This window comes from Phoxinus phoxinus (genome assembly GCF_949152265.1).
Source record: "Phoxinus phoxinus genome assembly, chromosome: 5".
NCBI classification, from domain to species: domain Eukaryota; kingdom Metazoa; phylum Chordata; class Actinopteri; order Cypriniformes; family Leuciscidae; genus Phoxinus; species Phoxinus phoxinus.
The window spans coordinates 38,062,125-38,184,194 of NC_136880.1; the positions used below are offsets into that span (position 1 = coordinate 38,062,125).

Genomic DNA, 122,070 nt, shown 5'->3' on the forward strand with positions numbered 1-122,070 from the left:
ATACCTTTAATAGGGCACAATTTGAAGGGACAGCCATTTGTAGTGGTGTCCGAAACCATAGTGGACGTTACCTAGTGCACTCATTCAATCCCACAATGCAACGCAATAACGAGTGTACAACTGATGTACGCTCAACTCTAGATAATACCCATAATGCACTGTGAGAGTCACTTGCCGAATGTTTTCCCGCGTCTGACCAAAACCAGACCGCAGCTGAATCATCCATTTTTCATACTGCTGGTCCAATGTGGGTACATTTTAATATCATACAGGTATAAGCTTCATGATACATTTCAAATAATGCAAACTATGCAAAAGCAGCAGGTCTTCCGTCGCACACTGCATGGTGCGATTTGTGTGAATAACTTTTAAGTAAAATAAATTGGTAAGAATTTTATATCAAGCTTACCAGTTATAGCCTATGGTTTAAATTTGAATTATTTTGTGTTAATGTTGTTGATTTAGTATTTTTGTTGTGGGTATGTCTACTTATTTGTTGATGTCTTCCCGTTACTAATTATGATTTACCATAAAAACAATCTCTGTGATTTTTGAGTATGTTGTAAAAGACTATCTCTGAAAACGTGAGTGTGTGTGTGTGTGTGTACAAACAGTGTGAGTGTAATCACAGAAAATATGAGTCACCACCACTGTACACTCTTCCTTCCCTGTGTGTTTCTGCATGTTGGTGCGCGCGTGTGTGTGTCTCTGTGTATTATCCATTCAAAGAGCCTTAAGGAGGAAAATGACGACTTGAAAACAGACTGACATGGCTCAGTGGTTTTATGAGGTAAAAAATATATGGGTTCAGGTTTGTGTACATGCTTCCAGTTATTTACTTTCAGTAGTCCTCTAATTCAAAGCTTTTATGGATGTGCAAAGCACAATAGCAGACATCACAAACTGATCCTGATCTCACCTCAAATGCCCTCCATACACTTGTTACTCAGATTGTCTAGTTCCCTGCTGTAGTAGCTCTGATGATGAACATTAACTGAATGTAACTGTAAAATGGCTGCTGCAGACAAGAGGCGTTGACTCCAAGTGCAGGAAAAAAATATTAAAACAGGACAACTGAAATAACTCTGGACAAGGAACAAGCCAAATCAAGGCACTTGGACAAGGCACAAGCCAAATCAAGGCACTTGGACAAGGCACAAGCCAAATCAAGGCACTTGGACAAGGCACAAGCCAAATCAAGGCACTTGGACAAGGCACAAGCCAAATCAAGGCACTTGGACAAGGCACAAGCCAAATCAAGGCACTTGGACAAGGCACAAGCCAAATCAAGGCACTTGGACAAGGCACAAGCCAAATCAAGGCACTTGGACAAGGCACAAGCCAAATCAAGGCACTTGGACAAGGCACAAGCCAAATCAAGGCACTTGGACAAGGCACAAGCCAAATCAAGGCACTTGAACAAGACGCTAACAAACGCACACGATACATTACAACCACATTGGCTGGACAGGGAACAAGAGAAACACTGCGGTATATATATATACAAAGGAAAACAAGGTTAACAAGATAACAAGGGGAGTGGTTAATTGTCATGGTAACACATGAGGGTAACCAAGGGAACTAAGAAGACACACCTGGGGAGACTAATCAACATGAAAAACTATACAAATCATGGCACCAGACAGGAAATTACAAAAGTCCTCACAAAAGACAGGGGAACACAGGCTGGGATCATGACAGTTACACTGTTAAGGCCTGTTCACACCAAGAACGGTACCTACAAAGATTATAACGATGTTAGCGTCCACAGCAAAGAACAATAATATTCTATTCATTATAAGTGGGCGCTGCAGTTACGTTGTCTGCCACTTTAAATCCTCGAACTCTGTAAGGCAGAATGGATTCTGATCTTCTTTGCTGTTAGCGTTGTAGTGGTGGGAAACTACCTTTGAATTATTAAGCTTGTTTGAGATGCGCCTTGCCTCGCCTGAAATGTATGCGAGAGTAGGCGGCTGCAGTGAGGGGAGGAGTGAAAAAAGTGCAGGCAAGCCGGGCTGCCGGACAGTTCTCTCTTAAGGCCTTTTTATGCTTCTGCGTCATATCGACGGCGTACCCCCGCAGACCCTTCTGCGTCGACGCGAACCCCTCCGCCGTAGCTCGACGTGCACCTCCAAAAAATTGTAACTACGCATCGAGGCGACGCAGACCACAAGGGCTGTGATTGGTCACACCCCCACCCCCCTAGCGTTCTGGCTGTGAAATGCACCGCGATGCAACACAACCCGACGCAGAACCATAAAACGGCCACGACGCCGTAGGAGTGACGGCGTAGCTACGGCGTGGAGTTGACGCAGAAGCATAAAAAGGCCTTTAGTGGATCTGAGTCTGACACCTGTGAGATCAAAGATGGATATCGCGGGATTCACGCTCGTGCACAGTGTTGCTAATAAACTGGATGTAATTTAAGTGCTGTTGTTTTTATATGAAAATAAATATAATGAACAAGACACCCAAAGCCCTTGTTATTTAATCCCATTCCAAATACGTGTTTATCAATTATTTTTTTCTTTAATACATGTGTTTATATATATATATATTTTTGATAAAAATTACTTATCACATAGCCTAATCCATAGAGATCGCACTGTCAGAGAGTTTGGGAATACTCACACATAATTTATACACTTAAAAACAAGAAATCAGAGTTTTAAATTCAAACATTTTAAAAGAGAACAATACATCATGGTTGTTTAAACCAATGAGCATTAAGCTGTGTCGTCAGCAAGTCGTTTCCATCGCTTTTGATCAGCACAGTCGGTCGAGAGCAACTGCGCGCAACTGCAGAATCCGACACGTGCGCCTTGCGGTCACGAGAGTTTTTTGACATACGTCAGCATGACATCAGAGCAAGGCGGACCGCTCTCGGACACTTTTCTAACCGGTTCTGCGCAGATTTTGCTCATCTCAAACAAGCCTATTGTTTTTGGTGCGAAAGGGTCTTTAGTTTGTGCTAGTTTGAAAGTGTCAGGTAAGTTTTTCATAAGGTGCTTGGAATGGCTCGGTAAAGCTCACTTTTGGGTGGTTTTCCACTACAGTAGAACCTGGTACTTTTTTTAGTACCACCTCGGTTGAGGTTTCAAGCGAGCCATACCGTCCGATAATAAAATATGATGTATACACAGCAGGTCACTGATTGGTCAGAGAGAATTGTCACAACCAGCGTCATTAGATGCTGTCACCCTAAAGGCTGATTTATACTTCTGCGTCGGGTGTACGCCGTAGTGTACGTCGTAGGCTACGCACGTAGGCGACGCCGTCGTGAGCATTTATACTTCTGCGTTTATGTCTGCGTTGCTCTGCAGTTACACCGCCGAAACGCTAGTTGGCGGGGGCGGGTTTTAATGTTCCACTGTGTATAGATTCCTCGTGGCTGTTTTGATTTGGCTAATACAAGCAATGGCGACTGAAAGAGAGCGGATCATTTTGGAGCTGGAGCTTATCGAGTTGGAAAAACAGTCAATTTTAGTGAAATTTCTGAATTTACAGAACTTCTGAATTTAAAAATGGCGGGCGGTGCAGAAGAACACGCCGGAAACGCGTAGGAGGAAACGCAATGCTACCAAGCCGACCAATCACAGATCTTGCGGCCCGCGTCGTTGCAACGTGTAGTTACATTTTTGAGAAGGTGCGCGTCAGGGTACGGTGAAGGGTACGGCATATGGTACACGTCTATGCGTATGCTACGCCGTACCTACTGCGCGCACCCGACGCAGAAGTATAAATTGGCCTTAACCCTAACCTTAAACCTAACCCTAACCCAAGACATTAGATTGCCCCCTACAGGTCAATCTACAAAAGCTCACTCTACAACAGATTTGCAACACGAAACACCAAACCCGCTAGATTTAAATAGTCAGCAACAGCCACCGCAGTATTGTTTCTTCGCTCAACTTTTTCAAACGACTTGCTTTAAACGACAGTGGTACGTAACTTCAAAAAAGAAATGGCTGTATCGCGGTCAGCAGACGAGGTGGTGGCACATCTATAACAATCAGTCTATAATCCCACCCACTTTGAAGCGGTACTAAACTGCAGTGGGAAAGCAAACCGAGCCAAAGTAAAGTGAGCCGAGCCGAACTACGCAGTGGAAAAGAGCCAATAGAGTATGCAATGCATGGAATAATGCATGTGTGTGGCTCTGTATACATTTAAAAATTGAAGTTGTAATTTATTTTTAAAAATCATTATTTTAGTGGTCCACTGAAGTGCCTTGAAAGTGCCTTGAAACGCGCAGCATTATTTAATGTGTTGACGTAATTTACACTGAAACAGGAAGACAGGAAGGACATATCGAACAGCCCCTCCCCTTAGGCTAACATATTCATACTAAAAGGCAAAACAAAAAAATATATTTTGCTTTCATGGGGACTTTAAAGCAGATCCTTTCAGGGAATCATTTGACCCAGCGATTTGTTTATGAATCAATCTGATCCAGTTCACAAGACAGAGAATCATTGAAATCAGTGACTCAATGATCCCGCTCATTTGAAGGGAAAATTAAGAATTCAAAAGACTTAAATTTAACCCATTCACTGTGGGACACTTGGCACTTTTTTTCCCCTATCACATGTTAGTAATCATCAGGTAGCCTTTGTTTTTGCATTCGAAAGCTTAAACACTCAAAATCCATCCTGTGAAAACGGTTTTGAAATTGGACATTGCGTTACCATGGAAACGGTACATGTGTAAGGCATCAAAAAATATTGAATGGTGGGTATCACCCGGTGGCTATTTTTGGTATTACGCCTCAAATCTCATATTTTTGGGAACATATTTTGTAAAATATATTTTTTGTATAAACAAAAGTATAGTAGGCTACATTTGCTTTACAGTAATAACTTTCTTTTTTTTAAGTGCTTTCACGTCAGCAATAATCTGCTTTGTGTCTCCTTTAAAACGAGTATTCCAAATACTTTGGAATATTCTGTAATACAGTAATACAGCCTATATCATTCTTGAATTACAACCATTTAAGTTTGGATAGTGCAGTTTCTATGCTCAAATCAGTTAAGAGGATAACTCATGATTTCAGATCATATGTCCTATGAACAACTTGCATGATATTTTAATAATGATTTTGCATAATTTAAGTCTCAGCCCTCCAAAACCTCTTCTTTCAATCTTAGTGTACGTATCAGGAAAATGCTTTAGGAGAAAAATAGCTCTTATTACATTTGGTTTACAAAAAAAGAAGAAGTTGCACCAGTTTAAATATGAAAGCAAGGGTATACATTTTACTAGAAATGCCTACCATAAATATTACTTCCTCAAATGAAAATGGTATGTTTATATACCTCCCCAGAAATAGCGCCAACTGCAACCCACCAATCATCACAGAGGGACACACCGATAACCAATGACACACCCAGTGGGTGGAGTCAAGACGGTGGGTAAGGCACTAGCAGAAGCCTCTGATTGGTCCGCTCACCGCTGGTGACGACGCTCAACGTGTTTCGCTTGTTTTGAAATGGGAAGTTTGCAACTTTGCAAAGTTTGCAGCGCTTCTGTGCAGCCGAGCGTCCGCTAAAGAGAAACAAGCTGTTGCCTTCCGTCCGCGCATGAAGACACGGCGGGAAAGCGCATTTTCCAGGATTCCCAGCTGGGTTTGACAGATCTGTGCGTGGGAGGGATATGGATGTTATTCCCATGTGCAGTATTTTCCAGGAGCTGCAGTGTGTCCTTGACACGGGATACCTGTCCGCACTGCCATCTTTGGAGGAGTACTGGCAACAGGTACTGTAAAGTTTAAACGAACTGTTTTATTTAGCGAATACTTTGGTCAAACATTGGAGTAATAAAAGCAAAGAAGCGATATGATATCGGATTTATTTGTATACAACATTTGCTACGCTTATTAATGCAACTAAATGAAAATAATAACTATTAATAATAATTGTCTATCCGACTTTGAGAAGTTATTTTAATTTAGTTGTCAAATTGAATGACTTTTCTTTTTACCAGTATAAAAGAACATTGTCTCGTTCTACGCAATCTACAGTATGAGTATATTTTGAAAGATGAAAGTGATTGTTTGTGCTCATACGCACATACTGTTCAAAAGTTTGGGGTTTAATGTTTTTTTTGGAATTAGTCTCTTATGCTCTTATTATGGCGGCTTTTATTTTATCAGAAACCCCCCCCCCCCCAGTAGTATCATGAAATATTATTACAAATTACTAAAAACAGTTCTATTTTAATACTACAAAATGTAATTTATTCCTCTGATGGTAAATAAGCATCATTACTAGTCTTCAGAGTCACATGATCCTTTAGAAATCATTCTAAAATGCTGATTTGCTGCTCAAGAAACATTTCTTATTATCAATGTTGAAAACAGTTGTGCTGCTTCATATTTTTGTGGAAATCGTGAAACATATTAATTTAAAAAATACTTTGATTAATGTAAAGTTAAAAAGAACAGCATTTTTTTGTAAATGTAATGGAATTTCTTTGTATCATAAATGTCTTTACTGTCATTTTGATCTGAATGACTGACTTTTGATCAATTTAATGCAATTTCTTTTTTCTTTTTTTTTAAATGACCCCAAACTGTTGAACTGTAAATAACTTTGATATAAAATGACACATATAGTTGTCATACTTTTTACTCTAGTGAAGATTTCTCAAGGTAGGTTTATTTTTTTATGTAGTTTACATACAGACATATAACATAAAGTCTTGGCTACAAAGACAAAATCTTGGCATGCTAAAAATAAAATCCTGTCATCATTTACTGCAATTCCAGACCAGATATTCAGTTTAGCTGAATCTCAGAGGCGATCTTCTCCAAAACACTCCACATGAGGAATAAACAGGAACTGAATACATACTCTTACTATAGAAAAGAGCACCTCTGGAATTCTGCTAAACCTCACATTTAGTGTTCCACAGAAGTCATACAGGTTTTAATGACATGAAGGTGAAAAAATGATTACAAGATTTAATTTTAGAATTTTTAATTTATAATGTTCACCGTTTGTTATGCTATTAAATGCATATAGTGCATGTTATCTGGTTGGTGTTTGCGTCACTGATTCCCCTTTTCTCTCGTACAGACTTGTCTTGAGCTTGAGCGCTATCTGCAGAACGAGCCCTACGTCTCTGCAGCTGATCTGAGATCAGTGTGTGAGTGTGATGATTTCTGGAACCAGTTTCTGCGGTGCTGTGGGACTGAAGCGAGCTCGCCCCCTCCAGAAGCTTCCGGCCCCAGTCAGGACGGGATGTCTGCGGCTTCCCAATCGTCAGTCGGCAGCTGTGAGAAGATCATTGCCTCTCATGTCACCACACACACACCCCCGGCCCCGACGCCGCCCTCCTCGCCCTCCCTCGCTCTTATGGAGGTTAAAGAAGAGGCAGAGGAGGCGAGAGGGGAAGAGGTCAAAGTTGAGGGGTTATCCGAAGGACGAAAGAGAGCTCATCGATGTTACTTCAGCGGTTGCAGGAAGGTGTACACCAAGAGCTCTCACCTAAAAGCGCATCAACGGACACACACCGGTAAGCAGTTTCTATGTGAGGGTCTATAATCCTACCTGTATTTTGACTTAGTGTTGCCACAACAGTTTTCTCGGCTTTGGGAAACAAAACTTCTCTCATTCGGATCGTGCTGAATGTCACTCCGATAAATCTGCCATACAAAGCATTTTTTTAATAATATTTTTTACTCCAAATCCTGTAAAGCCTACTGTATCCTATTTGATACACAAATGATACACGCATGCATGATCACAACTTTGCTGAAAATCCTGTTGCAATGCACACAAACAGCTACGTGCCTTCTGTCATCTGATTGATAGTTTATACTCTGGCAAATAAAAAAGGCCTTTTAGTATACCGTAATTAAAAAAATGTCCTCCATCAGGTCACACCCTCTGTGAAATCTGTGAAACCTGTTTTATAAAGCAAATGTAAGAATAACTTTTATATTGGTATTAATATTTCAATATTAACCCTTATTAACTGGACTGAAGCAACCTAGGTATACTAGATTATCCATACATCATTTCCTAGAAAAATCATGTTAAAATATGAGTATCGAACATGATACATCAGGTTTTTGAGGGACATTTATTTGTACATCTCTTAATCACCATTGTATTGCATTGCATCATGTTTAATGCCCCACAATAAAACCGACTACAACTACAGAGCTCTGATCATAAAATATATAGAGATATTTATATGCATTTTATGTTAGTGGGCTGCTATACTGTTATTTACATCTCATTGCTTTACATTACAAGCTAATTTAATATTATTTTTTGGCCATACAAATATCAGCAGCTGCACCGCATATTTATGTTCAATTTGGACCTCACATTTAGGTGTTTTTTTCTTTCTCAAGTATGACCTTCATATTCTCACTATATTATGCTATTTGAGCCTTAAAAGCCTGATGTTTCAAGTATGATACGCAACAAAAAACTAACATGTGAATGTTTCTAATATTTTTTGCTGAAATGATGAACAGTCATTTCAAAACATTAGATTGTTCTGGACCGTTATTTCACATGTCAGGCTTTACATGGTTAAATGCATGAACTGATCAAATGTACACTTTGAATGCATTGTAAGTCGCATTGAACAAAAACGTCTGCCAAGTGCATAAATGTGAACGTAAATGTCTCCTCTTCACAGTTTCAGTGCATGCATGTACAGTATCCGCTGATTCCCATGTGTCGCTGCCATTGCATAATGTTCATTTTTTGAATATTTAGTACGCAGGGGCGGCTGTGACCCGTGGCTGTGAGGCAAATACTTGAAGAGTGTGTGTAAATGTGGTTTGGTTACTCCCTAAATTCTTGGAACGCTCATTCTTAATGATGCTGTCATACACTCTAGGAAGTAACATAGATTACAACACTGTGTCCACACTGTTCATCTTGAATGCAATCTCAAAGAATGTTTGCAAAATTGACTGACTACACTAAAAACTAATAAAGATCATAAAGAAACCCAGATTAAAGAACACCATGTAGACGTGGGCTTGTGGTTAACTGTGTGCTTTTCTTTCTATCCTTTGTTGGTTTTCAAATGTCCTCTAAATACATAAATTGACAAAAGCCTAAAAATAAAACCCTCAAAGAATCGATGACACCACAACGATGTGTAATACATCTTTAAAAGTAACGGTTCCAAAAGGTGGTTTTCGCAATGATGCCATAGAAGAACAATTTTTCGTTCCCCAAAGAACCTGAACAGTTCTTAAAAGACCCATTGTTTTATTAGTTTGAAGAACTAAAAGAACGACTATAAAGAACACATACTTTGAATTTTCATCATGAGTGAAAGTTCTCCAGACACCTTTTTATAGTTTTTCTTATGAAACTTGATGGATTTGTCATAATAACTTCCACAACTAATCTCTCCTCATCTCTATTTGATAGTTAACTCCTTTCTTTCTTTCTTTCTTTCTTTCTTTCTTTCTTTCTTTCTTTCTTTCTTTCTTTCTTTCTTTCTTTCTTTCTTTCTTTCTTTCTTTCTTTCTTTCTTTCTTTCTTTCTTTCTTTCTTTCTTTTTAGTTAAGTTGCCAGGCACCGCCACCGTTTTTAAAATATTTTCAACATTTTCATGGCCCACAGAATATTTTGTTGTCTGAATATCTGAACATCTGTTTTATTCGAGCTTCATAAATTATTTTTTGAAGAATGCATTAGAAAATCAATTTTTTTTGTCGAAGACTACATTCAGATCGGATTCAAAACGATCATCAAAACATAGATGGAGTAAATCGAGTCTATATCAACACCTCTAATGCCTGCACAGTCCTATAGCTCATCCTGGGTCAACATTTCATTCAGTAACATTAGGCAGTTTTATATATATGTTGTTGAATGTTGATGATTGTGTTATTTTACATGTGCATATTACATACAGTATGAGATCGCTTTTTTCTGCATCATATTCGCATGTGTTTTGATCAGGAGATTCAGTACTCTTTCAGAAGATGTGTTATAGCGCCCCCTAGCATATAACAATGAAAACACGGAAAGCCGGAAAATTCCAACATTATCAAGCTGCAGACTCGGAGCCTGCTGCATCTACAGTCCCTGCACCCAGAGTCCCGCATTCTCAGTCCCCTCGTTTTTCGAGACAGCGCCTCCTGCTGTTCGGAAGATCGTATAACACCCTTATCCAAATGCCATTGAAAACATTGGAATGCAAGATTACGGTCTCTTTTTATTTAAAGTTATCCAAATAAATATTTGCGTTCCCTGCTTAATGCATGTACCAAAAAAAAAATTGTGTTCTCAAACTAACTAATTACCCAGTATTTATTTTTTGAGCGTGGGTGTAATTGAAAGGAAATTACTGATGTAACAGATACAAATACAGATTTAACTATCATCTGAAAAATATGATGTGATATTATATTGCTACAATGTTTTAGTTTGTTTTTGTACAATGTTTCAAATTCCATTTTTTCTTTCAGTTCAACATATAATGGTCTAATTAACATTATACCATGCTAACATTACAAAACCTGTTTTTTGATATTTTGCATGTGAAGCAAAACTCAAATAATAGACAAAACACCAATAATAAACAATTCTTTATTTAACGATCACCTTAATCACTGTCATCTTGCTGTAAACAGGACAAAGCAAAGAAAAAAGAATTGTGTTAGTGACTTTATTTTTGTCTTCAATTGCATTAAAAAAACCTCCATTTATAAATCTGGCTTTCTTAAAATTGTGGACTGGCAATACAAGCAATGGTAATGTTGCTGGGTTCGGCAGGGGTGACCGCATCGATGTACGGTGTACCCTGGAATACAACAGCATACAATTGCACTGTCACACACAGTCTTATGATCTTTCAAAAAGCAAAAAAAAGATGTTTGCTAATGTTACCTTCATGTTGCACTGCTCTGTTGAAGTGTCCCTTAACATGTTTCTGAACTTTGGACAACTTTGTCGGATTGAAATATATCGGGGCACAGAATGGGCAGTGAAAATCACTGCAGCATTTAATACATTTCTGTATTTCTGGAAGTGAATTCCCCGTTTGAATTGTTATATCCATCTTCAAAAAAAAAAAAGAGAGAGTCAAACTCAAATTAAAAATTTAAGACCACCCCACAGAGCCCATGCAGTCAAATTTCAGTAAATACAAATTAAAACAAGGAACCCTCAAAAAAGACCAAATGACACATTCTAGCTCACATGTTAATACCATTGACTGGTTAATACATAGTGAAGGCATAGCAAATTTGATTATTAGGCAACTGTAACCTATGAGTTGTAAATGGCTGGCAACAACTTCATATCACAGTAAAATTAATATTGATCCATTTTAATACTTACGTTTTATAAGAACTAATTTAAGTAGTCTACATAAATTATATAAAGTAAAATAACTACTCCGGCATTAATTAATTCAATAGTTTTAGGAGAAAAGTTCCGATAATTAAAAAAAGGTAAATCTGATTAAATAATTAATGATGACATTCTTTGATATTAACACATATAATGTATTTAATTGGTCAACTTTAATGTCAACAAATTTTTTACAATGGCTTGTCTACAATAAGTCCATGGTTAAAGGCTAACGTTAGGGAAAAAGGCGAAAAAACATACATTAACGGCTCAAATTTTGTTACAAACTATCATTACAAATATTAAATAGACTGTTCATATATTGGTGTATCGATGAGCTATTAGTAGTTTGATTAAAAAAAGAAATCATTGAATAAAATTGACGATACTCACGTTTCGGTTCTTCACGTGTTTATGTGTTTATCCGATCCAATTTGATAGGTGGCGCTGTCTCGAAAAACGAGGGGACTGAGAATGCGGGACTCTGGGTGCGGGACTGTAGATGCGGCAGGCTCCGAGTCTGCAGCTTCATACTACTCGAAAATTCCGTCAATAGCAGGAAGCGTTTTCTCACAAATGACGGAAATTTCCGTCAATGGCTGGGAAAGAGTTAATAAACATGAGGATCGGTACTATGGTCCAATGAGATTTCAGTGTGGACTGAGCAACACCATAATTAGAAACAAAGATAATGACAAAATGTATAGGGCTGCTTACAGTAAATATACCACTTGTATATATTTATTCCATCACGTCACATGACATACGGGTGAAAAATATAATATTTAATTTTTTTGTTTATTTTTTTGAAATATTTCAATGTTTTACTTTGTATTATTTTACAAATTATATTTCTACATTTTTATGAACCAAGTCATTATTGGCTTTTCCTTAACTCATGGAGTCCCTGAATTAGCCTATGTGTGATGTTATGTTGAAATAGAAATAGTGAGTATTGTTTGCTCGCCCCCTGCAGGTGAGAAGCCGTACAGGTGTTCGTGGGACGGCTGCGAGTGGTGCTTCGCTCGAAGTGATGAACTGACCAGGCACTTCAGAAAACACACTGGAGCGAAACCCTTCAAATGCAGCCACTGCGACAGGTGACCGCGCGCGCGCGTGTGTGTGTGTGTGTGTGCGTGCGTGCGTGCGTGCGTTCGTGTGTGTGTCAAACACAGATTTTGAGCTATATGTAATCATTATCTTCTTTCAGGTGTTTCTCTCGTTCTGATCATCTGGCTCTTCACATGAAGCGACACATCTGAACGAGACGAGTAAGGCACAGACGCACTGGTACAGCACAATAGTGAACAGAATTTGTGTGTGCGAATCCCAAAGACCAGCACAACTGGTTTTCTATGTATTCATTGAATGTCAGTGTTGCACCTTCTTGCCAATTATATGCTTTCAGCAAAAGGGAAATAGATTTTGTTCCCATGCTGGTGACATTTGACTTGTTGATTCAAGTTATAGCTTAGCTATGAATGCATTTACAATGCTGAACGTCTGGTGCTGAATACAAGTATCCATATATTTGCAGGCTTTGCAAATTGCAGTATATTAATTTCACTCTGCTTTATAAAAAATAAAATCTTGGTCCACACAGAACACACACCATTTTTCTATTCTGCACTAAAAATGTACTACAGGCAGGTTATATTTTGTAGAAATTATATTAAAAAGAGATATAAAGAAACTGCACCAAAGGCGTTACAGTATGTATATATACATACTATAGTATATGTATATATTTATATATATAAGATAAGCTTTATTTTGTATAACTTTTAAAAGTTAAGTAACACTTTACATTAACACACTGAAAACTGCTTTATTGTGGAGCTGAAATGTTTTTATCCAGAGCAGCTATGTGTCCATGTAGTTGATAAGAATACATATTTGAGATGAATAAAAGTGTTTATTGCTGTTTATGACATCTATCGTCTATAGTTTGTAAATGACCTGCTTCATCCAGCAGTTGCAGGGTCATTAATTGTGCTGATATTAGCTTACTGGTAATAAAACCTTTTTAACCACTAAAGCAACAGAATTGCTAAGGACTAAGAATTGTATATTAGTGCCTTAAAAGCAAGCTCTTGAGCTGAAATATGAGTCATTTGTCAAGAATTATTTTGGCCAGTTAAAAGTTCAATTTTGGCCTAGAAACGTTGGATGAAAGTGGAAAATCCAATAATAATTGGATACTGTATATTTTGTGTCATAAAGACTAGAATGTCTGAATTGTGTTATTGAATGATTACCTAGAGAGAAGAACTGGATTTGCCACTGTGTAGTATGCTGTAATGTTGTAGTTTTAAAAGAAGCATCAGGAACTTTCCCTGGCAGTTTTCTGGTGACTTTGAGCACAGATGGACATGATGTTGGCGGAGTTCCTCAGGTGGAGCTCCTGCATTTGTTGTCCAGATGTTTAAAGCCCTGCAGGTGTTACAGAGACCAGGGTGTTCACTCACAGGGAATGATAATATGAAAGCTGTTCTTGTCTAACTGGAATTCACAATATCTTCAGGGGATTTTAATATACACTCCAATATTATTCCTTAAAGGAGTAGTTCACTTTAAAATAAAAATTACCCCATGATTTACTCGCCCTCAAGCCGTCCTAGGTGTATAAGACTTTCTTCTTTCAGACGAATACAATCGGAGTAATATTAATAAACACACAGATGCTTCCGAGCTTTATAATGGCAGTGGATTGCAACCATCAGATTGAAACTCAAAAAAGTGCATCCATCCATCATAAAAGAACTCCACACGGCTCCGGGGAGTTTGTATAAGAAAAATATTCATATTCATATCGAACAGATCCGATTTAAGTGTAAAGCGTAACTTCACATCGGAAGTAGCGTAGTGCGTCATGGCGTAGCGTAAATATCAGCAGTACGTCGCATTACTTGCATAAGTTGCGCTTTACACTGAAGCCGGATCTGTATGTTCGTTTGGCCGGAAGCTAGTTATTTTACTTTATAACGTTTTAAATACGAATATTTTTATTACACGCATCGTTTTGCTTCAGGTCTTTATTAACCCCCCGGAGCCGTATGGAGTTATTTTATGATGGATGGATGCACGTTTTTGAGCTTCAATCCACCGCCATTATAAAGCTCGGAAGCATCTGGGTGTTTATTAATATAACTCTGATTTTATTCGTCTGAAAGAAAAAAGTCATGTACACTTAGGAGTAAATCATGGGCTAATTTTCATTTTAAAGTGAACTACTCCTTTAAAAGATACTTTGTGCATATTAAGATTTTTAAGGGTTATGAGCTAAACAATTTAACAAACATTTTACGTTTGGTTCATGCTATTTGAACAAAAGTTTGAAATTTCCACAATTTCCTGTACCATGATCATTAACATGACATTTGTAACCTTTCAAATATCTCTGCCTAGAGGGTCTGATGTGATGCTTTTGTTTTTATTATGAAAATTTTACTTTTTGTTTGCCTTTTATTGCTGTTTTCTTTGTTAAAAGCATATATATGTGAAACAACAATATAGTGTAACATTTTTATTCTATCTTTGTAAATACATTTTATACTACAACAATAATAAATGATTTTTATAAACCTCTGTTTTGTAGTTTCTTCATTATACAATCTGCAAAACATTACACATTAGATTCTCATTCTTACAGGCCGACTGCTGCACTTCAGGCATTGGAGATAAAAGATGGATCCTGTTTCAGAGACAACAATAAAGATCCACAGGACTGTGTGGAAACGGTAAAGAAAGGAACATTGTGTACACCAAAATATGATGCACATTTGTTCACTGTTACAATAAATGTTCAGTACTGCAAGTTCATGGGAGTCTTTACAGACTTGTTACATGAACTTAAAACAGATGCTCTACAGACACACCCTCACACACAAAAACATTGGGAAAGAAAACTTTCAAATTCTGACTTAATTAGGACTTTAGTTCTTTAGTTTAATAACATTTTAGTTCTGAAAAGAAAACAAAATAAATGTTTTATAACATCAACATATTCAGATTTATTAATATGCAGAAAACGTTAAATTCAAAACAAATCTGCAATACTTAAATTATACATGGACTTTGTCTTCCATAATGTAATAGGCTATGTAAGTTGTTATAAGATGACAAGCTCAGATTCTAATTTATTTATTTGCAGAAAACGCTAAATTCTAGTGCAAATCTGCAGTAATTAAAACAAAATCGTGATTCTCAATTTACCCAGAATCGTGTAGCTCTAGTTACGATTTTAGTGACTATGGAATTTGGGTATGGAAAGTTACCTCTAGCAACAACCATCCATATCAGTTTAAAAATTTCAAATATTTAACCCTAATGGTTAACTCCCTAAATGCCCAAAAATTTTATTTTGAAGCTCCCTCCTTTTCTAAGTACTTGACCCCTGTTTAAACAGCGTGACCCCTGTTTCCGTGTTTCTACTGACATCTGCTGGTCATTGTAGGAAGTGTTAAATGGTCAAATATTTAAAAACCACGCATCATGCATTCCATCTCCTTTATCTTAAAAGTTATATAAACTGCATTTTATAGGCTCAAATTTATATAAATATAAATATTTTGTATTATTATTATTGCCCATACTTTTATTTTGCAGCAGCAGTGGCTCTTCTTGTGTTGCAGCCGGTTAAGGTCGCGTCTAGTGCGCATGCGCTGTATACAGCATGCCATGGGACATGCAAGGAGAAGGACAGAGCTTTAATCGTAACGGAAACATGAATATAGGAACTCACATGCGTTTAAACTTTTAACTTAACTCACAATCACAGTAGTTATTAGAGACAGTGGATTTAAGCATCTAAAATGTTTCGTAAAAGTAAGACAATCGTTACGAAACTCAAAAATTTGAGGTGAGTAAATGCTAACGTTACACGTCTCGGTTGAATTCAACTTTTGTCCTTCGGTTTATGACGTCCGCGTGATCTGATTTAGGCCGTTATTCATATTTTAATTCTCATCAATTTATAATTTCAGGTCATTGTTATTAACTGTCATCCTGTTTATAGGTGTAACTTTGACGTGTATGATGTAAGCCACTGAGAAACGCTCAGTCATGATGATTAGTCTGATGAATGAGTGGTTTGTAGTTTGCAGGGTTCCTGGAGGTCGAGAGGCAGCTCTGCTGTAGAGAGAGCACTGCAGTACACAGTGGGACAGAAGATCCAGGGATTCACTGTTCAAGAGGTAAAAAGAGTTAACGAATAATAAAAAATACATGTGCTTGTATTGTTTCTGTTTCATCACATACAGTGAAGCAGGGGTTCTTCCTTCTCATTGTGATAGCTTCTAAACACTAAGACCAGATTCAACTAAGATCCATTGCATTGTGTAAATTAAAACTACAATCACTTTAATGAACATCTCTAGTGCTTTGCTAGTTTAGTAAAGCCTCACGTATGAAATAATAGTCAGAAAATTGTCTCTTTTTACGGCACTATTTAGACAAAATATGAAAGAGAAATTTTAAAGTTTGTTGTTGTTTATATGGGCAGAAAAGTTAGATGAACTTCTAATAGCTTGTAATGTAAATCAATGAGATTCTTAATACAGTGTAACTGCAGACTACTAAACATAAAATGCATATAAATATTAGTTGTCAAAATGATATATAAATGCTGTGTAGTAGTATTAACATAATGCAATTCAATACATTGATGATCGAAAGATGTACACAAAAAAGCCTGATGGATCGTACTTGATGCATGTTAACATTTTTTTCTAAAAATTATGTTTGGATAATCGAGCAAATTAATTATATTTTTTTAATAGCTATTATGCTACAACTGTCAAACTGGGAGGAATTTCAAATATCATCAGTGATCGTCCTCCTGACTGTCACAGCATTTGTATGGATGTCAAGGTGTCCTTGTGCTAACATCGACTGTGTTTTTTTTAGGTTACAGCAGTGCCGGATTTGTTTCTAACGGCCGTTAAACTCTCCCATGATGCAACAGGAGCTCAGTATCTTCACGCAGCCCGAGATGATTCCAACAACCTCTTCAGGTACAGTCTGTCTGCGTCTGATGGAGACCGATATGCTTTGAAACATCTGAGGATTTTCATTTGAACCCCATTAAATGCCCAGGTGATGTTCCTCTGCATGTGTGTTATTGTAGTGTGCAGTTTCGTACCACGCCGATGGACAGCACCGGTGTTCCTCACATTCTGGAGCACACGGTTCTGTGTGGCTCTCAGCGCTTCCCCTGTAGAGACCCCTTCTTTAAGATGCTCAATCGCTCTCTCTCCACCTTTATGAACGCCTTCACAGGTACTTCCCGATGTGTGTTTGTGTTTAAGTGAGTGTATGTGTGTGATTTGATGATGTCTGATTATATCAATCTCTCTCCCCAGCGAGTGATTACACAATGTATCCGTTCTCAACTCAGAATGCCAAAGACTTCCAGAACCTTCTGTCGGTCTATCTGGATGCTGTTTTTTTCCCTTGTCTCAGAGAACTGGACTTCTGGTAAAGGCCATAACTCAGATAATGTAATTAATGGCACATAAATTGGTTTTGAAAGGGATTTTATGTTTGTTTTTTTGTTTGTTTCCAGGCAGGAGGGCTGGAGGCTGGAGCACGAGACCCCCACAGACCCCTCGAGTCGTGTGGTGTTCAAGGGTGTGGTGTTCAACGAGATGAAGGGAGTGTTTGTAAGAACTCCTCCGTGCTCTTCTGATTTAAAAAATATATATAGCAGTAATATATAAAAGTAATATCTATAGAGATGCATGGATGATAGATCTGTGACCTCATACGCTACCTTTCAAAAGTTTGGGGTCAGTAGTACATTTTTTTTTTTTTTTTACGGTATTCATTAGATGCATTAAATAAATCAAAAGCGACAGTAAAGTAATTTTATATTCTTTCAAAACAATTTCTATTTAAAATAAATGCTGTTCTTTTGAACTTTCTTTTCATCAGAGAATCAAGATATTTTTTTAGCATGGTTTTCACAAAAATATGAAGCAGCACAACTGTTTCCAACAATGATAATAATAAGAAATGTTTCTTGAGCAGCAAATCGGCATATTAGAATGATTTCTGAAGGATCATGTGACAATGAAGACTGTAGTAATGATGCTGAAAATTCAGCTTTGCATCAGGAATAAATTATTATTATTTTTAAATATATTAAATTGAAAATAGTTTTTTAAATTGTAATAATGTTTCACAATATTGCTGTTTTTAACTGTATTTTTGATTAAATAAATGTAGCTTGAGCATAAAATAAACATAAGAGACTTCTTTCCAAAACATAAATAAATATACCAACCCCAAACTTTTGAATGGTAGTGTAGGTAGCGGCCAATGTTATATTTTCCTTAAATGGTTAGTTCACCTTAAAATTAAAAATCTGTCATCATTTACTCACCCTCAAGTTCCAAACCTTTATGAATTTCTTTCTTCTACTGAACACAAAAGAAGATATTTTAAAGAATGTCGGTAACCAAACAGTTGATGGACCCCATTGACTTCCATAGTAGAAAAAAAAAAAACACTATGGAAGTAAATGTTTCGTTTCCGACATTCTTCAAAATATCTTCTTTTGTGTTCAGCAGAAAAACAGATATTCATACAGGTTTGGAACAACTTCATGGTGAGTAAATGATGATATTTGTAAATGATAAATATCTGCATATGCCAATAGATATCATCATTGCATCCTTAAATATGCATAATAAGCTTCATAATGCAGACATCCATGTACTGCCCATAATTACAAATAGCATACGAGTTAAAATGTAACTGCTGGATGTCACATTTACATTTATTTGAGTTTTTTATGATGTTATAATTATTTTAGACTAACCAGTGTTTCTGTTACTGTTGTATATGTTGTGTGTGTGTGTGTAGTCAGATAATGCTCAGCTGTACGCTCAGCACCTGCAGAATAAACTCCTGCCGGATCACACATACTCTGTTGTGTCCGGAGGGGAACCGCTGGCCATCCCTGACCTGACCTGGGAACAGCTCAGACACTTCCACGCCACACACTACCACCCCAGCAATGCACGGTACACACGTTGAACACTAGGACTCACTAAATGAATGTGTGCAAAAAGCAGACAATACTCACTGCCTGTTCTGCGTGTTTATTGCAGGTTCTTCACATACGGGGACTTACCGTTGGAGCAGCACCTACAGCAGATAGAGGAAGAGGCTCTGTCTAAATTTGAGAGAACAGAACCCAACACTGCAGTTCCTCCCCAAATGCCCTGGGACAACCCTGTACGTTACAAAATACACACATGAGAAGGACCTGTAAAGTAGACGCATTTAATTCAAGTTTGTGAGGTTTGTTGATTGTTGAATGTTTTTGCTCAGAGAGCGTATCATGTGACTTGCGGGCCTGACGCACTGGTTCCTGACCCCATGAAACAAAACACACTCTGCATGAGCTATCTGCTGGGAGAGTGAGTGGACAAATATTCAGTTTCTTTTTCTTTTCATTTCTAGTGTTGTCATAATGAAAAATGAGTAATAAAATATATAAAAAAAGGAATCAAAATAAAGGTAACAGAGCAAGTGTCAGGTCTATTGAAATTAGACAGCAAGACTTAATGTCCCGTCCGTTGCCATGGTTATCACAACGTCAAACATCGTCATTTCAGATTCAGTCCTGCATTTTAAAATGGTCATAACTCCCAAACCTTTGCAGTTTGTACTTAGCAGTATGAAAAATTTAACTTTTGCTTAAAATTATGAATGGGTATTGATAGTGAGTAAAGTAGTAGTTCGGGGACTACAGTAGTCATTCAATTATTTCTAACTTTATGTCTACAAACGTGTTTTAGCATCACAGACACGTTTGAGGTGTTCACTCTGAGCCTCCTCTCCTCTCTGATGATCTCTGGTCCAAACTCTCCGTTCTACAAAGCCCTGATCGAGCCCAATATCGGCTCAGACTTCTCCTCTTCAGTGGGGTACGTTGTCTGACAAGACTTTAAAATCACTTCCTCTCTCTGATGAGTGAGAGTGGAGCTTTATAAATGTGTGATTCGTGCAGGTTTGACGGCAGCACTAGACAAGCGTCTTTCACCATCGGTCTTCAAGGCATAGCGGAGGCCGACGCTGAGGCGGTCAAACACATTATTGCCCAAACCATCGATGGCATCATTGCGTGAGTATAAATTGGATGACTGTTTTATTGCCTTACTACAATAAAGAGTTTTAAAGGAAATCAAGCTTTTGCTGAACCTTCACTCAGTTTTGACTTTGAGAGAATCTGGTTTTGCTTGTGATGTTCACTTTGGATAAAAGCACCTGCTAAATGAATAAATGTAAATGAATTGCTGTTTCAGAACTGGTTTTGAAGAGGAGCGGATTGAAGCTCTGCTGCATAAAATTGAGATTCAAATGAAACATCAGTCCACCAGCTTCGGCCTTGCTCTCACTTCAGTGAGTAGACTCTCACACACATGTGTATTTTCTATTTATTTATTTCTGCTACTTTTATTGGATGTTATAATAAAGGACAAGAATGTTAAAATTGTTAACATTGGTTAACATGTAAAAAAACACACTGGCTCTGACAACTGCTGTTGTTCTTAAAGGGACAGTTCACCAAAAATGTTTTAATTCAGTTACTCTGTTTCTTGTCATTTCAAATCATTCAGTTCTCGCCATCTGCGAAAAGCCAAGCCAAGGATGATTCTTGTTTTATTACGAGCTCTGTCACGTGTTCTTTTTGCCATTAGACTCTCCTCCATTCTTAGTTTAAAAAAACAACAAGGTTGGAGCTATAGCATGCTCCATATTAACCTTTCTCGCTCTTTGTGACAAATAACCTTTGTCACTCCCAGACCATACACACGTCAAAGTATTCAGAGCAACTTCTCTCAATTTACGGATATGATGAGACATGCACGGGAGAGTGATGTATATACCCAATTTCCCGCAAAAACCATCCCGGCAGTTCTAAAATACGACTTGCTTGGCAAACCCCCTGTCTCTCTGTCTGTCAGTATATTGCATCCTGCTGGAATCATGATGGGGATCCGGTGCAGCTGTTGAAGATCAGCGAGAGTGTGTCCAGATTCCGGCAGTGTTTGAAGGAGAACCCTCGCTACCTTCAGGACAAAGTCCAGCACTACTTTAAGGTGATATTCTTTCTTTTAATCAATCAGTCAGTCAGAATGATTATTCTGCTCCATTGATGATGCTGTGCTGTGTGCATCACATGCTCTGCCTAATGCTTATAGTGTGCTTAAGCAGCAGTGTTGTTTTTGTTCATTAATTATTATGTTTTAATGAAAACAGCTGTATCAAAGATTACATGCTAACATAATTGGAATAACTGAAACATTTATTAAGCATGACAAAATGTGCTAGATAGCAATAACAACAGGTAATCTAGAGAAATTTAAGCTTGTATAAATGATATCAATTAACAAATGAACTTTGGCAGCCCTACAATACTAAATCTAAAATAACAACTTAATATATTGAAACCATAAAACTATAATACTATAGGACAATTAGAAAAACTAAATTTAAAATGATTATGGTCATAATAGAAAAAAAACATGATTGTTTGTTTTCATGTTAGCATGTTATTGTTTTTTTCATGCATGTTTGTTGCATTAATTTGCTTCAAAAGTGTCTCTTTTTTTGTGCATTTCAGAATAACACTCATCAATTGACCCTTTCCATGAGTCCTGATGAGAGATTCTTGGAGAAACGGGCTGAAGCTGAGGAACAGAAACTACAACAGAAGATACAGATCCTTAGCGACGCGGATCGCAAAGACATCTATGAGAAAGGTACGCTCGCGAGACCAGGAAGGACGATAATTATTAGTCTCATTCTGTTGCAGAGACTAAACCTTAATGTTGTTTCAGGTTTGCAGCTGTTAGCTGCTCAGAGCACAACTCAAGACGCTTCCTGTCTACCTGCATTAAAGGTGTCCGACATTGAGCCCACCATTCCCTACACATCTGTACAGCTGGAGAGCGCAGGTAAAATGCACATGCAAACATGTAACAAGCACATTAAACGTTTAAAATATAGCCATTTACTATCTCTTTCTGTGTCTGTAGGGGGTGTACCTGTGCAGTACTGTGAGCAGCCCACCAATGGCATGGTTTATTTCAGAGCCATGTGCAACATCAACTCCCTCCCTGAAGACCTCAAGATCTACGTTCCTCTGTTCTGCAGCGTCATTACCAAGTATGAAACCCTTTGTGCTGCTTCATCACTGATACATACTGTAATATAGAGTGTATCCAACATTCAATCAGACCAGTCTGTGTGAAAATATGCTTTTTTTTTTTTTTTACTAAGTCTGTTATGCACACCAAGGCTGTATTTATTTGATGTAATGCAATAATGCATTAACAACAGTAATATTGTGAAATATTATTACAATTTAAAGTGTTTTCTGTTTGAAATATACTTTAATAGTCTTCAGTGTCACATGATCCTTCAGAAATCTTTATAATATGCTGATTTGCTGCTAAAAAAGAACATTTCTTATTAGCAGTAAAAAAAATTGTGTTATACATTTTTTCAGGATTTTTTTTATGAATAGGATGTTCAAAAGAACAGCATTTATTTGGAATATAAATCTTTTGTAACATTAGAAATGTCTATTGTCAGTTCCTGTGCATCCTTGCACAATAAAAGTATTAATTTCTTTAAAAAAAAAAAAAAATCTTGCTGACCCCGAATTACTTGGTCAGTAGTGTAAGTAAATAACTAATGTAACGCTGATGTAATCTCAGGTTAGGCAGTGGGGAGCTGAATTATCGTCAGCAGGCTCAGCGTATTGAGCTGAAGACTGGAGGCATGTCTGTATCTCCACAGATCATTCCAGACACTGAGGATCTTGATCTGTACGAGCAGGTATCACTCTTTCTACCTCATCTATCATGTGAATTTCTATAAATATGATGCTCTTTGTTCTGCATAAGTGCATTGAGGTAGAGCTAAAAGTAGAGATGCTCCGATCAGCATTTTTGGGGCCGATTACCGATCACCAAAATCATGATTTGCCGATCACAGAATGGCAGAGGAATGGGAATCTTTTATCTATAATCTAGCAGAGTTTGCACCATTTGTAGAAATGAAACTACCGGTAACTGAGGTGGCAATAACTATTTTTTTCTTGAACAACCAATTTTATCAGACAAAAATTCACGAAAGACCTTTTGTAAGTCAAATTTAAGACATTTTAAGATCATAAAGATTGAAATGTAAGACCTACACGACGCATTAACCAGCAAATAACAAATAAAATTAGAATCAATATGCACTTTTTGTTTACATAAGCATTAAAATAATAACATAAATTATGGCTAGATTTTAAAAGTGTCTTGCAACATGTTATCTACTAACATGTACAAGTGCAAATAAGGTTTTGACAAAAAAAGGTTTTATAAAAAGAAAAAGAAAAATGTTTATAAAAAGAATGAGTCAAAAAAAGATACATTACTGACATTTACAATGCACATTAGCTTATCTTTTCTTATTAATAGTTGTACAACCATGCACTGCGCTCTCCACAACGACAAAGAAGTTTTAGTAGCTTTTGCGGAATTCTGAAGTTTATATTTTCTCATCTCGCTGCGCCTGGGAAAAACGTCCGCATCACTTTTATAATTTTCCGCTTGCCGCACGCCTACATTTGAAATAACGAACTTGAGCGCGCAAAAGACGCGATATGTGAACGGTCCCTTGGCGAGCTATCTCCAGTCAGGCCACGAGCTACTGGCAGCTCGCGAGCGCCGTGTTGGAGACCCCTGCTCTACAGCTCCGCTTTGTAGGCTACGACTAATTTTTTGCTACTTTGTAATGACTTTCTGCAGCCAGCGTTTCTGGAAATGAACAAAAACCTTTTTTAGAGCTGACTTAATGAAATTTAAGACCTCGTATGAAAATCCGTTCAAAGATGCCTAATCATGTTAGTGGAATACCGTTTGTGGCTTCCACCTCGAGGGATTTCAGCACGACATACATTGCAAATGGCTAATTTTTATCGGACACTTTAAAAAACTTCCAGACGGGAGAAGGAGAAGTCATGTTGCCACTGGCAAGCTCCGGTCTGCTGTTGTGTGACCGTGCGCTGCGCATGCAGGTGGAAAAGTAGCTCGCCGATCAAGCTATTTTTAGCCAATATCGGCCGATCATGATCGGCGGCCGATCAATCGGAGCATCACTAGCTAAAAGCTCAGAACCGGTAGCCAGAAGCTTGAAGGTTTGAAACCACATTTTTCTGGACGTTTTCTTTGTGCTGATATTTGAACTTGTAACTTGCATTGGAGTGAGTGTGTAATCAATGCTCATGTCTTTATTTGTGTTATTTTAGGGTATTATCCTGTCGTCTTCCTGTCTGGAACGGAATCTACCGGACATGCTTCGGCTGTGGAGTGACATATTTAACTGGTTAGTCTTGTTTATAGAGACAGAAAAATGTATCTTTAAATCTTTGTGCAAGTATAATTATTTTTAACTGAATCTCCAGCCCTCGTTTTGATGACGAGGAGCGTCTGCGTGCCCTGGTCATGATGTCAGCTCAAGAGCTGTCCAATGGCATCTCGTACTCCGGTCACATGTACGCGATGACACGGGCGGCTCGATCCCTCACGCCCACAGCAGACCTGCAGGAGACCTTCAGCGGGATGGACCAGGTCAGTGATGATGAGACATCCTGATGTTGTTCTCCAGCCTTTGAGGGATTCAAGGAGAATTAATTGTTTCATAAATGTATGATGTTTTAATTTTAGGTCAAGTTTATGAAAAGAATTGCTGAGATGACTGATCTGACTTCAGTTTTGAGGAAACTTCCCCGGATAAAGAGACACCTTTTTAACCCTGAGAACATGAGGTAAACATCAACCACAGTACTTGACAGTATATGTAGCATTATAGAAGCTAATGCAGTCAGCCATTTTGTATTACAGTGAAATCATGCATGGCCTCAAAAAGCTGACTTTATTTAAGCAGTGCCAGAGGCAATATGACAAAAGATGCGTTATGAAATATTTAACACTTATTATTAATAATAACCACATTCATAATTTCTTCTGTGAAATATTGTAGTTCTTTACAGGGTGCAATTTATTAATAAAAACAGGGGGGTGTTTAAACAAGAAAGTTATCATTAAAATGTATTTAGACAATGTAGAAATGCAGTGCATTCATATAAAATGAACAGTAAAAATACAATTAAATTATTTACTATAAATGTATTTATACAATTGGCTGATTTACAAATTTGAATTTAAATGTGAATATGATGTCATCATTTCAGGTGTGCCGTGAACGCCACTCCCCAGAAAATGTCGGATGCAGGTGTGGAAGTGGAGAGGTTTATAGGGAATATAGCAGCCAACAGGAAGGAGCGCAAACCTGTCAGACCAACCATTGTGGAGGTGAGAAGCCATACTTTTTTTTTTTTATAGAAGACAGGTTTTCACAATTAAATAAGCTTAATATTCCTGTAGCTCAAATGGTGGAGCATGGCACTAGCAGTGGTCATGGGTTCAAATCCCAGGAAATTCATGAACTGATAAAAATGTGCTTTAAATGCAAGTTGCTTTAGGTAAAAGCGTCTGCCATATGCATAGATGTAAATGTTATATAGTAGAGTGTAGCGCTAGCAACTTCAATGTTGTGGGTTTGATTCCCAGGGAATATGTAAACTGATAAATGTACACTTTGGATAATCCAAACATTTAAAAATGATATATTTTTAAACCTTGTACCACAAAACCAGTCACATGGGTATTTTTTTAGAAATGGCGATTTATGCATCATATGAAAGCTGAATAAATAAACTTTGTTAGGATAGGACAATATTTGGCCGAGATACAACTATTTGAAAATCTGGAATCTGAGGGTGCAAAAAAATCTAAACATTGAGAAAATCTCCTTTAAAGTTGTTCATTTATGTTCGTGAATGTGCAGCATTCACTCACATCAACAAATGTTTTATATATTTACGCTAGCAAATTTTCAAAATATCATCATGGAACATGATCTTTACTTAATATCCTAATGATTTTTGGCATAAAAGAAAAATCGATAATTTTGACCCATTCAATGTATTGTTGGCTATTGCCACAAATATACCCGTGCGACTTATGACTGGTTTTGTGATATATTTTTTTTGTGATATATTTTTCAATAGCAGCTTTATAGGGAATAGTGCTTTAAACACCCAGTGAACGAGTTAAAGGTGAAGGGTTTTAGCTCTCCTTGAAATCTTGTACATTGGAAAGACAGAGATTAGAATGAGGCATTTATATAGCGTACATATTATATTTAATATGTACTACTGTACACCCAAAGCGCTTTACAATCATATCAGGGGATCTCTCCACAACTACCACCAGTGTGCAGCATCCACTTGGATGATATGACAGCAGAGGGATGAGCATTTTAATAAATGAGGCTTTTTTTCCCCCCACAAAACTGGATCAAAAAAGGATTTGTCCCAAAAGAACAATTCATTCACAAATCTGATGAATTTGTTGTGTTTAGATGAAGAGTAAATCTGACCATTTTGATTGGTTTGTTTATCCCCTGATAGAGAGCATTGGATCCTACTGCTGGATCAGCTGTGAGTCGTAAACTCATCTCAGTAAGTGCATCTGTTCAACATTACAGCAACATTCATATGTCATTCATCGGTTGCATTCTCACTGATCTCCCCTTCATCCTACCAGGAGCCTCATTTTAAACCCTGTCAGATGAAGACGTACTTCCAGCTCCCGTTTACTGTGAACTTCATCAGCGAGTGTGTGCGCACGGTCCCGTTCACACACGCCGATTACGCCAGGTACAACAAACAAACACACTCATGCACTTCTGTAAAAAGATGGTCATTATGCTCACTCAGGACTGCACGATTTTGGGGGAAAATCTTATCTCAAATTTTTTTTTGCTTGATAAAATTGACCATTTAAAAAAAAACATTTTACCATTTTTTTGGTAGGGCCAAAAATGTTGTGCTTTTATATAGCAATATGAATATAATAATAATAAGAATTATTATTATTATTATAATAGTGATCATTTTTATTATTAATAAAAATATGAAACAAAATAAATTATTAATAATAATAATTATTGTTATAAAAAATTACAATATTTGTATTTATGGCTAGCTTATATTTTGGCAAAAAACATAAGTGCTTCTCATTACAAGTGTACGCAGTGTATATATATATATATATATATATATCTTTTTTTCATTAAATGGCAGCATTCGTGATTTTATAATTAGACTGTCAAATCGCTATTAGTTTTATTTTGATTGATCATGCACTCATTTACAGTTTGCCATCTGTCTGTCTCTCAGTCTGTGTATTTTAGGAAGAATGATGACTGCTAAGTTCCTCCATGGAGAGATCCGAGAAAAGGGCGGGGCTTATGGAGGCGGGGCCAGAATGGGAGGAGGCGGCCTGTTCACATTTTATTCCTATAGGTGTGTATGATGCATTCATTAGATATACACACACCTGTATATATAAAGCATACATTAAACAGAACATTGCGTCAGATCTATCTATCTCTCTCTCATGTAAATGTGCCAAGTTGTCATGGTTTATTATCTGGTTGTCATCTCTCAGAGATCCAAACTCCACCCAGACGTTGTCGGCTTTCCGTGGCGGAGTAGAGTGGGCCCGAGCGGGAAGGTTTACCCAGCAGGATATCGACGAGGCCAAGCTCTCAGTTTTCTCTGCCGTTGATGCACCTGTTGCTCCCTCAGATAAGGGTCAGTCATTTAAAGCACATCCTGAATGATCTGACGAGTGCTAAATGATGTTTTAGTCTCTTTCTGTGTAATTTTGCTGTAGTTGGATTTAATTTGCATTCTTGAATCTGCAGATATTTTGTGTGAATGTGTTTGCTGTTTGAGTTTGTGTTTTTGTATATTTGTTTTCTGGTTCATAAGGACCTTGTAATTGTGCTGCAGGTTTGGGGCGTTTTTTAAACGGCATTACTGATGAAATGAAGCAAAGATACAGAGAGAGACTGTTCGCTGTGACCGACAAAAACCTAATTGACGTCGCTGGCAGGTAATGAGACATTAATATACAGCAGTGTCCAAAAGTGATGTCAGGGGGGATGTTTGTTTTTATGACCCATCCAAATACGTGGAATATAATTATTATTATTTTTTTACATTTCAAATACAAGGGAAAAACACTAAACTTGGCTAAGGTATTTATCTGACAAAACTATTTGGCAAAAAAGGCAAATTACAGAAAAAAAATTAAAAAAAATTGCATAGAAAAACATAGAGAGTGAGGATGTCGATTATCTTAGACTGGACATCACTTTTGACCACTATTGTAATTATCTAATAAAAATAATATTTATGCTTGAGTGCTGGTGTGATATTTCTATTTGTATAATATCATATTTACCTATTTTTAACATTTTAATTATTTTTTTTACAGGTATCTAGGTATCGGCCAGCAGACCTGTGGAGTGGCTATTTTAGGCCCGGAAAATGAAAGCATCAGAAAAGACCCGTCCTGGGTGGTCAAATAGACGTTTTTTCCTCTGTTCTTATTATTAGGATTGTGAAAGACACGCACACACTCCTGGGTCACGCCCAAATCGACAGTGTTTTCCTTATTACAGAACATCTTGATGAACTGAAGTGCCCCTAAACAGTCAAGTGCTGAAAGTACCTGAATTAAAGTACCACTTATTAGGCCAGCAAATGTACTTTTGTTTACACTGCACATTGTTTGTTGATGGTATAACAAGGTCAAAAACAGCTCATATGATAAAAGTGTAGTTTGAGTCTGAGACTTATAAAATAGAAAAGGATTATTTATGAGATGTATAGAATTATAATAAATGTGACCATGTTTGTGACCAACTAGAATGGAAAACTTTTTCTATAAAAAAAAAAAAAGTAAAAAAATTTTTGTTTTTTAATCGTAATGGTACGAAACTTGGCAAAGGTTTTGGCACTTGCTATGTGAACACACAACAAAAATCATGGACATGATTTATAAAGGTTAAATGGTCCAGAAAAAATGGGAGGCAATGAATGGGAGGATCATTTTATCTAGTGGAAACTTTTGGTACTGCGCCCAAAAAAAATCTTAGTGAAAGCTAAATTTTTTTGCGATATCAAGCTCAAATTTGGCACACAACTTTAGATTAATTTTTTTTTGAAAATATATTTTGTTAAATTTAAAAATAAGTATTTATATGCATTTTTCATAATAGACTTAAACTTCTATAACTTTTTAGTTTCACTTTTTTCACTTCAGCAATAATCTGTCTACTTTAAAAGAACAAATTCAAGTCTGTGCTCCAAAGCATTCAAGAATTATGAGAGTAAGTTGGAAATTTAATTTTTAGGTCTACACTGAAAAAGTGTAATCGGGTAATAAATGGATCATAGATAGCTATTGCAGAAATATAATTTAGTACCATAAAATCCCCCAAAAATACAAAATATTAAAGAACATAATCAAACTAAAATATGTCATTTTGACCACCACGCAGCACCAGAGGGTTAAATGTTTTAATATGGACTGTGACCAACTGCTCAAATAAATTAAATGACAGGCCACACCTTTTACATTCTAAAGGGAGTTTTTGCAGCATTAGAAGCATATACACACACATGTCGTGACAAACACACTAACACAACATCTGCTTTGGTACAAAGTGTGCCATAGCATAGCAGCTTCATTAGGAAGACTCCATTTCAACTAAAACAAGGTGCAGATGTGGGATTACGTCACTACAAGCCAGTGGAGCTGGATCGTTCATTCAATCAATGAAAATAAGCTCTATTAGAATAAATATAAATATGGAAATCCTGCATATTAACAAAATATACCACTTGGCCCCATTTAAGGGATAAGCTAACCACTTAAGCATATGGATTGTCAAACAGTACTGATCTAGAACATTTAAGGATTTTGTGGCTGTGTGTCTATGGTCACGCTTTAATGTGAACTGCTTTACATGGACTGTACTGTATATGAGTATGTGTTCAGGTCAAGACCGTTTGCTACAGATCTGCTATGGAATCACATTTATACTGGCAAGACAACTAGGTTTTACTTGTGCTGATTTTAAATAGCAGAGCTGTCTTTAGCTCTGGGACGGACGATGTGTTCGAGCTGACCCGCATCGGACACGTCGTAGCTGGTTTTGTACTTGGCCAGAATCTTCATGAGTGGACGCAGCCTGAGCCACCACTGTTCCTTCGGGATCCTGTGACTGGAAATGAAAAGTATCATCAGGTCAAAGGCCAAGTCTGAGTCATGACATGAGAATAAAATCAAAGTTGCCTTGATCTTTTGACATATAAAAGGTATTTGTGCCATTAAAACATCCTGCAAGTTTCAGACTATAAATGTCCTCCCTATAAACAAAGCATGTTTTAAATCAAGTCCAAAAGTCGGGTTTTATATGGATAATGTTTTTTTTTAAACGGGCTGTTTTCTGACAAGCCTTAAAGGAGCTTTAACACTTTAACACGTCTGCGTTTTTGAAAAAAGTTGCCAGTCAGTGTCAGCATTCTTATTTTATTTTTCACCAAAGTTTCATTGCCCCCAGAATATTTTATTGTATTGTATGTGTATCTGAACATGCAATATATCAGAAGAAATAACAGAACCCCTGCTTAAAAACAAAAAACAGTTTTATTCTAGCTTCATGCATTCTTTTTTTTATCAACACTTGAATGTGGGTAAGTTAATAAAAAAGAGCATTTCATTCAGTAACATTAGGCAGTTTTGATTTATATGCTGTTTAAGGTTGATCGCGTTATTTTACATATGCATCTGCTAACACATGATACCGCTTGTTTTTGCTTCTTTCTTTTTTTTTTGGATGTTTTGATCGGGAGATTCAGTACTCTTTCAGAAGTTACATAATAGGAAAGCTGAAAAAATTCCATCAATGGTGGGGAAAGTGTTAAAACAGATCGTTTCAGACACAGAGTCAGAATGAGGCCTGCGAATTTTACACACATATCTATACTTTATTTGTTTTATTATTTATTTATGTTCCTTGAGGTTTGCTTATAATGTTATAAGATAATAAAAATCCATGTCATGACCCCTTTAAAAAGAATGAACTCTTTCCACGCCATTGACGGAATTTTCCAGTAATCAATTTTTTAACTATTACCAGTATATGGTAGGGGGCGCTATTACGCCTCTTCTGAAAGAGTACAGAATCTCTGTATCCAAAAACTAGTAGCAGAAACCAGTGATAGAAGATTGCTAACGCACATGTAAAATAACGCTATCATCAAACATTAAACAACACATGCTATTCTTAGTTTAATGAAACAGTGAATAATTTTGTGAAAAATACTGGTTTTAAACTGGTCTAATTTCTCCCATCACTACTCTAAAGTCCCCCAGATCATTTATTAAAATTAAGCAGAAAACATAACATTAACATATCATCGCCCTGTTTACATGTGCATGTCTGTTCAGTATTTAGAAGTCTTAAACGCACAGTATCCAACAGCCTTTTTAATTCTAAAGGTCAGCGAGATAATGTCAAGTCAGACTAAATTATGATTTATTTTTTTTGGAGCAAGAACCTTAACATTACACATGGACTTCTGAGGAAAAAGTACAATGCTACATAATAAAATCCTTTAAGAGTTGCCTTGGAAACAAATATTATGACATCATTAGGATATTAGTATCAGCTTGGTTAAGTGTGTTTGTGGTCTTACACGAAATCAGTCTCATCCTTCAGTTGTACGACGGGCTGGAAAACCAGAGCTCTGCGCCGCATCCCCAACAGACACGCAGAATCCTCTGTGTTCGCGAACACACGTCCTGCCGAATACACAAAAACATGGTATTGCACACGGTCCACAAGCAGTTCAAAATCACCAGCGAGAGTTACAAGCATAATAGTCAATTAAAACTATGTATTTTTGAGATGCAAATCATTTACCTTCATCTGAGCCAACCGAGGAAAGCAGTAAAGAGGAAAAGAAAATAACTCAACACCATGACATATCATGAAAATCTATGCGGTCAAGACTGAACAATTTTATATTTGTATATATTCTGTAACACTTTGCAAAAGTTTTAATTTCTTAACATTAGTTAAAGCGATAGTTCACCCAAAAATACAAATTCTGTCATTACGGTAATTACTCACCCTCATATCGTTTCAAACCCATAAGACTTCCGTTCATCTTCAGAACACAAATAAAGATCTTTTTTATGTATATAAATCAACCGCGTTTTACAATCGACATTTTGAAGTGTCAAAGTGGTAGTTGTGTAGTTGTAAATAGGCTCTCTTCATTAAAAATATCTTAATTTGTTTTCCAAAGTGATGAATGAGTTCCAAATGGGGGGAGAATTTAAACATTTTTGAGTGAACTATCCCTTTGTTAAACTACATTTGTTAAAAATTAACAATGAACAACATTTCTACCACTTTTAATAATCTTAGTTCATTGTAAATCTTAAAAATTACGAACATGCTTTTAAGATCAAAATGTGTCTGTTAATATATATATATATATATATTTAATGATGCATTTGATTTATAATAAAATATATGTAATTTATGTGTATAACATTTTATTATAATATTTTTGCTTCAAATTAAAAAAAGCTACATTCATTATTTTATCAATAGCAATGTATTATTATTACAATTCATTATTGTTGTTCAATTCAATTCGAGTATGACAAACACATGGCACTGATGTTAATTTACTAAACTTAATTTAATTGTGCTCAACAATTGCATTATCCTCTCAGTTAATCAAGATAATTCTGTATAATTACATAAATGTATCTGGAGCAGAAATGAGTTCTGAGAGCATCAGCGTGTCATTTCCTGCAGCTGTGTGAATATGTACGTTTTCTGTAGCAGCTTTACCTTCAGACGAGAGTCTGAGTTCACACACACAATCCCAGACTGCATCTTCACAGGAGTGATTTCTCTTTACCTTCTCTGTAATACTCTTTGAGCTTCTTGGAGATCCACTGCGTGGCTTTAGCAGCGATCTTGGTGCCAAAGTTCCTGTCGAACGGCGAAGGAGCACCACCCTACAGGACATCATAACGTGGCAAATCAACAAGATCATGTTCAAGTGTGTGTGTGTGTGTGTGTGTGTGTGTGTGTGTGTGTGTGTGTGTGTGTGTGTGTGTGTGTGTGTGTGTGTGTGTGTGTGTGTGTGTGTGTGTGTGTGTGTGTGTGTGTGTGTGTGTGTGTGTGTGTGTGTGTGTGTGTGTGTGTGTGTGTGTGTGTGTGTGTGTGTGTGTGTGTGTGTGTGTGTGTGTGTGTGTGTGTGTGTGTGTGTGTGTACCTGCTGCATGTGTCCCAGGACGTTCTTCCTGCAGTCAAAGACTCCTTTGCCCTCTTCAGTGTACAGCTGGTAGATGAAGTCCGTTGTGTAGTTCTCACTGCTGTTCTCATTCCTGTAAAACACACACACATACAATCACCCCTCACTCCTTCTACACGTTCAGATCTACATGACACAGAGCTGAATGAAATCAGTGTAGTGTATAAATGCTGTGTGTATAGATCATACCTGAGCACTAAACCTCTCTGGATGCTAGTCTTCATCTTCTCAGTTAAATGTTCGACGTTAGACTGAAAAATAGAGCACTCATAAAAACTCAGCATGACGCTCTCTCTCTCTCTCTCTCTCTCTCTCTCTCTCTCTCTCTCTCTATTTCTTTAAATAGTACACACTGCTAAATATTCTTCCCTGCGCATGGGACAGAGCAGACAGAGGACAGGGAAGGAGAGAACACTGTAATCACCTTATCCATTCTATAGTTACACTGCAGGTGTAGCATAGGTGTATATTTGAAATATTATTTTCAGATAATACATTTCAGTGAATATGGACAGAAGTGTGTCTCTCACCTGTAGGTCTCGGATGTCAAACGGCTCTTCATAGATGTAGGCTGCATCGGCTCCGGCCGCCAGCCCCCCCACCGTCGCCAGATAACCACAGTAACCGCCCATCGTCTCAATGATGAACACGCGGCGCTTGGTCCCGCTGGCGGACTGCTTTATGCGATCACACGTCTAACACACACATCGTAATGGTTTAAGAATGAAACCTATCCGTTACGCATACACACACACTTCATTAACGGACTACGGTTCTGACACATAACCATAAAGTCAGACATACGAGATATTAGAGATGCATTCAAGTATAACACAAGTAGCCTACTGAAGCACGGTCCAAAATCAACTGGCCATTTATTTATTTATTTTAAATATGTATTGAAAAAATTATAAACATTAATATAAAATTGTTCTGTGTATTATTTTTCATTAAAAATATATATTTTGTGCCTATTACAATTGAATTATTTAGTACTTTATTAGAGTTAAGTTTTTTAATTATACACGTTCTCCATTTACACTTTGTCCATGTATAATGTAAAACTCAGTTGGCACTTGTTGAGTGTTAATTTTGGACCTGTATGCAAGACATCACATGCAAGCACGAGACACAATATAGTTCACAACAATAGAGAACATGCATGTGGTTCCAACTAAAATATGTGCTTTTTGTGAGGATCCATGTTTACCATGCAACTCGGGAAAAATATACAAACTTTCAGATCAGCATATAAATCTGTTCCTGTGGTGGACAAACACAGTTCAGTGTGTTATATAACCACAGATAATGTATCCCACATCTAAAGCCTAATATCTCACGGGCAGATATCTAAACAATTAAATGAAACCTGGAAAAACATTCTGTATGCGTTTCTCGTGACTTCCAGACATGATCGTAAAATTGTTAAAGGGCACTAAATAGTTTTTTCCACCTGAAAAATTATATTTTTATTTAAAAATATATATATATACAAAATATATATTTTTTATATAACTCACATGCAATTATATTCTTGTAATAATATATTTTAAAATATATATTTATTATATCTCCCAGGTAAAATCATAAAATCATGAAGGTACACTAATTGTTATTTTCCACTTTAAAAATATATTTTACAAATCCATTTAAAGTGTTTTTTTTGTCTAATACATATATTAGTGTTTTTTTATTGTACCTAAAAACAATATTGAGATCACATGACCAGCCGAATACTATACTCACTTTAGGTGTGTTCGACTTCATGTGGCGCTGCGCAGACCGATCGGCAAATCGTCGCTTGACTTCATGAAGCAACAGAAACACTTTTCATGTACTGCTTAATACAGCCCCATCTGTACAAGAATAAAGTTCAACATAAGCCTATACTATTTAAATATCAATAAAGTGGGTATATATTTTTTATCCATGTTATTTTGATAAACATGACACAATATAACATTAAGGTTACATTAAGGGCTTGACATTTACTTTTTTTGCAGCCACTGTGGCTAGTGGTTTTCCAAAGTTACAAGCCACAATTTTGATAGATACCATGGGGAACTACTGCCATCTAGATGATATTATCTAATAATTCGCTAATAATAATTTTCTGTCACTTTAAGACCTGACACATGTATCCATTATTCTGTTACACGTGTTTTCTTTCTCAACTGTTTACGCTCTCTTAAAACATAACTGACCAAGACCGGCATTTTGACATTATTTTGTGTGTATTTGACTGTTAATAAGACTGTTAAGCGCAGTAAGCAGCGAAAAATAACTCAATTTAATATGAGGTGGCTTATGTGCGCGCACTTTGGGTGTAAGCACAAAATCTACGGGAATAAGGGAAATTATGCGCAATACACGCAATCTCACGCTGTAATTCAAGCCCATAACAGCAACAATATTCAAGTATATCGATATTCTGTGACTACAACAGAATAATGAGTGAGGGGAGGCGGGTTTGTGTGTCAACTCGCTGTCGTCATCAGAGCTTATGCAGCCGCTCTGGACATGCTGCTTTCCAATCACTCTCGCGGTACTTTGATGCCACATGTCACAACGATGCTGTCTCAAGTCGGACACAATTTCTAATCCGCAATTCTGCATGCAGTGCTTCAAGTCAGATGCCGATCGGTCTGCGCAGCGCCACATGAAGTCGAACACACCTGTTATTTTGTTAAACCCAATTATTGTACACTTCCTCTTGGAATAAATTAATCATGCATGCGAAAGAGGAAGTTCAACAATGGTACTTATAACCAAAAGCATTTTCTTGCGTGTGATGCTGAATCCACACAGTAGGTGTCAGTATAAAATCCAAGAATGTTATGGTTTGTTTTTTTGTCTCAGTCTTACATTATTTAGAATGACTTAGTGCACCCAAAGATACAGTCTGACAAAATCTTTTTATTTCCGCTGTACTAATCGACATGGTAACATCTGGCTTTCCGGGCGAGGATGGTGTGTCTTACCTCCACTATAGCATTGAGGGAAGTGTCAGCGCCAATGCTGAAGTCAGTGCCGGCTACATTATTACTGATGGTGGCGGGCAGCATGCACATGGGCACACAGAACTCCTCATAACTGCTGCGGGCATCCACCAGCTGCAGCAAACTCTCAAAGGCCTGCAGCAGTGCACATGCATTAGGACGATTGCTCACTTACTCTCTCACTAGTGTGTACACTAAACAGGACGTCCTTTCTGACTGTTTTGAGAGGGAAAAGGTGTTTCCTGTCTGCTCAAGACGACTATAGGTCGAAAGTTGACCACCAGATCCTCGTGACGTGGGCATGGCGTTGGCTAAATGGTGACTGAGGCAAGTTATTTAGAAAGCAGGGAACCTCACAATAAACAAAGTGTGACCGACTGCACAACCAGACTAAACAGCAGCACAACCAGACCTTAACACACACATGCAGACAGAAACACACAAGACATCAGGCCAGGCCCAAAACAGCATGCAGTTAGTTGCACTATTTGATTTGATTTGTACAACTTAATGTCTGTGGACAGCATATGCAGTATGAATTTAAACTGAAAAATGAATGCATGAAATTGGCAGCGTGCCACAAAACCCAGCTAACAATGCATGAGAACTTTAGCTAACGTTCTGACAATGTTATTCCAGTAATGTTAATTAATAGAATATTCGCTCAAAGTTATGTGGTTTTTAATAATGTTATCAAAACGTTAGCACAAAAGCATATACATTGCATATCGCAAAAGCATAAACATTTTTTAAATGTTAATACTTGTTTCAGAATGTTCGGAGAACATTCAAAAGTAACGTTTGAAGAATGATAAAAATTGAATGTTTTCTTACCATTGGCATAACCAAGAAAACATATATATTTTCCAAAATTACGTCTGGAAAGTTCCGAGAACATTCAAAAATAACGCTTTCTTAACTAAATGGGAACATTACCAAAATGTTCTTAGAACATATTTTTGTTAGCAGGGAATGGTGTCCATAATCATTAAATTTTAACTTATTAAAATTAAAAAAATATCTTTTTTTCTACTGAAATATTTCATTAATCCATTAGCATCAGTGATTAAGAGTATTTTAAGTGCATGTAATTATTTGTTATTGATGAAACACTAAATAAAAGCTTATTCCACAACATACATAGTATATAAATGAAAGTTTACCCATTAAAATTAAAGAAAAAATCTTTATTGATTTTTGTCCACCAAATGGTTTTATTTGTTAGTGATGTTATTCACGGTCAAATGCTTTTTAACTCAATTCCGAATACTTAGTCTCAGGACATTAATTTGTTCATTTGTTCAGAAGTATTTATATTATATTTATATTATAGCCTATTTATATTATTATTTTAATTCATTTTTTAAAAACAGCAGAACTGAGTTCAAATTAGGTACGAGATTAATAAGTATATTATTCTTCATCTCACAGTGTATATAAATACAGTTATATTTATAAATCAAACCGAATGGAAAACTTTTAGATCATTTTTGGCAGCACATGCATTATAATCAAACATAAAATGCAATTTTTTTTGCAATTTTGGATCTCATTATGATTGTGCTACTTTGTTGGACCAGGCCTGCAATATAAACACACACCACAAACACACAGTTATAGAGTCAGATGCAGGACTGGGTGACAGGTTGTGCTGTGTGACCACATGCGTTGGTCTCCAGACACGCTGATTCAGTCAGGCCGCAGTGACCACCAACCTCAGCCCATCATCAGCAATATCCCACCCCAACAAATGCAGCTCTACTTCATGATACTAACCAGACCTCAACCCAGAGCACTGTAAGTGTGTTTACATGCACTTTAAAAGTTCCACTTCAGTCGGACTAAAGTAATTCGGTTTAAATATCACATATTAAATTAAACTATACACTGTAAAAAAATATTTTTCAAAGTTGTAAATACAAACATGATTTTCGAAGTATGTTTTACAATAAATTACAATTTCAGTTTTTGAAATTTCACGTTTAATTAAATGTGTGACTTGCAGATTCATTCTTTGATTTGATTGGCCATCTCAATATTTTTAGCACTGATAAGCACTGTTAGACCACAGAGACAGCAGATTAGTGCAGCAGATTAGCATCAAGAATATTTGGGGGACAGTTTGGCAACATCTCATCCCCTTAAATGTCTCTGGTTGTTACGGCTCTTCGTGGAACCATAGATGCCAATAAAGAACCTTTATTTTTAAGCGTGTGTAATAAGTCAGATAAAACTGTAGCTTGTCTACCCAAAACCCACAAAAGCTTGATTGTAACTGTAAATGTAAACATACTTAATCCTACATCATCCTATACCAAGCACAGTTCTACCAAATTCTGCCAAACACACCGTTAAATAGCTCTACCTAAACTGAAAAAAACATAACTTTCCCTCACCTTAATGCATATAAATCTGCCTTATTCCACCAAATATAGCTCTCTCGCGCTTTTTATGTTCTGCATCAGGTCGACATTTGCATCTAAAATCCAAAATGATCTAGGCTTACTGCCGATATTTACAAAATGTAATTTATCCTTCAAGTATCTCGAGTATGACCTGTGTGCTTCCTGACAGGGAGGTTGGTCATCATCAGCCATGACCTTTCAGCGTATCTTTCTGACAGTGCTCTTGACAAACAGATATACATGCCCCCCCTACACACACACACACACTCTGTGACACGAGTGTGTGACGTCTTACATCCGTGATGGCGTTGAGGGCCGTGTCTGCCCCGATGCTCAGATCTGAGCCGGGGATATTGTTGGACACAGTGGCCGGGACCATCACCATGGGAACACAAAGCTCTGGGTGTTTGGAACGAGCTTCTTGCAGCTCCATCAACCCCAAATATGCCTGCGGTCAGAGCAAGACTTACGGGTCACTGGCTAGAATTATGGGTAATATTAAGACGGGGAAGGGAGCCATGCCCACTTTTACTATGAAGGTATGAAGAGACTGGAAGTATTTATGTAAAAGTTTTACAGTACGATTGTGAAATGACAGATGAAACACAATTATAACTCTTACTGTCTTTTCGATATGATATTATAAAGATCAGAAAAAAAGACTAAATGTGTCCATATTAATGAAAAGCCTTTTTGCAACAATACTGCATGTTATCAGATTGTCGTGAGTAAATAGTTCAGTATCTTCAGTCATTTATTGCATTGACAATTGCATATCTTTTGTTCAAAAGTTTGGGGTTGGTAAGATTTTTTTATGTTTTTGAGAGAACTCTCTCATGCTCACCAAGGCTGCATATATTTGATTTACAAACAGTAAAAACAGTGATATTAATAAATATTAATAAAAATATATAAATATTATTTTTGTATTATAAATAATTACAAATAAAAAATATTAAAAATAAATTATGCATTTTAATTTATTTCCTAATGAAAAATCTCACTGACCCCAAATTTTTTTTAACTATAGTATATGATATGATGATTTTAATCAATTTATTATACTATAAGATATGTATTGCTAAAATAACAATATAATCTCAAAACAAATAAATGTTGTGCCTCAGTAGATCAATTAAATGTTATTTTGTTACAAACTAATTAATATCTGGTAGCAATAGAAAAAACACTGTAAATTACTGTTTCTCATCTGTAAATAACTATTTGTAATAAATACTATAAAACATATCATCATGACATCATTTAAAGGTGCAGTAAGCGAATTCTGAGAAACGAAACGCTGTTTCGGACCGAGCACCAAAACGCACGTGTAGCCAATCAGCAGTAAGGGGCGTGTCCACTCATTAGGGGGGAAATGTCTGTGTTGCATAGGGTGTTTGTGAATTTGGGGGTGGGGCTATCAAGATAGGGATGTGATCCTTTTGGGAAGCAGTGTGTTTGTTTTTGTGATTTCAAATATCAACAGCGTTTCTCAGAAATTCTTACTGCACTTTTATGACAAAAAAAGACACAATTGCATGTGATCATATTGAATAGCAAGAAAGTATTAGAATCAAAATGTTATTTTACTTATTAATACACAGCAAAATGTGTACATAAATGTAGACAAATACTGTAAATATTACATTACATACCTCAAATCCTCCAATAACCAGTAAAGCATTGATGTTGTGAATGCTCATTTGTTCTGCAATTTTACCAATGTGTTTTGCTGGGAGAGTTCTGAAAAATATATTTCAGGATATAAGAAAGCATCTTATTCAGTGCATAAAGGCAAATTAGTGTCTTTTTCACTGACAACGGGCCCTTAGAAATATATTCTTACCTTTTTGTGCCTAGCAGGGACCCGCCCTGGCCTGTCCAGCCCCCAACATCACCCCACCCCACTTCTTTTATCTGCAGAACACATTAAAGAAAATATGGGATCATGAACTTTTGCTTGAGTTTTAAATTGTTGTCTCTTTATAAACTGCTATGCTGAAAAGTATGATCACTGGAGTTTAATATGTTGTTTTTCTTTCTCATAATATACATCCTAGATATAAACCATTAACACAAGAAACATATCCAATCACGTTTAAGGGATACTTGGGCAAAAAACAAACGAGAAAACATCCACACAGCATTAGCACCATTTCCTCTGAATGAGGCTAGCAGTATAAAGTGGATCTGTAATGCTACACTAGGTTATATATGGCACTGAGCACAATGCAGCAGAGGATTGTGGGAGGGAATAATGGGCTTACTGTAATCATGACTGTTTATCTCATTTGGCACGGGACTGATTCATATACACACGTCTATATGCAGTCTCACAGTTTCAGAGACTAATAATAAAATATTATCTTTACCAATACTTTGGTAACGTTGTACACTATGTTTAAAAAAGTGTTGGTTGTGATGAAAATAATGCCACAAAAATGTTATATTTGTAAAACATTGTGTATAAATAATTTACCTTTTGAAATTTTAAAAGTCTGTTTAGATTATAGAAATTTTGATAAAAGAAAGTTCGATAATGTTTTTAACATTTTTTAAAGTCTGGCTCCGTGAGAAAATGAAAACAATGAAATATCTACATAAAAAGCTTTTGAAAAGTTCTAAAAATCATCAACATAAAAAAGTGTCCATATTTAAAGAAACACCAATTATACATAAAGGTCTGTTAGTTTGTGTTGCGTTACCTGTCCCTTATAGAAGCCCTCGAATCCGTCACTAACAGCAAACATAGTGTGGCCTTCTGTGATCCCGACCCTGATGGCCGAGCGCACGGCTGCATTCATGCCAGCTGCAGGAGCGCCGACATTCAATACGGCCACATTAAATGAACTCTAGTGAGGAGAAGAGAGCATATCACACACCATACACATAATGAAACACAAAACCATTTAAAAGGAAGGTTTATATAACCAATAAGAAGTCAGGCCTTCTTCTCAAAATGAGTGAGATGAGCTCAAAGTATCTGCCTCCTGCTATTACATAGACTGCATAAGACATGCAGAAATGTTTATAGAACAATACACTGTTAAGTCTTATCTGATATACAACAAGAAACAACAGAACAAAATCCTAGATTAAGCTGCATTTGTGAGTAAATCGCTCAAAAAAGCTCTGTAATCTATGTACATGTGGTCTGTGGTCATGTGCCTCTGATTTAACTTTCTTCACGTTCAGGATCAAATGTGCTATTGTTATTGTCTATGCTACTACCTTTGAATCTATTGTATTTTATAGAGTGCAGTTTTGTTAAATCTGTGGAAGCCTCATGTCAATGTGATTTCAACTGACCGAGATGACAGTCTCCATGTACTCTCAAACAACTAATCTTTTTTAAGAGAAATTAACACTTTTATTCAGCACGGATGCATTAAATTGATCAAAAGTGACAGTAAAGACATTTATAATGTTACAAACGATTTGAAATAAACGCTGTTCTTTTGAACTTTATATTCAACAAAGAATCTTGAAATTGTATGTTTAAACACTGATGATAATACTAATAATAATAAATGTTTCTTGAGCATCAAATCAGCATATTAGAATGATTTCTGAAGGATCATGTGACACTGGAGTAATGATGCTGAAAATTCAGCTTTGCCGTCACAAGAATACGTTACATTTTAAACTATATTCAGATAGAGAATTGTAAAAAAAAAAAAAGTGTTCTGCTGTGCATCGTTTATTTTTTACCACGCATGCACACCAGTTATGTGCACCCCTGTATATAGTGTATTTTAGACTTAAAAATAGATGGAAATGTTCAGAAACCTAATCAGGAGACAAAGCATTGACTATTCTATATTCTATATTCTATTCTATTCTATGTTCCATGTACAGTACATACATGACAATGGCCTTCCTGCATTCCATCCTCATCCACACAAAATAATAAACATTGAGCTTTCAGTATCACAGAAAGTGGCTCAATCAGACCAAACATGTTGTGCAAAATATACATTATGTCTTGTTCGCTTTATGACTGACTTACATTTGGAAGTTCAGTATCAAATTTGCGGTGAGACAAGAGTTTGTAGGTATTCAGGTTGTTTTCAAAACTTCTAAAATACAAAAAAAAAAAAAAGAGTAAAAGGATCTAAAAGCCATTCAGACATTTCATGTTGTGATAAAACGTGCATACACGGATATTAATATTTTTACCATTGACATCTGCTCTGTAGAATAAAATTATGATTTTTGTGTTTTACCTGCCACGCAGCTTTACGGCTTCTTCAAATCTCTTTTCATCCATGGCCTTCTGGACCTCCTGCGTCTGTAGTATGACAAACTATCAAACTGACAACTCCCAAAACAGAGCATCAAACTACCAAGCAAATACTATTTTGATTGAACTAAATTGAGATTCAGGATTGGCTGTTAATAGAGTTTATATGGACCACGTTGTCTATATGCAGCAATAAAGTATAACTCTGTTATAAAATATATATATATTTATCAGAAATAAAAATGCAATTAAATCTAACACATTTTACTGATACAGATTTTGGGAAGACGACAGAAAACAGGAACTTGCATTTGAACTGCTAGACCAAAGCTCCCAGGTTTAATAAACATTGCCATAAACTTTAAAACCCAAAGGTCTGTCATTAGTGAAGTTTCTTTCTCACCATCTGAACACACTCCATCAGAGGCACCCTGACAGCCTGGTTCCCACACAGAGACACCACACACGCTGGAGTGCCAGGGGACGCTTCTAACAGGGCCAACACGGCTTCCACTCCCATACGACTCGCCTACGGAGGAACAGAGGAGAGATAGAGAACTGTGTGATAGAGAGTACAACATGCTAAAGAGTGTTTTGTCTAATTCAATAAAATACAGTCAAGACCATACCAAAATGCGGTCAAAGGCAGAGGGTGTTCCTCCTCTCTGGACGTGACCCAAAATGGTGACCCGCGTGTCAAACCCCAAACAGCGCACAACCAGCTGCAGTAGAGGGTCAACACAATATTCACTTCAACTCAAACACACATCCAGCAAGATCATGAAGAGTCCTGTTCAAAAGATTTTTTTTGTTTGTTTTTGAAACAAGTCTCTTATGATCACCATTTAGTGGACCAAAAGCACATTAAAAAAATGTATATTGTGAAATATTAATAAAAGTTAAAAACAGTTTTGTTTTCTGACTTAATATATTTTCAAATGTAATTTATTCCTGTGATGCAAAGCTTTAAAGCATTATTACTCCAGTCGTCAGAGTCACATGATCCTTCAGAAATCATTCTATTATGCTGATTTGCTGCTCAAGGAACATCTTATCATTATTATTAATATTGAAAACTTAATATGTTTGTGCTGCTTAAAATTTTAGGATTCTTTGAGGATTAGAAAGTTCAAAAGAACAGCAAAATAGTGAAATAGTGTTTTTGTTTTTTTTTCATTTGATCAATTTAATGCATCCTTGCTGATTAAAAAAAAATCTTTTGAACGGTAGTGTAGATGGATTTATTATTAATATCAGACTGAACATGGAAACCAAGCTCAAAACTCCACCATGAATTAAAACACGCATGCATGAACAAAGCAATATTTCTAAAGGGGTTTATTCTGAAGGCAAGCGCAGCAAACATAACCACAGACATGCATGTTATAAGAGAAATGTGTGTGACTTAAGTTAAAGGCATAGAAATAAGTAACACACAGATCAAAACTGTTACAATCAGTGTACTAAATGAAGAGAAGTATCACATGGAAACACACGCAGTTGATACTTACACATAAAGACAAAACTCAAATCCAAAACATGCATTTGTTATTACTTCAGCAACAAAATTAGAACATAGAAAGTAAAAAATAAATAGATTCTGAAGTATTGTGTTCATTAAGTGTAAGAGAAGGAAAGCTGTCGTTTATAGGCTCATAAATGTGCTGTAGCGGTGCATTACTCACGTCCTTTATAAGGTCTGTGGTTATGGGCTTGTTGTTATGGTCTATTGCACCCTCAGCTACTATGATGATATTAAGCCGTTTCTTATCAGCACGATTCTACAAGGGGAAAAAAGCACGCACACACACATCCGTACATACATACACGCTGGTGAGAAGAGGGAGCAGATACTCACGTCCTTCACTTCATTAGAGCTGATGGGGTTTCCATTTCTGTCTGTGGCTCCCTCAGCCACTATGATTATATTGAGACGAGAACCTCGCGAACGGCTCTGCAGGACAAACACTGGACGACTGAAACAAGCTGTGTGTGTGTGTGTGTGTGTGTGTGTGTGTGTGTGTGTGTGTGTGTGTGTGTGTGTGTGTGTGTGTGTGTGTGTGTGTGTGTGTGTATAAAGCTATAAGCTATTAAATAATCTAAATATCAGTTGAGATTATATGATTCAGCATTTTTCTGGCACAAAAACAATAGATCAATTAGTGCCAGCATCAAACTTAATCTATTAATACAAATATTGCAAAATTAATAAGCTAAACTAACAAGAAAACACTAATGTATTTATTACAGTATTTAATTACATGTTTCTTCTTTCTACAAAAAGACAATGTAAAACAATGAAAGAGTTCCAGGAACACAACTGAGTGATGATTCAATGGATTCAGTGTTACTCAATTAATATTATATTATATGAAAGCTCCATGTATGATATACATTTTTCTAACATTTATTCTAATGGTAATATATACTGTACATAAGCATTTAGAGAATACATTCAAATAAATTATTCAAATAATTTATTTAAACATTTATATTTTTTAAAAGGATACATAAAAAATAATACATAATATATACTCATTCTCATATTATTATCTCTAATATAATTCTCTTAATTCAATATAATACATAGTTCTCTCTTTCTCTACATTTCGGCATTTTACTTTAGCTTTAGCTTGTGTGCTATTCTAGCTCACACTTGAAATTTCCACAAATATTGTTGGCTCTGATGACAAATTGCGTGTGATGTTCCTTATACTGTATGTAAGTCGCTTTGGATAAAAGCACATGCTGAATGAATAAATGTAAATGATTTCCTCGGCTTTTTCGATTGCAAAGCTCCATGCACAATATAATGTAACATTAAAAACCAGTGATGTAATGTTTGGTCAGGCTACACTGCAAGCAACTGCTGTAAAAGGGTAGCTTGTTAGTTACTTACGCTACTGAACAATGTAGTTAGGTTAGTCTCTCTGCTTTAGTTGGTTGGAGTGTGGCTGTATGTTTCTGTGTATGGAGTGTTACTACCTCTGATAGTTTGTGACACATCTGTTCCTCCCAGCCATCTTTGGGAGGCATTTCTGGAATCAGCACCCAGTCAGCTCCACACGCAAGAGCACTGACTAATGCTAGATACCTAACACACATACACACACGCTTTAATGCTGATTATAAACGCATATTTATTTTTGAGGGTTTCAAGTCTATGGTCTTACCCGCAGTGTCTACCCATGACCTCCAGCACAAAGGTCCTCTGATGGCTAAAAGACACACAATATATAAAAAAAGAAAACTTTAATTTATCTTTAATCAGAGGCTTAAAGTGTTAAAAACTATATCTAATGTATTTGATAGTCAAAATCCAAATTTACATTTATGCATTTGGCAGACACCGTGACTTGTATAAGGTATTTGATCAGTTCATGCATGGGAATCAAACCCATGACCTTGGCATTGCTAGCGCCAGGGCCGGATTTATGGATAGACATTCTAGGCATGTGCCTATGCTCGCACGTCCTTGGGGGATGAGGGGGCAATTACAATAAGGATAAATAAAGATTTATTATTATTATTTCACTGTAATGGTGAAACACTTTAACACATTTTGTTCAGAGAACTCGTATCTCCATATTTCATCTTTTTTTTTTTTTCATTCATTACTATTGGTCACCTTTACGTCTAACTGTGGGTTTTGCAAATATTTAACCAATTAACTATTAAAAAGAGCTTGTAACTAAACCTCGCAACTCCATTGGATCCTCAAACTGTCATTCAAACCTGCCTCTGATTGAAGTGCCCAATGCTGTTTGAACCGTCTTTAGTTGTTTTCAATGCAAAAAGGTAAATAAAGAACTGTTTAGTTGATTAAGATTTTGAGGAGTAAACTTTATAACTTGTAAGTTGATGAAAACGTAACGCAAAGCACTTGCTGCCGTTCTAATGATGGACAAAACATGCATGTCCGACATCCACTGGTCAAAAACCTCATAACTCTATTGAGCTTGATTGTGGTAGAATGTTAATAATATAATGACATAATCAAGTTTATGATAAGCCACAATATGAACTTTGACAACATTGTTTAATTATTTTTTAAAAAGTCAATGTTTTTTCCCATTTCTTGATAGTATCGATTTTGGACACGAGGTTTCTGCCCAACGGAGACGATATACAGTTTAGTATGTGTGTAAGCTACCGGGGGCAGTCAGGGTGAGGGGTATTGGGGGGACCAAAAATTGATTTTGCCTATGTCAAAATATGATGTAAATCCCACCATGCCATGCCCTACTGTTGGGCAATGTTTGACAAATTTAAATTGATTGGAATAACTTGGATTTTTTTTGTAATTGTTAGCATATACCTTTGTGCGGTGGTCATTATGGCGTCCACCACTTCTATGATCCTGTGCAGTGCTGAGTCAGTGCCAATGGTCATATCTGTCCCACAGAAATCATTGTCTATCGAGCCAACCATCCCAACAATATGCAACGTAGAATGAGTTTGGGAAGCCTCTTCAGTGATTTGACCTGGGAGAGAGAAACAAATCATAGATACATATACAGGTTTTATGTTATTCAATACAGTTAGAAATGACAAATCTTCATCCCATGTATAAGCCCCTCCTACTCTGGTACCTGACTGGACAAGCTCATCCAACAGTCCGCTCCACTCCTCCCTGAAGAGATTGGCTCCGGTCAAACTGCCATCTCCACCAATCACACACAAGTTAGTGATGCCACGCTCCACCAGGTTTAGAGCAGCACGCAAACGTCCCTCGTGGGAACGAAAATCCTTACAACGGGCGCTGCCAATCACAGTGCCACCCTGCACACATACAGTGACATTAAGAAAATAGGCTACACTAGTGTTGTCACATAAAAATCACAGATAATATTACTTATGGATCATCCATCACATTAGAAGTGGAAGGTAATGAAGGTGTTGCTTGCAAGCAGTATTTGATGCATACAGAAAATCTGGACATTTAATTTTTTTTACATTACATATCACATATACATATAACATTATATAACATATATACATATTATATATATATTATATTATTATATATATTGTTATATAAACAGTATTATATATATATATATATTATAACATGTATTACATTTATATGTTTTACATAGAATATAATAATATTAATGATTATATTATTAGATTAATTATTTTTAATTATAATATTAAAACAAAAATTGTAATGATATATACAAATATTATATAATACTATATAATATATATATATCTTTTTCTCTATAATATATAGCTATCTTATCTCTTCCTCTACATTTCAGCATTTGAGTTTTGCTCTAGCTTGTATGAAAATCTAGCATAATCGTCATTCCTGCAAATATTGATGGATCTCATTTGCAAGTTGCTTTAAATAAAAGCATATGCTAAATAAAAATAAATAAATTATTTCCTTTATTATATTATTATCTAGTATTATAATTAATTATATGCGACATTAAAAAGTAATATGCTGTTTCTCCCTTCTGAATCATTTATTGTAAAAAAAAAAGAAAAGTTTTGTGCAGCTCTACGCAACACCCCTCCCTGCACTGTATCTCCTCTATTTTTGTGTGCTTGCTCAATTTTGTGTGTTTTTTTAGTTTTTAATATAATATGGAAGTTTGCTTACCACTTGTAACATACTGGAAACACTTTCCCATGATGCCTCTTTGATGTTGTCACCTCCATCCACCATGCCCTGGTAGCCCTGAGGGAAAAAAACATTTATTTATGGACACCACCTTTTATCTGTGACAAGCTTTCATGTATGTCCTTTGTTGTCCACATAAACAATGCTGCTTGCTGGAATCCTAGAATCTTTATTTATCACTGCACAGTAAAGGTCATAGATGCCAACATGAAATGACTACAGGGGGGTTACATAGGGTTATTAGTGTCTTGATCGGAGCGACCTTCTGGCAACCCGTCCTCAGCCTTAACCTCTACATCGCAGCATAGCTAAAGTCACCATGAAATCAAAATGTACAGCTTTATTAATGGAATATTGCAGAATATTATAAATGATTTATTCATGCACATAATGTTTTTATATTCATGTGGCCTCGTAATCTTTAATTAAAATAACTTTCCTCCCTCTTGTAGCAACATCTCTTCTCTTCTCTAATGTGTTTACTGGCACGAGGGCGGGACAATCTGTCACTCACATGAGATCGACCAATAGAAAACCACAAGCATGCAACCATCCAATCAATTCCCTATGAACAAAATCAAGCCCTGACCTACATTTTTTCTTGTTCGAAACGCCATTGCAGTGACAAATCAGGTCCTCTCTCGAAATCGGGTCTCTGTTAGGACCCCAAGCGATCCCATTGGCTCAAATTGATTTGAATAGATACTCTCTATAGCGCCTGATTACAATTCCTACAAAATCATGTTAACAATGACCATTATTGTCTGTATTAGTAGCTTATGTACTATAGCATACAGTTATCTGATTAGCCTGAGCTTAGTTAAAAGATGCATTTGAACTTACCCTACATGTATTCACAATCATCTTTCATGTGTTCACGTGTTAAATATCCAAATATTTCCATTATAAAAAGAATATAATGATGTTCAATTATTCACTTAATAGGCACTTAATCACTTAATTATTCACTTAATTATTATTAATTAATTAATTAATAGTGTATTGAAATTGAGTTCAATTTGTTTAATTATGCACTATATAGTAGCTAAGATATCCATTTTAAATGAACATCGTTCGTATGTATTTAGTATAACCATTACCTGCTGATAGAGAACCGATTTCAAGGAAGGACCCGATTTGTCATGACACCATTTCACTCAGATATACGTCACAGTAGGGAAGTAAAGACTATCTCAACTTACGTTTCATGTTGTCTTTAAACAGTTAATGTCCTATATAAATATATAGGAATATAGGTTCATAGAAGTTTAGATCTTGGGAATCAAAAGAAAAATCACCTCATGGACGAAATAAACTTTTGCTCCTACGTAGATTCCCATTCTGACCACGGCCCTCACAGCGGCATTCATACCTACATGAAGAAATACAGAAAACACTGGTCATTCACAAATTCTGATGCATCAAATCAGTCATTTTAAACCATCAACAAAGATCTCCAGATCATTTGTGGCACAAATAGAGGGATGTAAGGTGGAGGCTCTGCTCAGTATGTTTCCTACAGTGCTGTGTGACCTGACAAGTTAAATTAAGCATCTATTCCCCTGAGGCTATGTCCAGCCTAACTCATAGTGATGGGAGGGCTGCTGCCAGGAAACCGTTGCTAGGAAACATAGTGCTATCACTATATGAACCAAGGTAAAACGGGTCAAAAGTAGTAGTGCTTTAAATACACCCATTTCCTAGGAACTTCCATTATATAATTAATTCTTGTATATACTGTAAATATAAAACTATTGTTTGGGGCTGGTGCAAGAAATGTGCACACGCATTCAATAGTAAACAAACAGACGATGCTTCTGTGGAGAATACAATCGTCTCTTCTAACTGAGATGTAGCTAATAAAGGGAGTCAGACATTGCATCACAGAGCAAAACAACTCGTGGCCTCTTTAGTTCTCTCTTAAACATGCGCAAAACAATGAACGACTGACAGTGAGATTCGCTTAGAGAGCAGAGCATGCATGAATTGAACGGAAATGATTATCCGAGGCTTGTTTTAACCCGCGCGCACTCATGCTTGGGATGCCGTCGGTTTTTTCCCACGTGATCACGGAATCATGGGAGTCTCGCTCTAATACTTGACTGTCATCACGTAGACGCGCACTCATTCTTACCATATGTATGAGGATGAGTGATGACACATAACAAAGATTACACGCGATGCGCACAACGATGCTCAGGAAACACATAGATGGCATAGATATGTAAACGAATTTTAATGAATTTTCATTCATTCATGATTCAGGCTAACTGTATAGCAAAGCAAATGTCAGCATAAAACGTAGGCTATGACATAACAAATGCTGCGTCATAAATATTTTACATATAGCCTACGTTGTCATGACGCTCGAGGCAAGTTCATTAATTTAATTCAATTATCTAAACTAGCATGTGTTTGACCCTAAACTATTAAATCTATTTATAAACATATTCCAATCCTATTTTTAAAATACGTTTTTTAGTAGGCTCATTAACGACTGAATACATACTTCGCAATCGCTATAAAAGTATTGATAAAGTAATTTTAGCGTAATTTTAAAGCCGGAACTGCCGCGCCTCTCTGTTAGCATCTGTTGCACTGGTTCTGTTGTTTTGCCTGGATATGTGATCAGATCAATGCAAACAAGTCAATCTGCCGCTGTGATGTCAGTCGACCAAACAAGCACTTGACATCCTATTCGGTTTTGTTAAATGAAAATAAATACCTTGAGCATCTCCACCGCTCGTCAAGACGCCAATGGACTTCCCTGCTCCAGAGAGGTTCTCGATGAACTTTCTACTGTCCGGCATTATTTCACGGATGTCTTTGCGAACAGAGTAATGCCTTTAATTCCCGGTTGAAGTAAGAGCAACGCAAAGCAATCTGGAGAGGATAAAAGGCTCCGCCGCTCAACTTCTCCTCCGGTGTCGGACGTGCGCTTCTGCAACTCGCGCGCTCCGGTAGGCTGAACATCACCGCCCCGTACGGGATTGACAGCAGCGTCAGGCAATAGACCTGCGGATCACGTCTCATCTGGACGGGTTTACACCAATTGCCTCCCGATGTTATGTTAGGATTACAGAAGTGACAAGGAAGTCGTACTTTGCTTTCATCAAGTCTAGAGTTATTGTAAAACAATTTACTAGCCCTGAAGATCCAGCCTAGGCTACTCTAAATGTAACGCGATAGTCTTCCATTGTTCTTGCTGCACATAGAAAAACAGATCAAGTTACAGTAATTAAGGAAGTACGCACTCATTTAACGCAGACAAAAACATATTCCTATTTAGGCCTATGCATTTGTGTTCTAGTAATAGAATATCTATGGAACACCTGTTCCATCTACGGCGAACCTGTAAACTATGAGGATGCGTAAATGTCTAGACAGTGAAATTCTTCCAGAAGCCACTTACACATGTGACCTTGACATATTGACTCAAGGAGAGAATTTATGTGTGTGTGTGTGTGTGTGTGTGTGTGAGAGAGAGAGAGAGAGAGAGAGAGAGAGAGAGAGAGAGAGAGAGAGAGAGAGAGAGAGAGACTTTGCACAAAGTTAAACAAACTATTGAGGTCAATACCCTATAGATTTTAAAAGTAGAGATTTTTTTATATAAATGAACGTCTGTATATGTTCAAATCGATTTTTTTTTAAATGGGTCAAGTATAGGCATCAACTGTTCTTTAAAAAGAGCGCACAAGCATTGCACAACTATGTTCAACAGGAAACAATTATATTCCGGTTAAGCCACTTGTTTAATTACTCAACTTTTACAACCGTTCATTCTGAAATAGAAAGCACTGTCTTAAAGGTACAGTAAGCGATTTCTGATAACTGTTGAAAGTGGATCTGATCGAGAAGCACAACACACTTGTAGCCAATCAGAAGTAGGGGGCGTGTCCACACTTATGATGGGGGAGGAGAGAGCGTGAGCAAGAGGGACATTTGAAGAAATAGGAAGAGAGATGGCTGAGAGACATTGCAAAAGACAAAAGCTCAGAGGAATATAACTAGAAAAATAAGGGATATGATCAGGCAATAACTTTAGGACCCGCTTTAATATTAGAAAAGCTTTCCAGTGCTGGAGAGACCGAACCGGGAAGACCAGAAAACGGACACAGAGGTTGCGTTATTTCTGCTCCATAACATTGGTTTTGAGTGTGTGCTGCTGGCAACAATGAACTCTTGTTTGTGAATACTTGTATGTTAATATTTGTTCTTCCTTGTCATTCGTGTATCATCTTCACTTTATTTATTTTATTTTTTGCTTCAGCAAAGATAGAGAGACATACACTGTGTTCGTGCATTTTGGGGGCAGAGCAATAAAGGGAGGGATGCGTTTGTTTGGGTTGACTTTAAATATGAACAGTGTTTCTCAGAAATCACTTACTGCACCTTTAACAGTTAAAGGGCATATTGCAGGTTAGAGTACCCAGTGCGCCAATGTATAGAACAATAATGTAGGAACTAGATTTAAATATAAACATATACTTATAAAACGCTATTTAGGCTTCTGGAGTCATTTTTGTGAGAAAATTTTACTTCCGCATTTGAAAACCGCCAAACCGGAAGTGACGTAGCATGGGGGAGCGCGGTCAAAGTAAACATTAGGAAAGCAATGAATCGCAATGACAGTTCGGACGCTGTGGAAATTGTAGCCTAAATGTTTACTCGTATGACGGACCTCAGCCATATAATTATGTGCCTGATATGAAGCCAAGAGAGTAGACAGGTCAGGATTAGACAAAACAACGGTCAGAGGAGACACATTGAGCTGTGGTGTGAGGAGAACAGGGCAGGGGTCTCGATTAGAGAACAGTGTTAGCTTATAGATGTATTCACGTTAGCCGACAATATGTATAACACTATGCTCAGATCACAATATTGTAATTATGTGTCAGGCAATAGCAAAGCTAGTATTTAGACCCTTACCTGCATGTGTGTGTCAGCCATTAGGAGACAGTTTCCAGAGAAAGAGGGACATTATAAAGGTTTTGAATGGCCCCACTTGGTGATAATGATTAAAAAAATAATCACAATCACAACTTTCTTACTGTATAAAAACTTTATATGTAGAAGCAGCCAACACAAACATTAAAATTCAGAGTACAGATTGAAAATGAACATAATATATTATATAATAATAATAATAAGTGTCGGCTGCAGACTTGCAAGACATTACAAGTTTATGGAGGATACGTTAATGAATTAAATTCATAAACAAGGCACATTTTGTAAAACAAATGTACAATAAGTGATCTCTGACGGATCCGTGACCGTCATGTTTCCCACCGGTGGCCGACCCACATGCTGACGGCAGACCGGGCGACCCGATGAAGGAGCTGACAGTGTGCACATATCGCCGTAACGTTAACTCATCATATCGCCGGGATTATAATCATGCAGTCTATTGAACGCTAAAAGCAGACGCAGAAGCGAAGGCCGTCTCTTACCCTGCACAAAACGCACACAAACACGGAAGATAGGACCGTCCTTTTTCTTGTTCGGAAACCTGTGGACTCGATGTCCTGACAGGCCATAATTCACAGTCATTTATCACGATAATTATTAATTGAAATACAATAACCACCGAAAACACACTGAATCACGACCGCTTCAACATAATACCAGCCTATTCTGCACTGAGCGAACGCAGAGCCGGCAAACGACTCCCCCATGTGACGTAATATGACGCGATGGTGAAAAAAAAGCGTTTTTTCAACACGGTCAAGGAAACTGTCACGTTTTCTACTAAATTTGTGCCCTTATGTCTGGCAAAACAATTTTTAATCATGCATTTACTCTTCATATGGTATTTTCATACAAGGTTATATATTAATTCTGAAAAAACAAAACCCTGCAATATGCCCTTTAAGGCCCGTTCAGCCTAAGAACAATATATATATATAAAGATAATCAATGTATTGGACAATAACATTCTGTGATGTGTTTCTCTCAAAAGCATCATAGACCAATCAACTTAGCCCTGTTTATTATTTGGAGCGCTCTGCAGTTTGTCCTCTGTCACTTTAAATGCTTGAGCTCTTATTCTGATTGGCTGTCAATGTTTTTATCTTTCATCCGCTGGAACGAATCGTTCTGAGAGTGAGTCCAATGATATTCATCTGTGTTATCATTATAGGCTTATTCGTGTGGAATCTGCTATTCTTTTATATTTAGAAAGATTTTTAGAACCATATCTTTATTGTTATAGTTCGTCCTTGGTGTGACTGGGAACGGGTCTTTAGATATGGCCCTAAACAAAAATGAAAATAAATTCTGACCATTTAGATCATAAAACAATGTTGCATAAATGTCATTAATAATAACAACAGAAATAAAATCTCATATAATCAATGATCATATACATATCAAACTGTAGATAAAGATATAAGTTTCATATAGGATGCAGTTGTATATTTAGTAGCTCTTGAATTTAGAATTTGTTACATCAGTGGTGCACAAGAAATGCATTTTGCATTTAACATGTATGTTAGATTATTTTGTAATATAAATATACACCCTCACAAAAAGGCATATAATCACCATTTGGATTATTAACTTTAAAAGCCATTATAATAATAATAATAATAATAATTTTGAGGGCCCTACTAGTCAACCCTTATTTATTGAAGAGACTAGTGGTTTGAATTTAAAAACAAAAACCAAAAAATAAAAAATTAAGATTACATGACTATAAATAGAAACTGGGGGCCCTGTAGTGATCAGCTCACATGCACTTGTATGTGACAAGGGCCCCGTTGTTCAGCTTCTTTTGTCAGTCCCTCACGACCTGATGCTCTTTTGTAGTCCCTGACAGTCTGATGCCTCGTTCCCATTCCATAATTTAGTCCATAAAGCATTTTAAATCTTTGAAAAAGAGAATAGGGCTTGTTCAAGAAAAAAAGAGAGTGAAGTGTGTGTGCATTCTGTTTTTATCCTTATCTCCCTCTGCTTCTCAGTCTGCCTAAGGACGTCTATCTGAAACACAGGACTGACCAGCACACAAAGCACTAAGATAAAGAGAAAAGCGCAAGAGCAAGTGCAGCATGACATGCCTGACAGTTGCTGCAGGCCAGGCAGTGTGAGTGATCAGAGAGTAATCCTGGAAAACAGGGGCCAGAGTCTTCTGCAGAACACTTTCTTAGCACAGGTTGAAAGATATTCAGATTTATTTACAAATCCAAAATACAAACAAACAAGCAGCAATAATTTAACTCTCCGCAATTTAATTTATATTATGTAAGACATTTTTAATAAATGTATCAGTTTCAAAGAAAAAACAGTTGAACATTTAGAATCTTGCACATGCAGTACACAAGAAGTTAAAAAGAACATTTTTTTTAAATAAACATAATCACTCATTTCACATTTGACATGCATAGGCTTATTTTGACGTCTTTTCGCTCTTTAGTAATGACCTGTAAACACCGTTTTGATTATTGACTATTACTGTAAAAAGAACAAACATGGGGAAAATAGGAAAATGTACTTGGCCAGTACGGGGATCGAACCCGCGACCTTGGCGTTATTAGCACCACGCTCTAACCAACTGAGCTAACCGGCCATGTCGTCATAGTAATATTGTCCAAGCTATCACGCTTATTACGGTGACCGGGAGGGGACATTCGGTTCACCTAGTGGCCACGACATATAAACTCGTGGGAACGTGTTTATATGTCGCGTCTACGAGATATTTTTTTCGAGGTAACGACGACATCCTTATTTCGTGGCCACGAGATCCTATCTGTATAGAACAAAATATATTATTGTGGCCTCGACTTCATATGTTAAGGGAACGAAATTTATTTATTTTGGTTATAAGTTAAATTGCGTAAACAACCTGCGCACTGTCATGTCATGTCCTATATAAGAAATATTGTCTGGTTAATTTCTACATGTTGTTACTGACCTCGTGGCGCAACGGTAGCGCGTCTGACTCCAGATCAGAAGGTTGCGTGTTCAAATCACGTCGGGGTCAATGTTTTTGAGTCTACGAAACGGAAAGGAATGGAACAAAACAAGTTGCCTCATGCCAAGGAAACATATTCTACAATATAAATAATTATAAAGTCCAAGATGGACGCTGCATGTTTTTTTCACCACAAAGAGGTGCTGTAAGTACATACTAGCGAGGGTGTTGACGACTCTGAAATGAACGCTGAAGGAGCGGCAGCTTGTTATTAAATCTAGTTGCCACATTTTTATTTTTAAAAAGAAAAGTCAAAGAAAGAGTCCACATATTTCAATACTGGAATTGACTGGAACGTGTCGTCAAAGTAAAGAGGAAAAAGTAGGGCTCGTCCGGGATTTGAACCCGGGACCTCTCGCACCCTAAGCGAGAATCATACCCCTAGACCAACGAGCCGATATGCAAGCTGATTCAAATTACCGACTAACTCATTAACACTTTTGAAAAGTTACTACAGAGGATTTTGATAGATGTTATTTGGTGGTCCGCCAAGGCTAAGGTAAACAAAAGTATGCTCTTTCTTAACATCAAATGTTTCTTTATTTCAAAATAATCGTCAGTCATGGTGACAACGAAACATTACACAAACTAAATTTAAATGTTGTGGTATCTGTTAGCTTTGGAACCATTTCAATGTAGCCTAATAGTCTTATATCGGTAACACTTTACAACAGATTAGATAGGCTAACATGACTTGAGCAATCGGCTACATGATTTGTTAACCTAGGTATATAATCTTCCTTGTTAATGTTAGCTAATAAAAAATAAATAAAAAAACTATTCACTGTTAGTTCAAGTCAGCTCAGGTCAATTCAATTCAATTAACAGATTCAACTTTTGATTCTGATAATGCAAATGTTGAAATTAACATGAACTAAGATTAATATGCTTTAGAAACATTTGTCATTGTTAGTTCATGTTAACTAATGGAACCGTATTATTAAGTGTTTAGATAATATCTAAAAGATGCAATATAAAATATTAATATTTTAAAGTCTAAACAATAATAATGTTATTTGTTGAAAGACTCTACTGTGTTAAGGTACTACATTTTAACATGTGCTTTTCATTTTTAGGGCTGTTTCTCTTCCTCCTCAACTGACAATAAAGAGAAAAGGCAACAACATGCTAAATAACCAATTATTTTGCATAATAAGCACTCAATAAGAGTGAAAAAAAAACACTCTTGGAGGAGGATTAAACATGGCCTTTTAATCTGTTCAGTGACTAATCACAAGGTTACACACAAATTCATCAGTTTATGTATAAAAGTTCAGTTAAAACACTCACTCTCAAAGACTGCTTTGATTTCTCACGCACACACGCACACACACACACACACACACAATAATTTTACAGAAATCATTGTAATGTAATGGCAAAAAATTGGGAATTGGTATACATTAGATTAGAAGACAGTAGAACTAAAAAAAAGTTAGTTGATCTTCATAGTTGCACATGAATGGTAAACTATATCTATATCTTTAAATGTCAATATGTTTTACCTTTGAAAACAAACAAACAACCCTATTATCTTTCAGTCTAAACCTAATTACAAGAGGATATCTACATTGATAATATGGTCACAAAATAAATGCACCCATAATCTCTCTTGATTGCAAGTGCCCTTTTGTTCAGACTCAGTCTGGTTTGCTTTGTCTTGAGGTTTCATCTTAAAAATAAAGGTTCCTCAAGGAAGGTTTTCACAGTGATGCCATAGAAGAACCATTTTTTCTTAGTGTGAAGAACATTTTAATAATCTAAATAACATTTGTCAACTAACCTTTTGTGCAATGAAAAGGTTCCATGGATGGTTCTTCATGGGCCCATCGATGCCAATAATGAACCTTTATTTTTAAGATTATGGGAAATAAATCCCAAAACATGTCTCAGAGTAACAGTAAAGAACAGCTGCAAACAACCATTTCATGAGGGACCTGCCATTAATGAGTACAGATGGAGAGGGAAAAATAAGGAGAGCAAAGAGAAGAGATGAGACTGAGGAAGGGAGAAAATGAAAACACAAATGTCCCTTCCTAAGAGGCAGTGAACTTCCGGAGCGTGATCACAATGAGAGCGAGAAGAACAGAGGCTCCGAGGAACACTGCGATGACGATAGCTGTGATGGCACCTGGCCCCAGCACAACTGAGAACAGAAATAATACAACTGTCACTCACACACTATAACATAATGACACCAAGTTCTCTTTAACAAAGACTTATACCATATTCAATGGCTGGAGAAGGATTACCAAGCTAGTATCTGAGCTAGTAAACATAAAATATGCTCTATTTCAGTAATAAGTAGGCTACAGTATGTGAACATGGGTGGAGTAACTTTACCTTCCTCCTCATCCGGGGTTTGTGATTGTGTGTCCCCATAGTCAAAGGAGAAGGTGTTTCCCGTCGGGTCCTGGTAAGGGACTTTTGTTGTCACATCGATGGCTCCGGCACCGGATAGTGTGTCCTGGTTATCATTCTGCAGTGTAGGGGAGGAATCAGCCACTGTTTCTGATAGAAGGAAAGAAACGAAGGTGAATCCACAATATATACAGTTTGAGAATGTTTTTTATGCTATTTTCACGAAATCGTCCCAAAACGGAAAGGCACAGAACATGAAAAGAACATACTATGATATATTTCAATAACCAATATACATGTAAGAATACTAAATAATTAAATAAAAGGCAACTAGGATGATATAAATAACAATGATATCTAGTAAGAATGGCAAATATAAATATAATAAAAAATAACCTAAGATTATATATTTACATGAGTAAATATTATCTACAAGCATGAATAGATAGATATTATATGGATGGATGGATGGATAGATAGAGAAGTATGATGGAGATAGATAGATAGATAGATAGATAGATAGATAGATAGATAGATAGATAGATAGATAGATAGATAGATAGATAGATAGATAGATAGATAGATAGATGGAGATAGATAGATAGATAGATAGATAGATATATAGATAGATAGATAGATAGATAGATGGAGATAGATAGATAAATAGATAGATAGATAGATAGATAGATAGATAGATAGATAGATAGATAGATAGATAGATAGATAGATAGATAGATAGATAGATAGATAGATAGATAGATAGATGTGAGTCACATATGTATGACTCAATATGCATCTTTATAGAGGATTAGCACTCGCTTCTCACTATGGTATCTTGTCCTGCGCGTTCTTCTCCACTCTTCTTCTCCTCATATCTCTCACTCACATTCCACATCTCCCACAGGCATGGAACAGCCATGCGACTTTTCTCACTTACACCATACTCACGGAGCACAAAGCCCATTTCCTATGTTACCGCTTGCCCAGCGTTCCCAAAGGGCAGCTTATGGACAACGTTTCTGACCCCAAAATGAAGGGACAAAGACAGACAGAGAGAACATGGATAAATAGTGGGATATCTGCCTGACCCTGCTTCAACAACCCAATGGCATGGGTTGAACCTAACCCAACAAGCAGACACACGTATTCTGCTCATTTGTGCATTGAAAGCATAATTAGAAAATAGAGATATTTACATGCAGTGGAAACTTATACCATCTTTCCATGCCATTAAACATGCTAAAATGCTCATATTCCACCCCAAATAAAAGGGTCATATTTGGAATCAGCGAATTGGGTTTATGGCCAACGTACGACTATTTTTGATCATAAAAATAAATTGCTACAAGTAAGACTACTAAATAAATAAAAGAACCTGATGATATATTTAATTAACAAATCAAAATAAGTAACTAAATAAAAATAACCTCGGGTGATATGTTTAAATAAATAGCTACAAGTAAGAAAAAAAAACTTTAAATAACTAATAACTACTAAGTAAGAATACTATAAGTAATAAACAGATCAATTCCAATAGTGTCCATCGGTGCTCTGGCCCTAATAATACCAATATATTTAAATAACTAAACAATGGCACAGGCCAAAACTAACTCAACAAGACACACATTGATTGCTCATTTTTCCATCGAAAACTCTATTAGGTTTCCAAAATAGACGTATTTACATGTAGTGGCCACTTATACCACCTTTCCATGCCATTAAACATGCTAAAATGCTCATATTCCACCCAAAATCTTAAAATAAAAGGTTAATATTTGGAGTCAGCGAGCTGGGGATGGCCAGCGTATGAGTATTTTTAATAATAGTGTGTTTGCTCAGCGAGACACACACTCTCTGGACTTGAAGCCGGCTGTAGGTACGGCACACTGGGGCACTAGGCCAGCGATACATCAATGAGCCCTTCACTCGAGGGTACAAACAGGCACTTGTGTGGTCAGAGAGGCCGAGGAACCAACGGCCGAAACACAGCCAGTACTGCAAGTTAAACAAGCTTGTTTATGAAGTCTGTGGAAAAGCACGCGCCACGGCGTCACCATGCAGTGCACAACCTGTTGATTTGAAAAAGTACACTTTTTTTTGTGTGTTTGTCACTTCATGGCCTGCTTAAATATTTATTAAGAACTGCTTAAACATTTGGCAATAGGACAAGGCCAAGGACGTTGTCTCATTTCTTGTATTTTAACACACAACAGTGAGATGACAACACACAGACAGATGCGTGCGAATGACACAATGGTCCGCTACAGTGTGTGTGCTACAGTGTCTATGCCCTCATCTCACTTTACTCCCGCTACAGTAAAACATACAGACGCAGTAGTATTGTTCATTCTATAGGTTTTAAACCCAGCAAACAGTGAACCCAGCTAAACTTAGAAATGTGTTCTAAGAACGTTTTGCTAACGTTCCCATTCAGTTCACGGAACATTCAAAACTTAACATTTTTAAATCTTTTTTTTTTCGGCCAAGATTTTCTTTTAAAAACTTGCCGACCGCAGCCATTTTTATAATTTTTACAAAAAATGTCATGGTCCCCAGAATAGCTTTTTATCTGAACAATATATAAAAAAGAAAGTACAGACCCTTTGCTTTAAAAAAAATTCTATAGCGTCATTCACTCTTTCTTTCTTATTAAAAACAAGCAACATTTTGTACAAAAAGCTGATAAAATCGTTTTTTTCTTCTTCAACAATTACAACTCCTGTGTTTTGATCAGGAGATTCAGTAATCTTTCAGAAGATGCGCTCTAGCGCCCCCTACTGTATAACAGTGAAAACACAGAAAGCAGGAAAATTCCGCCAATGGCCGGGAAAGAGTTAAATTGTTTAAAAAATAGTTTTTCTTGTTTATATGATTGTCACGGAAAATTTCCATTTTATCATTCTACAAACATTATAGGAATGTTATGTTTGAATGTTCTCTGAACGTTCTGAAACTGGTAAGATTTAAAAAACGTTAGACGAACGTTCAACTAAAACGTTTCAGAAAAAAACACTTCAACGATGTATAAATGATTTTGTGCTAATTTTTTGAGAACATTAGATAACTTAGATCAACAATGTTTAACATTAGATGAACAAACCTGTAATTATGGTTACTGGAAGATATTTAATCATAACTTGCCAGAACATTAGGCTATAAAGTTCTGAGAATGTTCACTGTTAGGGTATTTAGTAATATTATTGCTTTTGACCTCAGAGGTGAACCAAACTTGAAGTGAATTGAATTGAATTGAGCTGGACGATGACACTATTGTTTTCTGTAGAGCTGCTTTACATCTGAATCCAATTTTTTCACAATGGATAAATCTATCAGCATTGGCACTGTTATTGAATCAACATCAACTGAATTGAATCAATGTTGGATGACTTGATCTGAATAATGACAGTATTGTCTTCTCAGCTTATAATTGACTTTACACAGTTATTGAACTGAACTGAATAATGATCTTTGCAGAACTGCTTTCTGCTTTACAGATCTCAAATTTGAAGTTTGCATTATTAATTCTGTTATTTTCCTGTTTATTACTGTGAAGCTGCTTTGAAACAATCTGTAGGCCTACTTTATAGAGCGTTATATGAAGGTCACATGACTTGATGAGGACTAGTCAACAAGGTTCAGTGAGACAGAATGTGTCGTCTTCATGAATATTTCCCCCCCAAAAAATGTCAATTAAAGCAAAAAAAGGCAAATAACTCAATACCATACAGCTATAGTTATGATTGAGATGAAGCATCATGCATTCAAAATCGTCCCCTCATACACCTAATTTCAGAGTCCAATATTGACAGCACAGCAGAGCTATTAATATATTCAATTAATAAAAAAATAATGATAAAAACAATATAAATTTATTCCACCACAAACTCCATTATGTACTGGAAATGTATCCAAAAAGACAGTGACATCATGATCATCCAGACTTTTGGAATAATTTTTGCTCCCATGACATCAATGCAAATAAGTTCACATTAGAAAATGTGAAGAAGAAAAAATGTATTCTGGCTGGAAATTCTGAGTGTCTCTTAAACATATTTTCTCACACTTCATGAGCAGGTTTGTGATTTTAATATGTCATTTGGAAGGTCCTATTTTAGAGATGATGGTCGAAAAAGGCAACCTTTTTAGTAGTTAAATTCGAATTAATTTATTTTGTACAAATGAACGTTGTGCTCAGATGTATAAATGCCTTGTTTTCCTCAAGAGTCCAACAAACGAACTCTTTGTCTTTGTACGCACTGAACCCGAGACTACATTCAGGTTCAACACCTGGATGTGAAAAAGAGATGGTGTGAGTCAGTGAAGACAGTGTGACGTTTCAGTCTGCAAGAGTCTCGCACACTTACGCCACTGTGAAGATCCTGAGATTGCTTCAGTGAAACATTTCAGTTATTTTGGTTCGCTTTACAATAACACTCATTTTTTACAATAATGAACTAACCCTTTTTTGTTTTTCATTTTATTGCCCATGGAAATAATCCTAGCAAGTTAAACAAACGTTCATTAAAATAAAGTTTCTGCTATTCAGCCTCACTTTCATGTTACTGGATGGGTCAACATGGTGAAAATGACTAAAGTAATTCTGAACCTTCATCAAGACGGGCTCAGAAGATCTACACTTCAAGTGTACACAATTCAACACTCAAATCACCCAACCAATCAGAATTACCCGCTCATTAAAAACCCAATTAACCTTTCCTAATAACGCTAGTCAACACATTTATGAGGAGTCCATCATGATTAGATGGGAAGATGGTGGTGTTACCTGTCTGCACAAAAGCCATGCAGAATGCCAGAGCGGCGATGAAGGCGAGCCGAGAGAAACCGCTGGAACTGCTGCTGCCGAGGCCCATGCTTCCTGATGTTCTCCGCTCCTAGACTGCTGCGTTGATGAAAGAACACAGAGAGCAAGTGAGAGGCCGAGTGAGAGATGTAGGGGTAAGCTGGGTTTAGGTGGGAGGACTCTGAGTGGACAGTGCAGACTTTTGTCAACTCTTCTGGTAACTGCCCACCTTCTTCAAAGCCAGTCTTTCCACTCCTGCAGCACGAGGATGACGGCCCTCATACTTTTCTGTGGGATTTAGGATCATAGAGATGGATCTCGCAGTAGGTAGTCAGATGTGATTCCATTGTATTACATCAAACTGTGTGAGGCATCATGAAATCTGAAGTTTGATTATGTTTCCAAATTAGGGACAATTTACGTAATGGTGAAATACTGACAAAAAAGGGAACACTTTAGTTTATGGTCCAGTTCTCACTGAACTAATTTATAATCATGCATTTTACATGGATATTGGCTGTTTATTAGTACTTTTAAAGCACATATTAATTCCTTATTATGCATGACCATATCACTGTAAAAAATGATGATCAATAAGTTATGACATGTTTTTACATTGCTTTAACTCATTAAAATAAAAATAAAAAATAAATAAATAAACTATTTTTTTTAAGTCAGTTTAATGTAATTTAAGTTGAAATGACTTAAACATCCAAGTTGATTGTACTTTTTTTACATTGCACTTTAGGGTCCAATTCTCATTATAAACTAATTATTAACTATGACTTTTGGCTCAATACACTCCAAATGACTGATTATTAATAGTTAGTAAGGTAGTTGTTAAGTTTAGGTATTGGGTAGGATTGTAAAAAAGTAGAAGAAAAAAAAAGGTTGCTGCCTTAATTTAAGTAGGCTACAATCAACTACCTTTTAAACTTAAATCACATTAAACTTAAAATAAGTTACATCTTGTTTAACATAAAAAAAGTTGTTAAAGCAATGTAAAACAAAACAAAAAAACTTACTGATCATATATATTTTTTCCATGTAACTACAGGGGTTAAGTTTAGGTTCATGTGTATACCTAATTATTGTAATTAATGTGATAAGTACATATGAGGACTAGGACTGAAAAATAAAGTGCTACCTTTTTCTTAAAGTCTTTAATTTTTGTATGATTTACATCATACAAGTCGCAACCTCATATAGTTACATTTTCTCGTGAGATCAGGTTGGCTATAACATGAAATACCTCTTCACTTTGCTTCATCTAGTGAATTTGCTTAATAAAATGTTTTCATTACAAATGGTGTCTTTAATATTATTCTGTATAGTTGTTTCCATTTATAAATTTAAATTGTGCTATTTATAGTCAAGCCTAAAGGGCTTGCACAGGCCTCATAATATTTTGCTTTTTTAAAATCAGAGAATTTTTCCTGCAAGGCTTTTTTTCACCCTGCCATCAAACTCTTCTACTGATGTTATGTTATGGAGACATGAACTGAGTATATAGTACATATCAATATTATTCTTAGATGCTGAGTTCCCTTCCATAAACACCAGACAGGAACAAACTGCTACAACACTGAACAGTTTCTGAAGGGTTTCTCTGCACACAACACCAGGGATTAACCACTCATTGAACTCGACTGCTTTATGCAGCTCAGGAAACTAATTTAAGGAATATTTCACGTTAAATATAAGTTATGTTTTGTAACCAGAGCATACAGTATGTCAATTAATAATAAAGTAATAATTTATAACAATTAAGCTCAACTCTGATCTCAGAGTTTGTAAAAAACAAACAAAATCACATTCACAGTACAAAACTGTCCTTTCAATGGTGGGACTATGGTTTATAAGCTACAAATATGAACTCTTGTTAGGAGAGCATGGTTACAGATTCAACTTTCATAAGACACTAATCATATTAACAATACATTTTTTTACTCGTATAGGTATACTTTTTTAAATGTTTTTATTTGCATTTCAACCTCTATTCTGCTTTTTAAATAATGATTTCCTGGTTATTTAGGAAACAATTCCAGGATTAGGCTTAATCTCAGTATGAGACTCAACCAATATGCATTAGAAAAATAAACTAAAGAGAAAGGGTCAATTTAAGTAATTAAATTAAACTTGATAAAAATCCTATGAATTTATAATTTTAGTACTTTAAGTACATAACTACTGTTTACATTTAAAATAAATAAATAATTTGACTTCACATAAAGAGTCACACTGATACTTGAGAGCCGAGCAGAGATGTATAGAAAACTCTACGCATATGTACTTCAAATATACTAGGCCTGGAAATCACAACTTTAAAACTCCCTGAAATGTCCAGGTTTTCCATAAATGTGAGATCTGTATCATGCAAATTTGAAAATAGCAACTTGTGTAAACATTTGCAAGTCGACTTTGCACAGCCCTGCTTTGTGCATTAGGAGCGTGCAGATCAGCCCACACAAGAGACGCTTTTGATTTATTTGTCGTACTGTAATAAAAAAAAAAAGTATGACTCCACTGGTTCATCATTTCCATATATTATAATACAGATGCAGAGTTGAAAGTTTATTCTTTAAACAGCCTAATATTTTACAAAGAAATGGATAAGTGTCTGGAACTTTCAAACATGTCCTTAAAACAGGACACCATTGATGACATTTCCTCGAGTCCTACATTGTTTTCGACGTCCGTCAACATGGGGGCGGCAAAGCGGAAGAGGAGAGAAGGGAAGAAAATGGAAAAAACTAAAATAATGAGGGAAGGAACAAATAAATTAAAAAGGAAATTGTAATGGGGATGATACATAAATTTTTTCCCTCTGCAATCCTTCTATTCACGCTTAACGAAACATCGGTCGGGAGATGAGCATGATTGTGAGCAGACGCTCCATCTCAGTGGAAGGACACTGTGAAACCATCGACTCCTTTCCTGCAGAAGCAAGCCTCTCTCTTCCTTTGATCGGGCCTTTGTGTTTTTGGTTCTTTTCGTGGCTGTGGGGCAGCGCTGTTATTGCAACTGTGGTTTCCTCTGGATTAGGGAGGAAGAAAAACTTGCTGCCCCGAATCTACTCCAAATCAGAGAACTGACGATACAAAAAGGAGGAAAAAAAAGAAAAAAAAGAAAAGAGAGTTTGAGGGGAATATAAGGGCAGCTGTTCAGAAGGGGAACGGTCGGTAGGGGGAGCCGGTTGATCAGCAAGCCTCAAAAGTCTTCCACGGTCTCAATCTCACCCATGTTGAGTCTCTCAGATGAGGCATTAACAGAAAAACCTGCAGAGACATTATATTCATTACAAAAATTATATTTTGCATAAAGAAAATATTTTGAATTTTTTTTTTCATTTTACAATTAAGAACTATAATTAGAGAGGATTCATTTTATGAAAATTCTTCCTCTGAAAGTATCATTGTAATGCATCTGGACAATTTACTATGCTTTTAACTTTTTAAGAAAGGCAATACATATACTGTTTTTAACTCTCTCTATTCTCTCTCACACTCACACACGTCTGATAGGCTGGAAGGTGTGTATTAAAACCATTTTATATACAGGTAATTCCCGTCAGATTAAGAACCATTCCATATTAATGCAATTCAAATAAATGTAAATGTAAATTTCCACACTACTTTATCTTTGTGTCTGATGTAAAGTGGGCAGAATGCTAGGGCCTAATAAGCCGTAACTGATGAAGATAACCATCATCATTTTAACTTCCGGTTAAATATTGCGATGCAAACATCAGCAACAGCTTTAACTGGTCAATGCAGGCCATGGTATAAGGGGGATAATCCAGGGTTAGCTGTGCATTAAACCAGTTCTTGTGGGCTCAAAATTTTTACGAATTGAAGAACTTCAGTTCAGAGGAATTCAAACTTTTTTGATGAGTAATTTCCCAGCAGATCGTATCAAGTTTTAAATTGACAGCACAGTTTGTTTATGAATGACTTCGCCGACACTCACCTAGAAGGCTTGGGTCAGCCCGTACCATCTTCTGTTTCTTCTTCTTCTTGCCGGAGGTGACGGTCTCAAACCGCTGCTGCAGCTGCTGTTGTTGCTGCTGTTGTTGCAGGACTGACTGTGACACTTGGGTCGTTCCCCACACAGAGTCCTGAGAGACAAACACGGGGAGTTTAGCAGCAAATTGACGATAACAAATAACAAATAACACGTTGACGAATAATGTCATCATAATTTAGCGCTCTCAGACAATTCACGAGTACTAAATTGAGCTCTTTTGCGGCGTTTCTCGTTTGAACGGACAAATACACACAAATTTATACCAAAATGTGTTTTGGCGAGTATTCAGGTAAACCAGGGGTGAGGAACGTTGGTCCTGGAGGGCCACTCTCCTGCAGATTTTAGTTCCAACCCTAATCAAACACACCTGAACAAGCTAATCAATGTCTTCAGGATCACTTAGGCTATAATCAGGTGAGTTTTTTTCAGGGTTGGAGCTAAACTCTGCAGGACAATGGCCCTCCTGGACCAAAGTTCCCCATCCCTGATGTAAACAGTCAGTTATGTACAGATACAGTTGGGAGAATTTCGGGTGTGTATCCGTGTATTGGATCTGTGCATTCGGCCTTAAAAGCGACCTGCTGCTGTCCGTCATTAATGTTAATCAAACAACAAAGAGAAATTCACTCAATGCTCTTGACTGAATAACTTTAAAAAGGATTAATATTCATTTAATTTATATAAAATATGTCTGCTTGAAAGAATAAAGAATGTTGTATGCAAAATGCTATAAAGAATGAATATATTATTGATTAAAAATAATAATATGTTCCTTTCTTCAGGTGTTTTTTTTTATTATTTTGAGAAAAATAAAAGTTATATGTCACAGCAGTTAAATCCGTCATTCATATTAAAGGGATAGTTCACTTTAAAATGAAAATTCTGTCATCATATACTTACCCTCAAGTTGTTTCAAAACTGTATGAATTTTTTCTGCTGAACACAAAGGAAGATATTTTGAAAAATGTCAGTAACCAAACAGTTTCCAGGTCCCATTGACTTCCATAGTAGGAAAAAAAAATACAATGGAAGTCAATGGGTCCTGGAAACTGTTTTGTTACTGACATTTTTCAAAATATCTTCCTTTGTGTTCAGCAGAAGAAAGAAATTCATACAGTTTTGAAACAACTTGAGGGTGAGTATACGATGACAGAATTTTCATTTTAAAGTGAACTATTCCTTTAACAGGTTAATTTTTTTTTTTCTCAAGGAAGTATATAATGAACTTTTTAGAGAACTAACTATTTTTGAGAAATAATGCATTACAATTTAACTAAACCCATTACATTTGTCAACTAAATCTACTGTAGATTTAATAGACTAAAATCTTATGCAACTAAAAGTAGACTCAAATTAAAACAATCAGATGACTTAACTATGGCTAAAACTAAAATGCTATTTAGTTTTAGTCATAGTTAAGTCATCAGACCCAAAAGACTGACTAAAACTAAATAAAAATTTGCTGTCAAAATGAACACTGACACACACACACACGCATGTGCAACGAACCTGCTGTTTTTGCTGCTGGACCGGCTGAGGTTTTTGCTGGTTGGCATTCTGTTTGGCACGCCGCTCCAGGAACTGCTTGGCGAAGTCCTTGGCCTGTGGAGTGTCACCCAGGTAGGCTCGCACGTAGTCGTGCACCTCGTACGGCGAGTCCACTTCCTTCAGGAACGATGCAAAGGTGGGAACTGTGGCAAGAGTGGAAGACTGATGACTTTCAGAAAGCTAAATTGTCTTTAAATCACATGTTTTTAAGAGGTTATGTATAACACATATTTTTTTTGTTTGCAATTTACTTTCTGAACACACACTGGTGGTTCTCACAGTACAATGAACTCATGTCAATATATTTTATTTTAAAATTGATGCTTTAAAACAAGACTTATGCTTTTTTACATTTTCAACTTTCTTTAGTGTGAAATGTTGCAGTTTGAGCATTAAAAAGATCAGCAAAGTTACAAAGCACAAAGTCACTCTAAAGGAAGTAATTCTCTATATCAGTGCGCACGGTTTCTGAACTCCCTGAAACATTGTGGTCTTAAGTTTCTCACGAGAAAGAACATGTTAAAATAGCCCTAATTTAAATAATTAATGCCAGGGGCATACGCAAAAAAGGGGCGAGGTATGGTTGAGTTGTGTGTTATGACCAATCACAACACACTGATCCAGTCGACCAATCAGAGTACATTGCACTTTTCGAAGGAAGGGCTTAATAGAGATACTAAACAGAGCATACAATGTAAAATGTGAAAAATATTTTTTTGGACATTCAAGCATGAAAACCTATTCTAGTAGACCCCAAAAACAAAATGAAGACTTTGTACAAGGGCATAATAAAGACATGACCCTTTTAACGTCAGAAGCTACATTCCGTGCATACAATGACAACAAAACATTGCCAAGAAAAAGCAATGAAACGGCAAGGAGGGAAGTGGTTTGTGGGAAGAATTATCTGTGCATCATGTGCGCATTAAACGCTGATATTCAAGATAGTTGAGGGTGATAGACGTGTATGTTTCAGTGACTCACCATCAAGGTTATTGGCTGTGTTGAGAGTGTGTAGAGTCTGTTCACACCACTGCATAAAGCTGTCCTGGTTCTTATTGGCTCCCTGGAACAGTTTCAGTAGCTTCTCTTCCTCCTCCACCTTTTTACTTGCTTTAGCACTGCTGCTATTACTGCCCCAAACAGATTATTTTACAAAATACAATTAGGAAATTGCACAAAAAGCAATTTTGCACAATGGACCTAGTTAGCATACTAAAGTCTGAGTTTTATTGCACATTTTAGAGTAGTAGAAAGACATTAATATGTGGTGGTGGTTTACCTGAGGTTAGCGTTGCCCTTGTTTTTCTGATTGTGGCTCTTGCGTGTGGCCTGAGGTGGGGTGGCCTCCTTTACTTCATCCCAGAAGCCAATGTTAGAGTTCTGAGCATCACCCCAGACACTGCTGCTGTCCATCAACCAGTTCGAGCCGACATTATTGACAGAACCCCACACTGATGTATTGAGGGCCTGGAAGGAGAAAGAGAGGTCAAGCTATCTATTTTAGACTAATGCAGAATCAAACGCAAGATTTTATAATCTGCACAAAAAAGTAACAATATGTCCATAGAGAACAAACTTAGAAAATCTCAAAATAAATCATGCATCTCAGATTCTTTTACTTAATTAAACAGGTACACATTAAAGTATAGAACAGGGAAACTGCAAGTTTAAAATCCTGTTTTAGTCAATATGTGCATATGTATAAAAACTGGTTTATGTATCAATACATATGAATTAGAGCTTGATTGATATATACATTTTACTAGTATTAGCACAATCGTTTTATTTTATATTGAATTTAATGTTCTTAGTCTTTGCTTCCTGTGACAGGGCAGCCTAGAGAGAAGCCACAAGAGTTTACATTAAATTACATTTCAGATAGTTTATCGTGGAACACAAAAATATAAATTTCCATTAAAAATAGATTTATGCATAATGCAGTACTTTTAGAATTATAAACAAGCTGGGACTCTTATTGTGAACTATACGTCTATGGTTTACTACTGCCAGCTGAGGTAGATAAAATACACACTCTTACAACATATTAAAACCATAAAGTAAACATTGTCATAGATAAATGGCTGTCATTGTTTGTGAACTGCCTGAAACATTTTTACTTTGAAATTTGCAAATGATAGCCATTTGAAATGTAATCATGTTAGGCTTCTAAGCAATTCCTGTTTTTACATCCCCAAATGTAAGACATCTTAAAATGATAATTATGCATTTAGTTATACCATTTAAAATGAAGAGTTGTGCCTTAAATTTAATCAAACTAAATGACCAATCGCTATAGGTAAATAACTGTAAAAATAAGAAAGTGCAGTAAATGGTAAAACTATTCGTGGTACAAACCAGTGCGTTTACAATAAAAAATGAAATCATTAATAGTTTGGAACATCAAGCAGCATAACGGGACTTCTGTTGTACAGCTAAATTAAAAGAAAGTGGGTGAAACCAGAAGCCTACATTCAAGTTACAAATAGACGCAAGCACTCTTACGTCAAAAACAAGGTGGGTAACTGCATCAGGATGTGTGTAACTCACCACTCGATTCTGCTGGGTGACGGTTGACTGTTGCTGCTGCTGCTGTTGTTGTTGTTCCTGTTGTTGTTGTTGTTGTTGCTGCTGCTGCTGTTGTTGTTGCTGCTGCTGTTGTTGCTGCTGTTGTTGCTGTTCCTTGCGCTGTTTCATTTGCTGCGCTTCCTCTCTCTGGATCTCCAGCAGGGACTTGGTGCCCTCTGGCTGCTTGGCCACGCTGCCCCAACCCGAGAGCTTCGCCTGAGGTTGTTGCTGCTGCTGGGCCCTCTGGAACTCCTGTTGTTGTCGTCTTTGCTGCAGGAAAACAGATCAATGAGAAAAAAGGCAAAAAAGACAATCTCAATGAAATGGTTTTTGCCTCTTGCTTGGTCACATGGGAACCTGTTGAAAGCTTGGTCACATGAGAAAGCTTGAGTTGGGGAAGAATCCCAGGCATACCTCCTCTCGTGCTTGTTGTTCTCTCTCCTCCTCCAGTTTCTGGATCTCAGCAAGCGACAGGGCATTCTGAGACTGTGAGAGTGTGTTTGCTGTGGTCGACTGCTGGCCCCACTTGGAGGATGAAGGGAGCTGGGAACATAGACATTAAAAAACAATAACTGGGTCAGTCAAACAAACAAGCACACAAAAAAACAGTTCTCAGGTAATGTACCAACCAAGTTACCATCATAAATTCCATTTTGTAAAATAATCAGGCATGTGATCAAAGCTCAAAAAAGGAAAACCTGTTTTTACCCATTCGTAACTATGCAATATAATAATAATCCTTCAAAATATGAATTACTTCTAATTATTATATGCTCAGAATTATATTTTTTATAATTAACAGAATCATATTGATAATTTCAATGGTAAAAAAAAATCTATTATATTGCAATTACAATAATACTATTGCACCGTAAAATTTGAATAATATTAAAGGAACCGTATGAAAGTCTGTGGCCAAAACTGGTACTGCAAATCACTAAGCAAACCCCTCCCCCTCCCCCCTGACTCGAGGTTGCCAGATAGGCTGCAGGATCCAGCAGGAACGTAGGCTGCTACAAGGAGCTTCCAATGGCAAGACTAGAGCAGAGCTGGCAACCCGGATGCCGAAACTAGGGCTGGGACGGTATGGATTTTTTCTTACCGCGGTTGAAAAGCAAGAAATTCCCGCGGTATAGCGGTAAACCGCTTTAAATATCCTGGCCAGACTACTGTTGTCAGTGATACAAGTATTTGAAATGAACATGATTTCTTAATGTCTACTGACATATCAGGGCCATTTTATGATTAATTGAAATACATTTCTTACATGCGGTTCCTTTAATACGTTATTTTTAATTACTATTATATTTGTAATAATAATTATATATTTACAATTTTGTTTATCAATATTAAAAATCATGTTATTTAAAGTATAACAATTAAACAAAACAAATGTATAAATATTGCAACAACTGTTGAGCTGTAAATACATTTATTATTATTAATAATAATAATATTTATTATTGTATTTGTATTTAAAAAAATGTAAACTTACAATAATAATATTTATGGCCATCTTCAATTATTTCAATTAATCTGAGGGGGGAAAATGCTAGGTTCTCAATTCACATAGGCCCAAAAAATCCAAATAAATACGGAAGAATCACTTCCCCAAATATAATGGATTATCTACCAAACTATATCAAAATGGAATCTTTTCAGGAAGTGAGACTAGTACAAAGACTACTAAAAATCTGCTCCACAGGATTTTTCACCTTCATCTGTGCGAGCTGCTGTTGTTGCTGCTGCTGCTGCAGTCGACGGAGAGCCTCCTGCTGCTGCTGCCTCTGTCTCAGTAGCTCCTGCTGTCTCAGCGCCTCCTGCTCCCTCTTCTTCTGCTCCTCCTGCTGTTGCCTTGCCAATGCCGCTGCCTCCTCTTCTAGCCTCTTCTCTTCCTCACGCCGCTTCTGAGCTTCCAGTTCTTCCTGTTTCCTCCGCTCCTCTTCCTGCTGGAAGACAAATTAACAAAAGGATCAAGGAACAGCACTAAACAACACCAAATGTCATCTCAGCTAAAATTGCCAATCTAACCAAACTCAGAAGAACTAAGTCATTTGTGGCAGACAGCCACACATTAATGATTGTGCCATGGTTAATTGACCGTTCGCAAAAGCCACGCCCCTTAGTTATTGTTACTACGCCCGTCAAACAATTGAGAACCAGACACATGGCTGGGTTGAGCTCCATACATTTAGTGATTGGTTTTTGAGTAATGGAGCAGACATATCCACCAGGGCACGACAGAAAGTATAGACAGAATAGCGCACGGGAGCACATGCACAAAACAGTTTTGTAAAATTATATATCAATCATTTTTATTTGATCATATATCATTTACAAAACTGTTTTGCGCATGTGCTCCCGCGCGCGCTATTTCAGTCACAACACTGCAATCAGAGGACGCGCTGAAATCAACTCTCGATGCTGTTCTCTTCATTCATAACTCGTAGCCGACTGAGAAGGATATATTTGTGTAAATAGTTGTGCAACTGCGCGAACTTTGTTTTGAAGTTTAATGTTTGAGTTCCAGAGGAATTTGTGACTGTGTACCTGTTCAACCACATCAAAGTTTCGTAATTAGTAAGTCCGTGCTTTTTCTCTTTTTTTCTCTCTTGTTTGCTGACTGATGAGGGGGCCGCAGTGCCGTAGTGAAACGGTGTTTGTACATGTAGCCTATTTTTTAATAATAGTTGCAAGCAATCATAAAATACAGCAAGTTTTAAGCCCGTGCAGACCTCACTGCCATAGGCGCATCGTTGCACTATCTTGCTGAAATCGGAATGTTTGACGGAGGTCCTTCTCCTTAGTTACAGTTGCTGAGCTAGGATTGGACGAGAACCGTTCGAGGGCGGGGTTTTGCGAACGGTCAATTGGTTGTCTTAGTTCAGACAAAAAGCTTTTGTAAAATATCTTCAAAACCGAAGTCATTGATTTGCTTGCAAAAATCCACTTTAAAGAAGTGCTCGAAGCCAAATACTATGTTCAGAAAATGATGCATTCTAACGGAGCCCCTTAAGGGACAAAGTGATAGAAAAAAACATGAGAAGGGAGGAAAAAATATATGTCAATGCTTTTGCATTCTCTCACAATTATTTAGTTGGATAGTTATATTGTATATAATTTGCGAGCATCAGGGCGCCGCTATCAATATGCGGGGTATTGAAATCGTTTTTGAATGTGCACGCTTTTACCTTTAACTTTCCGATTTGCAATCACTCCTACTGTGTATAAGGAGCGGAGGTACTGACCACACATTTTACAAGATAAGATATTCGTCAATGACGCTCAGGATCTGTTCGAAAAAACTTCCGACATCCCCCTGTCAGTCATCTCGCCTTACTCTCTTCCAGTGATAAGTGAAATCTGATGTACTGTAATGTAACCGACTACCGCAGCAAGCCTAACCATGTCCCCTTACGGGCTTCTGCAGAATGCGTTATTTATTTTTCGTGCCTTTCCGAATTCGGAATTACGCTTTGGGCACATCCTTAATCCTAAAACAGACACAGTAACAAAAGTAGGCATAGATGAAGTTAAACATTAAGACTTTTTTGTGAATGTTGTACATTTCATCTGTTCATTCAATGTCAATTTTAAAAACTACTGGCCTAAACGATCCTTTTCTCCTAACTTAGATATTGTTAATGACTAAACAACTGCTATTTTACAAAAGCTTTGAACGTGGCTACCAATTCGATTTTGGATACATTTTATAATAAGTATTCATACGCCGGCAAGTCTTACCTGTTTGCGGAGGAATTCTTCCCTTTGTCTCCTCTCTTCCTCTTCCCGCCTCCTTTCCTCCAGCCGTCGGAGTGCCTCCTCCTGAGCTAACCTCTCCTCCTCCTCTTTCTGCCGTCGCTGTGCCGCCTCCAGCTCCCGCTGCCTCTGGAGAGCCTCCTCCTACAGAAGATAGTGCATTCAAACGATTGGACACTTGTCGCAACCAGCTGATAACCACTTTATTAATTAACTCCGATATATATTGCGGAGGCCGATAATTGGCATTTTTAAAATATAGGTATCAGCAGCAAGTTTTTCTGTTTGGCCGATGTGTCGGAAGGAAGACTTTTATTTTGACGGTGCTGAGAACACCAGCGCCTGAGAACACAGCGCTCCCATTCTCAGTCTTCATTAGTTTACGACCTGTGTTTAAAGGTGCCATGTGTAATTGTCTGGCAAAAAAAATCAAGTCATACTCCACATTCCATACCAGATGGGGGCAGTATACCTCACATATCAAAATATGTGATGTAGGATATGGTATTTTATAAATCACACACTATAAATATGATAAAGAAGCAGAAACAGATAGTTGCAGTAAAGTAAGATATTTTAATAAGTTGAAGAAACAATAATGATTTGTGACACACACACGCTCGATTTGCGCATCGCCATCATGTGTGTATTACAGGTAACGTTATTACATTGCTTCCTGATATCACGTGCGCAAACACAAATAACCTATATTTAAATATATATATATATATAGCCTACTACAGGGCCGTTGAATGCTCGTATCTGATAACCGTGAAGCTCTTGTAATTATTACTTTACCCAACCTCTCCATGTCGAGTGATGCAGTAAACATCAGACAGCGCACGTGAACCGATCATCTCTACTATAGTAAAAAAAACACGAACACTGTTGAAAGATACAGTAGGCTACAAATGACCTGTTCGCGCCACAAATTGTTCTCCGTCCTTAGCGACCGAGTCATTGAATGTGAAACAGCGGCTGCTGTAGTCAGCGAGCAGCACTCTTCAGACAACGAGGGCGCGCGCGCCGTGTTGATACCTCCGTTTCAGTTTCTCGAACCCGCGCAGTGCGGCGGTCAGAACACGGAGACCATTCTGCCCCTAGCTATGCGTGCGAAAGCATGGGGAGCGATCCCGGGCGTGTCAGAATGGGTGCTGAACGTTGTAAAACAGGGCTATGCGCTGCAGTTCGCTCGCCGTCCCCCGCGCTTTCGAGCCCGGACCGTGACGAGCGGTCCATTTCTTATCTGATTTGATTTGTGCTTCTCTTGCCAAAGGCTTCAGCCATCCTTCCGCTCGCTTCCCTGAATTGAAATGAAGTAGTGGGCTGTACTTTACACACGATTGACATCAGGTTCAAGTACGCCCACAAGCCGTACGAGTTATTCGTGTATTGCAGGTTGGCTGGTGGTTATGTGCCCCGCATACCGCCTCCCATGGGCGAAACTGGTATTGCGACACCTGTCGGGCCGTGGCTAGTAATGCTAATGCTAATTAAGGTTGATATCTCTGCAGCACTATAACTTGACATTTTTTTAATGACATCATTGCCCTTATTTCTTCTCATTCTTTTGATGCATGTAGCTCATTTTTTGGATATTTTTACCTAAATTTTTACACATGGCACCTTTAAATAAAACCTTTATATTTTCAGTTTCATTTTAATTTTAGTTAAATAAAATTTAAAGTTTAGAATCAAATCTATCGAGAATCAATTTAGAATCGAATTGTGACATTCCAAAAGATTCCGACCTCTAATATATAAACCGAAAATCGCTTAGTTTAGGTGTGTGAATGTCAATGTGCAATTTACTTTTTTAATGAAAGCACAAAGAACAGTGTTTAGGCTTGAACAACAATCAAAAGTGTCATGTGAACATGCACGAGAAACTCATACTACTACCAAAAATGCTCTCATTCACCTCCTTGGTTCCATATTTGAAGAGCTCTTTTCCAAAACGCGATAAACGCCATTTAAAAAAAAAAAGAGTTTATCATGTCATTTTGCTGTGTACTGAACCTATTCACTGCTCCATCAACGTGTCATGCCAAAATCGCGATATTTCCTGGTTTAAAATGTACTGCAAGTTGCAGTTTCTTTCCAAAACGCGATAAGCGCCGAACCTATTTTTAGCCTAAACGCGATACATCCTCTCGACCAATCAGAATTCGGGCGCGTTCTAAGCAATCAAAATAGGCGACGATCTGAACAGACGTTTATTTAATTAATTCTGAAAAACGAGTGCTTTAAAGTTTACTAAACGCAGACTGGACAAAGATAATCACAAAAAACAACAACAAAAGAAGATTCGCGGGAGGCGCGTTAATACCAACAGTCGGATGTCAACAAAGCTGCTCCCACAGGTTTCTGTCAGGCCAGGAGGCTGTCACCGGACGATCTGATTTTTATTTATTATCTTGATTTTTATTTTATTTACTTATTACTGATTGACTTGCCTATTGAATATCGTTATCATTATTTAATAATTCGTTTTTTCATGCATATGTAGTGGACAAATTGGTCCTATTTGTTACAGGTTGACACTTTACTAAAAATGACTCTGAATGTATTACTAAATAACTTATTGAATATTGTTATCATTACTTTTTTCAGGTTCGGCACCAAATTACAATTAGCCTAAATTACTAAATGATTTAAATGTATTTTTAACATTGTTGTATTTAAGGACTGGTATTTGTATGAGTGTTATGTGCTGGAAAATATTAAAATGTGTCATTATTTATTTTATTTAACTATTTATTATAGTTGGCTTTTATTTATTTCATGCATTTGCACTTGTTTAATTTATATTAATTTAAAGTATTAAAGACAAACCATAATTTGTTTGGAAACAATTGATGGATTTATAGCGTTTTGAAAAAAAAGAAGAATGGATTTATAGCGTTTTGAAAAATAAATAAATAAACTTTGAATTTATCATCAACAATATTGTTGTTTGATTTAATAATCATTGTTCAACATGTTCAGACTGAGCCACACAACCATTTTAACAGGATAAATTGAATATTCACAAAATGTGTGGGTCTAGGTAAAAAATGTCATTTTCCTGAAAACTATTGAAATGGATTTATAGCGTTTTGGAAAAGAGCTCCTCATTTGTTTTAAATGCAGAGCATTGTATTTGAATCTCAGCACTAATCATTGCATAATTTCCCTTCTCTCCTGACCTGTTTGCGCCGTGCCAAGTCTTCTTCCTCCAAACGTTTCCGCTCCTCCTCTTGTCTAGCACGCAGCGCTTCTTCCAGTCGCTTCCTCTCCTCCTCTTCCCTTTTGGCCCGAAGCTCTGCCTCCCGTCTCTCAATCTCAAGCTTTAGAGCAGGAAAAGACCATTAAAAAAAACTATTACATTTACAAAATGTAATAGTTGATAGCTGATACCCTTGTATCAGTCCCACGGTATCAGTAATTTTGGGTCACAAAATATCTACTCGTATCTTTCTCACCTTCAAAGCTTTGGCTTTCTCCAGCTGCATCTGTTCAAGGGAAGACGCTTGAGGCATGGAGTCTAGAGGCAGATCCCATACGCTACTCCCTTCCCATGCTACAAAACACAAACAAACTTAGAATAAGCATATCATCTGATTTCTCAATTTGACTGTTAGAGATCAACATATATACAAACTTTATTATGAGTCTTATCTGTCTAACCAATTTTGATACTCTAAATTTATTGACATCATGGAATAAAAAATATTTTTAAATGATTGAATCATGACATATGCATTGTATCTTAACTCCGTAATCTAAGCTACGTATCCTAATATTTATCAGTAACATGAGTTGTTTAATGTGACTGTGGTAGTAAAGTGCATGAACATTGTGAATGTAAAGACAAAATATAATAGCAAAAGCCACTGTTCCACTTAAAAGCTGTTAAATGGCACCCGTTTCTGTTCTGCTTAAGTGGTATCCATTCAGCTGAGTCAAATCACTTGCAACAGAGTAATACCACGAGATGAGCATGAGTCATATCAAAAACTAAATGAGTGGTATGTTACTGTAAGTGAGAGTAGAAAACAAGCACACCAGACACAACACAAGAGCTGCAGGAAGGCTGTAGCACCTTTTTTTCCATTTAAAGCTACTGTGGCACTCTGACTCAACTGCTGATCTAATGACTTGAGGAATTGTAGACAACAAACAAGATGAAGTGAATAACTGCCACCATCAATTGTTAATCATCTAAAAGTTTGAAGAGAGACAAATAAAGGCATAAACTGACTCTGTTAAAGATTTTTAAAAAATTTGCCTTAACATTCTACACTAGGAAAAAGTTCCAGTTCTAAACATGTCCTTGTTCTGATCATATTGCTTAGCAGAGCATATCTCGGTGTTGACGTACTGCTGGGAGTGGTGGGCTGCATGTTTGGAGAACAGGATGCCTGAGTGGAAGAGTTCTGCATTTCCCAAACAGATCCCGAGTCTGGAACGGACATGGAACGTGTGACGGGAGGTAAGAGGCTCTGTGGAGGCTCTGGCGTTCTGCAGGGGCACACAAATCGAACTGTGAGATGAGTGTCGCATATGCTCAACCACAATACCAATGCAGTGCATCACACCTCCCACGCTTTGCATTAATATGCCCTCTGTTTGCCCTGATGAATGTGTAATTCTGGTTGCTGAAATGAATCTCACCTGATCTTGAGCGCCTGATGGAGGAGGAGATTGAGCTGCTGCTGTTGTGGAGGAGGAGCAGAGTTTAAAACTTTCTGCTGAGCCAGAGCATACTGTTGCCTAGAGGACAAGAGAGAGTCTTAATTTAATGGCATAAAAAAAAAAGTCACGTATTTGCATGTTAGACTTTTTTTTTTTAAAGGGGTGGTTGATTATGATTTGACTTTTCTAGCTGTAGTTAGTGTGTAATGTTGCTGTTTGAGCATAAACTACATCTGCAAAGTTACAACACTCAAAGTTCAAAGCAAAGGGAGATATTTGCTTTTAAAGAAATCGCTTTTTAAGAACTACAACAAACGGCTGGTAGGGACTACACAAGCTTCCTCCCGGGTTAGTGACATCACTAACCCTAAAATTTACATAAACCCCACCCCCCAGAACACGATTTATAGATTATTATGACAGAATATGCTAATCAATGACTAGAAGATAGTTAACTACACATCAGCTTCATACATTTAAACATAAACAAAAACGTTTTTGAATTTTTTCAGGACACAAGCTGTTGTAGCTCCGCCCCCTGTGCCGGGAACACAGCTCATTTGCATTTAAGGGGGCAGACACAAAAACTGTGCATTTTTGCTCACCCTCAAAAAGTGACAACTTTTACATGTTGTATACAAAAATATGTGGGGTATATTGAGCTAAATCGTCACACACACACTCTGGGGACATCAGAGACTTATTTTACATCTTGTGAAAAGGGCATTATACCCCCCCTTTAAAGAAATGTAATTTATTCAGCAAGGATACATTCAATTGATCTAAAGTGTCAGTAAAGACATTTATAATGCTTTAACAGATTTTGATTTGATCTAAATGCTGCTGTTTGAATTTTCTATTTCAATTGTTTTCTACATTGATAAGAAATGTTTCTCAAGCAGCAAATCAGCATCATGTGACACTGAAGACTGGAGTGATGATGCTGAAATTGATGATGCTATTCCGCTTTGCAATAACAGGAATTACATTTTAAAATAAAACTGGGCTGAAAATCACATTGGTTCAACAAATGGTGCGTGTTCAGGGCAGAACTATCCGTTTTTTTCCAAACAACAGAAGAGTGAAATTAAGTTAGTTAATAGTAATTAGTTTATGTTCTCTCTAGAAATTCTTCTTGTGCTGCAAAAAATTACACATCATACCTGAGTAAGTACTGATATTGCAGCTGCTGTATCTGATACATATTTAGAGCATTCATCTCCTGTTGTCTCTTCATCCTCTCTTGATCTGGATCTCCCTATATACAGACAAACACATCAAAACTTTTTGGATGCTGAACAGGGGAAGTGGTCTTGGGTCTGGCATTTCTCACAGATAAGCAAGTCTCTGATTACCAATACGGGAGGTAGTGTGGGGCCAGGTGTAAAGGGCACTCGCCCCCACAACTTCATCATCTCTCCCAAGGGCTGAAACATCTCGTCACATCCTCGCTTCACCTGCAAGGTCATGGTGAAATAGCCCGCCTGAAACCACTCAGACATCTCCTGGTTATTAAATGGTCCTGTGAGAAGACAGACAGACTGGGGTCACTTTAGAGCAACACGGTAACATTTTGAATTGTCTGAAGTAGAGAGGCTTCATCACAGGAAAGGGGAACAAGTTGTTAGTTCTTAAGGTACAGGTTTTAACATACATGGATGGATTCAGTCGTAAGGCATTGAGTGATTTTGTAGTTGACGCAATCGATTAGTTGAAAATAAAAATGTTTAAAACTAGAATGATGTACATGATATTAGGGATGGGCGGAATGACAATATGTCGTCAAGACACGACACATTTATTTTTTTATAACACTTTATACAAAGCGGATTGTTTCAAAGCAGCTGTACAGTGATAACAGGAAAATAATGCAACAATTATTAGCAAAAATCATTGTCCAGCTCAAGTAAGTTCGGTGTTGATTCATTTCCGTTGTAAAAAATCACTAGTTTAGTGATTTTTTATACAGCAGCTCATTTATAATGCAGTGCGAAAATTAGATACGATACTGATTTGCCTACCTTGGATCTCTCCCTGCGGATCTTTGTAAAACCATTTGAATGCAGCCTCATGGGTAATGGAAAGAGCTGTGGGTTTGGGACCAATCTTGGTGGCCAAACGATCATCGTCCAAACCGCCATCCTGCAGGTATGCCACCATTTTCTCAGCTTCCTGTTTCAGATAGGAAAAAGTCTACCGTTCAAACTTTCGATCTTCACGGCAGTATTGTATTATTTATACCAATAATTTACACCATGTCAACACCAGACGCATGCATCACGATGAAATGTGACAAAAGCAAATACAACCCATTATAATCAGTGATGCAATCTACAACAAATTAAACCCATTTCATTTCCACCGTACTTCAAGTGCTCACGCTACTTCTGACACAAAGATCAAATTAATTTGCAACGGTTGCTTTTTCGCATCCAGTGTAGACAGTGTTAGGCACCAACTCTATATATTCAGATGCAAGCGCTCCACAGTAAACAGCCATTCACACCTGCTCAAAGTGCTTGAGTCCCTCATCCTCATCCATGTCAGAGGGCAGTGCAGAGGGCCGGCTGAAAGGACCCACAATGCCTTTGGAGTGGGGGAGAACAGGAGCCACCGCCACTGGCATCTCCAGAGGCTTGACCTGCTGGGTTTGCGTGGGCACTGACTGAACGGGGAGCACAGAAGGAGCAGAGAGCGGAAGATCTGGAAGCAGAGACAGGTTTAATTCAGCATTCCCTAAATGAAAGCTACAGGCTTTATTTTCCCAAAAATATTTTAAAGCAACTATTTTTGCATAAGTATTTGCATACATTTTATTCATTTGATTATTACCCTGGAGTGTTTTTGTTAGATGTGGTATGGAAATGGCCTCCAAAATGCTGTTTGGTAGGGTTGTGTGTAGTGGTGCTTTACTGAGTTCAGGTCCTGTCGTTCTCTCCAATGGTCTCTCACTTTCTTCAGCCTGTTCCGAGTTAACAGACGGAAGAGGTGCCGGAGTCGCAGCTTTGGGAGGCGTTACCACTGCTGGAAATGGTACAGCAACCGGCGATGGCTCTTCCGATTTACTGCCTTCTGTAAACCAAAAATAGAGCTTAATTAAAAATTATGACAATGTTTTACAATTGTTAAAGAGTTGCTCAGACGTGAGCTGACAACGTACAAGATTGAAGAATTAAAAATGGCAACATTACAATACAGTTTAAAATTTTGGGGTCTGTAATTTTTGTAAGCAGCACAACCGTTTTCAACATTGATAAATGTTTCTCAAGCAGAAAATAAGCATATTAAAATGATTTCTGAAGGATCATGTGACAATGAAGACTGGAGAAATGATGCTGAAAATTCAGTTTTTGCAATCAGATTTTAAAATATATTAAAATAGAAAACAGTTATTTGAATTGTAATATTTCACAATATCAGTTTTACTGTATTTTTGAACAAATAAATGCAGCCTTTGTGAGAGACTTGCCTGCCTGTAAGTAAACTGATTAACTTGACTTAGTCCATTAAATTGAAATAGAGTACTCGATGGGATTTCTTAATGCCACCTTACCTTCATTTCGATTACTATCACATCTAGTTTCTGTATCAGTATCTTTGGTTTGTTCTGATTCACTGTCTTCCTTTTCTGTGTATTCTTCATTCTCCTCCAGGGGCCGGAAGTCCAGCTCCGCCTCTTCCAGGATAGGCTCCTTAGGAGCTTTCTAATTAAGCAATGAGGAAAACTTACTGATCGAAAACACATTTATCTAAACAGATATCCTTATTTATTAAATAAAATAGAATAAAAGATCAAAATTGAAGAACTCACTTCCCACGCCCTCACCTTAAGTGAGAGGAAGGCCCCTGAAGAGTCAAATGTCCCCGTCTCCTCCTCTGCATCTTCCAGACACCATTCTGGCAAACTGTCCCTCTCCTCCTCTACGCTCCCGCTGCCTGACCGAGGTCTACGGTAACCAGCACGCTCCTCATCCCTTGAGTCAAAAGGAAAACGCCGACGTTGATCCGGGTGTTCCCGCCACCCTGCTGATCGTGGGGCATCTGCAAAGAGGAATTTGTTTGGATCCGAATATTTTTTAAATAAGTTATTGAGGAAAAAAAGGGCATGCAACACACCTGGACTTGGAGGACACCATCGTTCGGGCTCCCGACGAGAACCTGCAAGCCTCCAGCCACTATCGTCATCCTCTCCATTCTGCTCATCTCGAATCGAGCGCCAGTTGTCACTTCCTGAGCGAATGAATTCGTGTTTTCGAGTGTTCCCTACACTAGCATCCTCATAGTTCGCCCGTACTTTTGGGAAGAAAAAAAAGATCCAAATAGTACACGTTGAGAAATTAAAACATTTGCAATGCATCTATTACACACTAACATTTAAAAGTTTGGGACAAATAAGATTTTTTTTTATGTTTTTGAAAGAAGTCTCTTATGCGTGTGAAACTGCATTTGTTTGATAAAATATACATCAAAAAGTAATATTGTTCAAATAACGTTTTTCTATTTTAATATATGTTCAAATTTTATTTATTCCTGTGATCAAAGCTGAATTTTCAGCATCCTTACTCCAGTCGTAGTGTACATTTATCGATCTGTTAGCAAAGAGGACTTACTGTGATTGAGTGGGAAATGGGCTGGTGCTCCATCTATGGACAGAGAGATTAAGTTGGTTCAGTACTGGCATATAATGTGATGCATTACATCAGGTCACACTTTGTAGGAGAGAGTGGGGTCACCTGTGCCACTTTATCCCACAACTACCCATAACTAAAAAAAATAAATAAATAAAAATGCACAGAAATTTTGTATGTTGGAAGTGTTTATTACTTTTCTCATATGCAATCTCTCAATCAAAGGCAGCTGTGTATGACCATTTCTGGATACATGGCGACATGACAAAAATTGTGCAGTTTTCAAACTGTGGGTCGCAGAGTGGGAAAAGATGGGTCGCACAAATTGGCTGCAGCTAAATTTGCATTTCAGCAAATCACTTGCAGTTCATATCCGGACCGGAGTGAAGCCGCCTTTCCACTGCACACGACAAACGACAGCCGTCGGACCGGAAGTCATTCAATTCCAATGGAGATTCGTACGGGAGCTGCGTGGAGTTCCGATCATATGCGTATGTGGAAAATTCAGATCCGTTTTGAGCTTTGGATCCGTTGAAATATCTGAACTTCTGCGGCTAAACCGTATGTGACCGGTTGACCGGATGTGATGTATTCTAATCAAAACTATGAGCGCGAGGCTAGAATTACCAATATTTTAACTCTTTCTGTAAAATGTCAGTTATTAATAATTATGGCAGAAAAAAATATTTTATAATTATTAAAGCAATATTTATATTGATTAGCTCTATAAAAACTACTATGTTTTTATTTTTATTTTAGATGTATTGAGGGTCATTTGTTTTGTGTGGATATATTCATGCTTGCATTACATTCATTAAAATCATAAATTTTACTTCACGACCAATTTCAAAGTTCCGTGCGACTGACACTAGGGGGCGAAATGCGACAATCGTATGCTAATGTCGTGTGCAGTGGAAAGGCGGCTTGAGCGTGTTTTTATGTACATATTTCATATACTCTTTAACCAGAGTAAATTAAGAAATTAAAACTTAAATATAAAGTGATGAAATTTGACATTTGTACTATAAAATACTCGATTTCTGTCCTAAAATTAGGTTTACAGTAATGTCAATTGTTTTCTAATCTCACATATTTTGGTGGGTCTTGATATAGATTATAGTTGTCTAGGTGGGTTCTGGAATGGAAAAGTTTGGGAGCCCCTGTTCTAGATTATGGGGGGCACATCTGATCCCACTCTCACTTATGTGTTAAAAACCTAGCATACTAACCTGGATCTTTCCGACCTGGCTTTTCGAACCTTTTGTCTCCCCTGGGCAGAGCAGAAAAAAAAAAAAAAGTGTAATCAGTGTAACCTGAACCAAATGTGCAAAATCAGAGACACCTAATACACTTAATTTGTCCTTTCTCAGTTTATTTTAGATAAAATATCTGGGCCATAAAACTGTTAATTTCAGCACTTCGTCTGCATTATAAGAGATATAAACCAACATATCACATGTTGTAGATATTTCAATTGCTTACAGACAGTTTGTGCTGCAGGTGCAATTCATTTTGAGTACCTCTCCTCCCAACTCTGGGAGCGATGCATCTCTCTCCCTCCACGGCCAAAACCTCCCTCCACATCATCAAAACTTCTTTGGTAAAATCCTCCATCTCCTCTGCCCCTCCCTGTCAATCAAACAAAAAAGGGCTCATGAGCATATGCACAAGTCTAACCTTTCCTCTCCATAACTGTGCCAAAGAAAATCAATGTACAGAGACAACTACTTAAGAAGGAAAGTTACAGAAGGTGACAAAGTTTGCACTCTGCTCTGGTTTAACAGAAAGAAAAGAATTTCCGCTGCTAAAAACGTTCTGCACTTTTTTTTAGATAGAAAAAAAGTAAAGTCTGTGGTTGCAATATAGCTCACCTCGTCCCCGTGAAGAACTTCGGCCTCTAGGTGCCCCCACCACCGTCCCCCCACCCCTTCCTGTCAGACGGAGTACTGCTGCACTGTTTACAGACATGGAGAAATTTCTCTGTGGAGACAGACACGCATGCAAAGCATTGTAAAGGCCACTCCATTCAAGATGCAAGCCTGGCAATGGGTTGCGTGACAGCGAGACTGCAAGTAGGCTATCTGTTTCGACCACAGCGCGTGCCAAAATTACATCATATGCAAAAAAAACAAATGCCACTACTTGAATGCGTAGGCACAGCTCTCAGAATAGAGAGCTGCTGCAGGAAGCACCTCTTTGTCATTTCTAATTCAAGTGCAATTCTTTGGCCGCAGTAAATAAATAGGTAGATTCTTACCTGCTCCTCCTCTGTAAATGGGACTAATGCCAATGGTGGCAGGGGCTCCTCTTGTAAAATAGGTAGAAATTCCTTATCATGAAGGTCTACCGGAATCTAAAAAGGAAAATAAAGTTTAGTAACACTTTAAACATGAATAAAAATCAGGAAGATAATCATCAGAGTGTGACAAAAAAAATTGAAGTCAGCAAAAGACAGATGTCCTTACCATGTTATCCTTTACATAAAGTGCTAGCATCTCTTCTCTCCCATAGCGATAGTCTGCAAGTTTATACTTTGGCAATGCGGGTGAGAGTGGAGGGGAGGCCACACTGCTGCTACCCACTCCACCTGACAGGGCGCGGAGCCTGGGACACAGCAGAGACAAAACATGCTACGTCATCTTTGATATGTTAGTAGACACTAAAACAAATACTGTATACTCCTCACACCAAGAACATACTTGTGTGTGTGTGTGTATATATATATGTATATATACACACACACACGTTTTTTTCTGAATTCTGTAAAAAAATTATGAAAAAACACTTTGGTAATTGAGCAGTAGGAGGGAATGTGAAGCTTGTCTTTTTGTTTAAGTATTTACATTTTTACAAAAATTGTAGAAAAACATTTGTATTTGTTTTATTTATATACATTTACATCACACATATATTTTTATTAAAGCATTTACATAAACTCTTAAATCAAGGTGTGTTAAAGCATTATGTGTTCAGATAGGTGAAATAGCTAAATAAAATGCAACAAAAACATACTAGATTTATATTATATTCTGATTTGTTAAATAAGTCCGCAACACTTCACAATAAGGATTCATTTGAAGTCCCTCGTGGGGAAAATTAAGGTTTTAATATTGTTTATATGTCTATGTGGTGACTTGAATTATGCTTAAGACAAACCATGTGTAAATCTAGAAGTCAACACCATTGCTGAGTACTTTCTTCTTAAAACCGCAGTGAACCAAAGACGGTCTCAAAAACGTGGTTTGAAATCTCTGGTGTTTCTGACGTCACAAACTACCTTGTACACCAATCACGTCATCATGTGGATCTCTGAGCTGGTGTGAGTGAGTCGAGGCGGGGCTAATTTGCATATTCATAAAACCGCATATACTAAATGAGGCAAGGGTGTAGAGTTACATTCAAGCTATTTTAAGGCATGAAGCAATTTGTTTAAAGAATAAAAAAAAAAAAAAAAACCTAAATATGTCATTTTGGTGATCAAAGATGAGTTAAGGGATAAATTGATTGACTACAGGGGGACTTTAACATTAGTTAATGCATTGGCGAACATGAACAATGAGCAATATCTGTTTTAAAGCATTTATTAATCTTTGTTAATGTTAGTTAGCAAAAATATAGTTCATAGTTTGTTTGTGTTGGCTTACAGAACATTAATGTTAACAAATGCAACTTTTGATTGTAATAATGTATACGTAAATGTTGAAATTAACAATAAATGCTGTAGAAGTATTGCTCATTTTAGTTAATTTTAATAATGTAGTTAACTAATATTAACTAAATAACCCTTAATATAGTGTTACCAATAAGTCTAATGTGTCAAATGATTCTGATATAGTTTTTCAATCTTAAATAATACTTTTTACAGACATTACGATGAGATCTTCCACTTTTAATGTGAGAAACCCGCGAACTTACAAAATGCTTAACTTTTGAATCAATCAAATTTAAAAAATCAGTGGCAATACCCTGTATGCATGTTTTCTGAGAGAAAATTTATTTTCTGTGTAATTGACAGCACACCACAGATGACGTCCATCTGTGAAATGGACATAAAGCTTAAGTTTTACTTGGAATAGTCACTAAACTTGGAAGCAATCCTGACTAAGGCTGTACATACATAATCAGCCTGAACATTTATGGCGTTTCATTAAAAAACAATTCACAATGCTGCTTCAGACGTTGATGCTTCAGCAAAAACACTCACCATTCTGGTCCGAAGTTAAGCGTCTGGGTTTCTGCCATTTTCCTTGAAAGTCTGGAGAAAATTAAAATGATTCGATTAATACCGCAGCACACAAATATGAATTGACAAATGAAAAATACTTAACATTCAGAAAATAAGGGGCCGTTTAAACTTTACACTACATTGCTATCTACTAAAAACTTTTCATGTTCAACTTTATTTACTTGACAACGGCATGTAAAATACAAAAACGCAAATTTGTGCAAACGGTGAAGTCACGTGCATGCGTATTACTTGTTCAGTCTGTAGGAGCGTAGTAGAACTGCATGATTAAGCTTTAAAAGACTGAAATCTTGATTCAAACACCCACACAATCTTATTCCTAAATGCCAGCGATTCACCCGTGTCTATTAAACCTTTGACAAAATCACACCGAAACATTCTGATCTGCACAGCCGCTGACCCAGAGGGAGCAGTTGTCATGTTTAGATTTAACGTATTACATATCGAATATTGCATTTTTCTTCAATATCATTGTCAGTGTTTATATCCAAACTTTTATCTCAGTACTTCGTGAAAATTTATATTTGTCTTAACAGAAATAATGATACTGTGTGGTTGAAAAAAACGTTTGTGAAGCTGCTGATACCATTCTTTCTGTGAAAAGAAAGCATTACAACTTTTGAAAGTGAACAGCAGTGTTTCAGCATTAGCCTACATAAAAAGTAATCACAAATCTGTCATTTATTTTAACATCAATGTAAACAACAACAAAAAACTATTTAAAAAAAAACCTACAAACATGAATAATCAAATATAAAAATAAAACTATATATATATATCAATATATATATTAAATTAAATATATTAAAGCTACAAAAGTCACTCAGTCAAGAGCTGCGAGAGAATTTATTTTTCTTTAGTTGTTTGACAGACAGCTGCAGGTTTACCAGGCTGATGTCCCTTTAAGACCTAATGCATAGATCCTACTGACACACATCCGATTTCTTTCCCAACTGTTTACGTTCACTTAAGAAATAACTGACTGTGTTTACATGAATACTCGCCAAGACCGGAAATTATACAACTGTGGTTATTTAAAAAAAAAAAAAAAAAAAAAAAAAAATCGTAATTCTCAATTTATCCAGAATTGTGCAGCTCTAGCGCGTAGTTTTCCTTTACAAAGTGACAGTTAACTACTGGCCTCACAGCCTAATACAGTTATTTTCGCAGATCCGTTAGCCTGGGTTTCCCCATACTGCCTTCGCGCAGCGCGATTCTATTCACGCTGAAAGGCAGTCTGGATACCATGGACCAGATTTTCGCCTCATCTAGGGAACCAATCACAGAACGGGGAGGGAGCAGCAAGATGATGACGACATCCTATGCGACACAACTAAGCAGTTTGTTTATATCCATATACCTTCGACCCTCGTGTTTATCTTGCACAAACGGCAATAGTCGCTGAACGTCATTGTTTACAAAAAAATATCTTACCCATCTTCTTCCTTGTCTAATTTCTGTCGCTCTACATACATCATCTGGTATAATGGAAACGATTGGCTATGAGCTACGTACAGGTGCATTTGATAGACATTCTTAGCACCCAATAAACGGCGCCGGGTATTCGTAAACCACGCCTCAAATACGAGAAAATGCACATGTGGTTACCAGACCCAAGTCTCAACGAGAATTGGGTCTGGCGTTAGCCAGGCTACAGATCCGTGTGAATATGGGAAATTTTGACAACGTTGTTGTCTGTAAGCGAAAGACGCAAAGGAAAACCTTTTCAGTTTTTTTGCACATCATTGTCGTGTAAACGTACCAAGGAAATACAGTAAAATCATGTCTGAAAAATACCATCATGGTTTACATGTGTGCCAACAAGGACAAATAACAACATATAGAATTATACATTTATCAACTGGTGCATGTTTAAAAAGTGGAAATGTCAATTAGGACTTAACAGGTTTTGCAGTGTACAGTCAAATGCATGCACTTTACTAAAAATCTCCACATAGGCTACTTAATTCAGACATATTTGCAATAAACGCATACAAAAACAATATTTATGTGTTGAGTGTGAGAGGATTCGTGAAATGAAAACTACATACACGCATTGAAAAAAAAAAGACGACAACAGATCAAAAATGGCGAACTCGGCACAGGTAGCCTACATCTCAAAGTGTCTGAAAAATGTAAATATATTTCCTATTTCCATGTTTTGGGTCTTCCCCTTTGGTTGCAATTGCAAATACGATACTCGCCAACGCAATGCTTATGAATACACAAAAGTGACAATCTTTGATCTAAATTAAATTAAGCTATTGACTTTTTATTTTCAAATTAACACCTTAAAGAATGTGCATGATTTTATTTAGTTATAAAGTCCCAGATAGATATAATAATACTGTATATAAACAGTGGTTACTTTGACAGTAAATCATTTTTTCTAGAGGTGACCCCCATTCATTCGGCACCGTACCCCCCCTTTACTGTGACGAGCTATTTTAAGAACTCTCCCGATTAGGAAGGGCATTCTCAGACATCTGTGCAATCCATGGCTTCCCTTGCCCACTACGTAGTGCAACTAACTTTTTTCAACTTGATGTCAAATGATCACATTGCAGTGGCATCTTGGCAAACTTGTCAAACCAGACTCATTTAACCACAGGGGAAAAGGAGAGACCTTTATTTTTATGTTATAATGAATTACATTTTATTTTCAGCTTAATATTAAATATTCAGAACTGCTACGCAGCCACATTATGTAGATGACATAAGGTCTATGCAAAACAAACAGTAGTGACTTGCTGATGCAGGGATTTAAACCACGTGTACAACGCAATGAAGCAATCCAATCCAGATCACACATGCCATCAACAAAATCTAACCAAACACACACACATATACATATATACACACACACATACATACATATAAAAATAAATGGCATTTCGATAGGTTTATCTGATCAAATCATGCGATTACGCTGTTACATCAGATCCCAAATAGACATGCATAGTTCTTGTATTTGTTTAACGCCTATCAGGGGAAAAAGGCAACCGCTAAACACAAAACGAAAGTCAATAAAACTAGTTTAGGTTGAAAACCGATAGTAAAAAGATGTTTGCCAAGTTTCAATCAATTACACTATCCCCTGTTTTGACGTTTAATAAGCGTATAAAACATTAGGTTTTCAGAAAACCACTGTAATATGCGTGGGAAAAGTCATTTAATCTTTTGGAGGCTGATAGGTCTGAAAATACACTTTGGTATATTGTCAATCCCATAAGTGGCTTGCCAGTCATTAAGGCTTGTATAGGTGATCGTGTGTAACTGATCTGTATCAAGACTTAACGTTTTTATTTCTACAAACCTCAAAAGTAAAGCTGATAAATGTCATTTTTAAAGTTTCATCGATCACGTCCATGTCGAATCATGCCCTCATACACCCTGTTAGCACTGCAGTCCTCAAGCTAGTTCAAGAAAACACAAATTAATCCATTTACTTTAGGAACGTTTAGATGTAAATTAATGGGAAATATTGAATTGACAGCTTCAGATGTCATGTAACGTTAACCGTTTAATGAGGCGTTTTAATAAGGCGAAATATCCTAGTCTGGCTATCGCTGGACCTTTAACTTTCTGAGTTCCAACTCCTACCAACTTTAAATCAGTCCCACGCACCGCTGAGAAGTGTACGACCTGTCAAATACTGCCGTAATACATGCCGATAGAAGCACATCGTACGGCCGACGGGAGTAAATATGTAAGTTAGTTGACACGAGTTTTAATCCGTGCGGCCTATGCATACAGTTTCCAGCCACATCGCATTCAACTACAGCTGCCTACGGATAGCTGATAGCATCATCAGCGGTAGGCCAGTCAAATCGAGCCCGGTGCTTCCAGGCCTAACAACCATGCGGGCTAGAATAGCGTCGGTCCGCTAAATTGGGGCGGGTCTATGTAACTGAGAATTAGCGTAGGAACAGATAAGTTTTATTTTAGAGTAAAACCGTGTACGCCGGGCCCGCTGTCTTACCTCTGCTTTTACTGACAGCGCTGAGTTTGTGTGCGAGTGGCGTCTCTCGTTTCGTATCCACAAGATGGCTGAATGTAGGTCACATGACAAACACGTATGCTGAAAATTGCCCGGATGAGAGTGAGCGTGCTGACAGCAGCACTTCCCTAGCGCGCACGCGTTGGATTTCCATGTTTTATGGGGACTTTCCATAGACCTGAATGAGAAATCGCCCACTAAACCCTCATTCACTATTCCCTACCTTAGTCCACTAATACACTCGTTATTGCGGTTCAACGTGGGATAGAAGGAGTGCACCCAATAACGTCCAGTATAGTTTCAGACACCCCTTTAAAATGTCTGTCCCTTCAAAGAACGCCCTATTTGATGGTATAAGGGGTGATTTCGGATTAGCCAATAATTTTGTAGGCTACATATTTTTTTATACTGTAGTACAAACGACTATCTATCGCCGAAACCTACCTATCACAGAAAACTTTTTGCATTTTTACATTTTCACAAAACATCACTGATTTATTTTGGGACCAAAAAAATGTCCCACAATGTCAAAAACACATCTCCTGGGCAAAACAGAATAAAATTAAACAATGTAGGCCTGTTGGTCTTTTAATGGTCTTGACTATTTTATTTGGTCTTTAACCAATTTAATAACAATTCACTTGTCAGGAAATTAGGAAGGATTGCACAAATATTAAGTAACTTAGCCCGGAATAGCCTCCTCTTTGTTTTCTTTACATGCATGCAGGACCAAGCCATCTGGGTAATCTTGCAAACAGGTTTTTACAGGAAGAAGAGTCAGTGTTGTTCCACTCAATGTTAATGGCTTCAAACTGTTCATAGCTGAAAGTTCGTTTGAGTTTAATGTGAGACCAACATTCACTAGGGTTCAAATCTGGACTCTGATCAGGTCAAAACATGAGCCTGATGGACTTGTTCTCAAGCCATTTCTTGGTTGTCTATATGCAATATGGACAGAAGCGCATTTGTTGAAAAATAACTGATAATTCCTCTTTAGATAACAACTTTTCATTTGTGGGAAGCAAGCGATTCTGCAATATTGACATGTACACCAAAACATTAAATTACTTTTAACAGTAAAGCATCTCACATACCAGCAGCCTGCATGGGGTGCCGCTAGCAATTTTAGGCCCTATGAAAGAATGAGGTTGCATTCAGTCCATTAATAAAATTTATTTCTGGGGGCCCCAAAAGTGCGTGGGCCCTTAGAATCGTCCTAACTTTCAACCCTGCCAGCATTCATTATATTTCTCAGCAGATTTTCGAAGACACCGCTCTGGAGAATCACCATAACTCGTGTTTCGTTGTGATTCATCACTCCACGCACAACTTCCCAAATCCTACCAAAAACTTGTCTTTGATGTTTTTCTGAGACAGCAGTGGTTTTCTAAGCACGTTTGCTTAAATTTAGCTAATTTCCTGACCAATCATTTGTGGTTGAGACCATATGGTATAGCCGATATATGATTTATTAACCTGTTTGTGCATAAATGTTTACCAAACAATTAGGTACTTCCTTGAGTTGTGTTCTTAAATAAATGCAATTTACAAAGCAAATCAACAGTAAGTTCTTTGATCAGTGTAATCATTATAGTTTTAAAACACACAATACACATATTTTATTTGTATGCTATTATATGCATTTAAGATGTTAAACTCAATTTCTTTTTGTCTGCAAATCAAGAAAACAGCTTAATATTAAATCATGATTGATTATTTAATCAGCGAACAACTTAATTCTCTCTCTTCCTCTGGAAACAATCACTCTATGTTATCATCTTTATCTGAAACCAAGCACGAACAGGCAAATGTGTCGTGTCAGGCAACACAATTTTGAGAAACAGCATTACATTGCACTTTAAAGTATCTATACTCCAAGTTATGTACTGCCCCCAAAACAGTCAAAACTCATTTCCACTGAATTGTAATGATCCTCTTTGCCTTCCGTATATGCTTTCCAACTTTTTTTGTCCTTCAGTGAACATATTTCAAACACATCATTTATAAATCATTTCCCGTCAGTCATCATTAACTTTAACGTCAGTAAAAAAAAAAAAAAGATCATTGGTTAGTTGTGTGTGATTCATTTGAGACACTGATAAAAAAAAAAAATCATAATTTTTAATCAGCTTTCACATTCATTTGAAATGCTCTTGTTGTGTGATATGCATTTTAAAAGAATAGTCTTGCGTGAGTTCACCAAAGCCGCATGCATTATACTTGTAAATGAGTATAAAATGCTGTTTAAAATAAAGTAGTATATATTACACCACAGGGCATTTTAACTTCCCAAAAGCATTTGACATCAACTATACCCATATGATCTGTAATTATACTGACTAAGAGAAAATGAAGTAGCCATACTGACAGGCTAACAGGAAGATATCAGAAAAGTACCATGTTTCTCTTAGCAAGGATGTGGTCACAGGCAAACCTCTGAAAACAGAAGTGCTTATAGCATTTAGGGGAAAGTATCATCCTGGTAAGACACTCCATATTTAATTCAGCGATTCTTATTTGTGTGTGTGTGTGTGTGTTTATAGGTCATAGCCATTTGATTGAAGTCAGTTTAGAGATTACACAGAGGCACAGTTTCAGTAAATGTAGTCTCTCTTCCAGCTAAGTTTAGAAAATTGCTAGCAGGTTCATTGTGTGTGGAAAAATATTATTACAGCTGTATGATACATTGTTAGTAATATAACTAGTATGTAAATACCACCTATTCATTATTGTACAGGTGGAACATAACTAGCCCTCACGTGACTGCAAGTAAAGGTGCTTTTGTGCACCAGACATGATTTCGTGAGAGATGCAGCCCACGTCTAAAAAAGGGGAAAGACTGTGGTTTATTGACATGCGTCTCAAGGCATAGATGTAGAAGCATACGAAATGTCTAAAAGGTTTAACGATTCAGAGACATTACATGCGTGAGAGGGAAGCTTAAAGATTATGGCTGCATTTCATAGATAATGCTGGAAGAAAAAAAGACATCCGTCAGTTTGTCCTGCTTAGGTCATGTTCAACGGATTTTGTTCTTGTGGTTTATTGCTTTGAGAAAATATTGCTGATCTTTGGCAGCAGAGGTACGTATCACAAACGTACGTACACTAATCTTTAAGGGTGTTGTGAGATTAATGCAGGTTTTGTGTGTGCTTGTGTTTGCCAGCATGTGTCCAAAATTGGGCGTATTTTGTAATTTTATAGTTCACATTCACCATTTCCTTTCCAATTTTTTCTAACGGACATATTTTGTTTCTTATAACAAAGATTTTCTTCATGAGTGTATACCACGGAAAACTACCCCCAGCGTCACTCTAGAAGAAATGATACTTTGAAGTCATCAGCTAAGGTAAGAAAATACTTGACAGCGGCAACAATTATACGCAGAACAATTCAATGAATTGCACAAAACTGTCACATTACATTTGCTCATCTGTCCGCTGAAGAAAGTGTACATACATTTTTATTATATAAATTTTGTCAATCAACCAGTGATACAATATATAGCCTACTATAATGATAAAAGTAAATATTAATATTATGAGTTTTAATGCAGAAAAGTGCTTTTTGATTGCAGCAATATATTTATATTTATTAATCTTGCTAATATTTGAGTACTACCGTATATGAAACAAGAGTGCAAGAGAGTCAGATCACAATTTCACCGAATTTTATTTGCCTCATTCTGTGGCGGCTGGTATGATCCGAAATAATTTTTACAAATAAAATGAAGGGTTTATCATTTAGAGTAAATAAATGTTTATGATCAGCACATTGACATCATGTTTTTTTTTTAAATGAGTGGAAACTTGTTCAAAGTGAAAAGAAGAATAGAAACCCTGTAAAATGTTTGATGTGTCCAAAATATGAAACATCATTATGAGAAATAAGGTACTTTCTAAATGCTACTTCCTTCTGCCTGATCTAAAACCACATATATTTTTAACAAAAAATGTGAGATTACAAAAAGCACACTTTTTATATTTATATATATATATATATATTTAACCTTTATTTAAAAAATGTGCAGTTCTGTGTTTACAAATTTGAGCAAGGCAGGTTTAAAAATACATTTTGCATTCACAACATTCCCTATTCAAAACACTGCAGAGTTGCTCTTTTTATTCTTAAAGACTTTATTCTGAAATCTTAAATAAAAACATAAACAAATCAATATAACCTTTTGCATCGACAAGTGAAAAAAGAAAGCATGACTAATGATTCTGCATGTGATTATACATTTCAGCTGTGAAAATTTCACAAAGACGTATGTGTTATTTTTCGTACCTCTCTATAGTTTCACTATGAACAACTGCTCAACAGAAGATGTGGACACTTTGATGCAGAAGTTGGACTTGGTGATTTACGTGCCCATCTTGGTGTTCGGCTTGTTGTTAAACATTACGGCATTGGTGGTGTTCTGTCGGCTGCTCAGAAAATGGACAGAGTCCACTATCTACATGACCAACCTGGCCCTGATGGACCTGCTGTTGCTGCTGCCGCTGCCCTTCAAAATACACGCGGCATACCACGAGTGGGATGAAGACAAGAAGTTCCTTTGCTCTTTCCTAGAAAGCCTTTACTTTGTGGCTATGTACGGCAGCATCTACACAATTGCATGCATAGCCATAGACCGATACATTGCAATAAACCACCCGTTTCGCGCCAAGCAGTTGCGTTCGAGAAAAAACGCCTTGATTGTTTGCGTTTTAATCTGGGTGTTTGTTATGGCAGCGACTTCACCTATCTACACTTTCCGGGATAAAGCGAAGGGTAATTTCACTTGTTTCCACGGGTTCTCTGAGAATGGTTGGAGCACTGTAATAATTGTGTGCCTGGAGATCTTTGGTTTCCTGTTGCCTGCCGCTATACTGGTGGCTTGTTCAATTCAAAGCATCCGTACTCTCAAAGCCTCAAAAAGCAGCAACCCCAACAGGCAAGCTGGTGTGAGAATCATCTACAGCAGCCTAGCCGCCTTCCTAGTGCCCTTCACCCCTTGTCACATAGCCATATTCCTGCAGTATCTGGTCCGTAATGGCTTTATTGCAGACTGCAAACAACAAAAGAACATCGCCTTCTTCATACAGGTGTCGATGAACATTGCAAATGTGACCTGCTGCTTGGATGCGCTGTGCTACTATTTCATCGCGAAGGAAGTCCGATCCACCAAGGACACACTTAAACTGTCCATCAGCAGAGCGAGAACCACCAGCAGCTCAGATGTTTGAGAAGTCAAATTCAGTTTATCAGTCTTTCAGAATGTGTGTTGAGGGATTTCCAGTGGGAGTTAGAGACCTCTTGAACTGATTTTAATGGTCTTTGAGGTTTAATGCATTCAAAATATTACTCATCTCTTTCCAGTTAAAAAGATAGTAACCCCCACCTATCAAAAATTGTACTCAATGAACAAAATCAAGTCCCGCCCTACATTTTTGTTGTTTGAGGAGCCGCTTCACTTGGATATACGTGTAGAAAAGTCTAATCGCAGCATCCGTTTTGTGCCGACTTTAAACATAAAACATTTATTTATTTTGATAAATGTCTTTCAGTGTTTTTTAATCGGTCTACTCTATAAAATATCTTCTTTTGTCTTCCGCATTAGAAAAAAGTCATACAGGTTTGGAATGGCATGGGCTTAAATAAATGATGACAATTTTTGTGTGAACTATCCATTTAATTTTACCAAGTGTGTCAAATATGTGAAGAAACAGGAATAGAACAGAAACTTAACCCTGATCTTCAGAACTGCACAGTCCCAAAATCTGGTATTTTGGCTGGATAGGAGTTCAAGTTCAGGATCTCAAATCCATTCAGGGAAGACTTTAACCAGTAAATTGTTCCCTAGTCCTTGAACGACAGCCTCGAAGCCCGGCCCTCTAAAGCCATGGCAACAAACCCACACACAGAATGGTTGCCAGTTGAGATGATTTCAGATAGCATTTCCGCTCCCCTGACCCCTTTATGCTGTTTTTGAGTCTAGGGCTGTGATTGTGATTTCTAGATTTCACGTGTGGTATTCAAAATGCTTACTGCATTTAATAGAGTGTTGCAAGGAATGACATATTTTCTAGGAAAAAACCCTATACATGAGTTTTAGCACTCCTGTTTCCATAGTCTTTAAGTCAATGTTTTTGTTGTTGTTGTTTTTTTTGGATAAATGCCTGAAATAACATAATGCAGAACCTGTGTTTATATTCACACTCTTGCAAACCTCAAACTTTCAGGGAAAATGTGTTTAAATAAAGACTGAAAGAGTTGTCGGTTGCCGTTGATAACATACGGCTTTGGTGTAGTTCGTTTATACGGTTAGCTTTGTACTTCTGTCAGGTGTGTTTAGGCTTCAAAATTCATACAAGTTGTGTTTATTTGTGAAGATAATCATGATGAACAAAACATGTAAGAATCATAAACCTTTGTTGGTTACAGAGCTTATTTTCTGCAAGCAATAATCCAAAAGCCAAATGAAAAATCCTATTTGTTTTTGTCAAGGGTTCCAGGTTGGCATACAAAAATATGTAATCACTGCAGTGCTCCAATTTTATTTTAATTCTAAATGAAATTGTTTTTGTCCATTTGCGATGTGATCAGGATTTTTCACCACAGATTCCGTATTTGTCTTTATCTAACAGCTCACTGTCAACATGAAAAACTTGAGGTGTTCCTGCTCGCACGCGATGGTCGTCTGGCAAACCATCTTGAAACCTTCACAATGACTCAAACGTTTCTGATGCAACACTAGCAATGGCATTACACACTTGCTAATTATCTCTTTAGGAGGTAATCTGGCTCCTAAATCAGAAGATTACAATATTTCTGTAGAATTGTTTCACAAGAATCAACAAGAATTTCATTAGTGTTGTGTTAGTGTAAAACAGGTTCCCATTGGGCAAGAGTTTTCTCATTGATTTCCATAAGTTGTGGGTAAGCGTGTGTGGGTACAGAGCCATTTGCCACTAGTTTCACCTAGTCAGACGGTGAGTGTCTTATAAACACAGCTGAATTATAGATATGACAAGGTATGATATATGATGTGTGGCAGAGCGCAGGTGAAAACATGTATTGTATATGCATCCTTACGCCAGGTTCGCCATACTCCGTTCGCAGAGCTTTTTTTAATTTTATTTTTATTTAGGTGCTTATGGTATTTGAATTATTGTTCTTACAAAGATTTGCATTAAAAAGGACCAACAACTTTAGAAAACACATGAGGACGTACAATGATATTTTTTTTTAAATGGAAAATATATGCATTTTCTAGCCTGAAATTAACTGGAGCCTTGGCAGCATGTGGCCTAACATGTGCTAATGTCTCCTTCACTTCCTCGTTGCCAAAAATTTCAAGCACACAGCAAATAGATTTAATTTCATTGGCTGAAGGGGATCGCTAGTGAAAAGAAAGTATACTTTATTGTATTTGAAATATACCCTGAAAAAAAAAGTATATTTTATTGTATTTGAAATACAGGTATTCCCTTTTTCAATAGTAGGCTACATTGCAAGTATACGAACAAAAATTGCTTCTAAAAATATATTTTAGAAAAATATACTTGAAGTGAAAATACTGTTTATTTTTTAAAAGTGTATTTATTTGCACTTTATTAAAATATATTTTAATTGTGTACTGGAAATGGATCATTGTAACAATGCATTGAAAGTATACTTTCAAAATACATTATATATACAATAGTATTTTGTACAAAGTATAGGTAAGTTTTATTTGTCTAATCATTTTTTATACTTATCTAATAATTGAAGACAAAGTCACGATAGCCTTGTGGGCAAGTGCGCCGCCATGTGCTTCGGGAGACCTGAGTTCGAGTCCTGGCTTGTAGACCTTTCCTGATCCCGTCTCTCACCTCACTTCCTGTCTAACTATTGTCCTATCCTAATAAAAGGTGAAAACGCCCCCCCCAAAAAAGTACACTTTAATATCACTAATCAAGCATGTAATAAGTCCCTACACAGGCATATACTTCAAGTATACCAAGTATACTTGAAGGTGTTCCAATTTAGTACACTAAATACACTAAAAAGTTATGCTTTTCTACTATTTAATTACAACTAAAATATACTTAGTACAAAATTAGTTACACTTCAAGTTAACTAATCATTAACACACTTCAAGTATACTGATTAATCTGACTGAAAGTATAGGCTACTATAGCATTTTTTTCACATTTATAAATGACGGTGTCACACGGAAGGTTAAAATGTTTGTGATTTTAACATAAGAAAAGTATGTTTAAATGTCTTGCCACTTGCTTGAGCAACTTAATATGAATATCATAGTAATAAATTGAATAATACATTGTTTAAATTTAGTGCGTTTGAATGTGAATGTGTCAATGAAGGCTTGTATAACTGAACTGTGTACAAAAAGAATCGCATTGCTGAACAAACGTTTGAATTTGAAATTAAAATAATGAATAAATGTTGTGTTTGTGGTATGCAGCCGCAATCAGTTGATCACTGCAAACGCGTCACACGTGATAGCAGAATGAGCTGGTGCTGCTTCTGCACCGCACACGTACAATAAGCACTTCAAACGGAGTATGTTTGAACCTAGCATAAGTCAGATAGAAGTACACGATAAACGGTTATGAACACAATGCACAAACATGTTACTCTTTCAGGCTAATCAGAATAAATGATTCTGCACATGCATAGAGTAAGATATAGGGGGAAAATACCCAACTATGTTTTGAAAGAAAAGCCTGGAGATCACAAAAACACCTGCTTGTGGTTACGCCAGGACATGTATACTGTATGTTGTTGTTTACTGCTACTGCCAGATAATAAAATTACCTCTGATAGCTAGTCAGTCACAATAAAACAAATTGTGATAATGATAAAGAGAAAAATAACACTGGAGTCCTTGATGAAGCCATAGATGAAGTCTGTGTGTATGTTTTGCATGCACTGTGTTTCCTTTGTCTTTTTTAAACGGTTGCTCGCACCTTGACCACATGCTCTAGTCTTTATGCACTTTAACCTATTTTACTGCTCGGCTTGCCTTCTATTTGGGGACAAAACTAGTAGAATGAGAAGCTTCAAAGGGACATTTGTTGGACAGTTGTTGAAGGTTTATGTGAATTATTGTGCTATATTTTAATACAATTTTGTAAAATCTTTCAGTTATTCTCATAATGCTTTGCCATGTGTTTGTAGGCTGTGCTAGTTCCTCCTTTTTATGGTATAGATTTAACGTTTTCTTCCTTCTATGACCAGCAGATGGTGCCGGAATAACATTATATATCTGAACCAAATATTATGTGTTTATATATATAGTCCAATTATGAACATCTTAGTTCTTCATTTTATTTATATATATATTATATATTAAAAGTAACCAAAATTCGATCTAATATAGCATAATGTTTATTGCAAAATCAAAAATATATCCAGAAGTAAATTATTACTATTAGAAAAATAGTATTACAATCATGACCAAAATCAAAAACAGCATTCAATCCTCGTCACTCTCTCAGCCCCTCAGCTAAAAGGAAATAATAGCCTACTTTTAAATATGAACTGCCAATAGGTGGCGGCATATCATTGCCTTAAAGGGATAGTTCACCAAAACATGATGAAAATATGCAATCATTTACTCACCCTCAAGTTGTTGCAAACCTGTAAGAATTTCTTTCTTCTGCTGAACACAAAATATTATATTTTGAAGAATGTGGGTAACCAGTTAATGGGCCACATTGACTTTCATAGTATTTCCCCCCCATACTATGGAAGTCAATGGGGCCCATCAACTGCTTATCCATATTCTTCAAAAAATCTTACAATTTTTAATTTTTCGGTGAATAATCCCTATAACGAGTGACTCATTCATCATAGAAAGCGATCGTGTCTCTTCAGAAAATTTGGACTAAACTCTTAAATTTATATGGTTTCGTTTTACAACATCTTTCTGAACTTTTTGAAGCGTCAAGTGGTAACGTTGTGTGGACTGTCAACGAAGGGACAGAAAGCTCTCAGATTTCATGAATATCTTAATTTGAGTTCCGAAGAAGAACGAAAGTCTCAAGGTTTCGGAACAACATGTAGCCTAATTAATGACCGAACGAATTTACATCGTTGGGCGAACTATCCTTTAAACCTAGTGTTGTTAATGCACATTTTTGACGAACATTTTCCACTTTTAATGTAATTTCTAGAAATTACTTTTGTAGTAATTAAATATACGCAAAGTTTTTTTTTTTTACAAAAGCTCTCTCTGTTTTGCTGTAGATCATTAAACCGTTATGCTGCCTCAAGTCTGTCTGAAATCAGTACGTTATCTTCGTGCGCAAAGTCAAGTCATTGCCTTGTGGTCAGCGAGGAAACAAGTCAGCTAAAAGTTTTAAAGGGGTGGTAAAATGCCCTTTCCACAAGATGTAAAGTAATTCTCTGTTGTCCCCAGAGTATGTGTGTGTGAAGTTTTAGCTCAAAATACCCCACATATATTTTTATATAGCATGTTAAAGTTGTCACTTTTTGAGGGTTTGCAAAAACGCACCGTTTTGTGCCTGGCCCTTTAAATGCAAATGAGCTGCTGCAGAGGGCGGGGTTTCAAGAGCTCGTATGTGTCAGAGCCACAGAGAGAAATAGTTGCGACACTCCCATTAGACCTCCGTTGTAAAAAATGGCTGCGCTTTTAAACCGCCTACTATTCTGTCATGATAATCTATAAATCGCTTGTATAGGAACTGTTGTGAGATGCACAGATAGTGACTTTCTATTGCATGTGAAAAGATGGATGCTAAAGTTTGAGCTGACTCACAAATGTACTCTTATACAACAACTTACTTCTCTTTTTCGGAAAACTTGCACTAAGAAATCAACTGGGCCAGATGGTATCTCAGCTTATCTTTTACGAGATTGTGCAGAAGAATTAACTCCAGTTTGGTGTCCAATTTTCCAGCAATCGCTAGACAGTCATATGGTTCCTTTGTTATGGAAAAAGACTATTATTACACCTGTTCCTAAAAAAACAGGTGCTGTTGATAATAATGATTTTAGACCAATTGCTATAACTTCTGTAATTATGAAATGTCTGGAGAGGTATGTGATGTCGAGACTGAAATGTAGTGTAAATTCATTATTGGATCCATTTCAATTTGCCTATATGGTGGGAAGAGGGACTGTTGATGCGGTTAACAGTAACACTATCACTCATTTGACTCTTCAACATCTAGAAACATCTAATGCTTTTGCACGACTGCTCTTTGTAGATTTTAGCTTTTAATACGCTTCAGCCGCAGTTACTCCTGGGTAAGCTTGTAAAAAGCAATGCAAACCCTTTTATCATTAAGTGGCTCTTCTCTTTCTTAACCAATCGTACACAATATGTAAAAATAAATAATACACTCTCTGATGTTAAATCTATTAGTATTGGCGCGCCTCAAGGTTGCGTATGTTCGCCCTTTCTGTTTACTCTTTATACAAATGACTGTTTTAGTATAAATAAGAAAAATTATATTATCAAATACTCTGATGACACAGTGATATTGAGTCTCCTAGAGAAAGATCAAGATATATTAGCGTATCAGTCTGAAATTGAGAATTTTGTGCGGTGGTGCAATGTAAATCATCTTATCGTAAATGTATCAAAAACGAAGGAAATGATAATAGATCCAAAAATATTAGGTAGCCCAGTTATCATCTATGATAATATCATTGAGGAGGTGGATACCTATAAGTATCTAGGTGTGATCATTGATCGTTCATTTACTTGGAAAGCCCACATTGATTATCTTTGTTCAAAATTCCAACAACGACTGTATTTTTTAAGAAGACTTAGGCTGTTTGGTGTAAATCAGAGAATTATGCAATTATTTTATTATGCTGTTTTAGGTAGTCTTTTGAATTATGGGATGCAAACTTGGTATGGCAATCTTACGGTCCAATTCAAATCACAGCTTGCTCGTCTTGTGAAAATTGCAATGAAAGTTATGGGTGTAAGGGAGTACTCATCACTTCAATCAATTTACGAATCGCTGATTTTTTTTAAATGCACAGATAATAGTGAGTGATTCAAGCCATGTTTTATTTTCAATGTATCAGATGCTACCATCAGGAAGACGGTATAGAGTCCCATTATATAAAGAGCAACCGTTACAAAAAGTTATTTATTCCTGTATCTATTAATATGTTAAATAGCAAGATGTAGTAATGTAGTCGGGTAATGCTCTTATAGATTTTAGCTTTTTATTGGTTTGTGTGTGCATACGTTGTATGTATTTGTGTATAAATGCAGCTTTGAGTCCAAGACAAATTTCCTGAAAAAAAACAATAAAGTATACTACAACTACAACCTTTTCTCTTCTCAACATGGACTGCGTGTTCCCGGGGGCGGGGTTTATGTACATTTTAGGGTTGGTGATGTCACTAACCCAGCAGGAATAGAGCATAGACATGTATAAAGGCTAGATGGCTCAAGGCGGAGTCAGCTGTGTCGTCAACTTGGCGGCCATCTTAGGTCAGGTGACTGCGCAGCTGCTCCCTGCTGCTGTGGACGGAAGGTGAGTGACAAATGCTCGTAACTTGCTGAATTCTTGACGGATTTACAAACGGTTTGGTTTATTACAAACCTTATTAACGTGGCTATGATTTGTGCTGATGCCGATGTTTAAATTGTAGCTTCACGTTTTGAATGTATGCAGTATGCAGTTAAATAGCCGCATCCCTGACGTTTATGGTTTATGACACACCAAGCCGTTTGAAAATCGGTTGAAAATTGAGCAAGATATAGTTATTTCAGCACTACATGCACAATAGACTTTAATGTTATAACTGGACGAGCGGACCTGTCCTAAAATGGCCGCCGTGTGACGTCGTCGGGTCCCATTGGCTCTCAGCGCCGGTAAGCCATCTAGCCTTTATACATGTCTATGGAATAGAGAGCCTAAGTCCCGCCCCTCCGCTTCCGGCTCATGGGACCTTATTTCGGAAAAAATATGTATGGAAGTCAATGGCGAGAGATAACTTATCTTTTTATTCCGTCTGAACTGTCCCCTGAACTACACATATGATGTTTGTCAATTTAAAAGGTAAATATGAAAGTCAAGAAAGTCGCAGTTTGTCATAAAACAGAAGAGTAACGTTTAGTTGTATGTGAAAATCGCTCGATGAACTACATCTCTCGTCTCGCACTATGTAGCCTACGTCACAAGATCCGTTGCTCGTATGTGTGTATTCTGGCTCAAAACACGAGTCAGGCATGACGGCGTAACGTTAGGATTATAATGTAAGACTATAGAAAAAATGACAGACGTTAGCTTCAGTAAAGTTAGCTTCATTCATTGAGAGAAAAGGTATGACGTCGCATGTGCGCCTTCTGGGTTTGTAGTCTTTGTAATTACGTATTTTCACAGTCTTATACCTCAACAGTTTTACATCAAACTGCGACTTTCTTGACTTTAAAATGTATCTTTTAAATTGACAAACATCATATGTGTAATTCAGGGCACAATTCAAACGAGATCAAAATATTTGTTGTCTCTCGCCATTGACTACCATACAATATTTTTCCGAAATAAGGTCCCATGGTGGTCGACCGGAAGGGGAGGGACTTAGGCTCTCTATGTCGTGTAGTTCATACCAGCCGTTTGTTGTAGTCCTTTTCTTTAAAAGCAAATATCTTCCTTTGCTTTGAACTTTTCAGATGTTGTTTATGCTCAAACAGCAACATTACACACTAACTAAAGTTAGAACAGTGAAATCATAATCAACCACCCCTTTAAGACGCAACCATTCCCTCCCTCAATTGAACTATATTAGTGGACCAATAGGGAATTGGGTGATGTTTTTATGCACCACATTTGGCCTACATGGTAGTCACGGTACATCAGAGGTTTCCGTACGTACTACCATAATATAACGTGGAACATGTCCGACAAAATAGTAATATCATGGTCATTTTTGTACTTTACGTGTAGCCAATGTTAGTGTACTCTGTTAATTGTCATATATTTACCTGCTGGCTGCTGCAGTAGAGTCGTTCACAAGCTGCACGGGCACAACAAAACCTTTATCGCTGCAAACGGTAGTGATACATTTGCAGTTTGTTCGAATGTAAGTAAATTCACTCTTCTTATAGCGCTGTTTTCGTTCTTCGTCTTAAAATATCTCGTCACTGTTGTGTTTTACTGAGGACGAACAGCTTCAAACTATTCAGTGCGCATGTCCTAATGGTGTTCGACATACCTGTGCAACAATGACCTCTAGGTGGCGCCACGACAACACAACTTTTCTGCAGTGAAAAACCATCAATCATCTTTGGTAGTTAACATGGCAAGTAGGAACCAGCAGTCGGCCCAGTGTTACATGCTTTTAATTTAAAACAATGATTTTTTTCTAATTTATTCTTTAAATGTAATTAATAATTAGAATGTGTGTGTGTATATATAAAGAATACATATCTATATATTACAGCTAGAATAAATGTCATAAATAATATCATACATGCAGCTTTCATGATTATATTAATTAATATTACTGATATGATCTATCTATCTATCAAAAATGTGTGTGCTTGTGGGCACGTGTGTGTGTGTTTAGGTTTTGCAGTGTTATTCTGTTTGCATTGAGCACCTCTCACCCACACTTTCAAAAAGCTCTCGCATATGTGCTTGCATTGCTTAATTGACCTTTACATGATTGTCTATTGTGGTTAGGCAAGCCAGTTAGTTGTTTTTCTCTGCTCTGAAAGCAGATGTAAGATTGTGAGACTTTAGCCTTCTGAATTCATAAATTATTTGTTCATACAATTTTATCATGTACTAAATGTTGTTGGTGTGTATTGTATGTTCTGTACATGGCATTACAGCTAAACAACATACAAAAAGCACTTTAGGTCTGAATAAAATAGTTGACGTTCATGGTGACCATGCTGACTTTACCAAGCGTTGTTTTGTTGCCATCAGTTTAACCTTGTGTGTGATTACACTAATACCATTAGCTGTTATCTGCAGCACAATCACTGCTGTTGACATGCAGAGATGTTTAACTTGTGCTTGAAAGGGGGTAGTTTTCGAATGGTCTAAAAAATTGCACGTACATGCTGAATGTTAATCTCAGTTTCTAAAGTGTGTTTTCGTCGAGTCCAAAAGCTGCGGTAAACAAGAGCATCCTTTAAAGTTTGCATCAGACACAAGCTAATTTCAACAGTTTGCGTTTGACCACACGTCAGAACATCTTTAACACCACCCCACAAAAGTGTGCTCCTTCTACATTTTTGCGTGTAAATGCAATTCGCATGCTGACACCTCCCACCGTTTCCTGTTGCTACCAAGTGGAACTTAAAAAAAGGTACCACACAGGAAAAAAATCGTTACAGAGCCGTTGCGCATTTCTGCACAGCACTTCTCTTAAATCTGCTCGTCTCTTTGGAAAATGCATCTAAACAACACAGACTGTAATACATCCCATTTTAGATATCCACTTTTCACTTCCACCTACAGCATTGTGCTGCTGTTTGGTTTTCCTCTGAACTCTGTGTCTCTTTGGATACTGCTCTGTCGAAATGGCTTGAAGAAATCCGTTCCAGTGATCTACATGGCCAACCTGGCCTTATCGGACCTTCTTTTCACGCTCTCCCTGCCCTTTCGGATCATCTACTTTGCCACAGGGCGATGGACGCTGGGGAACGCTCTATGCATGATTCCAGGCACCCTCTTTGCCATCAACATCTATTCAAGCTCCTTGTTCATCACGCTGATCAGTGTGGACCGGATGCTGGCCGTGGTGTATCCCATCAGATCCCGGCCGTTACGGACGGCACCGGTGGCATGGGCGCTGAGTATGACCGTGTGGCTGCTTATTGCTGGATTGGCGGTGCCAACTGCCTTTAACCACCCCCAAAATGAGGATACAGACTGTAACGTTACACGTTGTTTTGAAAAATACACACCTGACGAATGGAAACAAGGCTTCATCATCCTCTGCTGTACCACTTTCTTTGGTATTTTAGTACCGTTCGGAATCATTCTGGGCTGTACGGTGGCAGTCGTGAGGCAGTTGAGAAGCTACAGTAAGACTTCCTCGTGCGACGCCGAGCTGAGCAAAAGCAAGATTGTGAATCTCTTTCTTTCCAACTTGCTCATCTATGCTATTTGTTTTATCCCCTTTCACATTGCTTTCATCCTCTTAGGCCTGAGCAAAACTGAAATCTTGCCTGGAGAAAAATCTCTCGATTTTTACTTTAACCTGCAAACTGTTACCATGTGCATGGCCAGCACCAACAGCTGTCTGGACCCCTTGATCTACTACTTCAGCTCAAAGAGAATACAAGGTAGGAGCAGATGCGACTCTTCGTCCAAAAGCATCGGCCTCGGCCTGGTGCAGAGCACGAGTTGGACAGGACAGTGAAGCAACAAATAATCACAATAACTTGTTTTGTTGAGGTAAACAAGAGGAAATGATTATGCAAAAAGGCCAAGCCTAAAACCAAAAGCTGACTCACGCATGAGCATGTTGCACATCTCCGCTCATGTGCATCGCATTAAAAAGCTTGGTGGGTGAAAAGGGAAGAAAATGCTGAACTGGTTCTCTTACAGGAATCAGCACCTGACAATGTGACATACTTTGTGTTTTTGGAAAACTTGCATTGTTGCAAATGTAGCAAATCATCAACAAAGCTGTATAATGTCTTATCACTGAGAGCCAAAGGTTGTGCGAAACTCTTTTCGTATTTTGCTGTGGCTTCTTTTTTTACTGCATTAGCTGCCTTTTATTTTCTACCAGCATTATATATTTTTTAATTGTTTCTGTGTCATTGAGGTGTACATTTTAACCGAGTCCATATTTAAACAAGACCGCATTGAGGTTGTGTTGATGCATGTAAATATTTTTACTTTTGTCATGCATTATTTTAGCAGAAATAAACCACACATACTTCTGCAAGTTTAATCAACGACTTTTATATCTTCTCCGATGATAACATCAATATAATGATTCATTACTTTTACCTGACTTCAACTAAGATGTTTGTGTGTGTGTGTGTGTGTGTGTGAAGCTGGCAAAGGGGAAATGAAAGTTGAATTTGAGTCAACAACAGGGCTAAAGCCCACACCCTCTTCTGTTGTTTCACACGAGGGAGCTGTTATTTTTGTGGTTTATCGGGCAAGTGCAAAAGGTCTCGTGCGTGCAATCACTTAAAGTAGTTGTAATGATCAACAGTAGGGTTTCAGCAGTTTATTGATGGATTTTACAAGCCATTATTATTTACAAAGCGAGAGCAGCAGAATAGAGTGCATCAAACCAGATGCCTCATTTATTCCAGACAAAACTTGCTACACCAGTGTGTGAAACAGGAACAAATACATATAAATGATACAATTTTAAAAAAAATGTGCAAGCAATATGAAATGATTCCAACTCAGACGAGGTCTAAGGATCTAGCATTTTTCATGGGCGAATCGTACATAAAAAAGGAAAAGGAATAGATTTTTGCACATCTGTGCCTAAGAAGATTCACCTTCAATGAAATTCAAAACAATATGAAACAGCCCATTTTGATCAGTATGGACACACTGCGCTTAAGAGATAACAAAACATTTCAAACCAACATCCGATGGCTAGTTTTTCACCTTTTTCTACAAACTTTATTCACACGTATTAAAGAGCAATACACAGAGTATTTAAACATGATAATCCGCTCAGTTAAATCAACATTAATACAGAGAGAGATGGATGACAAGTTAGGAAATCCAAGAAAAGAAAACTTATATTGCTTAGATCACGTTCTAAAACCCACGCTATGACTTAAATAACGGGCTTCAAGTCATACATTTCTAAAATAATGAGGTATACATCTTTTGGCATTGAAGACAATTTTCTAATACTGGATTTCTTCTATAACGCAGGAAGAAATGAACGACAGGTCTGGACAGATGAAACAAACCACAGGAACTGCCATCAATCTACACAAATTGAGGCTTTACAGAAAAAAAAAAATCATTCATCAGTGCACGTCAGAATAAAGACAACGTCAGACTAACCTCACAGTTATTTTGGAGGAAACCTCCCCAATGAAAAAAACAAAAAAACAACATAAAAACGAATAACCTGAGAGTGAAATAAAACTACAGACAATGTGCTTCAGAATATGCAAATCAAAACTTCATAATATAATTTAGACAAAGACAAAACAACACATACCAAAGATGGCATTATGTAACATTATGTACAGGTTTATCATGCTGATAAAGTGCTGTTAAGCTGGACGGATGGGGAAGGGTCGCTTTTGGGTTTTGCTCAGTAGAGTTGAGGAGAAAGGAGTAAAACTACAGCAGGAGTCGATCGCAAATCATCGTCTCCACCACAAACGTGTTCTCGAAGTGCCGGATGCTGTGGCAGTTCCTGGTCTCTCTCTTGTCGATGTCTGAGGAAGAAGCAGATTCAAGTTGGATTAAAAAGACGATATCTAACAGGACTCACACGCTGTGTTAGAGCTGGATCATCATCATAGTTTAGGATGGATTTGTGTGCTGGCCAGTTTGGAAAGTATATTACACTAAAGTTTGGGTCTTTTAAAACTTTTTTTTTTAAAGAAGTCTCTTATGCTCAAAGGTTGCATTTATTTGATAAAAAAAAGAAACTGTGAAATATTATTACAATTTAAAATAACTGCTTTCTTTTGAAGTTATTTTAAAATTAAATTTATTTCTGTGATAGCAGAGCTGAATTTTCAGCATCATTTACTCCAGACTTCAGTAGCCTGGTTTCCATTACAGATTTGCGGCAAACTCTTTTTTTGTAAAAAAATAATAATGTGCGATATTTTCTAAATGTCGATTAAAAAAGGATTGCAAAATAATGCCGTTTCAATGAACCGTTGTTATGCAACTAAATTGTAATTTTTCGTCTTGCGACGTCATTCCGAACATAATGGCAATGAATGTTGGTAGGTTTACATATATCCCAGCCACCACACTAGCCATTATTTTTAATGGAAGGAGACGTAGACGTGTTATCCAATGGCAAGCAAAGCCCCTTATACTTGGGAGCAGCCAGAATGAGGCGTTTCTCCCTCCAATCTGCCTCAAGCTCTTGATAAATTGTGGCATTTCTTTGTTGTTTAGAATCCAGTATTCACAGAATTATTTTGTCTTTTAGGAGTTTAATAAAGAGCTCGGTCTCATCTTCTATCCAAACATACCACCTCATCTTTAAAGAATGATGAAGGTGACCTGTAAGATAAATAAATAAACATTTCCATTGCAGTTTTGTGAATTAGTCCTTAGTGCCTGACAAAGCACCTCACGAGAGCATGAAAACTCCCATATAAATAGCAAGTTTTTGCGAAATTGACGCATTTCCATTGGCTGTATTTTCAATTTGCGCAAAAGGGTAATGAAAAAGCAGCTAATATCACATGACCTATCAGAAATCACTAATGCTGATTTGCATTTCTTATTATAATCAAAGTTTCATATTTTTGTGTGAACTGATGCATTTTTTTCTGGATTATTTGATGTTCAACAGTTCAAAATGTCAATGTCTTTAATGTCACTTTTCATGAATGTAATGCATCATTGCTGAAAGTATTAATAAAAAAACAAAGCAAAAAACCATTACTGACCCTAAAGTTTCGTCGTATATTTTATTCATAGAGAAATGTATAAACAATTCAAAACAGGCTTCCATGACTTGTCAAACAATAGTAACCACTACTAACTACTAGGCTACTCCGAAAGAAATACTAGACTACCCACAATCCTGCAGAGATCCACCAAATCAAAGAAAAGACTCCATAACCAGCAACCCACCTAATGTTAAATGATTCTGCCACTTTAGACTATTAAAATCATACATTTAAAGAGAAAAAGAGTGATTGAAAGTGTACACTGTTTTGTACCCATGCCTTTTTATTTCTTTTTTCTTTCATTTATTTTTGCGTCAAATCACGAATGTTTTAACCTTGCAAAATCACTGGTCGTTTGGGACACAAAGAATTGTGAAATTTCTATGTAAAAAAAAAGAAGCTTTTATTTGTCACATTCTTGGTGTGGCACAAATGTTGCAAGTCACTGCATTTCTATTTCCTGTGTCCTCTCAGACACCATCTACACATAGATGAGTGAGAGGAAGCCCTTGCGGAGCCAAACTACAGCTCCCACAAAGCATCACTACCCACACCTCAGCCTCTGCATCACACGAGAGAGATGCCCCTCTGATCCGGCAACTCCCACAATGCACCAGATCGCTGACGTGCATCACATCCCCCTCTGTGTGGTTTCCTAACTGGAGACGCTCTGTGTACTATACAAACGTGAGTCACACTCACTCCCACATTCACACCCATAAATCAGGATCAGTGATGCCACGCGCACCAGACTAATAAGAACGCAGCACATGCCCGATACCATCTGAATGCAAGATTTCATATTAGACCAAAGTACTCTGACTCACAAGAAGATGATGTTGCTGTTGTTATCAGCAACAGTTAAATGTGGTTGATTTCGCAAGATAACGAAGCACTTAAAATAGAAGAAACGGGAACAAAACGAGCAGATAGACCACAGCCCCATCTGTGCGTGCGTGTGTGTGTGTGCGCGCGCAGGTGCCAGTTAAAAATAATGTTAAAAAAAACCTCCCAGACTTTTACATCTTCTGGAAAAATATCAGTGGTGCTTAAATATGCAAACGTTTGGATGTTGTTATACATTCACTAGGATGTAGACTTTAAAGCAAGCCTTGTGGATTTGTTTCACTCTTTTTATGGCCATGCAGGCAAAAATATTTTTACTTAAGAATATTCATTAGCACATCTTTTCTCAATAAGCCAAACAATGAGATTATGAGATCATTCATGTGTCAGAGCACACACAGAGCAGATTTTAAAAAAAAAGTTTGGAATTAAGACTTCCTTTATTATTTTTCTTTTTTAAAGAAGTCTCTTCTGCTCACCAAATATTTCTGCTCTTCTACTACATTTGTTTAATAAAAAATACAGTAATATAGTCAAATAAATACTTCAGCAAGGACACATTAAACTGATCAAAAGTGACAGTAAAGACATTTATAGTGTTACAAAAGACTTCTATTTCAAATAAATGCTGTTAATTGAACTTTCTATATATATAAAAAAATAATAATAATTAAAAAAAAGAAATCACCTAAAAAAATGTATCACGGTTTTTCAGCCTTGATGAGCATAAGGACTTTTCAAAAACATTACAAAATATTTGAATGATACTGTAAGTTGAACACCAAAGTTTAATACTTAGTTTTAAGGGTTTGCTCAAATCACTAACACCAATTATGAGCAATGATAATAAATCACAGCTAAGTTTGACTTAAACACCAACACCAAAAATAAATAAAGAAGTCATGAACTCACGTTTTTGGCCACTACGGCGTCTCAGTCTGTAGGTTTCTTTCCCGTAACAGAGCCGGTGGATGAAGGGTCCCAGCTGACGCATGTTCCGAACGCGTCCCGTCACCACCATCTCCTCCTGAATGATGTAGGTCTGGGGCAAATACATCCCCCGCTGCAGAAACACAAATACATTCAAACGGTCACATGGGACTAAAGGCTTTATTCCAACAACATTGATACATTGGCTATGACGAACCAAACATTAGAAATCTGTGTCACCTCTGCAAGGGAAGTGACAAGTTCTGTTTAAGGGATGCACACATTTTGAAAAATTTAATTCCATGATTTTTTTCCTTTTATTTTTGGATTAAATTAATTATATTAGAAGAAATGTATAAAAAAAAAAATACAAATAAAAAGTCAAATACAATAATTTTATTTTTTTACATTTTCAAAAAATATATATCAAAAATTCCATGACACTACCCTGCTTTATCATTTAATAATGCCCTGATTTTTCCAGGTTTTCCATGGTCATAGGAACACTGTCCTTGGCTTGTGGATAAAAACATTTTTTTTTAAACAATAAATTTTATGAAGGTACATTTTTACATTTCAGAAATAAAGGCTGCACATCAAATGTGTGACTCACAAACTGAGACCTTTTGTTCAAAAGTTACATAAAATCTGTTACCTTGACATTAACAAGCATCTCCCACAGGTTCCTGGGCGGCATGACGATTGTCGTGTTGAGCTCAATGACGTAGCATTTATCCAACGCAATGTCGTAGTAAGCTGTGAGTCCCTGTGTTAATGAGAAACACCTCCGTTAGAAACTCGCAAAATCATTTGAGACGGTCATGTTGATGTTTAATACATACACTGACTTCTGTGTACAAGTTTGGGGGGGTCAGTAAGAGTTTTTATTTTTTAACACTTTTTACTCAGCAAGGACACATCTGTAATTGAGTAAAAGTGACAGTATAGTATAGACTTTTGTATCACAAAAGATTTCCATTTCCAAAAAATGCTGTTCTTTTGAACTTTATATGCATCCATATAATGATTTCAACAAAAATACTAACGGTTTTCAATGTAATATTATTTAATGTTTCTTGAGCAGTGAATCAGCATATTAGAATAATTCCCAAAGGATCATGTGACACTGAAGACTGGAGTAATGATGCTGAAAATTCAGCTTTGCAGCGCAGTATAAAGTTGCATTTTAAAAATATATTCAAATAGAAATCAGCTATTTTGAATGGTAATAATATTTCACAATATTATTGTTTTTCTGATTGAGATTGAATTAATTGAGTTTCTGATCAATTAAACCCATATGGGAGAACAAAATGTTCTGCTTTGTACCAGACTGACAGATTTATGGCTGCCGGGGAACTTGGGAATGTGCATTTCACAGAAACATTTGCTTGTACTCTTGTGCCTGGCACATTGCGCTGAATATTAAACAATGATTTTAGCAGACAAAAGGTTTCCTCAGAGATGGTTCACAGTCCATCTGGGGAAGCAGTGATGACTAACTGCGTCTTTCGTACAGCCAAAGAACTAGAAGAAACTGTACCAGAGCTAAATGGGCAGAACTTCACTTCAAGCGCGTCTCGGAAAGATCCTCACCCTGTGAAAGTCGTGAATGATGTCAGCCGGGTCACTGCTTCCAAAGTCGGGCACAGGCACGCTGATCTGCTCGTAGTTATCATCCAGGTAGATGCCCACGTTTTCCTCGATCTCCTGCCGTCCCAGTAACGGGGCGAAAAGGGGGTCCTCGTACATCACCCGACAGTGGAACAAACTGTCCTCTGGGATCTGGGGAAAGAAAGCAGAGCGTTTTAATAGAGGACACTTGAACTACTCTAGTGAATGGAAGACTGCGTAAAAGATCCAGCAAGTGTTGCTATGGTGATCTCTATGGCAATGACCTTCAATAGTCTTGTTCGTGAATAAAAGACGATTAACAGATTCAATGACGTCTAGAGTCTCACCTGAGGGCTGAAGTAGTATCGGTACAGGCATACAGATGCCATGATCAAGCCTGACAGGAAGATCACAAGGCCGAGCACGACGCACCAAAGGCCACTAAAGGGAGACTTCTTAGATCTTACTGGAAGCACCAACTCATCCTTCTGGGAAACACAAAACAAACTCAATTAGCATGCTTGGGATGCTTTTCGGGTCTGGACTGATTCGTACTTGACAAAACAAGTAATATATACCATGCATGCTTACTTTAATTTTAAAATGATAGGCACTGATAAGGCTTAGGGTACATTTACACAACAATGATGTACTAAAAACGAAAAAGTTGTTCTATCGCATTTTTTCCGTACAGACGACACTATTGTCAAAACAATGTTTACACGGATCTGCAAAAAAACACGGTATTTTGCAGCCAGGCTAGTTAGTTGGCAATGTCAGTTTGTAAAGAAACACTACACACCTATAGACTGAACACATAATACACATGTACATGATGTCACCGTTTTCACAAATGCACGTTTTTGTAGTTTACACAGAGACGAAAATGGTATAGTTTTCAAAAACGTGCACTTTGAAACCCGTTTTCAAAAGTGTGCGTTTTCAGTCCCCCAAAACGCCATTGTCGTGCAAATGAACAGCCAAAATAAAGAAAAGTTTTACGTTTTTAGTTGACAACAGTGTCGTCCAAACTTAGAGTTTGTCTACAGTTCTGTTTTCTTTTATACCAAAATCTGTATGTGCAAGCTGCCAAAAATCACTCTACAAAAGATAGTTTTCTTACTCAGCATTTTTTCCCATTAACTACCTAAATATTCTTTAAGCAAGATACATTTACCGGTACTTGAGATGCAAAATGACCTAAGATAATAAGTTTAAATTTAATTTAGCCAGCAACCATCATGTCGTTCCAAAACCATAAGACGTTGAATAATCTATAAAACACAAATTAGGATATTTTTAATGAAAACTGGGAGGTTTTCCCTGTCCCTCCATTGAAAGTCCAGGTAGCCAAAACTGACAAGATATTCAATGCACAAAGTACGTGTGTTTATATGAGGATAAAATGAAAACTATCATCATATAACTCTATTATTAATTACACATCGTATGAATTTTAATTGTACTGAAATCCAACTACTATGTCACTTGCATAATAATTTGGAACAAAGCGTATATTTGTAATGAAAACAAGACCATTTTTGCAGTGCTTTACTTTCAGCATCTAACTGCGCCACAGAAATGAGTCACAGCAGCGTCTCAAGACGTCAGGTGGCGTGAGCAATCCATCCGCCTCCAGTCTCTCAGAGACGCTGGTGCCGAGGACACCAGCTCGGATCAGCCCACGCAAGCTCTGGATCATCGTGAATCAACCAGACTGCTGACAGAGCTACTATCTCCAACTGGCAGAGCGATATTTTTAGGCATGTACTGTACTTCCAATCCACGCTCCTTATTTGTACAGGAGTTCCTCTCTACGTAGGGAGGACACACAGTAGCAGCGAGGAGGAGACAGTGTGTGGGTACCAGGCTGAAAATAACAGCACTAGAATCAGATTAGATGAATCCACGTCATTTTCACTCTAGTAGGGAAAATTAATGCAGGCACATGAGGTCAAATTGAAAATGTGACGCACTTGCAGCCTAAAGAAGGGAACGTTCTGCGTCACCCACGAATGTCCCAGTTTTAATGCATTTAGATGTCAGTAACTCTGAGCTGAATTCTGATAAATGATACTTTGTAATTTGGATATAAGCCTTTTAGTTACAACCCCAAATATTTGATGCACAGCCTGCAATGACACTGAATTAATGCATTTTAAGAAATTAGAAAATTGTGAAATCTGCTGTCAGCATCATATTTCTATGAGCCTCAGACAAAAAATAAATAAATGGATATCAGGCATCCATTTTGTGAAGGCAAAGATCCTATATCACCCCGGCTGGCAGGATCAAGCGTGTGCCTATGCGGGTTGGAGCGAGAACTGAGTGTTCCAGGCACATAAAAACAAAAAGCTGCGGTCATCTGCTCTGTTACAGCTCAAGTCAAGTGGCGATAAAAGGATTTGCAGTTAAATAACTGCTACTATAATGACAACACACGGCAAGCATCAATATAGAGAACACACACACAAATGTAGCTCAAGCCGATTTGTTCGGCACTAATCTGCAGTCGCGGCTACACGCTGAGGGATGATGATGTAATGTCATCCTGCTGTGCATCTCAGTACTGGCTTGCATCCATCAGCTGTAAACCAATGCAGAACTGCATGTCTAAGCCTGTCAAAGTGTTTAACACTGCATGCTTTTATTTCAATATTTTCATAAATCTATGAGCCGTTCAGTTAGAAATAAGACATCTTATACTTATTATCAGTCTGTAATAATAAAGACAGAAACTCATGCATTCTCATAAATGAGAAAATTCTGCATTCTGCAGTCAGCATCATTTTCCTCTCAGGCGATTAGAACACGGAGACAAAAGAACGGATGCTTTTCTGTGCATCTCAATTCTGGCTCACATCTATCAAGTGCAAGTGCAACCCATTGAAGAATTATCTCCTATTCTTGCTTTCAACATGCACAACCCTGACAAAGTAAATAATAATAGTATATAATTGGCATTAATTTGATCAAGTGAACCATTAAAGAATTATCTCCTATTCTTGCTTTGAACACACACAACCCTGACAAAGTAAATAATAATAGTATATAATTGCATTCATTTAATAATAATTATTATTATTATTGTATATTATATATCCATTACAGTTGTGTCTACTGAACGCCTAATTGGACTAGATACATAATAAAGGCAATTACAAAGCACAATTCTAAAAAATAAAATAAAAAAATTCTTAGGCATAGTTAAAAATAAATTCAAATAAAAGCTTGTTACATTTTTGATTCCGTTTTGCAGGGAGGAACATGATAACATCCTTCATCAAGGATGGTTTCACAGCAGACAACAAAACAAAGACAATAATGTATATATAAATAGGAAGCTATAACTCACGTGAGAGTATGGCATGTGAATTTCCTCTTTGTCTCCATCGTTCTCCTTTTCCGGCTTCTGAACAGTTACTTGTTGAAAGGAAATCTTCACCATTTTGACGTTTCTTCCTACTTTTCTGCGGTTAGGACGTCCAGTAATGATTGAACCACCAAGGACGGTTCTGAGCTGTGAATGAAATGCTCGACAGAGGGCGAACTTAAAGAGGATTCCCTCGCTTCCGGTGCACACTTCAAAGTAAGAGTCCACCAATCGGCGTCTATTGTCTAAAATTAGTATCACTCACAATTTCCAGAAAAAAGAAAAAAAAAAGGTCTCGTCTATTAACCCTTTCAAATCCGAATTATGTTGCAAGGGACCAAAAATTAGATGCTTTATTTTACTCTAAATGCAACCATAAATCGACGACGACGCATATATGGACATTTTAAAAGTTATTTCTAATGTCTATTTAAAAAAAAAAAACACTGGTTAAACATGCAGATTGTTATAATTCACCAACAAGAGAAACACATTGAGTGTCCATGCTTGCACACGTATGATCCATCTAAACAACCATTTCTTTCTTTTAAGATTTTCATTCTTAATTTTTCCCCATAAGATTTTTACTGAGGTCACATATAGATTTTTTTCTGTAGTATACAGAATACCCATTTGTGCTTAAAAATTGTATAATAATAATATTATTAAATATAAATCTTCAAAATGATAATATTGGTACAGTTTAAAGATACAATTATTATTTTCTATTGTATCATTATGCATTGATGTACTGATATTTTTATTATGTTCATACATTGTTAATTCTAATTCAAGTGAGAATTCTTAATGTACCATGTTAATTTGCCAAATTAATTACCTTGAATGATACATCAAAAACCTTATTTCACCGAAGTTAACAGGAAATACATATATAATTTGATAATTTCCACACATTCAAAATGAAATAAAAACCAGCCCTTTATCTCCGCCTGGTCACGTCTTGGACTTTTATTGTATAAATGTCCACAAATGGATGTCCATTCCGGTTCTATTTTAGCCGTTTACTACGCGTTCTGATTTGCATCAGACTGCCGGAAGTCAATAAATAACTTGACACTGCCATGCTTTTTATGGCTATGATGCAGGTTATAATATATAAATGATAATATACAAACAGCGCAAATATATAATAATCAAGTGTTTTCAAGCTATAAAAAAAGAGATTCGTATTGAATTTCATGTTTTATCTTAGCACTTTGGGGTTATTATTTTAAAAGATAGATTTGGTGGGATTAAACGGGATTTTGTTGAACGTCCATTTAATTAACAAATTAAGTAGGCTAAACATGTCGTCAAATGTATTAAATGTAATATAAAATATTAAAATGAGGCAAACAATGAGATTTGCTATCTGGGGTGAATATATAGGCCTACCCTATATATTCTATTATTTATGTAAATATGATATTGAATTGTGTAGTTTAGTTTTCAGTAGTCCTACATGATTGTTACATTTTAACACAACAGTAGGCTATGCTTTCCTTTTCTTATGCTTTGCATTACATGTAGCTTCATAGATGGCCTCATAAACAAGCATTGCCGATGTCCCACATACGCACACTGGTGGAAACGCAGGACATCGTGAATTAGATCAACTCTGCATTGATGGAAATGGTGCCGTGAGTGTGCACTGAATTCCAGTAGAGGGTGCATTTTTGCAATTTAGATTATGTAGGCCTATATACCATTTAGGCTATTTGATTATAGGGCTATTTATCCTTATTATAAGATATAGGGTCAGGATAAGCAATAGAAAGTCAGTTTAGTGAAGGGCTATACAAACATGTCAACCTCATTAGGCTACATGTGACAGATGAAGTTAGAGAACTACCTGTAGTCTATTTGCTTTGATAATCATAAATACTATCTATTTTATCTCTAAAACCTAAGTGTAATTATTCGATTTTGGGAGTGGAAATAATAGGCCTAAAAGTTTCACCACTTTGTCCAGTGAGTGATCTGAAAATCTCAATAAATTTGACACAATTTACTAAACTACATAGCCAGCCTAATTGTATTCATATAGTCTACATAATACTAGCTACTTGCAGTAGCTTATTTTACCTTAAGAAAAATATGATAGAAAATGTAATAAAAAAATAACAATAAACCATTACGTTTTTTTACAGGAAATCCCCCTCAATGAAACATTTTAACAAAGAAGCAGTGTCCCTGAAAG

At 37.0% G+C, this 122,070-nt stretch overlaps 8 protein-coding genes and 1 long non-coding RNA gene across 20 annotated transcripts; 4 read left to right on the forward strand and 5 right to left on the reverse strand.

Moving 5' to 3' along the window:
• The first annotated feature begins 5,441 nt into the window (after positions 1-5,441).
• klf6b (Kruppel like factor 6b) lies at positions 5,442-14,920 on the forward strand. Its single transcript, XM_079612171.1, has 4 exons — positions 5,442-5,754; positions 7,077-7,515; positions 12,313-12,436; positions 12,547-14,920. The coding sequence occupies exons 1-4, from the start codon at positions 5,653-5,655 to the stop codon at positions 12,596-12,598; spliced, it is 717 nt and encodes a 238-aa protein (XP_079468297.1). The 5' UTR covers positions 5,442-5,652; the 3' UTR covers positions 12,599-14,920.
• LOC306998251 lies at positions 10,570-11,870 on the reverse strand. The gene is made up of 3 exons (XR_013797535.1): positions 11,730-11,870; positions 10,872-11,043; positions 10,570-10,605 (listed from the first exon to the last, which is right to left on the reverse strand). It is a non-coding gene; the product is annotated as an uncharacterized lncRNA (long non-coding RNA).
• Positions 14,921-15,961: 1,041 nt separating the features above from the next.
• On the forward strand, positions 15,962-29,125 carry pitrm1 (pitrilysin metallopeptidase 1). The gene is made up of 27 exons (XM_079612246.1): positions 15,962-16,197; positions 16,435-16,531; positions 17,244-17,350; positions 17,464-17,615; positions 17,699-17,813; positions 17,902-17,998; positions 19,203-19,363; positions 19,451-19,577; positions 19,674-19,762; positions 20,144-20,272; positions 20,356-20,469; positions 20,651-20,747; positions 21,314-21,448; positions 21,973-22,111; positions 22,190-22,306; positions 22,388-22,517; positions 23,072-23,192; positions 24,655-24,731; positions 24,811-24,976; positions 25,073-25,173; positions 25,600-25,720; positions 26,881-26,931; positions 27,017-27,129; positions 27,652-27,777; positions 27,923-28,068; positions 28,270-28,372; positions 28,757-29,125. The coding sequence occupies exons 1-27, from the start codon at positions 16,151-16,153 to the stop codon at positions 28,848-28,850; spliced, it is 3,072 nt and encodes a 1,023-aa protein (XP_079468372.1). The 5' UTR covers positions 15,962-16,150; the 3' UTR covers positions 28,851-29,125.
• Positions 29,126-29,487: 362 nt separating this feature from the next.
• On the reverse strand, positions 29,488-51,932 carry pfkpb (phosphofructokinase, platelet b). Of its 6 annotated transcripts, none has more exons than XM_079614377.1 (23): positions 51,674-51,932; positions 50,247-50,320; positions 48,928-49,005; positions 47,909-48,098; positions 47,635-47,800; positions 46,490-46,534; positions 46,302-46,410; positions 45,002-45,097; positions 43,946-44,038; positions 43,720-43,845; positions 43,300-43,364; positions 43,083-43,152; positions 41,779-41,925; positions 40,920-40,990; positions 40,729-40,816; positions 39,369-39,521; positions 36,651-36,803; positions 34,200-34,364; positions 33,859-33,920; positions 33,631-33,742; positions 33,271-33,370; positions 32,029-32,134; positions 29,488-30,551 (listed from the first exon to the last, which is right to left on the reverse strand). In XM_079614377.1, the coding sequence occupies exons 1-23, from the start codon at positions 51,756-51,758 to the stop codon at positions 30,404-30,406; spliced, it is 2,502 nt and encodes an 833-aa protein (XP_079470503.1). In that variant the 5' UTR covers positions 51,759-51,932; the 3' UTR covers positions 29,488-30,403. The 6 variants fall into 6 exon arrangements, with proteins under 6 accessions (XP_079470503.1, XP_079470504.1, XP_079470506.1 ...); XM_079614378.1 differs by lacking the exon at positions 45,002-45,097 and adding an exon at positions 45,175-45,270 and having other exon boundaries at positions 51,674-51,925; XM_079614380.1 differs by lacking the exon at positions 39,369-39,521.
• Positions 51,933-58,109: 6,177 nt separating this feature from the next.
• On the reverse strand, positions 58,110-64,571 carry snorc (secondary ossification center associated regulator of chondrocyte maturation). The gene is made up of 4 exons (XM_079613160.1): positions 64,309-64,571; positions 64,062-64,178; positions 59,261-59,428; positions 58,110-59,063 (listed from the first exon to the last, which is right to left on the reverse strand). The coding sequence occupies exons 2-4, from the start codon at positions 64,147-64,149 to the stop codon at positions 58,954-58,956; spliced, it is 366 nt and encodes a 121-aa protein (XP_079469286.1). The 5' UTR covers positions 64,150-64,178; positions 64,309-64,571; the 3' UTR covers positions 58,110-58,953.
• Positions 64,572-66,054: 1,483 nt separating this feature from the next.
• On the reverse strand, positions 66,055-93,661 carry gigyf2 (GRB10 interacting GYF protein 2). Of its 5 annotated transcripts, XM_079613254.1 has the most exons (30): positions 93,514-93,661; positions 89,490-89,540; positions 87,751-87,889; positions 87,543-87,638; positions 87,157-87,265; positions 86,806-86,914; positions 86,515-86,555; positions 85,268-85,300; positions 84,774-84,950; positions 84,469-84,698; positions 84,211-84,361; positions 83,490-83,729; positions 83,164-83,360; positions 82,679-82,829; positions 82,013-82,179; positions 81,821-81,915; positions 80,637-80,735; positions 80,344-80,483; positions 79,445-79,542; positions 79,169-79,309; positions 75,966-76,124; positions 73,937-74,170; positions 72,636-72,764; positions 72,280-72,491; positions 72,204-72,243; positions 70,936-71,123; positions 70,638-70,786; positions 69,615-69,796; positions 68,049-68,196; positions 66,055-67,357 (listed from the first exon to the last, which is right to left on the reverse strand). In XM_079613254.1, exons 2-30 carry the CDS (start codon positions 89,525-89,527, stop codon positions 67,290-67,292), a joined length of 3,960 nt encoding a protein of 1,319 aa, XP_079469380.1. In that variant the 5' UTR covers positions 89,528-89,540; positions 93,514-93,661; the 3' UTR covers positions 66,055-67,289. The 5 variants fall into 5 exon arrangements, with proteins under 5 accessions (XP_079469380.1, XP_079469379.1, XP_079469378.1 ...); XM_079613253.1 differs by having other exon boundaries at positions 72,204-72,491; positions 73,937-74,167; positions 84,484-84,698; XM_079613252.1 differs by having other exon boundaries at positions 72,204-72,491; positions 84,484-84,698.
• A 2,230-nt stretch (positions 93,662-95,891) lies between these two features.
• LOC306998877 (G-protein coupled receptor 55) lies at positions 95,892-100,728 on the forward strand. 2 transcript variants are annotated; one of them, XM_079613256.1, is made up of 3 exons: positions 95,892-96,013; positions 96,799-96,880; positions 97,829-100,728. In XM_079613256.1, exon 3 carries the CDS (start codon positions 97,836-97,838, stop codon positions 98,757-98,759), a length of 924 nt encoding a protein of 307 aa, XP_079469382.1. In that variant the 5' UTR covers positions 95,892-96,013; positions 96,799-96,880; positions 97,829-97,835; the 3' UTR covers positions 98,760-100,728. The 2 variants fall into 2 exon arrangements, with proteins under 2 accessions (XP_079469382.1, XP_079469383.1); XM_079613257.1 differs by lacking the exon at positions 95,892-96,013 and adding an exon at positions 96,260-96,614 and having other exon boundaries at positions 97,829-100,722.
• An 8,090-nt stretch (positions 100,729-108,818) lies between these two features.
• On the forward strand, positions 108,819-110,428 carry lpar5a (lysophosphatidic acid receptor 5a). 2 transcript variants are annotated; one of them, XM_079612643.1, is made up of 2 exons: positions 108,819-109,552; positions 109,673-110,428. In XM_079612643.1, exons 1-2 carry the CDS (start codon positions 108,916-108,918, stop codon positions 109,888-109,890), a joined length of 855 nt encoding a protein of 284 aa, XP_079468769.1. In that variant the 5' UTR covers positions 108,819-108,915; the 3' UTR covers positions 109,891-110,428. The 2 variants fall into 2 exon arrangements, with proteins under 2 accessions (XP_079468769.1, XP_079468768.1); XM_079612642.1 differs by having other exon boundaries at positions 108,821-110,422.
• A 272-nt stretch (positions 110,429-110,700) lies between these two features.
• On the reverse strand, positions 110,701-120,094 carry itm2cb (integral membrane protein 2Cb). Its single transcript, XM_079612644.1, has 6 exons — positions 119,853-120,094; positions 116,845-116,985; positions 116,480-116,668; positions 115,539-115,649; positions 114,866-115,016; positions 110,701-111,904 (listed from the first exon to the last, which is right to left on the reverse strand). Exons 1-6 carry the CDS (start codon positions 119,943-119,945, stop codon positions 111,807-111,809), a joined length of 783 nt encoding a protein of 260 aa, XP_079468770.1. The 5' UTR covers positions 119,946-120,094; the 3' UTR covers positions 110,701-111,806.
• Between the last annotated feature and the right edge of the window lie 1,976 nt (positions 120,095-122,070).

Bases quoted from the DNA above. Each gene is read 5' to 3' on its own strand.
- klf6b (XM_079612171.1), top strand. From the start codon at position 5,653: ATGGATGTTATTCCCATGTGCAGTATTTTCCAGGAGCTGCAGTGTGTC. The intron at 5,755-7,076 runs GTACTGTAAAGT...TCTCTCGTACAG, and splicing joins TGGAGGAGTACTGGCAACAG to ACTTGTCTTGAGCTTGAGCG. The intron at 7,516-12,312 runs GTAAGCAGTTTC...CGCCCCCTGCAG, and splicing joins GCATCAACGGACACACACCG to GTGAGAAGCCGTACAGGTGT.
- pitrm1 (XM_079612246.1), top strand. From the start codon at position 16,151: ATGTTTCGTAAAAGTAAGACAATCGTTACGAAACTCAAAAATTTGAG. The intron at 17,999-19,202 runs GTAAGAACTCCT...GTGTGTGTGTAG, and splicing joins ACGAGATGAAGGGAGTGTTT to TCAGATAATGCTCAGCTGTA. The intron at 22,518-23,071 runs GTATGAAACCCT...ATGTAATCTCAG, and splicing joins TTCTGCAGCGTCATTACCAA to GTTAGGCAGTGGGGAGCTGA.
- pfkpb (XM_079614377.1), bottom strand. From the start codon at position 51,758: ATGCCGGACAGTAGAAAGTTCATCGAGAACCTCTCTGGAGCAGGGAAG. The intron at 47,801-47,908 runs GTACCAGAGTAG...TCTCTCTCCCAG, and splicing joins GGATGAGCTTGTCCAGTCAG to GTCAAATCACTGAAGAGGCT. The intron at 34,365-36,650 runs GTAAGACACACC...TGTGTGTGTTAG, and splicing joins CCCTCAATGCTATAGTGGAG to ACGTGTGATCGCATAAAGCA.
- snorc (XM_079613160.1), bottom strand. From the start codon at position 64,149: ATGGGCCTCGGCAGCAGCAGTTCCAGCGGTTTCTCTCGGCTCGCCTTC. The intron at 59,429-64,061 runs GTAACACCACCA...TCCTTCTATCAG, and splicing joins CATGGCTTTTGTGCAGACAG to AAACAGTGGCTGATTCCTCC. The intron at 59,064-59,260 runs GTAAAGTTACTC...TTCTGTTCTCAG, and splicing joins AACCCCGGATGAGGAGGAAG to TTGTGCTGGGGCCAGGTGCC.
- gigyf2 (XM_079613250.1), bottom strand. From the start codon at position 89,527: ATGGCAGAAACCCAGACGCTTAACTTCGGACCAGAATG. The intron at 76,125-79,168 runs GTCAGGAGAGAA...TATCTTCTGTAG, and splicing joins ACTTGGCACGGCGCAAACAG to GAGGAGGCTCTCCAGAGGCA. The intron at 74,171-75,965 runs GTAAGACTTGCC...TTTGTCTTCCAG, and splicing joins AAGAATTCCTCCGCAAACAG to CAGGAAGAGGAGCGGAGGAA.
- LOC306998877 (XM_079613256.1), top strand. From the start codon at position 97,836: ATGAACAACTGCTCAACAGAAGATGTGGACACTTTGATGCAGAAGTTG.
- lpar5a (XM_079612642.1), top strand. From the start codon at position 108,916: ATGCATCTAAACAACACAGACTGTAATACATCCCATTTTAGATATCCA.
- itm2cb (XM_079612644.1), bottom strand. From the start codon at position 119,945: ATGGTGAAGATTTCCTTTCAACAAGTAACTGTTCAGAAGCCGGAAAAG. The intron at 116,986-119,852 runs GTGAGTTATAGC...TGTGTTTCCCAG, and splicing joins TTCACATGCCATACTCTCAC to AAGGATGAGTTGGTGCTTCC. The intron at 116,669-116,844 runs GTGAGACTCTAG...TTCTTTCCCCAG, and splicing joins GATACTACTTCAGCCCTCAG to ATCCCAGAGGACAGTTTGTT.